Source organism: Coffea eugenioides, chromosome 9 (assembly GCF_003713205.1).
Source record: "Coffea eugenioides isolate CCC68of chromosome 9, Ceug_1.0, whole genome shotgun sequence".
Lineage (NCBI taxonomy): Eukaryota > Viridiplantae > Streptophyta > Magnoliopsida > Gentianales > Rubiaceae > Coffea > Coffea eugenioides.
The window spans coordinates 1,700,491-1,844,669 of record NC_040043.1 but is presented as its reverse complement, the minus strand read 5'-3'; the positions used below and the strand labels follow the sequence as shown (position 1 = coordinate 1,844,669).

At 38.1% G+C, this 144,179-nt stretch overlaps 7 protein-coding genes, 3 non-coding genes and 1 pseudogene across 10 annotated transcripts; 7 read left to right on the top strand and 4 right to left on the bottom strand.

Annotated features, from left to right (window-relative positions):
* Window positions 1–28,947: 28,947 nt before the first annotated feature.
* LOC113783270 lies at window positions 28,948–31,625 on the bottom strand. The gene is made up of 2 exons (XM_027329357.1): window positions 31,440–31,625; window positions 28,948–31,293 (listed from the first exon to the last, which is right to left on the bottom strand). Exons 1-2 carry the CDS (start codon window positions 31,623–31,625, stop codon window positions 28,948–28,950), a joined length of 2,532 nt encoding a protein of 843 aa, XP_027185158.1.
* Window positions 31,626–36,452: 4,827 nt separating this feature from the next.
* On the top strand, window positions 36,453–38,286 carry LOC113783269 (receptor kinase-like protein Xa21). Its single transcript, XM_027329356.1, has 2 exons — window positions 36,453–38,222; window positions 38,269–38,286. The coding sequence occupies exons 1-2, from the start codon at window positions 36,453–36,455 to the stop codon at window positions 38,284–38,286; spliced, it is 1,788 nt and encodes a 595-aa protein (XP_027185157.1).
* An 8,848-nt stretch (window positions 38,287–47,134) lies between these two features.
* On the bottom strand, window positions 47,135–49,429 carry LOC113783267. The gene is made up of 2 exons (XM_027329355.1): window positions 49,146–49,429; window positions 47,135–49,064 (listed from the first exon to the last, which is right to left on the bottom strand). The coding sequence occupies exons 1-2, from the start codon at window positions 49,427–49,429 to the stop codon at window positions 47,135–47,137; spliced, it is 2,214 nt and encodes a 737-aa protein (XP_027185156.1).
* LOC113748468 lies at window positions 48,951–49,057 on the top strand. The gene has a single exon (XR_003464326.1). It is a non-coding gene; the product is annotated as a small nucleolar RNA R71 (small nucleolar RNA).
* A 5,560-nt stretch (window positions 49,430–54,989) lies between the features above and the next one.
* LOC113783266 (receptor kinase-like protein Xa21) lies at window positions 54,990–56,546 on the top strand. The gene is made up of 3 exons (XM_027329354.1): window positions 54,990–55,836; window positions 56,060–56,114; window positions 56,522–56,546. The coding sequence occupies exons 1-3, from the start codon at window positions 54,990–54,992 to the stop codon at window positions 56,544–56,546; spliced, it is 927 nt and encodes a 308-aa protein (XP_027185155.1).
* Window positions 56,547–56,571: 25 nt separating this feature from the next.
* LOC113783265 (LRR receptor-like serine/threonine-protein kinase EFR) lies at window positions 56,572–57,312 on the top strand. The gene has a single exon (XM_027329353.1). The coding sequence runs from the start codon at window positions 56,572–56,574 to the stop codon at window positions 57,310–57,312; it is 741 nt and encodes a 246-aa protein (XP_027185154.1).
* A 21,037-nt stretch (window positions 57,313–78,349) lies between these two features.
* On the top strand, window positions 78,350–82,978 carry LOC113783263 (putative receptor-like protein kinase At3g47110). The gene is made up of 4 exons (XM_027329351.1): window positions 78,350–79,232; window positions 80,189–80,260; window positions 80,342–82,345; window positions 82,456–82,978. The coding sequence occupies exons 1-4, from the start codon at window positions 78,350–78,352 to the stop codon at window positions 82,812–82,814; spliced, it is 3,318 nt and encodes a 1,105-aa protein (XP_027185152.1). The 3' UTR covers window positions 82,815–82,978.
* Window positions 82,979–88,234: 5,256 nt separating this feature from the next.
* On the bottom strand, window positions 88,235–88,341 carry LOC113748555. Its single transcript, XR_003464408.1, has one exon. It is a non-coding gene; the product is annotated as a small nucleolar RNA R71 (small nucleolar RNA).
* Window positions 88,342–96,196: 7,855 nt separating this feature from the next.
* LOC113748475 lies at window positions 96,197–96,303 on the bottom strand. The gene has a single exon (XR_003464333.1). It is a non-coding gene; the product is annotated as a small nucleolar RNA R71 (small nucleolar RNA).
* Window positions 96,304–124,286: 27,983 nt separating this feature from the next.
* Window positions 124,287–125,517, top strand: LOC113783260 (annotated as a pseudogene).
* A 13,246-nt stretch (window positions 125,518–138,763) lies between these two features.
* LOC113783259 (receptor kinase-like protein Xa21) lies at window positions 138,764–141,294 on the top strand. Its single transcript, XM_027329346.1, has 2 exons — window positions 138,764–140,684; window positions 140,805–141,294. The coding sequence occupies exons 1-2, from the start codon at window positions 138,764–138,766 to the stop codon at window positions 141,161–141,163; spliced, it is 2,280 nt and encodes a 759-aa protein (XP_027185147.1). The 3' UTR covers window positions 141,164–141,294.
* The last annotated feature ends 2,885 nt before the right edge of the window (window positions 141,295–144,179 follow it).

The following is a 144,179-nucleotide window of genomic DNA, read 5'->3' as shown; positions in this document are numbered from 1 at the left end:
GTTGATCCTAAAGCAACGTCTGTTCGGTCTGCGTATGCAGGAAGGTACTCCTCTTCAAGAACATTTAGATCAATTAAATACAATTCTTCTTGAATTGCGTAATATTGATGTTAAAATTGAGGATGAGGATGCCGCGTTGATTCTGTTAGTGTCTCTACCGTTATCGTATGAGAATTTTGTTCAGTCTTTTATTGGCGGTAAAGATACAGTGACTTTAGAAGAAGTAAGATCAGCACTGCATAGTACAGAGTTGCGCCATAAGGCGGCTGGTAATGTTACAGATAATCAGGCTGTTGGGCTAGTTGTCAGCAGTAGTAAAGGAAAATTGGGGAAAAAAAAGTCCGAAAACAAGAAGCAGTTCTCTAAAGGTCCCAAGCCGGTTGATGTCTATAACTATTGCAAGGAAAAGGGTCATTGAAATCTGATTGTCCCTAAAAGAAGAAACAGCAGGAAAAACAACACGCTTCAGCTTCAGTTGCAGAAAAGGATGCGGAAAATTCAGAAGAAGATCTAGCCCTAATTGCAAACGAACCAACACATCACTCTGATGTGTGGGTTCTTGATTCTGGGGCGTCCTATCACATATGTCCAAATAGGGAATGGTTTACAACATATTAGCAGATAGATGGCGAAAATGTCGTGATGGCTAATAGCGCTGTCTGCAAGGCTGTTGGAATCGATTCGATTAAGAGCAGGACACATACTGAAAAAATTGCCACACTGAACGAAGTTAGGCACGTCCCCAAAATGACGAAGAATCTGATATCACTTAGTACTCTTGACAGTAAGGGTTTCAGGTTCAGCGGAGGAAGTGGAGAGTTGTGCATCAGTAAAGGTTCATTAGTGGTTCTCAAAGGAATTAAGCATGGCACCCTGTACATCCTACAAAGTTCTACGCTAACAGGTTCTGCTACTGCTGCTGTTGCATCTTCTGAAGATCGCAGGTCTGATATGACCAAGCTGTGGCACATTAGGCTTGGTCATATGAGCGAAAGGGGAATGCAGATTTTGTCTAAACGTGATTTTCTAGAAGGCCACAAGGTCACCGATCTTGGATTCTGTGAACATTGTACTTTCGGTAAACTACATCGCAGAAAGTTTGGGAAGGCAATTCACAGGACAAAAGGCACACTGGATTACATCCATTTTGACTGTTGGGGTCTTTCACGAGTTGAGTCTTTGGGAGGCTGTCGGTATTTTTTATCCATGATTGATGATTATTCAAGGATGACTTGGGTAATCATTATGAAGGAAAAATGTGAAGCTTTCAAGAACTTCAAGCAGTGGAAGGCTTTAGTGGAGAATCAAACTGGAAAGAAGATCAAAAGGCTGAGAACTGATAATGGTCTGAAATTCTGTTCAAAGGAGTTCGATGAGTTCTGCAAAGATGAAGGAATTGCTCGGCATCACACAGTTCGACACACACCACAACAAAATGGTGTAGCAGAACACATGAATCAGACACTTCTAAAGAGAGCACGGTGTATGCTTTTCAATGCTGAGTTGCCAAGGAGGTTCTGGGCGGAAGCAGTGAGCACGGCCTGCTTCTTGATCAATCGTGCACCTCATACAGGTATAGACTGCAAGATACCTTATGAAGTGTGGTCTGGTATATCCCCTACTTACTCAAATTTGAAGGCTTTTGGTTGTACTGCATATTATCATGTCAGTGAGGGCAAACTAGAACCAAGGGCTAAAAAGGGAGTGTTTCTGGGATATGGAGATGGGGTTAAAGGGTATAGAATCTGGTCACCCTCAGAAAAGAAAGTTATACTTAGTAGAAGTGTAATTTTTGACGAAAACTCTATACTTAACCACCCTGTGAAGACTGTTGTTGAAGAAAGTGCAGGTGTTGATAAACAGGTGGAGCTACAAATCATTCAAAATGGTTTTGAATCACAGCAGCAATTTAGTGATCATCAACAGTTATCCTGTGAAACTGAACCTCTTGCAGAAGTAGAGTCTCCAGAACCTACATTAGCAGAAAGGTTGGCACCTATATCCCATACTGCGTCAGAAACTCAGCAGCATGGTATTTCTTATGATCGTGCGAGGAGAGTGGGAGTACAAGCTCCCAGCAGGTATCGGGATTTTGTAGGTTATGCATTTCAGGTTGCTGAGGAGGTGGATTCTCCCGAACCCTCTACCTATAGAGAAGCTATTTCAGGCAGTGAGTCAGTTCAATGGCTTGCTGCAATGGGTGATGAAATGGAGTCGTTACACAAGAACGGCACTTGGGAATTGGTCAAACGGCCAGCAGAGAGAAAGGTTGTGACTTGCAAATGGGTTTTTAAAAGAAAGGAAGGAATTTCTCCAGTTGAGGGCATCAAGTATAAAGCACGTGTTGTTGCAAGAGGGTTCACTCAAAGAGAAGGAATAGACTACAATGAGATTTTCTCACCAGTGGTCAGACACACTTCTATCAGGGTGCTACTAACAATGGTTGCATATCAGGACTTAGAACTTGAGCAGCTAGACGTGAAGACAGCTTTCCTACATGGAGAGTTAGATGAAGAGATTTATATGACTCAGCCAGATGGATTCCATGTTCCAGGAAAAGAAAATTATGTATGCAAGTTGAAGAAATCTTTGTATGGATTAAAGCAGTCCCCAAGGCAGTGGTACAAAAGATTTGACGACTACATGATTGAGCTAGGCTACAACAGAAGTCAGTATGACTGTTGTGTATATCACAACAAACTTGAAGATGGTTCGATGATCTATTTGATTATGTATGTAGATGATATGCTCGTAGCTGCGAGGAACAAAGCTGATATACAGAAGTTGAAAAGTTTTCTTAGTGCAGAGTTTAAGATGAAAGACTTGGGTGAAGCACAGAAAATTCTGGGAATGGAGATTTTCAGGGATAGAAGTCAGAAGAAGCTTTTCTTATCACAGAAGAGCTATATTGAGAAGGTACTATCCAGATTTGGCATGTCTACAGCAAAGCCCTTGAATACTCCGAGTTCAGCGAATGCTCAACTATCAGTTACGCTCGCACCACAGTCAGAAGCTGAGATAGAGTATATGGCTAAGGTTCCCTATTCTAGTGCAGTAGGTAGTTTGATGTATGCCATAGTCTGCACTAGACCTGATCTGGCATATGCAGTCAGTGTTGTTAGCAGATTTATGGCTAATCCTGGGAAGGAACACTGGCTGGCCGTGAAGCGAATTTTTCGGTACTTGAGGGGTACATCTGATGTTGGTCTCATCTATGGAGGTGATACAGAGTGTTTGGTTACAGGCTATTCAGATTCTGAATATGCTGGAGATGTTGATAGTAGGAGGTCGATGACTGGTTATGTTTTCACTCTTGGGCATTCTGTGGTTAGTTGGAAAGCAATTCTACAACCTACAGTAACTCTGTCCACTACTGAGGCAGAGTATATGGCACTCACGGAGGCTGCTAAAGAGGGAATTTGATTAAAGGGGCTGGTTGGAGATCTTGGCCTACATCAGGATCAGGCTAATACATATTGTGATAGTCTCAGTGCAATATGTCTTGCCAAAGATCAAGTTTATCATAAGAGGACTAAACACATTGATGTCCGATATCACTTCTTGAGATCTGAGACAAGGATCAAGGTGAAGAAAATTGGCACTGCTGACAATCCTGCTGATATGTTCACCAAGCCGGTCCCTCATAGCAAGTTCAAACATTTTTGGATTTCCTAAATGTCCTAAATTTCTGATGGCCCTTATGGGCATTCTGATGGTACTTAGAGATAATTCTCTGAGTACTTTTGGCACTTCATTAGTGCGTCTGTTACATATTTTCGGGGAAGATTCAAGTCAAGGTGGAGATTGTTGAGATGCCTTGAATTAGATCTTCAACCCTCGCTGAGCTTACGGTATATATTAGTTACCGTGTCTATTTTATTTCGGGTCTTGTTTTGGGCCTATTTTTGGGTCCAGTCTGTTTGGTTGTATATATATATACCTTATTTTAGTTTGTAAACTATTCCGATTACAACCCTAATAAAATCTGTTTTCTCCCAAGTTGTTTTTGTCTGCTCTTGTTTGTTCTTCTGTTCCGCTGCATCTGTTATAACAAGCCTTTTGTTTGGGATTAATATTGTCATTTCGAAACGTCATAGTTTTGGTAATTAGACTAACACAGTGGTGTGTTGAAATGAATTGCACCCGAGCCCCCCTCCTCCTCCCAACCCTGCAATTCCCTCTAAATAATACAAGATGCCTACTCTAATCCTCTGTTTGATTCCAGGAAATGGGTGAGGAAGATAAAAGTGAATTTCTTTGAACTATTTCTCTATGGGAATCCAATTTCACTTTTCTCAATGCATTCTTAGAACTAAACAGGGCCTGAATTGTTGCATTAAATCCTTCGCCAGTATTGCTCTATAGTCCATATAAGACATCACTTCTTGAAAGTGCCAATAGGAGAGTTACATGCAGCAATAGCATCTTATGCACTATTTCAAAGTGAATTTCTTTGAAACTACTTCTAAGGGAATCATTTGCTTTTCCTCGTAAATTGAAGGAAGACTTGTCGATGCTGAGAATGGTCTCTGGCCTCACTGTATATGAATGAACACTTCACAGAAAGTTTTAGTCAAACTACATTGCATAAAACTATAAGGGAATCAAGCGAATATTCATGCAAACTATGAGAAGATTAAATGAATATTATGATTACATTACACGCATTTTTGGAGCATGTTTTGTTCAATCATCATAACTGATGGTCCTTTCTGTCCATTTTCACTTTACATAAAATCATAGGTGAGTTTTATGACTATTTTGAAATCTTAACGAGGTTATGTGATATTATGTAAAATTACAAGGGGATAAAACATAATTTATCCAAAAAAATAAATGCCCAAGAACCCTAAGTAAAAGAAATGTTGAAAAAGAAAATGGTTGGCGGACTGGTAACAAGCAGTGTTTCTTCTAAGGAAAAACAAACTCGACAATTCACGAGTTTCTACAAAATACTAGCTCAATTATAGGCACTAAAGGTAAAAATTTTCTTACTGCAACAAGAAAAGAAAAAAAAATGAAAGAAAAATATATAGTCCCTTAACAAATAAAGGGACACAATTTTCAACATGCGGACATCTTTACCTGGACATAAATGAACATAACAAATTTTCAAGGGGCTCCTAAAAGATTTGCAATATCTTGGCGGAGTGGCTGCCCCTTCCTGCCCCCTTTGCATCCGCCAATTGCTGTTATATATACAGACGCGCACATAATAGAGCCGCATAACCACTTAAAGCCACCATGTTAGCATGTATGACAAGCCTGTTGGAATGTTCCCTTTCAGAGAATGACTCTAAATGTTTCAAATATATATATATATATATACACACACACACACACTACATTGTCACCTAATGAAGAGCCCGTATTATTTGAACAGTGAATTTTTTTTAATTTTTTTAATTTTTTTAATTTTTTTTTTTTGCATGTGGGGAGAGATTTAGGCTTAGTTTGGGAGTTTATGAAGGAAGAGAAAAGATAACTTAAGGAAAGAAAGGAAAAGAAGGCTAAAGATGCATATTACATTTGGGAGTTCAATGAAACAAAAGAAAAGAAACATCTTTCTCTTATTTGAGAGTTGGAGAGATATGGAAAGAAAAGATCTTATAAGAATACAACTTTATGTATTTGCCCTTTCAATTTTTAAATCGAAGTCCAAAGATTTGGTTTCTTGTTCCAATAAACAGAATATTTGGGCAAAATAATTTCTAAAACAATTACATATACATTCTTACAAGGTGAATAGTAATAAGTTGAATTCCCAAATGGTGCAAGACAAATTTATGATACATCAAGCATGATAACTTTTTGGCGTCTCTATACGCATACCTTTATGGGATCGGCATTGTTATCCAAACTAGGAGGCATAAATGCGTTTCGCGCAATGAAAATGTAAAATGCCCTGCCCATTTTTGTATAGAGCAAAAAGCAAAATATATGAAATAATAAAACTCTTGTATTACAACCAATTCTCTATATCTCAAGTTTGAAAATTCTTTAATTCATAATTAAGTGTTTACATTTTAAATCACATATAAATGACTGAAAAAAATAAGTGTTTGATAGTTACATATAAAAAAGTAAGGGAATGCTTTTCTCCATAAAATACTAACTCTTTATGTGCTTTCTTTATCGAATAAAAATCTAGCTTTTTATAGGCATGATTTTTTAAAATGGAATTTTTTACCTTTTATTGTACCTACAACTGGTTTTCTTACTTTTTATTATTATCCTTGTAAACAAAATATGGCTTTGATTTTTGATTAATAATATGTTTAAAGAAAGAAAAATTATTACAAAACAAAAAGAAAATATACATTAACTAAGTATTGTATTTTTAGGCAACTTAACATCAATTTTATTATGATTCTTTCTAAACAATTCTAACTAATATAGACAAAAAAGACAAAATTATTGATGAAAGTATAGGACTAAGAAGAGCTCCCATTAACCCTCCAATTGTTCTTTTTGTTATTAGTTGAAAGCATAGGACTAAGAAGAGCTTTGCATTGATGCCTTTATTATTAGCTTTAGGACACATTGGGAATAATAAATTTTTGTATCAACTTTTAAAGTATAAAATTGTCATATTGAAAATAAGTTTTGGTGCCCACAAAGTTTCCGTCCTTTTTTTTCCAATTTTGGGCAAAAAAAATTTCACCAATTAGAGGAGCTTTTATCCATTCATTTCATTTCTTTTCTATCCTTGTTATAACTCCCAAAGAAATAAAATGATAAGACTTTCTTTCAAGAACCTATCTTTTTCTACCATTTTCTGTCCATCCAAATGAAGCCTAAATCAGCATCCAATACTGTTCGGCAAGAAATTTTCTTTATTTCGATTTCAAATCAATCCTACTGCTAGATGAACCATTTCTTGAAAGGTTCCTAGCCTACTGACAGGTGTCGGGCCTGTGCAATAATAAAAATCTGCTCAACTAAAGTTAATTTCTATAGATAGTGGTAAGTAGAGTCGAATCCACAGGGACTGGGTGTAACTGTTTTTTCAAATTCACAAAAACCAGGGGGTATTTTTGTGTAGAAGGTGACAATCAAATAAATGCAAATAAAATCCAAGAAACTACCAAAAATTAAATAACAAGTTACTAAAATCAAATGAGTGATAATTAAGGATCTAGCCAAGAAATAACTTCAACAATGGTTCACCAAATTGATCATCGATGCAAAGCCAATTTCAATTATTTACCAATAAATAGGTTATAACTGCCAAACAAGCGATGACAGTCAACCCTTCCTTACTGTGTCGGTGATTAAGGTACGCCCGTTAACCACTACTCTAATTGAGAAATAATCTTAGGTACGCCTGTAAGATTTAATTTCCCAACTGCCTTACGTATTAGAGGAGCCCTATTCTAACCAAATAACGCACTACCAGGGTTATTTTAGATTAGCCCGCGTATTCTCCTGACACATGCCTAATTATGCCAGTTGTCACTATTTTAAGGCAATTAAACAATTATGGATTTACTGCCCCAATTGACAATAGGTTGCTAAATTAACTAATTACCGGATCAAAGACAATCAATTAATTGAATAACCATAAACACTGTAATCAGAGAATATGCAAATATTAATAAATAAAAAAAAGGTAAAATTAAATCAATCTCACAATTTTTAGGCGAACCAAAACCTCCGTTGTTCCTTGACTAGAAAAGGAAATTTAGTTTGTCTTTAACGAATAAAGCACACAGGAAATCGAAGCAACCATAGCGGCCATTGACTCCGAAATTGAGAAAATTCAATTAGGTTCGGCAACGAAGGAAAAATCAAGATTACAAAGAATGCCCAATTACTTTTCTTTGCCTTCACATTCGATGGAAGCAAAAGCACAATAAGACGAAAAGAGGAAAAGTCAAAAGAAAAGCTAAGCTGGAGGCCCTACCATACGAAGACAGAAAAGCTACCCAAGTAAAGTCAAAGGAAAGCTATCTATTATCTAGTTCCTCCTGCTACTGTGCGGCATCCGCGGCCAGCGGAAGAAGAATACTCCAGCCCTCCTTTTTTGCAATGCTGTCTTCCGCAAATTACCGAAAGGGGTCGCGTCTTGATATTCCAAAAATGCCTCTGGACGCCTGCTACTTGAACTCTTTCTTGATGACTGTCAAATTGGCACTTGTTATGGTATTTTCGTTCTACTTCCTATAATAAATGTAAATATTCAAAAGTGAGTAGAATCCAACAATTAATTCACATCAGGTCAGGTAATAGGAAAAATTAATGATAAAATAAATGATGAAATTGCAACCTATCAATTCCCCCCACACCTAAACCATACTTGTCCTCAAGCAAGAGAACAGCAAACAAGCACTAATATTTGACAATGGTCATTGCTCCATCTACCATATTACCAAGATACCAAGAGAAAACTACATATCAAGCATCAGTGATTAAAATCCGAGAAACATCATCCCAGTTAGTTTCGAAACCACAAACTCATGCAATTTAGGGCAAACTAATCTAAGAAAAAGGAATGGTGCACAACATTTTCAGCAAATGGTCCAACTATTAACTAAAATCTCAACATTAAATTCACATTTCGGCAAGCTGACTTTTATCGCATATCCAACCTTTACCTTTCTATCACGTTTTTTTTTTCTATTTTTCCTTCTTTTCTCCCTTCTTTTCTTTTTTTTTTCAAAAGTAATAAAAAACTTAGTCTATAGCCATTAGAGCTTTTTGACGTGAACTCCGACATTTGTCCGATGAAAGAGCCAGGTTACTCAGGTTCTATTGCCACGTGACCACGTACTCATAGCAATTACTATTTTTTGACGCGAGAATCGACACTTTCGGTGAAAATCCCCGATTACTCGGTAGTAACAAATAGCGGAGTACAGTCAACTTTTATTCGCAGCCAGATAACACAATAGCTCAAAATAACACAATGGAAAAACAAAAATAGCAGCAGCTAGTCTCATCTCGTCAAGCATGGAGAACTAAAGTTAATAATTGGACCAATTCACATGAAAATGCCAACAATCATTCCCTATGCCTAGCAAAATTAATCCAAAATTATAAGAGTCAAACAATCACCGATATTCACCAAAGAGATATTTTTGGACTCAACTACATTAACTTGATACACTTTTATTATTAAAATTTGGCAATAACAGAAATAGAGTCAACAATCCAATATCAAACTTTGGTATTCGTTAAAAAAGAAAGTAAGCGAAGACTAGACAAATAACAAACTAAAAATAAAATAAGAACATCTAAAATCTAAAAACTAGAAAAACTAGCAGCATAACTGCTTCCCCTACACCTAAATCCTACATTGTCCTCAATGGAGGTAATAAAGTAATTAAAGCGAAGAGAACAATGAAACTTCCCTCTCGAGTAGCTAAGGAGTAGGCGGGAACGGTGGAGGGAAACCGATGTGGTGGAAATATGCACCCAAGTTCTGAGACATCTTATTCAACCAGCAAATGCAACCTAATTCAAGCGTCACAGGACCCCCAATTCAACCAGCGAATGCAAAACTTTGTCCACCCAAAATCTTAACAAATTCTCCAATTGGACAAGAACAACTCAGTCACAGATGCCCAGCGGTCAATTAGGTAGCCAATCACAGAGGAGTAATAAATTATATGAAAACTACCACAGCCAGTACCACTAGAGCATGCACAGGTAATCAACAAATCAACCAGTCAATCCAACCTACTGTGAAATCCCAACCAATACCAAATAATACCAGCATTTACAGGAAACCAAAATGGCAATCAGTTTGCACATAACTCCTAAATAATTCCCAAATAACAGACGGAAAATCAAACAAATCAACCCCACCAGTGCAGTACAGGGCAACCAGGTAAGAAAAGGGCAGTAACAATTAACGAACAATATTTTAGAGATTGATGTCTTAGAGGATTAATTAACGGTAGGGAAAATACAATACCTCTACCTGTCAAAATTAGCCAAATGGTGAGAGCTGGTGAAGTGTAGTTGACGCCATGCGTGAGGGGGAGCAGGACTGCCCATGGGGTGTGGATGGCGTCCTGGTGGTGAAAGGCTCCCGCGGCAAGTTAGAGGCTGTGGGTGACCGCGGTGGGTCGCCTGTGTGACGCGATCGAGGAAGAAGAGAACCGCGAGAGGGGGGGAAAGTGCGGTGGCACACTGTTGGTTGGCTCAGCGCGCGTGACGTTGGATGGCGGCATCGATGAGTCGCGGGTAGTGGTGTTGGCGGTTGCGGGCGACAGTCGCGTGGAGTGAGTCGCGGCTGGTGGTTCGAGAAGAGAGAGGGGCACGCAAGGGAGCTGCGGTGGTAGCCCGAGTGAGAGGAACGGCGGCGAGGTGGTGGTGCGACTCACTAACGAGAGGCGGCGAGCGGAAGCTTTTGAGGGAGGGCGGCCAAGAAAAGAGAAACAGAGGATAAGAAAGAAAGAAAAGAGGAAGAAAGAAGAAGAAAGAAAGAAAGAAAAAGAAAGAAAGAGAAAAAAAAAAGAAAAAGAAAAATAAAATAGTTTTTGGTTTTTAAAAATTTTTTTTTAAATTTTTCTTTGGAATTTTTTTTATCTTTTTTTTCTCTCAATATTATGAATAAAATTCACTTTCAAAATTCAAAATTAGAGATTAACAGAAAATTGAAAATTTTTCTCAAGATTTGAATACTTACCTTTCCCGCAAACATGACGTGGGCACGTCATGAAGGCACGAAGTGAAGAGCTTTCCAGGTGACTTGATGCGGGCAAGTCATAAGGGCCAGAACCCTTCTGACAATGAGCTCTCCGGATGACTTGACGCGGGCACGTAAAGGGGCTCGAAACCCTTTTTACTAAGCACCAGGAAGTCGCAATGTGCCACACGCCCAGTTGAAGCGGACGCGTCATGTTAGATAGATACCTACGAATCATCAAAATCGAAAATTGAAACAAAAAATCAGTTAAACTCAAGGAAGACATATTTAAACTAACAAACCAAAATGAAGAAATAACTAAAAGAAATTGGGTTGTCTCCCAATGAGCGCCTTTCTTTAACGTCTTTGGCTAGACATTGTCATGTTTGTTTAGGGAGGATAAAATTTTGTGGCTCGTTTTAATGATTCATCCTCTATATAGTCTTGATAACCCTCGTAAATAGAGTAATTCTTGAGCACACGTGCTACAGTCTTCCATGGACTAGTAATTGGCGTCAAACAAGTCAACGATGATTTGAATTCTCCATTCACTCCTTCCTCACATGCATTTATTGGTCTAAGGTATCTTGCTATCGCTACTCTTAATTTATTCTTGTCATGAAATTCAAGATTTTCTGGTATAATAACGTCAATTTTATTAACAGGAATTGAAGAATAAGAGTCAGGAGAATATTGATTAAGGAATGGAGGAGATGTCACCGCATTTGGAGGTTGTTCATTGGATTCATTTACTTGGATAAGTTGATATTGGGGGCTCATTTTTTCCACATCAACTTCCTTTTCAACTGCATCTTTAGATTCTTTTCCTTGAAACTCTTGCAGTTCCATGTCATTTGGCCGGATAATTGCACTCTCATCTTCCTCAAGGTTGATGTTGGTCTGTGAGGGCAATTCTTAACAAATGTAAGAAGCCAATTGCGTTATTCTGGATGTCAATAGATACACTTGATCCGCCATCCCAGATGTCAATAGTTGCACTTGATTCGCCATGTTACAAATACTCATTTGTGTCTCCTGATGAAATCGATATATATTAGCAGCTAGTAATTCAATCATTTCTTCAAGAGACATACCTGACATGGATGATGATTGTTGAGACTCTTGCTGTTGAAAATTCATTGGCGCGGTCACATAATTAAAATTGGAATTATCCCACCATCCTTGATCATACCTGTTTGGCTAAGGGTCATACCACATTTGAAATCGGGATGAAAAATCTCCAAAAGTATCAATTGGAGCACTTAGATCATCTTGAAATACGGGGCATGTGTCGGTTGAATAACTTGAGGCAAAATAAGTTTCATAATTTGTAACAGCCCATTGATCATTAGGAAAAACACTAGTCTCATAACCCCATTTAAGAATAAAGTCCAGTCTATCATCAAAATATGGAATGTTAGCAGCCATAAACTATATAAAAAATAAGAGAAAAATAAAAAAAAAGAAAACAAGATGAACTCAAAAAGAAACAAATTAATCTGGCACAAGTCCCCGGCAGTGGCACCAAAATTGACAGGTGTCGGCCCTGTGCAATAATAAAAACCTACTCAACTAAAGTTAATTTCTGTAGATAGTGGTAAATAGAGTCGAACCCACAGGGACTGGGTGTAACTGTTTTTTTTTTCAAATTCACAGTAACCAGGGGTATTTTTGTGTAGAAGGTGACAATCAAATAAATGCAAATAAAATTCAAGAAACTACTAAAAATTAAATAACAAGTTACTAAAATCAAATGAGTGATAATTAAGGATCTAACCAAGAAATAACTTCAGCAATGATTCACCAAATTGATCATCGATGCAAAGCCAATTTCAATTATTTACCAATAAATAGGTTATAATTGCCAAACAAGCGATGACAGTCAACCCCTCCTTACTGTGTTGGTGATTAAGGTATGCTCGTTAACCACTACTCTAATTGAGAAATGATCTTAGGTACGCCCGTAAGATTTAATTCCCCAACTGTCTTACGTATTAAAGGAGCCCTATTCTAATCAAATAACGCACTACCAGGGTTATTTTAGATTAGCCTGCGTATTCTCCTAACACAAGTCTAATTATGCCAGTTGTCACTATTTTAAGGCAATTAAACAATTACAGATTTAATACCCCAATTGACAATAGGTTACTAAATAAATTAATTATCCGGATCCAAGACAATCAATTAATTGAATAATCATAAACACTGTAATCAGAGAATATGCGAATATCAATAAATAAAGGAAGAAGATAAAATTAAATCTATCTCACAATCTTTAGGCGAACCAAAGCCTTCGTTGTTCTTTAACTAGAAAAGGGAATTTAGTTTATCTTTAACGAATAAAGCACACCGGAAATCGAAGCAACCATAGCGGCCATTGACTCGGAAATTGAGAAAATTCAATTCGGTTCGGCAACGAAGGAAAAGTCAAGGTTACAAAGAATGCCCAATTGCTTTTCTTTGCCTTCACATCCGATGGAAGCAAAAGCACAATAAGATGAAAAGAGGAAAAGTCAAAAGAAAAGCTAAGCTAGAGATCCTACCATACGAAGACAGAAAAGCTACCCAAGAAAAGTCAAAGGAAAGCTATCTAATATCTAGCCCCTCCTGCTACTGTGTGGCGTCCGCGGCCAGCAGAAGAAGAATACTCCAACCCTCCTTTTTTGCAATGCTGTCTTCCGCAAATTATCGAAAAGGGGTCGCGTCTTGGTATTCCAAAAATATCCCTGGACGCCTGCTACTTGAACTCTTTCCTGATGACTGTCAAATTGGCATTTGTTATGGTATTTTCGTTCTACTCACTGTAATAAATGTAAATTTCTAAAAGTGAGTAGAATCTAACAATTAATCCACATCATATCAGGTAATAGGAAAAATTAATAATAAAATGAATGATAAAATTGCAACCTATCACCTACCCTATATGGTAGATGGTGGTGGAACTAGGAGATTGGTGCAATAATATTAGTTTGACTTATAATATGTGGTTATATGAATTTTGGATACTATTAAATGTCCATCATGAGTTTAGTAGAATTGTACCTCTTCATTCTTCTAGCAGTCAAAATTCACTTAAAATTAACACTGTTGATATGAGTATTTAGTAGTCCCTAGATATTGCACTCGTAGTCACTACTAATATTAGTAATTACTATCAGTATTACTAATGGTAGAAATTATTAGAATATTACTAGTAAGATCAGTGGCTACTAGTAATTAAGAGTATATTATTAATTACTAATTATAATAGTAACATTAGTAATATTAGTAATAAACAACTAAAGTGGATAAGTTGAAGTCGCACCAACATTATTAACCAGCAGGAATTTTAGCAATGTTGAGCCATCATTTTCTAGCATTTTATGCACGATTGAGATGAAGCTACAACACAAGTTTTCTGTCCATAGTTATCGTTCAGAATATTTAACAAATAATCCGGTTTCTGTTTCTTGCATGACCGAGTCTTAGTATTTGAAGTCACTCACCAGAGTGGAAGCATAATATCTTATAGTTAGATCGCTGTTAACGGCCAGGAATTTTTCCAGTCTTCCACTAAGGAAATAGTGTGCACTCTGTAAGCTTTTTCAACTAAGGAAATAATGTTTGAAGTCACTCCCCAGAGTGGTAGGACTTTTAACTTTTGTTGTCATCCTGTTTAGCTTCCAATTGTCAAAACTCATCATTTTGATTTATCCTCGAACTTTGGCAATTAGTTTTAAGTGGTCCTTATGTCCCAGTTGATCTACTGAGATCCCACCCAAGGCTGTAAAAATACATGTCTTGAAGTGCAATAAATCCTCAAAATGCGTTTCATGAAACGTTTTCACTTACTGATTTGTTCCATGGTTGCTTTTCTTTGTTTTTCAAACTAGGTACCGACTAATCTTTCTTGATCACTCTTGAACCATTGAAGCAACTGTTAGCCAGTGTTTTTGCAAAATTAACAAGGCTACTTAATTGATCATTTAGGCAACTTTTGTACATATAACTGTAGTGGTCATAATAGATTCCGAGTCCCAATGAGTTAATCATGTCCATAGGGACTTTTAGGTAGGATGAGCTTAAGATTTTTTTTTTTTTTTGAAAGAAATGAGCTTAAGATATTTGAATTTGGGTCTTAAATGGGATTAATCTCAAAAATACCCAACACAAAATAGGAATATTTCGGGGGTATTTGGCTCTAGAGAAGTAGTGAAGTATCGCAATCAAGTCAAGTACAAATATTTCCACGCAATGATTTTAGGCATACGTGTTTTAGAGAATGCTGTATCTTTTGCCTTAATGTCTATGTCAAGTAAACTTGGCAAGAGTAGTTAGACTTAGGAGTTAAAATAGATAATCTAAGGGCATAAGAGTGTTCTCCACGATTTATAGTGGTTGACCACCACAAAAATTATGGTTGATCCATGACGGGTCTTTCATTAGCACCACAAAGAGTTTTAAGTTTACTCACAGTGTGTTCTCCATCATTAGGATAGTTTTTCCAAAGGTGTTTCAACCTTAGTCAGTTGTTCGCAATTCCATTCACCTTCTAGGATAGAAGATAGCCACGTACCTGCAGTCTTCCCTATCAATTTCCTCTTTAATAAACCTAATCTTTAATAGATCGAAATCCATACTACTGAGACCAATATATAATGCAATCCCTCTCCCTCCTTCATGTAGCAACATTGGCCATGGAGAAATTTCACCACCTTTCCCCACTTGGACTTGTGTTGCTATGTTTTCTTTCAGCTTCCTTCGCCATGTTCCCGACCAGTATTACCACTGATCAGTCCTCTCTTCTTGCCTTGAGAGCTCACATTTCAGTTGACCCTCTACAAATCTTGGCCAAAAACTGGTCTGTTGGCTTTTCGGTCTGCGATTGGATTGGAGTCTCTTGTGGCTCTCGTCATCGTAGAGTGAGTCATTATCATAATCTGAAATGAAGACTTACGATGAACGATGATGAGTGGTCGAAATGGTCTCTGGAGTCAACATATGTGAGCACTTTACAAAAAGTTCTGTCAACTTTGGAATTCGAGCGCGACGAAGAAAAAGGTGAGGAAAAGCAAAGTGAATTTCTTTGAAGGAAGACTTGCCGTCAATGAGAACGGTCTCTGGACTTGCTGTACATGAAGGAAGACTTCACAAAAAGTTTTAGTGCTAAGAGGCCTAAGAAGTTTCCCGGAAATAATCTCTGCAAGTTCGAGAACTGAAATTGCTTTCAACTTTATTTGTTCATTGCCATAAAACCCACAGTGAATTCCGTGTTCAAAGCATCCATCATTTGTAGTATTTATGTTAGGATTCGTATTTCTAATATGTATTATGTAGTTAACTAATTATATTGCATTATTGCCACGAAGGAACATCATACAATGCAGTTTTGTCTACACAAAAGTCTTGGTTCAGTTTGGCTTTTACATCTTATTTTTAGTTGTTAAACTTTAATTTATTTATTTTGAAAGCAGAATGTATTTGGTTTAGAGGTTCCAATAAAAATGCTTAATTGTTTGTTGCTGGAAAATTACTTGAAGAAAAATGCGACAACATCGTACTTCTATTGTACCTCAAAAAAGTAATAATATATGATAGGTTCGATAGGATTTTCATATTTCAAAGAGTGTAATAGTGCTTTAGATGTGGCAGAATAAGGACACATATTTGGCTATAGGACAGAGTATTTTAACAGGTTTGATCAATATGCTAAATCACAAAATTAGCAAGTGATTATATGTAACAATGGCAAAAAATTGTGCTAAAGACAAACCAATCTCCTATGAGGATTACATTTAATTTTTTAAAAATTGCTCAACAGCACTATACCAACGACTTCAATTTTTGCATCTAATTTATTATCAATTTCTTATATCTGTTAATCATCAGAAATAGTAATATTTGCCTAGCATAACTTTTTAGAATACTACACTTTTGTACTCAGTATACTGACACGTGTGAAGCAAAGGTACTATTATTATTAGGGCAGATTATCCAATTGGCCCTTGAACTCTTTGTCTAGGTAAAAATAAGTCTCTCATCTATTTTTTGCTGACTTTAAGCCCTTGAACTTGTAAAATTGGGCACTCATGATCCTTTTAGCCAGTTTCTCCGGTTTTGCAACCGGAAGACCAATTCACACGAATGCCAGTGTGCTTTTTTAAAGGACATTTTTGTCTGCATTTTCTAAAAAAAAAGGGAACAACTCCTTTATAAAAAAATATTTTATAACCCTCGTCGCCGCCGTTTTCTCTCTCCTTATTCTCTGCACTTTTTGTTTCCGTAAAGTCTCCCACAAACGCACCGTCCCATCTTCAGACACCGATTCCAAGCCTCCCTACCGCTTCTCCTACTCCTCCTTCCGCCGGGCCACCTCCACTTTCTCCCTCTCCCTTCGCCTCAGTCAAGGTGGCTTCAGCTTCAGCTCCGTCTACCGAGGCACCCTTAAGCCTGGCATCCAAGTAGCCGTTAAGCTCATGGATTCCGGGTCCCTACAAGGCAAGTGCGAGTTTCAGAACGAGCTGTTTTTAGCCGGGAGAATCGACTCCAAATGCATGTTACTAGGCTTGGGGGGAGAAAAACCTACTCGTTTTTTAGGAAGAAAAACCGCTCTTAGGAATCTCCCCACTGCTCGTTTATGAGCTCATGGCTAGTGGAAGCTTGCAGGATTGTCTATTGCATCGTAAGTGTGGTGAATTAAAAGATTGGAACAAAAGATTTTCAATTGCTTTAGATATAGCTACAGGGCTTTAATACTTGCATCATTTCTGTGATCCTCCTATAGTTCACGGTGATATTAAGCCTAGTAATGTTCTATTGGATGCTAATTTTGATGCTAAAATTGGCGATTTTGGGTTAGCAAGGTTAAAATCAGATGAGGGTCAGGTTGAGATTGAGGTGAAAAAAGAGGGTAATTCGGTGAATGAGGCGGTGGAGGATAATGGATCAGTAGCTGAGAAGACGGAGAGTGTGAATCTGTGTGATAATGGCTAGTGTTTGTGATGGGTGTGATGGGGGTGTGGAATAGTCCCCAGAGAGTTGTTTTGTTGCGGTGGAGGCTTTGCCAGAGACGGTGCTGACTGTAGAGTTGTCCCCGGAGACAACTATGGTGGTCTCGCCGAGAACAGTGGTTGCAATGGCATCTCCACTGGAAGGTTTGGACGAGAATAGTGTTTTAGCTGCTAATTTTGATAGGACTGGTGTCCAGAGTGGGGGAGAATTGGGCAGTCGAAGGAATAGCTATGACTCTGCTAGTAGGGAGATTCCTAAGAGCGGTGGTATCACTCTCCCGCGGAGAATGAGAAGAAAGAAAGTAGCGTCAACGAGGGTTTTGCAGAAATGGAGGGAAGAAGGAGAAGTTGTTCCCTTTTTGCTTAGAAGATGCGAACAAAAATGCCCTTTGAAGAAGCGCACTGACATTCGTGTGAATTAGGCTTCCAGTTGCAAAACCGGAGAAACTGGCTAAAAGGGTCACGGGTGTCCAATTTTACAAGTTCAAGGGCTTAAAGTCAACAAAAAATAGATGTGGGGCTTATTTTTATCTAGACAAAGAGTTCAAGGGCCAATTGGATAATTTGCCCTTATTATTATTATTAGTTACAAGAAAGCCAGCGATACCTTAATTTAGTGGTAAAAACAATTAAAGTGAAGGACCAAAAAAAAAAAAAGAGGTTTTGGATTCAAATGTTACTAAATGAATGTTTAGTCTTGATTTTATGTTATTATTTGTCCCACCATTGGGGATCAGTTTGTCAAGCTGCTGAATTATAACACGTTTGTCTCGATGCAACCATTTGATTAGTTGTAATATTAAAGGAAAAAGAAAAAAAAAAAGAAAGAACCCTATAACTAAATGCTTTGGTAAGTATCGGTTAGTTGTGTTGTGTTACTGCATATAAAAAAATTTAAACAAAATTAACAAAATGTAACCAAATGCTTTCCTAAACATGTTGGCGTAAACAAAATTTACCTATGTCTGAGAAGAATAAATTGAAACAAAAAATAAGTACTTTGTTTAGTAGTTATACAAAGACAATCTTTACTGTACCAAAAAGAAAATAACAACAAAACACTAGGAAATTACAGGTTGTCCCAAATTAATAGAAGACTTTGTTTAAGTAAATTTGCTAATTCATAATTTGAGCTGCTTCTATTTGTATGATTTCCACAAATCTCAGCAACGTTATTAACCACGAACTCCATTATTCTTGCATGTGTGGGGCCGAAGCATCCTTAATTTTCTAGCGTTTCGTGCACGATTGAGTTGAAGTTGCATAGGTCACAAATTTTCTGTCCAAAGTCGTCGTTAGTCATCGTTCAGAATAGTTGAGGAACAACCAATTTTGTTTCTTGCATAAGACCAAGACTTAGTAAGGTCAAGTCACCAGAGTCCAGTATGGAATCTTGGAGGAATTTTCCCAGTCTTCCCACTCAATGTAACTATTTTTTTTTATCCTGTTTAACGTCCAAATGTGAAAACTCATCATTTTGATTAATCCTTGAACTTTGGCGAATTAGTTTTGATCATGGGTTTTTAGATTTTAATAAGATTCCCACCAAGGTTAAAGAAAGATGCCTTGATTGGATTGCAATGAATCTGGAATTCCCAGTGCTGTTCCATGAAGTTCGTCAACTAACTAATTTGCGTCAAGGATTTTTTCAATCTTTGTTTCTTAAGGTACTAACTAATTCTTTATTAATGACTCTTGAACTATAAAAGCAGCTTTCGCCATTGTTTTTGAAAAATAAGATGGATTATTTATTCAGGAAAATTCTCTACAAAGAATAGAAGCAACATTTGTAAATACATAGTTAATCGGTGCAAGTAGTGTTAGACAACCACAAACATTAAGTTGATCAAATGACGACTGATTATCTTATCCTTTAGTTTGATTAATGAGTGCCCAATACACTACTTAAGAGCGATCCAGGCGTTAGATTTTTCAGAAAGTGCATAAGATATCACTTCTTCACAGTGCCAATGATAGAGTTGCATGTCGCTCTTTATTTATTTATTTTTTCCCTGGCATCCAAAAAAACATAATTTGAAAGAAGACTTGTGAACAATGAGATTGGTTTCTGGAGTCAACACCTATGAAGGCTTCACAAAATGTTCTAGTGCAGCTAAAACTGTAAGAGGCCTAAGAGATTTTCTCTGAACTCCGACATCTCCGGAAAGCAAAAGAAACTTAAAAAGAAAAAAAGATTTTTTTTCATGAAGGCATAGTACTAAATAATCTGAAAAATGGATCTATATGGAGTCCATGGCCATGAAAATTACAGTAATTTCCTTGATGCTAGGATTGGCATTCATTGTGCAGTATGTGGTTAACTAATCTTACATTTCATTATTTATTATAGTTATTAAACTTTGTTTATTTAATTGCAGAAAAGAATTGGTTTAGACTCTCCGATAATAATGTATAATTGTTCGTCGCTGTCAATTACTTGTGTAAAAATATGACAAGGTCATAGGTGTAGGTTCAATTCTACAGAAATTATTCATTAAAGAGTAAGGATACAAATTTCGTTTTATAATTGAGTAATCTACTGTTTGATCAATATGCCAAATCACAAAATTGGCAAGAAATTATATTCAACAATGTGGAAAATTGAGCAAAAAACAAACCAATCTCATACTGTCTTTTCTAAGAAACTATTAAAGTATTGCTCAACAACATTATACTGAAAAGTTCAGCTTTTGCATCAACTTCATAATCATTTTTCTTTATATGTTTATTAGAAAGAAATAAAATTTTTGCCTAGTATAATCCTAAACAGGTAAAGACTACAGATGATTATTTTTCTACTCAGCACATGTAACAGTAGTTTTACTATTAGGGTTCTGTTTGAATAGTTTTAAAGAGACAATTTTTACTGACCAAAAAGGAAATAAGAGCAAAATACTTAGTAATTGCAAAATTTTCAAATTAATATATGGTTTGCCTCATGAGTACACAATAACCACTTGTTATGAGTGGTCTTAGATTTTTTTTTTGGACACGTGTCGTTAATCTCAAAAAAAATTTAAATATAGGAAGTGCAATAGTTGTGATGTTTTGCATTTACATGATAAATTAAGTTATACAGATGGAAATAGCTTTTTCTTTCGTGCTATCAATGTTATTAACCAGAATTCGATTATTCTTGCACTTGTGGGGTGATGACAGGTGCCGAACCTGTGCAATAATAATAAATAAATCCTAACTACCACCTAAAACAGTCAGTAATCAATTCGAGTACTGGAGCAGGGACTCTAGGTGTGCAATGGGTTACTTGATTCACCCTGTTCCCGAAGAGTTTGCTTAATCCGATATACCTGAATTAATTATTTAACTGAATTCCCTAACTAGTAGACAGTGGTAAGCAGAGTCGTCTCCTCAGGGACTAGCAAGATATTTTGTTTCTTTTCAAATCAAGATTAATGGGGGGTTTTGGTATCAAATGCCAACTACACAAATTAACTGCAGAAAATAATTGATTAAGAGAAATAATTAAGGGAAAACTCTAGCCAAGGGTACACTTCAGAAATGGTTCAGGCACTGATCATTGATTCGCAGATAATTCCAACTTTTATTAATAGATTGGTTATAGTTGTCATGCACGCGATAAACAACCAACATTTCCTTAATTTATCGATAGCTAAGGTACGACCGTTAGCTATTTCTCTAACCCAAAAACAACCCTAGGTACGACCGTAGGATTTAATTTCTAGATTGCATTAATAATTAGAAAGGCCCAACCCTAACTAACAAACACGCTACGAGGGTTTGTTTAAGTTAGATCGTATATTCCCCTGACATAAATCCAATTACGCCAGTTGCTACTGAGATAGAGATAACGAACAATTACGGATTCAATTACCCCTATTTAGCAAAAATAGCCTATATGAATAACTAATTATTGCGCACTAATCAATCATACACAAGGCCACAGCAATTAAAATCAAGGAACATACAAATACCAATAAATGAAGAAAATAATTAAAACAGATTCGATCTCACAGTAATTGTCGAACCAAATCGTCAGTTGTCCCCTTGACTAGAAGGAAGGCTTAGCCACGCCACATAATTAAATCACCACACGAAGTAATGGATTGCAAAGGCGTGGCGGTTTTTACTAGAAAGCAAGGAATAAAAGAGGTTTTTCCAGTTGGGGAATATTGTCGAACACCTGGCGTGTGTCAGAGGCCAGTCAAAAGAAAGAAAGAAAGGAAACTAAAACTAAACTAAAAACTGCACTAAAACTTCCGGGTCCCCTTTTGCTTCTGTACGTCTTCCCTTACAAAGCCAAAAGAAAGAAGCCTAAAAGCTATTTCCTGTGGTCCCCACACATGTGGACAAAGCCTCCAAATTACTTCTTGGTCCAAGTCTCTCTACGTTGCTTTCTTTGAAAGGCCCAAATGACTAAATGCCTTTCACTAGCTTGTGGTCCCCACCAATTCAAAAGTCCAAGGTCCTTAGAAGTCTCCATTTTCCCATAAAAGTCCCTCCTTTTTGGTAATTTCCTGCTTTGTTCCTGAAATTCAGTCCCAATACCAAATATAAGTAAATATTAATAATTAAAACAATATTTGGCAAGAATAAAAGGGGAAATTAACAATAAAATAACCAACAATTAACACCATATCAATTCCCCCCACATCTGAATCATGCTTGCCCTCAAGCATGGAGACGACAAACAACACCAATATTTATCAAATGGGTATTGCTCCATCTACCATATTGCCAAGGGACCATGAAAACATATATCAAGTCTCAATGGTCAAAATCCAAGAAAAACCACTCCGGTTAGCTTCTCAACTACCAACTCCTCCAATTTAAAGCAAACTAATCTAAGAAAAAGGAATGGTTGCTCACATTTATCAGTAAATGGTCCAACTATTAACCAAAATCTCAACATTAACTCCACAAATCGGCAAGCTGACTTTTACCACTTATTAACACAACCTTCACTTTTCTTTCTTTCTTTTTTTTTCACTTTTCTATTTTCTCTTTTCCCCTTTTTTTTTTTCAGAATAGCAAAAGACTTAATCTCTAGCCATTAGAGCCTTTTGACGCGAACTCCAACATTTGATAGATGGAGGAGCCCGGTTACTCAGCTCCAATCGCTACGGGACCACGCACTCATAGCAATTACTATCTTTTGACGCGAGAATCGACACTTTAGGTGAAGATCCCCGGTTACTCAGTAGTGATAACTAGCGGAGTACAGTCACATCTTATTTACAACCATATAGCACAATAACTAAAAATAACATAAAAATAATAGCAGCCAGCCTCAAATTTCAAACATGGAGAACTAAAATTAATAATTGGACCAATTCACATGAAGAATGCCACAATCATTCCCTATGCCTAGAAAAGTTAACCAAAAATTGAAAAAGTTAAGCAATTGTTGATATTCACCAAAGAGATGTTCCTGAACTCAACCACATCAACTTGATACATTTTTATTACTAAAAACTTGGCAATAGCATAATTAGAGACAACACTCCAGCATCAAAACTTGGTATTCACTTAAGGACTGACCACTAGAAAGAAAAAGAAAAGAAAATAAATGAAAGATAGGCAAAAACTAACTAAAAATAAAGGAAAAACCCCTAGAAACTAAAAACAAAAATACTAGCACCCCAACTGATCTCCCCCCCACACCTAAATCTTTCATTGTCCTCAATGGAAGCGAATAAAGATGAAAATAAAGCGATAAAGGCAACAACACTTCCCTTAATCTTGCGGAGGGCAGAGGTGAACTAAGGTTGTGGAGGGCACGGTGGGCGGAAACCCACGTGGTGGAGGTATTGTGCTAAATTCTGGGCCATGCCGGCCATTTGGCCCTCCATCCGATCCATATGAGTGTCCATGTGCTGCATCTGGAAACGAAGAGCTGCAAGCTGGCTATCGACGGAGGAAGATGGTGGAGGTGCCGAAGAGGATGGTCCGGAGGCATCCGTAGAAGGACCACCAGCCTCCGGGTCTGCGGTTTTGGAAGCTCTGCGCTTTGGAGGAACGGAGATTGGCCCCGGGGGAGCAAACTGAAAAACGCCCGCCACCTGTCTCACAAGACCCATTTTTTTCCAAACAAACCAAATCGAGGGGTTCCATCGTACAAGCACGATGCAAGTTATGATTATTTAAGTCCAAAACCTCAAGATTTACAGCCAACTGAGTGATAAATGAGCCTAAGATTAATGGCTTATTTTTCTTACTTAGCACAGTTCGGAGGTGGAGGGCAAACCAGCTACCCAAATTGACCCTAGTCCGAGTGACCATGCACCAAATGAAAAAGAACTCGGGCTTGGTCAGAGTACCCGAGCTATCCTTCCTACCTGAGAAACTATAGGCCATGAATCTATGTAAATAACGGTAGGCGGCGCTCTTAAGATAAGAAGCCTTAGACTGACTGGGGTCATAGTAGTGTCGGTCAACCGACAACTCTCTCCAATAATCAATGTAATGAGAGAAAAATGGCTCCGAGTACTCGCACACACTGTGCATATACTCCTCAGTCTGGGAGTAGGGAATATCAATGAACCCAAGAGCCAAATTAAATTCAGTTATAGATTGGGTGAACTCTCTACCCATTAATCTAAACCTCACTACCCCAGGAGTGGTAACGGAGAATTCATCAGGAATATTAAACTCAAAAGTAGCATAAAATTTCCACGTCAGTTCAGTGAAAGCAGGTAAAACGATAGAAGCATAGCGGGTCCAGCCTACGTTAGTCAAGTGCTGCGTGACCTCATCCCCCAGGTTTAGCATATCAAGTGTAGGGCCATGAATGTATTTACAAGGAATAATCTTCCTTGTGCAAGCCGAGGCATACCGCTCCTTGTCGGCAGCCCGGGTGAAGGTCAAATTGCCGCCAAAGTAGGCCGGAGAGGAGATATGAACCTCCCGATTCCGCCCAAGACGGGTACGGGGTCCTCCTGGCCCAGTCGATGGGGCAGGTCCACTCAAGGGGACTGTAGGCTGTGGGGTGGATGTGGATGGCTTGTTCTTGCCTTTAGTTTTTGGCTTAGTCATTTGAGATCAAGGGGCAGGGCAAAGGCTAGGGAATGGTGTCCAAAAATATGTCAACAAACAGCCAACAAAGCAAAAGATCCCCCATCACAACTCCCAATCACAGACAAGTGCACAAACCAACAATAAAATTACCCCAAGAGTCAATTAATCCTGTGAACAGCGAAAATTTTCCAAAATACTACCACAGAAACCCAAAAATCACTCAATTAAATAAACGCAGCAAAATTCCCCCAAAAACTAATTAAACAACCAACCAGAGTAAAAACTTTCCCCCAAATATCTCTGATCGAGCACAAAATTTCACCAATAGACGACAATCAACCACAGATATATCGCAGCACCCCAAATAACACACAATTTCTGTCCTCAGCTAACAAATCAAACATCTGGCCTCAGCTAGGAAATTAAATTCTGTCATCAGCTAATTAGAAACTAATAATCTAGCCTCAGCTACTTAGTGACATAAAAATAAAGAAAGAAATCACCGGAGTGTTTGACTGGCCGTGGGTGAAATGGAAGGCAGGGGTTGATGCGCGAGGAGGTGGCTGCGCGAAGCTGCTGCGAGGCTGCTGCGAGCTGGGCTGGGTCAGGCGCTGGATCTGCGCACAATGGGGTTGCGCAAAGTGAGAGGCGTCGCGCGCTGGCGCGCGGCGTGCGGCTAGGTGGAGGTCACTGCGGAGGATTGGAGCACTCGAGCTGCAGGAGTTGTGCAGGAGGTGATGCGCGCAGAGGAGGCTACGCGAGGCTGCTGCAAGCTCGGCTGGAGGTCGCGCGTAAGGGGGCAAGCTGCGCGTTGGCCTGCTGCGGCTGCGTTGGTCGAGGGGCGCGCGCGATGGGGGCGAGCGGCGCCGGCGCGGTCTGCGCTCGCGGACTGCGGTCCGTGACTGCGCTGCTGTTCGCTGCTGGTCGATTGGAGCACGGGCTGCAGAGGTAGCTGCGCGCAGAGGAGGCGAGCTGCGCGCGGAGGTCGCGCCTGTGGTTGAGCTCGCGTGCGGTCTGCCGAGGAGCTGGATTTGCGCGCGGCTGATGCGCGTTGGGGCTGGGGTTTGAACTTGCTAGGTCGTGGTCGTGGCGCGCAGGTGCTAGGATGGAGATTCAAGGTTGTGGCTGTGGGGCGGTGGCGTGCAGCGAGCAGTGGCGGCGGATCGTGCTGCGTGGTGAGGAGCGGCGGCGGACGAAGCAAAAGAGGGGAAAGAAGAAAAGAAAGAAAAGAAGGAAGAAGAAAGGGAAAAATAAAGAAAAGGAAGAAGAAAGAAGAAAGAAAGAAAAAGAAAAGAAAGAAGAAGAAGAAAAGAGTAGGGTTCCGTGTCTTCTTCATTTCAAATTTTTTTTGTTTTTTTTTTGTTTTTTTTTGAAAGAAACCCAGTCTTAGGCGTGGGCACGCTTAACTACTAAAGAGTCCGCAGATCCTGAACGAAAATTTCTTTCCCTCAGGCGTGACCACCTGGCATGGGCACGCTTAATTGCTATAGAGTCCGCAGATCCTGAACGAAAATTTCTTACCCTCAGGCGTGACCACCTGGCGTGGGCACGCTTAACTGCTAAAGAGTCCGCAGATCCTGATCGAAAATTTCTTTCCCTCAGGCGTGACCGCCTGGCGTGGGCACGTCTAACTGCTATTTTCCTGTCACCAAACATCAAACTATTAATTGACACTAACACTTAACTAAAACTTCAAAAATGCCTTGGGTTGCCTCCCAAGTAGCGCCTTTCTTTAATGTCTTTGGCTAGACATGGCCAAAAACCCTCAAGCAAGATAAAGTGGATCTTGGAGGTGTACAACTTCTACTTCCTCAACAGCGAATCCCTCATAATAAGGTTTGAGACGATGGCCATTCACTACGAACCTTTTCTCCGTTTTTAAACTTTGGATCTCCACTGCACCATAATGAAACACATTAGAAACGACGAATGGACCAATCCAACGAGAACGCAACTTACCGGGAAAAAGTTTAAGCCTCGAGTGATACAAGAGGACTTTTTGCCCCACTACAAAAGATTTTCTGGAAACCTGCTGATCATGAAAGATTTTACTCTTTTCCTTATAGATCGTGGCATTCTCATACGCTTCATTTCTTATCTCCTCTAACTCTTGTAGCTGCAATTTCCTTTGGACCCCTGCTTCGTCCAATCCCATGTTACACTGCTTCACTGCCCAAAACGCCTTGTGTTCGAACTCCACGGGAAGATGGCAAGCCCTACCGAAGACAAGTCTATACGGAGACATCCCAATCGGTGTCTTATACGCGGTTCTATACGCCCATAGTGCGTCTTCTAGTTTTAAACTCCAATCCTTCCTATCCGGACGCACCATCTTCTCCAAGATCGACTTGATTTCCCTGTTTGACACTTCGGCTTGACCGTTTGCCTGCGGGTGATACGGTGTGGATACCTTGTGGAGCACGCCATATTTTCGGAACAGGGCAGTGATAGTCTTATTACAAAAATGTGTCCCCCTATCACTTACCACAGCTCTTGGCATTCCAAAGCGGACAAAAATATTAGATTTTAAAAACTCTGCAACCACTCTAGAATCGTTAGTACGGGTGGCTTTAGCTTCCACCCATTTGGAGACATAATCTACGGCAAGTAAAATGTATAGGAAACCAAAAGATGAGGGAAAAGGACCCATAAAATCTATCCCCCAAACATCAAAAATTTCAACAAACAACATGGGGGTTTGGAGCATTTGGTCTCTACGAAAAATATTCCCCACCCTTTGACACCTATCACAGGACTTGCAAAATAAATACGAATCTTTAAACAGGGTAGGCCAGTAAAAACCACTATCTAACACTTTGCGAACTGTTCGCTTGGGGCCAAAATGCCCTCCACATGCAAATGAATGACAGAAATTTAAAATAGAATGGAATTCACCTGCACTCACACACCTTCTTAGAACTTGATCCGAACATTGCCTCCACAGGTACGGATCGTCCCAAATGTAATATTTGGCATCACTTTTCAACTTGTCCATCTTAGCCTTGGGCCACCCTGCAGGCAATTGATGAGTCACTAAGAAATTTACTAAATCGGCATACCAGGGTGTAGACGAGCTAATGGCCAGTAGTTGTTCCTCTGGAAATGCCTCCCTCAATGGTTGCTCCTCCTTATGAGCAAGTAAGCGGCTCAAGTGATCAGCAACTAAATTTTCTGCCCCACTTTTATCCTTAATCTCCAAGTTGAACTCCTGAAGGAGCAGGATCCATCTGATGAGTCTTGGTTTAGCATCCTTCTTCGTCATCAAGTATCTCAAGGCTGCATGATCAGAAAAAACTGTTATTTTCGCACCTAACAAATAAGGTCTAAAATTTTCTAATGCAAAAATCACAGCTAGCAATTCTTTCTCTGTCGTAGAATAGTTGAGCTGAGCTCCATTCAATGCCTTTGATGCATAGTAGATTGCATGCGCAGCTCTGCCAATCCGTTGCCCCAGCACCGCTCCCACCACATAGTCGCTCGCGTCACACATTATCTCAAATGGGAGGTTCCAGTCTGGGGGCTGGATAACAGGTGGTGATGTCAATGACTCCCTCAACCTGTCAAATGCCACCTTGCACTCTTCGGTGAAGTCAAATGCCACATCCTTCTGCAACAGTTTGAACAGGGGCGCTCCAATTTTGGAAAAATCTTTGATGAATCTCCTGTAGAACCCTGCATGACCCAAAAAGGAACGCACCTCCCGTACACTTACGGGGTAAGGCAAAGCAGAAATAATATCGACCTTTGCTTTATCTACTTCTATACCCCTAGCTGACACTACATGCCCTAAGACAATGCCATGATCCACCATGAAATGACATTTTTCCCAATTCAAAACTAAATTTGTCTCAATGCATCTTTTCAAAATCAAAGCTAAGTTATCAAGGCATTCGTCAAAACTATCTCCATATACACTAAAATCATCCATAAATACCTCAATAATCTTTTCTACGTACTCGGAGAATATACTTACCATACACCTCTGAAAAGTTGCTGGGGCGTTGCAGAGGCCGAAAGGCATCCTCCGGTAGGCAAATGTACCAAAGGGGCAGGTGAAGGTAGTTTTCTCCTGATCCTCTGGGGCTATCGCAATTTGAAAATAACCTGAGAAACCTTCAAGAAAGCAGTAATAGACACGACCAGTTAACCTTTCTATCATCTGATCAATAAAAGGTAGAGGGAAGTGGTCCTTCTTCGTCACGGCATTCAGGCGTCGGTAGTCAATGCACTGACGCCATCCTGTGGGTTTCCTCACCGGGACCATCTCACCCTCTTGGTTCTCTTCAACGGTTACTCCCGCCTTTTTCGGGACCACTTGCGCTGGACTCACCCAAGGACTATCTGAGATGGCGAAAATGATCCCACTTCTAGGAGTTTAAGTATCTCCTTCTTCACCACTTCCATCATCAGTGGGTTCAATCTCCGTTGCGCCTGCCTCACTGGTTTTGCATCCTCCTCAAGCCGGATCCGATGCATGCACAAAGAGGGGCTAATTCCCTTGATATCTGCTACGCTCCACCCAATCGCTTCCTTATGGTCTCGAAGAAGATGAATAAGGTCATCTTCTTGGCTTGGTGACAGGTGAGCAGATATGATGACTGGTAACGTCTCATTGTCTCCGAGAAATGCATACTTCAAATGCTTCGGGAGAGGCTTGAGTTCCAACTCAGGTGCCTGCACAATAGAAGGCAACAATTTTGCCTGAGTTTCTGGTACAAAGAGAGAAGTAAGCTCATACCTTGGGGAGAGTGGTGGGAGCGAATGCAGTGCTCCAACAGCCCGGTATAACTCATCACTCAATTCTACATCAGGAGTTGCTCCCAACTCAAGATGTTTGGCTAATGCCACTGCCAGTGCATCAACCCCATCCAATTCAAATATTTCCTGTACAAGGGGCTCAACAACACTTAAAGCATAAACAGAGTTAGTCTCATTTGGGTACTTCATCGCATCAAAAATATTAAAATTCACAATTTTCTCATCAAACTCCATCGACAAAGTACCCTCATTTACATCTATTTTCGTCCTAGCAGTGCTTAAAAATGGCCTACCTAACAAAATAGGAGACGGATTTAGTGCCCTTTCATCCCCCATGTCTAGGACATAGAAATCTGCAGGAAAAACTAACTCATTGACCTGCACCAAAACATCTTCAACTAACCCTTCCGGGTAAGCATTGGTACGGTCTGCAAGTTGGATTATAATGCCTGTGCCTTTTAATGGACCAAGATTAAGGGACGTATAAATTGTTTTAGGCATTACATTGATTGACGCCCCTAAATCCAACATTGTCTGTCTAATCGAGGCACCTCCTATCTTGCAGGGAATGGTGAACATACCTGGGTCTCCACATTTTGGTGGGAGTTTCCTTTGAAATATAGCTGACACGTTTTCTCCCACCGCCACTCGTTCATCTCCCCTTAGCTTCCTCTTGTGGGTGCACAAGTCCTTCAAAAATTTAGCATATTTCGGTATCTGCTTGATTGCATCCAACAGGGGAATGTTAATCTCCACTTTCCGAAACACATCCAAGAGCTCTTTTTCCTTCTCTCCTTTCCTTGTCTTTTCCAACCTGCAAGGAAAAGGGGGTAAGTTAGAGATAGTAGTGAGTGGAGGGGTGGAGGTTACCTTAGGATCTTCACGAACACGTCCTTCCTCCTCAATTTCCTTTTCTATCTCCTCCTCGCTTTTGCTTTTCGAATTTTTCACTTTAGGCCCTTCCAATTCCTTGCCACTCCTCAGCGTCATGACACTTACATTCTTGGGATTCACCTCGGGTTGCGATGGCAGTTTCCCATAAACGTGGGACTCCAAGCGGTTAATGGCAGTTGCCAGTTGGCTTATTCGAGCTTCTTGGTCCTTCTTGTCCGCTTTGGTGTCCTGCTGGAGCTGCGCGGTATTTGCTGCCAAGGATCTGATCTCCTGATGAAGCTGAGTAGTAGTCGTGGCCAGGCTTTTGACTAGGTCCTCCAAGGAGCTTCCTGAATTGGAGGATGAGGGTTGAGATTTTGGTTGCCAAGGCTGGTGGAATCCTGGTGGACGATTCGGGAATGAACTTGGTTGCCTGTTCCCATAACTGAGATTGGGATGGTCTCTCCAACCGGGGTTGTATGTGTTGGAATACGGGTCATTCTGCCTGCGGGGCGCGGGCACGCCTCCGGCCATATTTACCTGTTCCGCCCCGTTCTCTTGCATAATGGGGCACGTATCCGTGCAGTGGTCCATGCTAGTACAGATTCCGCACACCTTTGCTCGCGGTGTGTCTCTCATGGCCAATTGCCTAACAGCAGACGTCAACTCCGACAGTTGCTGCTGGATGGATGACGTCTCTACCTCGTTAACCCTTCGAGGGGGGTTACTCTCCCGGAAGCCGAACTGCTGAGAGTTCTCTGCCATGGCTTCAATAAGCTCCCACGCTCCCCTCGGTGTCTTGTTTGCCAGGGCTCCTCCACTCGCAGCGTCAATAATACTCCTGTCAGTTGGCTGGAGCCCCTCATAGAAGTACTGGATCAACAGTTGTTCACTAATCTGATGCTGTGGGCATCTAGTGCACAACTTGTTGAACCTTTCCCAATAATCGTACAATGACTCTCCGGAGTACTGCTTGATGCTGCATATTTCCTTTCTTAAACTAGCAGCTCGGGATGCGGGGAAGAATTTTTCCAGGAATTTCTTTTTCAATTGTGCCCACGTGGTGATACTACCTGCAGGTAGGTAGTATAGCCAATCCTTCGCTGCATCCTTGAGAGAGAATGGGAAAGCTCTAAGTCTTATTTGCTCTTCAGTGACCCAGGAGGTTTCATGCTAGAGCAAACTACTTCGAATTCCTTGACATGTTTGTGGGGTTCTTCACCAGAAAGACCATGAAACGAAGGTAGGAGCTGAATCAAGCCCGATTTCAGCTCGAAAGAGGTATTTTCAGCCAGAGTTGGGAATGTGATGCACAAGGGCTGATGAGTCAGGTCTGGGGTAGCCAGCTCCCTTAATGTCTGGGTGTTGGCCATGCTCAATTCGTCTTCTACTGACTCGTTTGCAAAAGATAAGTGCCCTTCTTTTCGTCTCTTGGTTTCTTGTCTTCGCCTTCGTGCTGCCTTCTCAACCTCAGGATCGTATATCAATTCACCTGTGCGAGAGGAACGGGGCATAAACTAGCAAAAATACCAAGAAAAATAAAATAAAATAAAAACTGAATTCAAAAAGAAACAAATAATTCAGATGCCAGTCCCCGGCAACGGCGCCAAAAATTGACAGGTGCCGAACCTGTGCAATAATAATAAATAAATCCTAACTACCACCTAAAACAGTCAGTAATCAATTCGAGTACTGGAGTAGGGACTCTAGGTGTGCAATGGGTTACTTGATTCACCCTGTTCCCGAAGAGTTTGCTTAATCCGATATACCTGAATTAATTATTTAACTGAATTCCCTAACTAGTAGACAGTGGTAAGCAGAGTCGTCTTCTCAGGGACTAGCAAGATATTTTGTTTCTTTTCAAATCAAGATTAATGGGGGGTTTTGGTATCAAATGCCAACTACACAAATTAACTGCAGAAAATAATTGATTAAGAGAAATAATTAAGGGAAAACTCTAGCCAAGGGTACACTTCAGAAATGGTTCAGGCACTGATCATTGATTCGCAGATAATTCCAACTTTTATTAATAGATTGGTTATAGTTGTCATGCACGCGATAAACAACCAACATTTCCTTAATTTATCGATAGCTAAGGTACGACCGTTAGCTATTTCTCTAACCCAAAAACAACCCTAGGTACGACCGTAGGATTTAATTTCTAGATTGCATTAATAATTAGAAAGGCCCAACCCTAACTAACAAACACGCTACGAGGGTTTGTTTAAGTTAGATCGTATATTCCCCTGACATAAATCCAATTACGCCAGTTGCTACTGAGATAGAGATAACGAACAATTACGGATTCAATTACCCCTATTTAGCAAAAATAGCCTATATGAATAACTAATTATTGCGCACTAATCAATCATACACAAGGCCACAGCAATTAAAATCAAGGAACATACAAATACCAATAAATGAAGAAAATAATTAAAACAGATTCGATCTCACAGTAATTGTCGAACCAAATCGTCAGTTGTCCCCTTGACTAGAAGGAAGGCTTAGCCACGCCACATAATTAAATCACCACACGAAGTAATGGATTGCAAAGGCGTGGCGGTTTTTACTAGAAAGCAAGGAATAAAAGAGGTTTTTCCAGTTGGGGAATATTGTCGAACACCTGGCGTGTGTCAGAGGCCAGTCAAAAGAAAGAAAGAAAGGAAACTAAAACTAAACTAAAAACTGCACTAAAACTTCCGGGTCCCCTTTTGCTTCTGTACGTCTTCCCTTACAAAGCCAAAAGAAAGAAGCCTAAAAGCTATTTCCTGTGGTCCCCACACATGTGGACAAAGCCTCCAAATTACTTCTTGGTCCAAGTCTCTCTACGTTGCTTTCTTTGAAAGGCCCAAATGACTAAATGCCTTTCACTAGCTTGTGGTCCCCACCAATTCAAAAGTCCAAGGTCCTTAGAAGTCTCCATTTTCCCATAAAAGTCCCTCCTTTTTGGTAATTTCCTGCTTTGTTCCTGAAATTCAGTCCCAATACCAAATATAAGTAAATATTAATAATTAAAACAATATTTGGCAAGAATAAAAGGAAAAATTAACAATAAAATAACTAACAATTAACACCCTATCAGGTGAAAGCATCATTGATTTACTAGCGTTTCCTGCATGATGAGATGAAATTACATCACAAATTTCTACACAAAGTCATTGTTCAGAATAGTCGAAGAACAATCACTTTAGTTTCTTGCATAATGACCAAGACTTAGTATTTGAAGGTGACAAATGACTTTGTCCTGGAAAAGTTTCAATCATGTGTATTACTTATTAGTTCTAACAGAGTTTTAGTTCTTGCTTTTCGTTAGAAATTATGAACTTTTCAACATTGTTCAACTTAGCAATTTACCTGGAGGCCTTTTGGTTGTGTCCGGTTCAACTTCGAAATGTTAAAACTCATCACTTAGGATCATCTTTGAACTCTGGCAATTTATTTTTGACTGGTCCTTACACCCAAGCTTTAGTTATTTAATATATCAAGCTATGCATCAGTAATTGTAAGTTCTAGGAATATGGCATTATTTGAGGCTTTCTTAGAGTTTGGTAGTTTCTATGTTTGCATGTCAGGTTTATGGCTCAAGTTTAGGAAAATTTTCAAGATTCCTGGTCTTAAACAAAGTCGATTGTCCGCCTGTTAGTCTCCTTAAGTTTTTGGTCAATGAATAGTTTAGTGGCCAATGTTGAGACCTCAGAATATAAAGATCCCTCCTCATAATGAATAGTTTGGGTTCTAATCTCCTTATTCCCTCCTCACTTCTTAAATTTCATCCTTCTCCTATTAAAGAAAAAAAATTCCGAATCCAATTGATTAGTTAGTTTCCTATGTGTAATTGGTTTTCTAGTCCAAGTCAGTAGCATTGTTTCTTTCAGTCCTTCAATAGAATATATATATTCATAATAGTGCTACGTTAATATTTTAATAAATTTGAAATGAACAGACTTAGAACCTACAATATAAAAGCCTTTGTTTAATTAAGAATTTTTAGTTGATAACAAGATTTGGAATTAACACAAAAGTTAAGGGATTAAATAACGAATTTCCCATTTTTGCTTTCTCCTTCACACATTTGAAGTCCCTTAGATAGATTAACCATGCATCGCTTCCCTCTCTTTTTATTTATTTATTCACTTTATTTATTTTAATTTTGTATATTTATTTTAATTTAATTTTTGGTTATTTGAGAGGCATTTAAATGCCAAATTGTAATAGTTAGGTTATCATTTTATTTCATTTCATTCTTTACCCCTTTAGATTGTAGTTAGGACCTCTTAATGTAATAGTTAAGTCCTTATTTGCTTTATTTGCTTTTTGTGTTTTGCATGCCTATGTGTTACGTGTTACTCACTTTTTTAGACCCTTGCATCTAGATATCATGCTTATGTGCTATGTGTTTTATGTGATATTATGTGTTTACTTGCTTTTATTATATTTATATGAATAGTATAGTTATAATTAATGCATGACGTCACCATACTAGTCCAACGCTAGTTGTGGCATTTTTTTTTCGATTCCACACTAGTCCAACGCTAATTATGGCCTCATTTTCCATTTCTCACTAGTCCAACGCTAGTGAGAATTTATAGATATGGGTTAGTCCAATACTAGACCCTTAGAAACCATCCAAACGCTAGATCATGTTTGTGTGACAATCACTACATTTGCTTGCATATTTTCTATCTTTTAGGGTTTTTATCATATTGCATGACATTTTCCTTATATGTACATCCCTTATCCCATATTTCCCTTATATGTATATTCCTTATCCCTACGTGTGAAACATGGCATTAGACTTGCATTTCATTTAAGAAAATTAGAACTAGAGTAGATCATTCGCTTGATTAGATAGGAAATACCCCTCGAATATGGGATATGGACGAGTATGACTCTCTAACTTTAACAAGCTCGTATTCCCCCTATTAAAGGGAAAATTAAAATCACGAATTTTTTCTCCACACCCATTATGATGCATTCTCTTAGGACATATATATATATTTGTATATTATTATCTTTCTTCGAGTCTTACTTTTGCAAATTTCGTGACCTCTTCAAAAAGTCACTTTTGGATATCGCAATTAATGTGATTTGCACCAATTAAGCTTTTTGAAGAGATATTCCGATCCCCCGATGTCCTTCTAGGTTTAGGTTTTGCATCCATAATAGTGACATTCAAATGTGATAAATTTTTAGGTTAAAATAAGAAAATTTTTGACTAAATCACGCAACTAGCCTTGGCTAGATTGAAAGGGTATCTTGGATTTTATCCTTGCCTTCCCTTTCTTCAACCGTGACTCCCGACTCCTTTTTCTCTGATTTTCGAAGACTTGGAGTCGTTTAAAAAGGGTTTTCTCTACTTTTCATTTAAAAAATTTATTTTAGGTGATTTGGTACACCTTAACTCAATACCAAGTGGCGACTTCTATTTTTCATTAAAAATTCTTTTTAAACTATTATTTTGGATCAAAATTATCGCACTTTTTAAAGTCTCATTTAGGACCATTTTCTTTCTTTATTTTCTAAAAATTAAAAAACTTGTTTTCAAATAAAAAATTTATTTTTATAAACCCGTAATTATTTATTATTTATTTTTCATTCAAAAGTGGGGCGCGACAGGAGGGTAGGCGAAGTCACGGGTGTTAGAATGGTAGAAGGTACGATTCATGTTTCCCATTGTTTGGCTAAAATTTTGGCTATGGTGAGACCTGGGAGTTAGAGACGGACATGCAAGAAAAATACCCTGAGTTAGTTACGACTAAATGTATGAATTTCGAAGTCGATTCTCTCCCATGGAAACTAAATAAATTCTACTCTTTACATAAAGCAAATGGTGACATGGATGTATAGTCATAACTTGACTGTAAAATTCCCTAGAATAGTAGTCAAACGAATTCCAATCAGCATCACAATTACATCGTTGGTCAATGTCGTCAGTTGGAACTTAATCTGAAAACAGAAATCAAATTAACAAACATTAGCCATAATATTACTGAGACCGCTATATAATGCGACTCCTCACCCATCACGCAGCAAACATTAGCCATGGAGAAATTTCACCACCTTTCCCCACTTGGACTTGTGTTCCTATGTTTTCTCCAAGAGAGATTATTTTGGCAGGTGTCATACCAAGAGAGATTGGTAACTGGTACTTTCTCCAACAACTCAACTTACAATTCAATAGCTTAACTGGTTCCATACCAATGGAGATCTTCAACCTCTCAAAGTTGAGCACGATGTCACTTTTACAAAATCAACTATCAGGCAATCTTCCATCAACATTCGGTTATAGGCTTCCCAATTTAGAATACCTTGATCTCGGCATTAATCACCTTTCTGGAGCATTACCTAGTTCAATCTCAAATTCTTCTAATCTCCGTCGCATAGAATTGGGTGATAACAAGTTCACGGGTCCAATTCCCACTTCCGTGGGAGACCTGAGGTTCCTTGAACTGCTGGAGCTAAGTGGCAACCTTTTAGGGAGCGACTCCTCATCTCCAGAGTTGAGCTTCATCACTTCACTGACAAAATGCAAATATTTGTCAATATTGGTCTTGGGTGGCAATCCATTGAATGGGATCATTCCAAACTCGGTCAGTAATCTTTCAACTTCCCTTGAACAACTAAATGCAACGAATTGTAAAATAAAGGGTAGCATTCCTGATGGAATAGGAAACTTGACAAGTTTGATCCTATTAGATCTATCAAACAATGACTTAACTGGGTCTTTGCCAGCTACAATAAAAGATTTGCAAAAGCTTCAATACATGGATCTCAGTATGAACAAACTAATTAGCAGAGTTCCCCTGCATTTTCTTTGTGCTCTCCACAACTTGGATACAATGAACCTTGGACAAAATCAATTTATGGCCTCAATTCCAAAGTGCTTCGGAAATCTTACTTCCCTAAGGCATCTTGACCTAAGTTACAACAAACTACATTCTGCTCCACCAGAGGAAATATGGAACCTAAAAGATCTCTTGATGCTTGACCTCTCCTCAAATCTGCTGAGTGGATCTTTGCCGTATGTTGTTACGAATATGAAGATGGCAAATTGGGTAGATTTCTCAACCAATCAGTTCTCAGGTGGCATTCCTGATTCAATTGGAGATATGCAGAACCTGCAAAATCTTTCTTTAGCACACAACAGATTGCAAGGATCAATCCCAGAATCGATTGGTAAGGTGTTCAGCTTGGAATCATTGGATCTATCACATAACTTTCTCTCTGGATCAATTCCAATGTCGATGGAGAACCTTCGGTATCTTATATATATCAATCTCTCTTTTAACAATTTGAGTGGTGAAATTCCATCCAAAGGGCCATTTAAAAACTGCACTGCCGAATCCTTCACTTCAAATCAAGCCCTCTGTGGAGCTCGAAGGTTGCTTGTGCCTCCATGCCCAATTATTTCAGCTCACAGATCAAGAACAAAAAGAGTGCATCGAACCATTTTTATTTCACTCGGGGTAATAATAGCAGTGGGAGCCTTGTCCTTTGGATTTGTTTACCTGAGATATCGAAAGAAAGATGAATTTTCCAGTGGAGCAGATTTATCCTTAGTTGCAATGCCAGAAAGAATTTCATATTTTGAACTACTACAAGCAACTAATGGGTACAATGAAAGCAATTTGTTGGGTGCTGGAAGCTTTGGATCTGTTTATAGAGGTACTCTTGATAATGGAAGGGCTGTGGCTGTTAAAGTGTTCAATTTACAAGTCGATGGAGCATTCAAGAGTTTTGATGTAGAATGTGAGGTGTTGCGCAATCTTCGCCATCGAAACCTCACAAGAGTCATTAGTAGCTACTCTACCCCTGAATTTAAGGCATTAGTGCTTCAGTTCATGCCGAATGGGAGTCTTGAGAAGTGGTTGTATTCGCACAACTATTTTCTGGATCTGATGCAGAGATTGGACATATTGATTGATGTGGCATGTGCATTGCAATATCTCCACTGTGAGTATTCAACTCCAGTAATTCACTGTGATTTGAAACCAAGTAATGTGCTGCTGGATCAAGACATGGTTGCCCTTCTAAGTGATTTTGGCCTTACAAAGTTGTTGGGCGAGGAGAACAGCATAACATACACCGAAACACTAGCCACACTTGGCTATCTCGCACCAGGTGAAGAATTTTCTCGTACAACTAAAGTACTATTTCCTCAGTTGTTTGCTGTTGCAAATTCCAAACTAAAAAAATACAATCAATTTAAGAACATATGATGAATTTATATGTGTTTTGCAGAGTATGGGTTGGAAGGATTGGTATCAGCAAAATGCGACATCTACAGTTTTGGAATTATGATGATGGAAGTCTTCACAAGAACAAATCCCAACAGTGAAATGTTTGGTGAAAAATTGAGCCTGAAGAGCTGGGTGGCTAATTCAATACCTGATGGATTAGCTAATGCCATCGATGCTAATTTACTAAAGGAAAGTGATGAATACTTTGTTGAAAAGCTAAGCTGCATAGCCTCAATCATGAAAGTGGCTCTAGGCTGCACGATGGAGTCTCCAAGAGAGAGAAGCAGCATACAATATGTTCTTGTTGCGCTGAAAAAGATCAAGCTTCAGTACATGAGTCCTCTTTGTTCAGGGACATAATGGTGCATGCATTTTCTCTAAGCGAGATTGCAACCTTCTTGATTGTCTCAGTTATAAATTTGCAGGGCGGAGAAAAATCTCAACACGATTAGGCCAAGTAAGAATAGCATTTAACCAGTAGACTAGGCAATTATGCCCTATATAATAATAGATTTGTTTAACTGGTGCCTATGGGCACTCGTTAAGATGTATTTCGGGTATTATATTAAAAAATATATAAGATTAATTAAAAAAAGTGTATAAATGCAAGGAGATTAATTAGAAAAAGTGTATAAATACAAGAGAAAGTAGTAATTATTAGTGTGTGTATATACATAGTAAGTTGGATGAAATGTAAGTGTCTTAACAAGTGCCCATAGGACATCTATTAAAAAAATCCTATAATAATTGTTTTCTTATTTCTTTTCTTTGCATCTGATTGATCGGCCTTAATTTGTAATAATAAAGTTATCTCACAATATTCACCAATCCCATTATGGGTACCTAAGGACTTGTAATCCTTTTCATAGTGAGTCATTACTGAATCCATGTCATGCACAATAAAACTACTTTTGAGCCATAGATGGAAAAAGAAATAATAAATAGTGTGTCAAAAAAGTTGCAATTAGTAGGTAAAGGGATAGGTTGCAATTAGGGCCATTCCTTTTTCCAAATTTTGAAACATTTAAATGACCAAGTTTGGGTCAAAAATATAACTCATTTTCATGTTTGGCTCAAAAGGGTAAACTAAGGTTGCAAACGAATCGAGTCACTTGTGATCGGAGTCTAAGTTCGACTCGAGCTCGGTCAACATCGAGGTCGAGTTGATCAAGTCGAATTCAAACTCAAACTCGAGTTCAAAAATATTAAACTTGTTAACTCACCAGCGGCTCGAACTCGATTATATATATTTTTTATTTTTTATTTTAATAATAAAATTACGTATATATCCCTAATATTTTATTATTTGTTAAAAAAATTATTATTTTATTTATTTTTTAAAAAATAAAATAATTATTTTTTTATTTTTTTAAACTCTAGCTCGAGCTTTATATTTTGAGGTCGTCGAGCTCGAGCTCGAGTTCAAATTTCATAAACTTAGGTTGAGGCTCGACTCAATTGAATCAAAACTCGATTCGATTCGACTCATTTACACCCTTAGAATAAACTATGAATATTTTGATATCACGTATCTATATTTCCCACGACCTTTTAGGCTTTGTTTAGGACTATAGTACTTTTGGTAAAAAGTATTTTTAGGTACTAAAAGTACTTTTAAAGTGTTTGGAAAATATCATCTCATAAAATTAGGAATAGAGCTTTTGGTGTTCAAAACACTTTTAGTAAAAACTCAAATTTGGTGCTTTTAGAGTAATTTTGTGATTTAAAAAATAAAACATCAAATTTAATCATCTTATCCTATATTATGAACCAAATAAAGAGATAAACACTTTTAAAAATTTTCAAATTACACATTATCTAATACAATAAGTACTTATTGAATTATGTCTCCAACAATATGTTTAAAAGCACTTAAGCAGTTGATAAATACTTTTATTAAAAACTCCAATACGAAAGTACTTTTCAATAAACTACAGTAACCCCAAACGGGCCCTTAATATCACTTATTGTGATAGAGGTTTACATTATTACAGCACTCAAAACATAAGAGGTGCTACGCAAAATTGTCAGAAACCTAAAGGGAGGTTTATAAAATTATCCCAACTACAAATTTTGCAACTTGGATTATGCACTATAAGAGAAGTTGAAAATGTGCCAGATACAATATCAAAGATTATATTACCACTTAATTAAGAGAATCTTCTTTAGAAGAAAAAAAATACAAACGGAGCAATTAGCCTCTTTTAGCATCTTGGATGACTTTATGATGTTTCCTAAGCCACAAAAAGGCCCTCCACAATCATCGATATGGTGACACACCAAGCAGTGAGTCCAGGCCAGACAACTGACATTGAAGAAAACTGTAAACTGACTCAGTCAAACAATTTGTACAAATGCTAAATTTGCCTGACTTGATAATGACGATGCAGAGATGGAATTTTCACTACATCAACGTCAGAATAGAAATTTCAGAAGCATCTTACAGAAAAATGTTACTTCCGTTTAAAAAATCTTTCTTTTACAATAAGTGTCCTCCATTCAAGGACGTCTTAAAGGTGCACGTTCTCTGTGAGATTTGTAGTTTTCCCAACTCTCCTAGCTTCTACTTCGTTGTCTTTTTTTTTTTTTTTGCTCAAAAGCGGCAGCATTTCATTGATTAAAAATAGTCAAACATACAACTTATAGCAACTGCTCTTCAATATCAGTCTTCCAAACAGTCTCAAATTACAAGTTATCAGCAAATTTTGCTAATCTACGACTAACATGGTTGCTCTCTTTTAGTAAAGGAAAAACAACACTTAACAAAAGCTAAACTTAGTTGTTTAATATCTTTTATGATGGTGGAAATTTGAGCATCCTCCGCAGTTTCCTCGCCAAGTTTGTCAACCACCACTTTGCAATCTGTCTCAAATTCCACATTTCTCCAGCCTTCAATCCTTGCTCGAACCATTGCTGCTCTTAGTGCTAATGCTTCCTCCACTTTTGCTTTTCTGCATACTTTTGACGGGCATGCCCATGACCCAATCAGTTTGCCTTTCTTTTCTCTTCCAATGATATATCCCCCAACCTGCTTTGTTCTGGTTGGGTAATTATTTTGTATTGGTGCCGTATCCAGTAGGCTTGGCTGATACCGGGCCTTTCGGTCCAAGAAATTAAGGGGTTTGAATTTCCTGTGTGTTGGGCTGGGTTTGGGTTTCAAAATTGGCTCATTGTGATCATGCATGGAGTTGGGACAACACTAAAAGGGCTACAACTGGTATAATTACATGTAAGACCATGTCTATAAGGTAATCAATATATATATATATCATTGTTGTATTACATGCTACTTATTGTCTGAAAAATTATTATTGTCTAAGATGTTTGTGATACTAATTATAATTTCGTTACTTAAAATTTGATTTTGCAATTAACATATTATATCTTTGGTGAAGTATCACAGTCAGAAGTAAGAAAGGTAAAACATTTTAACTCTGAGCCTTAACCATTTCAAGTCGAAAAGATCAATTGCGCAAAATCATAGAAAAAATTGACTGTCATTTTTCTCTTAGCATTCTGTTGCCATGTTTACTCGCAGCTAAGTCCTTCCATTTCCAATTTTGCATTAAAAAACAGTAGCAATAACCAATCTGTGCTTCTTGCCTTGAGAGTTCACATTGCCAAAGACCCTCCACAAACCTTGGCCAATAACTAGTTTGTTGATTCTTTTGTTTGGGCATTGCTCGGAGTCAAATGTAAACATGACTCTTACCAACAGTTTACAAACACGGGCGTGCAAGAGTAAAAATTGGTAAAAACAATGTCATGTAAAATTTGCTTCTTATTATTGTGTAGCAATAATAAAAATAAAAAAAATACTTTTACTTTGTGACTGATTGCAAAGAAAACTAGAAAAGGTGTCATGTTTGCAGTAAGTTAGCCTCTGAATGTATTATGGAATAATTTCAGAAACCCCCCCTGAAGTTTCTAACTATTTCATTAGCCTCGCTTCAGATTTTAAAAATTCCACTAATCTCCCTTGAGATTTATTATCATGTAACATTTTGATCCAACCAATAATTAAAAAGTGATATTAGGAGAGAGAAGATAATATGAGTAGAAGTCCAGTCCCGTTGCTCGGTAGTATTGATTGTACTGACTTTTTCTTTCGTGATAGCACCAACGTTATTAATCACAAATTCGATTATTCTTCCATTTGTGCGGCTGCTGCGTTATTGATTTTCTAGCTTTTCCTACACGATGAGATGAAGTTCTATATCACAAATTTCTATACAAAGTCATCGTTCAGAATAGGCGAGGAACCATCACCTTAGTTTCTTGCATAATCACCAAGACTTTTAGTATTTGAAGGTGACAAATAACTTTGTCCTTGGAAAGTTTCAGTCATGTGTACCACTTATTGGTTCTTCCTTTTCGTTAGAAATTATGTACTCTTCAAGATTGCTCAACTTCCAAATCATCGATGGGATAAAAAAAAATTATTTTGCAGAGTTGAACTTCATATATTTATAATATTTGGATCAAGATGAAAGTTTCTAAATTTTTTTGCACGGACATAAGGTATAATTTGTAACTAAAGTGTTTAAAATCTTTCCAAATTTCAAAGGGAGAAAAACATGAATTTTGAAGACTTTGGAATGGTGGTTCCTAACCCCCATTTTCGTCCTTGTTCTAGGTTTAACTTTCTTGACTTCTTGAAGTACTAACTAATTCTTTATTATGACTCTTGAACTATAGAAACAACCTTTTTGCCAATGTTTTTCTAAAACAACCTTTGCAAAATATTGAGAACTTGCAGGTTTCCAAATTCATAGAAGATGCTACTTGTATAATTTCCAGACGTATCTCTCATCTATTAATTGCAAAATTAATGTGGACGAGTAGAAGTCATGTCTATTGCTCGGTAGTACCGATGTTACTTGTTTTCTGGTTCCCTACTTTTGTGAACCTCACCAACGTTATTAACCACGAATCCCATCACAAATTTTTTTGTCCAAAGTCGTCGTTCAGAATAGTTGAGGAACAATCAGTTTTGCCTCTCTGGCATAATGACCAAGACTTCGTATTTGCAGGTCACCTCGCTGTATTACAGTATGGAATCTAGGAGGAATTTTGATTATTAGATCAATGTCTTATTAGCGACAAATAAAGTTAATTACTAGAAAACAATGGAATTAAAAATTTTAGAGGAAAAAGAAACAACTTTTAGATTAACAGGTTGTCAGCCTGTGCAATAATAAAACCTGCTCAAATTAAAAGTAATTTCTGTAGATAGCGGTGAGCAGGGTTGAATCCACAGGAACTGCGAGTAATTGTTTCTTTTCAAATTCACAATGACAAGGGGGGTGTTTTTATATCAGGGGTGACAATTTAAGCAATTCAACTAAAAGTAAAATAATAAAAATAAAACAGCCAACTAGAAATTAAATAACAATTTACTAAAATCAAATGAATGATAATTAAGGATCTAGCCAAGAAATAACTTCAGCAATGGTTCACCCAATTGATCATCGATGCACAAGCAATTCCAATTATTTATTAATAAATAGGTTATAACTGCCAAACAAGCGATGACAGTCAACCCCTCCTTACTGTGTCGATGATTAAGGTACGCCCGTTAACCACTACTCTAATTGAGAAATAACCTTAGGTACGCCCGTAAAATTTAATTCCCCAATTGCCTTACATATTAGAGGAGCCCTATTCTAACCAAATAACGCACTACCAGGGTTATTTCATATTAGCCCGCGTATCCCCCTGACACGAATCTAATCGTGCCAGTTGTCACTATTTCAAGGCAATTAAACAATTACGGATTTAATGCCTTAATTGACAATAGATTATCAAGTTAACTAATTATCCGGATCCAAGACAATCAATAAATTAAATAATCATGAACACTGCAATCAAGGGATATGCGAATACCAATAAATAAAAGAAAAAGATAAAATTAAATCAATCTCACAAGTTTAGGCGAACCAAAGCCTCCGTTGCTCCTTGACTAGAGTGGAGAAATTAGTTCATGTTTAATGAGAACAAAACATACGAAACTAAAGCAAAAGCTGCGGCCATCTTCTGTGTTTGGGGGAAAAGCCACGGGAAAATCATTCAATTATACCTAATTGCTCCTGACATCCCAGGAGACAAAAACTACTAAGAAGCCTCCAAGGAAAACATTAAAAACTAAGCTTCAGTAGTGCCCAAAAGAAAAGTCAAAGCTGAAACTACTAAGCAGTCCTGCCATGCGTGAGAAAGAAAAACCAAAGGAACACTAAGCTAATGGAGATAATGATCCCCCGCTACTCAATCCAATTCCTATCTAATGGTCTTCCTTTGTGCGGCGGCTCCCAGGGAAAAGAAGACTTCGGCCAAATGACCAAAAAGGACTTGCGTCTCTTTGTTCCAAAAATGCCCTTGCAAGCCTTCTATTTGAATTCTTTCCCGATGACTGTCAAATTGGCATTGATTGCGGTGTTTTCGATCTACTCCCTGAAATAACTGCAAATTATGAAAAGTGAGTAGAATCCAATAATAAATCCACATCAGGTCAAGTAATAGGGAAAATTAATAATAAAATAAATGATAAAATCGCACCCTATCAATTCTCCCCACACCTAAATCATGCTTGCCCTCAAACATAGGAAAAGTAAACAGACACCAAAATTTGATGATGATGGCTATTGCTCTATCTACTATATTACCAAGATACCAAGGAAAATCATATATCAAGTATCAGTGATCAAAATCCGAGAAACATCACCCTGATTAGTTTCTAAATCACAAACTCCTTCAATTCTAAGTTAACTAATCTAAGAAGAAGGAATGGCGCACAACATTTATCAACAAATGGTCCAACTATTAACCAAAATCTCAACATTAAATTCATAAACCGGCAAGCTGACTTTTATTATACACTAACACAACCTTCAACTTTTTTTCACGTTTTTCTATTTTTCAATTTTTTTTTAATTTTTTTTCAATAGTAACACAAGACTTAGTCTCTGGCCATTGGAGTCTTTTGACGCGAACTCTGACATTTGTCAGATGAAAGAACCCGGTTACTCAGCTTCTATTGTCACGTGACCACGTACTCATAGCAATTACTACTTTTTGACGCGAGAATCGACACTTTTGATAAAAATCCCCGGTTACTCGGTAGTAAAGACTAGCGGAGTACAGTCAACTCTTATTCACAGCTAATAACACAAAAACTCAATACAACACCTCAAAAACAAACAAAGACAGCAACTACTAGCCTCATTTCTTCAAATATGGAGAACTAAAGTTAATATTGGGCCAATTCACATGAAAATGCCAACAACCATTCCCTAAGCCTAGAAAAGTTAACCAAAAATCAAAAGAGTCAAGCAATCACCGATATTCACCAAAGAGATATTCTTGGACTAAATCACATTATCTTGATACACTTTTATTATTAAAAGTCGGCAATAGTGAAATTAGAGACAACAATCCAATATCAAACATTGGCAGTCACATTAGAGCTGATCACTAAAAAGAAAGAAAATAAACGAAAGATAGACAAATAACAAACTAAAAATAAAAGAAAAATATCTAAAAACTAAAACTAGAAAAACTAGCATCCCAACTGATCCCCCCCACACCTAAACGATACATTGCCCTCAATGTAGCAAATAAACATCAAAAGTAGGAGAAAAGGCAATAAAACTCCCCTGAAATCGGGTCAAAGTGGTAGGCGAGGCGGACATGGAGGAGCAAGACCTGCATGGTGCATAAACGCTGCCAAATTCTTCACTGGTCTCCGAGGGAAGAAGTGGGAATGGTGGCAGCGTTGGTTGGGTTTTGTCATGCGAGGTGGTGGTGGTCGTGCGGTTGGTGCTGGCGGCGAGCGCGAGAGAAGAGGGGTGAGGAAAAGGCGGCGTCGACCGCGGGAGAAGTGGGCGGCCATGTGATGGAGCGCCGCGCGCGAGGTGCCGCGCGATGGCAAGGAGGGGAGGAGATGGCGGCGGACAAAGGGTCTTCGGTCGACAGAGAAGAAAAAACAGGGGAGAAAAAAGAAAGAAAAGATGAAGAAAGAAAAGGAAGGGAAGAAAGAAAAAGAAAGAAAGAAAGAAGGAAAAGAAAGAAAAAGAAAAGAGAAAAACAAAGACAAAATAGTTTTTTTTTTCTTTTTTTGTTTTTTTTCATCATTTTTTCATTTTTTAGATTTTTTTTTTGTAAATTCTAATTTTGGAAATCAAAAGTTATAGCTAAATGGAAAGACTTCTTTTTTTCTTTTATTTAATAAATTTTTTTTAAAAAAATTCATTATTTTTTTTAAAAAATTTTTTTTTTCCTTTTTTTGAATTTTATTATTATGAACAAAATTTATTTTCAAAATTTAATATTAGAGAGTAACAGGAAATCGAAAATTGTTTTCGAGTTTTGAATACTTACCTTTCCCGCGAAGGTGACGTGGGCGTGTCAAAAAGGTAAGAACCCTTCTGACCATGAACTCTCTGTACGAAATGACGCGGGCGCGTCAAATCACAGAGACACCTACAAATCATCAAAAATGAGAATTGAAGCCAGAAATCAATCAAACTCAAGGAAAACACCTTTAAACTATCAAACAAAACTGAACAAACAATTAAAAAAAATTGGGTTGCCTCTCAATGAGCGCCTTGCTTTAATGTCTTTGGCTAGACATTGAACATCACTCTTCAATCTGGGTGTAACTCAATTTTCCTTGTAATCGGTGGCCCTCCTCCGGGATCTACATAGCCATTGAGTGCAACCTTCTTCCTTAATTTTCGACTCATTTTCACCTTAGAAATTGCTTTCATCCCGTTATACTCGTTCGCAACAACTCTGAATTTATCCCTACAAGCAAACTCAGAAAATTCTTGCACAGGGGGATTAATAGCATGAATAGCAAATACAGAGGGAGAGTTAACAGGATGTTCCATTGTATCAAAAAAATTAAAATGGACCATTTCTCCGTCAAATTCCATGGACAAGGTGCCCTTATGAACATCAATTTTTGTCTGGGCTGTGCTTAAAAAGGGTCTCCCTAATAGCAAAGGTGAAGGGTCGGGAGAATGGTCATCATCCATGTCAAGTACATAAAAGTCAGCCGGGAATACTAATTCATTAACTTTAACCAGCACATCCTCGACCAACCCATCAGGGTATGCATTTGTTCGATCAGCTAATTGGGTTATTATCTCAGTTTCTTTTAATGGACCAAGGTTCAGAGAAGCATACATAGATTTAGGCATTACGTTGATCGATACTCCTAAGTCCAGCAGTATATTCCTAATTAAAGTGTTACCTATCATACATGGGACAGTAAACCTACCTGGATCCCCACACTTCGGTGGAAGCTTCCTTTGGAGAACTGCTGACACATTCTCCCCAACAATGATCCTTTCGTTTCCCCTCAGCCGCCTTCGGTTGACACATAGGTCCCTCAGAAATTTTGCATACTTCGGCCCTTGCTTGATTGCGTCTAGCAGGGGGATATTGATTTCTACCTTGCGAAGCACCTCCAGGATCTCTTTTTCCTTATCCTGCTTCTTCGATATCTCCAACCTGCAAGGAAATGGAGGGGGATTAGTTTTAACGTCTATGATCGGGTCAGGGAGTACCACTGGATTTTTGGTGCTTGTATTCTCTGCCTGAAGTTCTTTCTCAATCTTCTCTTCGTCCTTATCCTTTGGAGTCACGAGTTCGGCCCCCTGAATTTCCTTCTCACTCCTTAAACTCATTGCACTTACGTTCTTCAGGTTCAGTTCAGGTTGGGATGGCAATCTTCCATTTACTTGAGACTCCAGACGGTTGATTGATATTGCCATCTGACTTATCTGATTCTGCATCGCTTGTATCTGACCCATCTGACTTCTTATGTTCTGTAGTTCGGAGTCCGTCTTTTGCTGGTGTTGTGCAGAACTAGCCATCAATTGTTTCATCATATCTTCCAAAGATGGACTGGCGCTCGGTGGAGGTGGTGGTGGTCGAAATTGATATTGCTGCTGGTACTCTTGTTGTCTACTTGGCATAAAATTGGACTGCCAATTTCCTCCATAACTGAAGTTGGGATGGTCCCTCCAACCAGGATTGTAGGTGTTCGAATATGGGTCATATTGATTTCTTGGCGCGGGCGCATGACCAGCCATGTTCACTTGCTCCACACTTTCTTCTTGAATAATTGGGCACATGTCTGTTGAATGACCCATACCAGTGCAAATCCCACACACCTTGGCCTGAGATGCGTTCCCTACAACCAGTTGCCTAACAAACGAGGTTAACTCCGTCAACTGCTGTTGGATAGAGGATGTCTCTACCTCATTCACCTTGCGTATCGGGACATCCTCCCTCGTACCAAATTGCGGCGAATTCACCGCCATTCCTTCAATTAGCTCCCACGTTGCTCGAGGGGTCTTGTTCACCAGTGCCCCTCCACTCGCAGCATCAATGATACTCCTGTCTCTGAAGAGTAGCCCCTCGTAAAAATATTGTATAAGTAACTGCTCACTTATTTGGTGTTGGGGGCACTTAATGCACAACTTCTTGAATCGCTCCCAGTACTTATAAAGCAACTCCCCTGGATGCTGCTTGATACCGCAAATTTCTTTCCTTAAACTCGCAGCTCTGGACGCAGGGAAATATTTATCTAAAAAATTTTTCTTCAACTGGTCCCACGTGGTGATACTACCTGGTGATAGGTAGTACAACCAGTCTTTTGCTGAATCCTTCAGGGAGAAGATGAATGTCCTCATTTTTATCTGCTCTTTTGTGATTCTCGGGGGCTTCATACTATTGCACACGACATTAAACTCCTGCAGATGCTTATATGACTCCTCAGCTGATAAACCATGAAAAGAAGGTAAAAGATGAATTAGACCAGATTTTAATTCAAATGGAGTGTTATCACTCAAACTCGGGAAAGTGATGTATAAAGGCTGCTGAGTTAAATCAGGAGCAGTCAACTCCCTTAATGTTTGTACATCAGCCATAGGGATTTCTTCTTGCTCCGAGTCATACACTCGAAAAGCACCAGAAAATTAGAACAAAAATGAATTTAAAAAAAGGGGCAAATAACTGACACCAGTCCCCGGTAACGACACCAAAAATTGACAGGTTGTCAGCCTTTGCAATAATAAAACCTGTTCAAATTAAAAGTAATTTCTGTAGATAGCGGTGAGTAGGGTCGAATCCACAGGGATTGGGAGTAATTGTTTCTTTTCAAATTCACAGTGACAGGGGGGGTGTTTTTATATCAGGGGTGACAATTTAAACAATTCAACTAAAAGTAAAATAATAAAAATAAAACAGCCAACTAGAAATTAAATAACAATTTACTAAAATCAAATGAATGATAATTAAGGATCTAGCCAAGAAACAACTTCAGCAATGGTTCACTCAATTGATCATCGATGCACAAGCAATTCCAATTATTTATTAATAAATAGGTTATAACTGCCAAACAAGCGATGACAGTCAACCCCTCCTTACTGTGTCGGTGATTAAGGTACGCCCGTTAACCACTACTCTCATTGAGAAATAACCTTAGGTACGCCCGTAAGATTTAATTCCCCAATTGCCTTACATATTAGAGGAGCCCTATTCTAACCAAATAACGCACTACCAGGGTTATTTCATATTAGCCCGCGTATCCCCCTGACACGAATCTAATCGTGACAGTTGTCACTATTTCAAGACAATTAAATAATTACGGATTTAATGCCTTAATTGACAATAGATTATCAAGTTAACTAATTATCCGGATCCAAGACAATCAATTAATTAAACAATCATGAACACTGCAATCCAGGGATATGCGAATACCAATAAATAAAAGAAAAAAATAAAATTAAATCAATCTCACAAGTTTAGGCGAACCAAAGCCTCCGTTGCTCATTGACTAGAGTGGAGAAATTAGTTCATGTTTAATGAGAACAAAACATACGAAACTGAAGCAAAAGCTGCGGCCATCTTCTGTGTTTGGGGGAAAAGCCACGGGAAAATCATTCAATTATACCTAATTGCTCCTGACATCCCAGGAGACAAAAACTACTAAGAAGCCTCCAAGGAAAACATTAAAAACTAAGCTTCAGTAGTGCCCAAAAGAAAAGTCAAAGCTGAAACTACTAAGCAGTCCTGCCATGCGTGAGAAAGAAAAACCAAAGGAACACTAAGCTAATGGAGATAATGATCCCCCGCTACTCAATCCAATTCCTATCTAATGGTCTTCCTTTGTGCGGCGGCTCCCAGGGAAAAGAAGACTTCGGCCAAATGACCAAAAAGGGCTTGCGTCTTTTTGTTTCAAAAATGCCCCTGCAAGCCTTCTATTTGAATTCTTTCCCGATGATTGTCAAATTGGCATTGATTGTGGTGTTTTCGATCTACTCCCTGAAATAACTGCAAATTATGAAAAGTGAGTAGAATCCAATAATAAATCCACATCAGGTCAAGTAATAGGGAAAATTAATAATAAAATAAATGATAAAATCGCACCCTATCAATTCTCCCCACACCTAAATCATGCTTGCCCTCAAACATAGGAAAAGTAAACAGACACCAAAATTTGATGATGATGGCTATTGCTCTATCTACTATATTACCAAGATACCAGTCAAAGTTTACTGCTAGTAATATATATAAACTATGTGATTGGTTGGTTTATATTTTCCTAACAGGTTACATTAACTACATCTATCGCAAGTGCATTGCAATATCTTCATTACAAGTATTCAACACTAGTAATTCATCTGAAGCCAAGTAATACCATATATTCATATTAGATCAATATATGATTAACCATATAAGTGATTTTGGTCTTACAAAGTTGTTGGTTGAGGACAACAACATTATACATACCAGAACTGATGGGCCCAAAATTGATAAACGAACATAAACTCACAGAAACAATCACAAGAAATCGATATACGGGAAATTTTCTATTACTCAAACGAGGCTGCAGCTACAGTACATCATCACACCCAAAACAAACGAGCAGAGGCTGTATGCGGCTGACAGCTACTAACACATCTACTAACACCACTAGTTTAGGACTAATCCCATAATGACCACAACTCACTTTACTAACCAATCTCCTAATGACACGTGGCCCCAACTGACACATAAGGCTTGGTTTAATTATTTTCTAACAAAAACACCAACAGCACTTAGCTATCTAGCACCGGGTGAAGAATTCTTTTCCGCGCCTATATTACCTCTTTCCCAGTGGTAAAATTTTAGTCAATTTAAGAGCACAATATGAGTGTATGTGTTTCTTGCATTAGTATTTCACAAAATGCGATTTCTATAGTTTTAAAATTATGATCATGGAAGTCTTTACCAAAAAAAAAAAAAAACCCCCCAATAATAACTAGCACCGACAAAATCCCTTTTAGCTTCTTGAAGTACTAACTAATTATTTATTTATGACTCTTGAGCTATAGAAGCAGCCTTTGTCCAATATTTTTGTAAAACAACATGGTTAATTAGGCAAATTCTCTGCGTAGAAGAAGTATCTGTAAATATAGAGTTAATTGGTGCAAGTACCGTAAGACAATAACATTACATGAAAAAGTGTATCGAGCAAAAGCTGTCTTTTGCTTTTAGTTTTGTCAACAAAATATGAAAAACTTTTCGCAACCAAATTTAACTGTTAACTGTTAACTGCACCACATGTAATGCTATGAAAGTGCAAAATATATATATGTGTTAGACCCGTTCCAAAAAGGCTTGAGTTTGGCCGCCAAAGTGGAGCAAACCTCTGTTCATTTATTCCTTTCGAGTTTCAAAGCCAACATCCAACATCATAATCAGAAGTATACTACTTGTTTGTTCAAAGAGACAAACTTTACTGTCACATAAGAAAATAGGAGTAAACTACCAAGAACTTGCAGACATTCCGTTATTTACGTAACGTCACTACTTCATAGTATGCCCACTTCCATTTGTATAATTTCCAGACATATCTCTCATTTATTTATTACAAATTAATGTGGATGAGTAGAAGTCATGTGTATGGTTGGGCAGTACTGATGGTTCTTGCATATGTGGGGCTAAAGCTATACAGAATCACAAATTTTCTGGCCAAAGTCATGTCGTTCAAAGTTTTGTGAGGAACATTTATTTATATAGTTTTTCATAATGCCCAAGTCTTTAGTAATTGAAGGTCAACTCACCGGAGTCCAGGCATGGAATCTTGGAGGTGTTGCCTTCCCACGCACTCATTTCCTTGTTCAAAGCATCCGCAATGAACAATGAACATCATCAAATGCAGTTTCGTCAACGCAATAGTTTTGGTTCAGTTTAGTTTTTACATTTAATTCCTAGTTGTTAAACTTAATTTGTTTATTTAAGAGTATGAAATATTTGGTTTGGAGGTTCCAATACAAATGCTTAATTCGTTTGCCACCGGAAAATATTACTTGAAGAAACAATATTCCCAAAACTTATCCCAAATAATATTTCGCTTGCATCATAAACACATTTTCCAACCCACCTTCTTATATTCCCAACCACCTTTTTATCTCACATACATCACATCACAAAAAGTGCTACAGTAATTATTCCAAATAATATTTCAAATAATACCCTATCCAAACAAACAAACGTGAGAGCGCGATTTATTGTCATTTTCTTCTCTGTTAATCATCATAAATAGTAATGTTTGCCTAACATAACTTTTTAGATTATTATACTTTTGTACTCAGTATATTGACATGTGTGAAGCAAAAGTACCACTAAATGAAGTGTATTTAAAAAAAAAAAAGTGGTTTTATATTAGTGTGTTGTGTGTTTAAATATTCACAGAATCCATTAACGACTCTAGGAATTTTTTTTTCTTTTTTCTTTATTTTGCTGCAAGAGAAATGAAACTAAACGAGGCATAACCAGAGCAATGAATTGAGCCCAACCCATACCAAGAGAAACAAAAATAATAAAGGAAGCCTACTCTAATAGATGAGGAAAATAAAAGTAAATTTTTTTGAAACATTTCTCCATGGGAATTCATTTCCATTTTTCTCAGTGAATTCTTGAAACCAAACAGGGCCTGAATTTTAATATTAAATCCTTCGCCAATATTATTGCTCTATAGTCCGTATGAGATATCACTTCTTGGAAGTGCAATGGCAGAGTTACATGTTGCAATAGCATCTTATGCACTCATAATAATGCTACGTTAATATTTTAATTAATTTGAAATGAACAGACTTAGAACTATAGGTGACAAATAAACCTATTTAATTAAATTTACCCATACCTGTTCATGAATAGATAGGTATGGGTATCTTAAATTTTTGTAAATGGGTATAAATGGGTTACCCCATAATATCCATTTAATAAATAGGTATTATTGGGTAACCCATCAAATCCAATTAACCCATTTAGAATTGTTTTCTCCCAAACCTCCTCTCTTCGCCCACCTATTTTTTTTACAAATTTTTCATTTTATCATGATATTAACTACTTTTGTTTCATTATTATTATTATTATTATTTGTTAGTTTTATCTTATCATTTTATTTTCTCTTAATTTGTTAACTTGCTCATTTTCAGTATTACCAATTTATGACAAGTTTTAGGCTCTTTTCCTACCTTTTCAAAATGAAATTTTAAATTTACACACGAAAAAATGCTAGAGGGTCAAAATTTTTGGATTAAGTTTTTATATTAGCTTTTATAGTACTTAGTTCAAATTTTAATATTCTTATTGTTCAATTATTAAATAGTATGTAATTTTACAACATAGAGTATGGATGGGAAAAAATTAGTAATTAGGCTCATTATGTAATTTTACAACATAGAGTATGGATGGGAAAAAATTAGTAATTAGGCTCATTAAACATTATAAGTAAATATATAAAACTAATGATGGATGCAAAGGGTGGTATAATTTGATAATTTAGTTTGCAAAATGAATTTAAATGAGTTTACAAAAAGTTAAAATAAATGGGTTATAAATGGGTAATTGGGTTATCCAATTCATTTTTTGATTTACCCATTTATACCCATTTAATTAGATGGGTATAAATGGGTTGACTCACTTATATCCATTACCCATTTTACCCAACCCAAATCCCTCCAAATCACCCATTTTGGCACCTTTACTTAGAACCTACAATATAAAAGCCTTTTTTAATTAAGAATTTTTAGCTGATAACAAGATTTGGAATTAACACAAAAGTGTGGCAAAAAAAAAAGAACAAATAAAAATTTAAGGGATTAAATAACGAATTTCCCATTTTTGCTTTCTCGTTCGCTTCCCTCTCTTTTTGGGCTATGGCACGCCAAAGTCGATTCTCTCCCATGGAAACTAAATAAATTCTACCCTTTACATAAAGCAAATGGTGACGTGGATGTATCGTCATAACTTGAGTGTAAAATTCCCTAGAATAGAAGTCAAAAGAATTGTAAGCAGCATCACAATTACATCACTGGTCAATGTCGTCAATTGGAACTTAATCTGAAAACAGAAATCAAATTAACAAACATTAGCCATAATATTACTGAGACCGCTATATAATGCGACTCCTCACCCATCATATAGCAATCATTAGCCATGGAGAAATTTCACAACCTTTTCCCACTTGGACTACTTGTGTTGCTATGCTTTCTTTCAGCTTCCTTAGCCATGTTCCCGACCAATATTACCACTGATCAGTCATCTCTTCTTGCCTTGAGAGCTCACATTGCGGTTGACCCTCTACAAATCTTGGCCAAAAACTGGTCAGTTGGCTCTTCGGTCTGCGATTGGATTGGAGTCTCTTGTGGCTCTCGTCATCATAGAGTGACTGCCCTGAATATTTCAAGCATGGGCCTTACTGGCATCATCCCTCCACAACTAGGAAATCTATCATTTCTTGTTTCTCTTGACATGAGTGCGAACAACTTCCATGGAGAACTACCACATGAGTTTGTCGGATTGCGCCGATTGAAACTCCTTAATTTGAGCGTCAACAATCTCGAAGGAGAGTTCCCCCACTGGATTGGTTCATTTCCTCAACTTCGTCGCCTGTCTCTTAGAAATAATAGTTTCACTGGTCTTATCCCATCTTCCATCTCTAACTTGTCAAAGCTAGAGATCATAAATCTTAATAACAACCATCTACAAGGAAACATTCCCACGGGGATTTTCAATATCTCCTCGCTGCAAATCATTGTCCTTGCAAATAATAGCCTATCCGGAGTTCTTCCAAGTGACATGTGTTACCATCTTCCTGGACTGATTAGACTTTCCCTATCATTTAACAAGTTATATGGTCAATTACCATCAAGTAATTTAGCTCAATGTTCAGAACTTCGGGTGCTGTCTTTGTCTTTCAACGAATTTGGAGGTTCCATACCAAAAGAAATTGGAGCGCTGAAGAAGCTTGAGGAGCTATTCTTGGGTAGCAACTATTTAGAAGGTAAGACCCTTGCTAATTAATTCTTTCACCATGTATGGACAAAGCCAAATAGCACATGTCTTGCACAATTTTTACTCTATCTTTCCAGATTCCAACTCAAACGGCAAAAGATAAAAGAAAAATTTAGATCTGAAGATTGTTTTCTGCCGAATGAATTCTCAAAATGCTGCCTCAAGGAAAGAATTGTTACCAAAGATTTTCAGAATTTTTGGTTCCTTTACAGCTAGGAAAAGACAAGGGATATATGCAGTAGATAAGAATATGGTCCTGATGGACAAGTTAATGGCGAAAACATATTCATATTTTCTTAGGGCTCTACATAATAGCAAAAAAAATTTTGAAAATAAAGTTAATTTTCACATGCATTTACTTTAAAATGTGTTTTTGAATCCAAAACGAGCCAATTTCAATATGTTGAGATGTGCCGGGATGTGGCCAATTTCCCGCTTTTGGCCCATTAATTTTCTCATTCACTTTTCTTCAAAATGTCCATCAAAGATCTCAACTTCTTGATATTTAATCCATTTCATTTTTGTAGGTCAAATTCCAAAAGAGATTGGTAATTCAACTATGATTAAAATACAAAGTTTTGGATTGAACAACTTAACAGGTATGACAATTTTCTCAATGGCAGAAATTAGAGACTTATATGGTTTAATATATGTGGTCAATATTATTCTGGCAGGTATAATACCATGAGAGATTGGTAACTGGTACTTTCTCCAACAACTCGACATGGAATTCAATAGCTTTACTGGTTCCATACCAATAGAGATCTTCAATCTCTCAAAGTTGAGTACTATGTCAGTTCAACAAAATCAACTTTCAGGCAATCTTCCATCCACATTCGGTTATAGGCTTCCCAATTTAGAATACCTTTATCTCGAGAGTAATCACCTTTCTGGAGCATTACCTAGTTCAATCTCAAATTCTTGTAATCTCCGTGTCATAGAAATTGCTGTTAACCAATTCACGGGTCCAATTCCTACTTCCCTGGGGGACCTAAGTCACCTAGAACGTTTGAATCTACTTGGCAACAAATTAACGGGTGACTCCACATCTCCAGAGTTGAGCTTCATCACTTCATTGACAAAATGCCAATATTTGTCAATATTGGACTTGGGTGACAATCCATTGCATGGGATCATTCCGGACTCACACAGTAATCTTTCAACTTCCCTTGAAAAACTAACTGCACCGAATTGTAAAATAAAAGGCAGCATTCCTGATGGAATTGGAAACTTGAGAAGTTTGATCCTATTAGATCTATCAAACAATGACTTAACTGGGTCATTGCCAGCTACAATAAAAGATTTGCAAAAGCTTCAATACATGGATCTCAGTATGAACAAACTAATTAGCAGAGTCCCCCTGCATTTGCTCTGTGCTCTCCACAGATTGGATACAATGAACCTTGGGCAAAATCAATTTATGGCCTCAATTCCAAAGTGCCTTCGGAAATCTTACATCCCTTAGGCATCTCAAGCTAAGTCACAACAGACTATATTCTGCTCCACCTGAGGAAATATGGAACCAAAAAGATCTCTTGGAGCTTGACCTCTCATCAAATCTACTGAGTAGATCTTTGCCGTATGCTATTACGAATATGAAAATGGCAAATTGGGTTGATTTGTCAGCCAATCAGTTCTCAGGTGGCATTCCTGACTCAATTGGAGATATGCAGAACCTGCAAGATCTTTCTTTAGCACACAACAGATTGCAAGGATCAATCCCAGAATTGATTGGCAAGATGTTAAGCTTGGAGTCATTGGATCTGTTGAGCCGCAATCCTTGACTGTGGCAGAATTGTTTTCATCCCACATCGGAGGAAAGCTAAGGATGCTTTCCATTTTGTGCCTATAAATATAGGTCTCATATGTTGAAGTTAATTGCACCACTCAAAGAGAGTTATATGGGCTATTAGTTTCTTGAGTCATCTAGCCCATTTAGTCAAATATTTTAGGCTCTCTTATTTTGAGTTTAGGAATATTTTCTAAACTCTTTTGTAAGTGCCTATTGGCCTAGGAACCACTTTCCTACGGCTTTTGTATTTCTTCTTCATAGTAGAAATATTGCTCCTCCCTCGCCCGTGGACGTAGGTCAATTTGACCGAACCACGTAAATCTTCTGTGTCTTTTATTTGCTTTGTTATCCGTCTTTATATGGTCGGTTTTACCGCCTAATTATTATATGGCTGGTATCTACCGCCTATCTATTATATGGTCGGTTATACCGCCTACTTTGTGCTAACTTGAGTTTGTCTATTTCCTGGCCCGGTCCTAACAAACTGGTATCAGAGCTGGTTGTTATATTTTGCAAGACAGGTTCATCTGGTGGGGCCCGTTCATCTGGTGGGGTCCGTCCATCCTGTGGGGCCCACTCATCCTGTGGGGTCCGTTCATCCGTGGGGTCCGCTCACCTTGTGGGGTCCGTTCATCCCGTGGGGCCCGCTTATCTCGTGGGGTCCGCTCACCCTGTGGGGCCCGCTCACGAGACTTGCATATTTGTTTGGCCAGTTTTTTGAGACAAACTTCACGTTACAGATTTTGTGGCAACAATGACGATAACAAAGACGGTTGTCGAGAAATTCGACAGGAATGTCAACTTCGGAATGTGGCAGCTCAAGATGGAGGCCATTCTTGTTCAAGACGGAGTTGACTTGGCAATTCAAGGAATTGAGAAAAAGCCAGAAGATGTGAAGGATGCGGATTTCGCCGATATGGATAAGAAGGCCAGATCCAGCATAATCTAAATCTCTCCGATGAGGTATTGCGTGAGGTAGCAACGGAGACTTCGGCCAAGGCTATGTGGGATAAATTGAAAGCCTTGTATATGAAGAAGACAGTCGAGAATCGGCTATATTTGAAGCAGAGTTTGTACATGCTTCGGATGTCTGAAGGTACATCTATACTCTCCCATCTTGATAAATTTGATTCCATTATTATGGATTTGGAGAATATAGATTCGAAAATTGATGATGAAGATCAGGCCCTATTACTTTTGTGTTCCCTTCCCCAATCTTTTAAGCATTTCCGCGATACTATGATTTATGGAAAGGAAACAATTTCGTATCGGGAAATTAAATCTGCATTAAAATCTAAAGAGCAGATAGATAGGGACATTACTGGGGAAACTAGTGGGAGTCAAGCCGATGGCTTGTTTGTTCGGGGTAGATCTGAAAAGAGAAACACAGAAAATAGAAGTAGATCCAAGTCCAGACATAAAAATGTGGTGTGCAATTATTGTAAAAAGAAGGGCCATGTTATCTCTGATTGCTTTAAATTGAAAAATAAAGAAAAGCAAAAAGGGAAATTTGTTGAGAAAAATACTGAATCCGCTGAAGCTAGTATAGCAGCTGATGAGAATGATGGAACTATTTTCTGTGCAACGGAAAATAATTTTAGGTCTAACAATGAGTGGATTTTAGATTCGGGTTGTTCGTATCATATGTGTCCTAATAGGGACTGGTTTTCAACATATGAATCAACTGACGGTGGAGTTGTCTTAATGGGCAACAACGCTGTTTGTAAAGTTGTTGGCAAAGGCACAATCCGGATTAAAATGTACGATGGTATTGTGAGGACGCTCACAAATGTTAGACATGTTCCAGATTTGAAGAAGAATCTCATCTCTTTGGGCACTCTTGAGTCTATTGGGTGCAGGTATTCAGGCGGAGATGGAGTTCTCAAAATCACTCGAGGAGCTCTTGTTGTTATGAAGGCACACAGATCTGGTACTTTATATATTTTGCAGGGATCTACTGTTACAGGTGCTGCTGCTGTTTCAACATCATCTTTGTCAGATACAGACATCACCAAATTATGGCATATGCGTTTGGGGCACATGAGCGAAAAAGGCTTGGGCATACTGAGCAAAAGAGGACTTCTCTGTGGACAAAGTACCGGGCCATTGGAATTCTGTGAACATTGTATTTTTGGAAAGCAGAAAAGAGTCAGCTTCAGTTCACCTGCAATTCACAAGACAAAAGGTACTCTTGATTACATTCATTCAGATCTATGGGGTCCTTCTCGTGCTCCTTCTAAAGGTGGTGCCAGGTACATGTTGACTTTCATTGATGATTATTCAAGGAAAGTTTGGGTCTATTTTCTTAAGCATAAAAATGATGTTTTCCTAACTTTCAAACAATGGAAAGTTTTGATTGAGAAACAAACAGGAAAACATGTTAAGCGGTTGAGAACAGATAATGGCATGGAATTTTGTGGAGGTGAATTTGATAATTTTTGCAAAAATGAAGGAATTGTTCGGCATCACACCGTCAGGATGACGCCTCAACAAAATGGTGTGGCCGAAAGTATGAACAGAACGCTTTTGGAGAGAGCAAGATGTATGATCTCCAATGCAGGGTTGACAAATGACTTTTGGGCAGAGGCGATCAATATGGCCTGTTATATTGTCAACCGTTCTCCTTCTGCATCTCTTGATTTCAAAACTCCTGAGGAAGTTTGGTCAGGTACTCCTGCTGATTACTCCAATTTAAAAGTTTTTGGGTGTCCAGCATACATGCACGTGAATGATGGAAAATTGGAGCCTAGGGCTAAAAAATGTATTTTTCTTGGGTATGCTTCTGGGGTGAAAGGATACAGATTATGGTGTCCTGATCCCAAATCCCCAAAATTTGTGATCAGTAGAGATGTTATTTTTGATGAATTATCTATGTTATCTTCTAAGAAGGAGTCTTCTAGTCCTTGTACTACTGATAGTACACAGAAGCAGGTGGAGCTTGATATTGGCAGTTCTGGTCCTTCTCAGACCAAATCTTCTATTCAACAAATGCCAGTAGATGTACCTGAATCTACTGTTGAAGATAGTTCAGAAGAAGAAGAGTATTCCATAGCCAGAGATAGAGCAAGGAGAGACATTCGACCACCACAAAGATATGCAAATTTAGTTGCATATGCTTTATCTGTTGCAGAAGAAACTGATGCAGTTGGTGAGCCTTCTACCTATTCAGAAGCAGTTTCTTGTGATGATTCTGCAAAGTGGTTGATTGCGATGAATGAAGAAATTGAATCTCTTCATCGTAATGAAACTTGGGTTCTTGTAAAATCGCCGTCAGCTAAGAAAATTGTTGGTTGCAAGTGGGTCTTCAAGAAGAAAGAAGGTATTCCAGGGGTTGAAAATGCAAGGTATAAAGCACGATTGGTTGCAAAGGGCTATAGTCAGGTACAAGGTGTTAATTTTAATGATGTGTTTTCACCTGTTGTTAAACATAGCTCTATTCGTGTTTTGCTTGCTTTAGTTGCCATGTATAATTTGGAGTTAGAACAACTCGACGTGAAGACAGCTTTCTTGCATGGCGAACTTGAAGAACAAATTTATATGAGGCAACCCCAGGGTTTTGAAATTGAAGGTAAGGAAGACCATGTTTGCTTATTGAAGAAATCCTTATATGGATTGAAACAGTCTCCAAGACAATGGTATAAAAGGTTTGATTCCTTTATGTTGGGTCATGGTTATTTGAGGAGCATGTATGATAGTTGTGTTTACTTCCGGAAGTTAAATGATGGTTCTTTCATTTATTTGCTGCTTTATGTTGATGACATGCTCATTGCTGCCAAGAATTTGTCAGAAATTCACACATTGAAACTGCAGTTAAATAGTGAATTTGAAATGAAAGATTTGGAAGCAGCTAAGAAAATTCTTGGCATGGATATCAAGAGAGATCGAGGAGTAGGGAAGTTGTTCTTGACCCAGAAAAATTACCTTGAGAAAGTTTTGGAGCGTTTTGGCATGAAAGATGCTAAACCAGTATCTACTCCTCTTGCTAGCCATTTTCGGCTATCTGCTGCTCAATCACCAAAATCAGATGAAGAGGAAGATTATATGGCAAGGATTCCTTATTCCAGTGCAGTCGGCAGTATTATGTATGCAATGGTTTGTACTCGTCCAGATATCTCACAGGCAGTCAGTGTTGTTAGCAGATATATGTCCTGCCCTGGTAAATCACATTGGCAAGCTGTGAAGTGGATTCTCAGATACTTGCGAGGTACTTCAAATGCATGTTTGAAGTTTGGAATAAATAATAACACTTTGGTTGGTTTTGTAGACTCAGACTACGCTGGGGATCTTGACAGGAGAAGATCACTTTCAGGTTATGTATTTTGCATTGGCGGTTGTGCTGTTAGTTGGAAAGCTACTCTACAACCTGTCGTAGCTTTGTCTACTACAGAAGCAGAATATATGGCTATAACCGAGGCAGTCAAAGAAGCCTTGTGGTTGAAGAGTTTATTTAGCGAGTTAAGTCTACATCAAGGTGTTACTGATATTCACTGTGATAGTCAAAGTGCCATACACTTGACTAAAGATCAGATGTATCATGAGAGGACGAAACATATTGATGTGAAGTATCACTTCATTCGGGATATCATTGCTGAGGGAAAAGTCCTTATTCAGAAAATCAATACTAAGGACAATCCAGCCGATATGTTTACGAAGCCTCTTCCAGTTTACAAATTCAAGCAGTGCTTGGATTTGGTTGGTGTTCATTGTTTGTGATTTAAGCCCATTGGGGCTTATGTGGAGAAGGTGGAGCGGTTTTACTATTGTCGATGGTGGAACTCAAAATTATGCCAAGGTGGAGATTTGTTGAGCCGCAATCCTTGACTGTGGCAGAATTGTTTTCATCCCACATCGGAGGAAAGCTAAGGATGCTTTCCATTTTGTGCCTATAAATATAGGTCTCATATGTTGAAGTTAATTGCACCACTCAAAGAGAGTTATATGGGCTATTAGCTTCTTGAGTCATCTAGCCCATTTAGTCAAATATTTTAGGCTCTCTTATTTTGAGTTTAGGAATATTTTCTAAACTCTTTTGTAAGTGCCTATTGGCCTAGGAACCACTTTCCTACGGCTTTTGTATTTCTTCTTCATAGTAGAAATATTACTCCTCCCTCTCCCGTGGACGTAGGTCAATTTGACCGAACCACGTAAATCTTCTGTGTCTTTTATTTGCTTTGTTATCCGTCTTTATATGGTCGGTTTTACCGCCTAATTATTTTATGGCTGGTGTCTACCGCCTAAACATTATATGGTCGGTTATACCGCCTACTTTGTTCTAACTTGAGTTTGTCTATTTCCTGGGCCAGCCCTAACAGGATCTATCACATAACTTTCTCTCGGGATCAATTCCAATGTCAATGGAGAACCTTCAGTATCTTAGACATTTCAATGTCTCTTTTAACAATTTAACTGGTGAAGTTCCTTCCAGAGGGCCTTTTATCAACTTCACTGCCGAATCCTTCACTTCAAATCAAGCCCTCTGTGGAGCTCAAAGGTTTCATATGCCCCCATGTCCAAATAATTCAGCTCACAAATTGAGAACAAAAAAGCTGCATCGAACCATTTTTATTGCACTGGGGGTGATAATAGCAGCGGGAGTCTTGTCCTTTGGATTTGTTTACCTGAGATATCGAAAGAAAGATGAATTTTCCAGCGGAGCAGATTTATCCTTAGTTGCAATGCCAGAAAGAATTTCATATTTTGAACTTCTACAAGCAACTAACGGGTACAATGAAAGCAATTTGCTGGGGGCTGGAAGCTTTGGATCTGTTTATAGAGGTACTCTTGATGATGGAAGGGCTGTGGCTGTTAAAGTGTTCAATTTACAAGTCGATGGAGCGTTCAAGAGTTTTGATGTAGAATGTGAGGTGTTGCGCAATCTTCGCCATCGAAACCTCACAAGAGTTATTAGTAGCTGCTCTGCCCCTGACTTTAAGGCATTAGTGCTTGAGTTCATGCCTAATGGGAGTCTTGAGAAGTGGTTGTATTCGCACAACTATTTTCCCGATCTGATGCAGAGATTGGACATATTGATTGATGTGGCATGTGCATTGCAATATCTCCACTGTGAGTATTCAACTCCAGTAATTCACTGTGATCTGAAGCCAAGCAATGTGCTGCTGGATCAAGACATGGTTGCCCATCTAAGTGATTTTGGCCTTACAAAGTTGTTGGGCGAGGAGAATAGCATCACATACACCGAAACACTAGCCACACTTGGCTATCTCGCACCAGGTGAAGAATTTTCTCGTACAACTAAAGCACTATTTCCTCACTTGTTTGCTGTTGCAAATTCCAAACTAAAAAAATACAATCAATTTAAGAACATATGATGAATTTATACGTGTTTTGCAGAGTATGGGTTGGAAGGATTGGTATCAGCAAAATGCGACATCTACAGTTTTGGAATTATGATGATGGAAGTCTTCACGAGAACAAATCCCAATAGTGAAATGTTTGGTGAAAAATTGAGCCTGAAGAGCTGGGTTGCTAATTCATTACCTGATGGATTAGCTAATGTCATCGATGCAAATTTGCTGAAGGAAAGTGATGAATGCTTTGTTGAAAAGCTAAGCTGTATAGCCTTAATCATGAAAGTGGCTCTGGACTGCACGATGGAATCTCCAAGAGAGAGAAGCAACATACAAGATGTTCTTGTTGCGCTGAAAAAGATCAGGCTTCAGTACACGAGTCCCCTCTGTTCAGGCACATAATGGTGCATGTATTTTCTCTAAGCAAGATTGCAACCTTCTTGATTGTCTCAGTTATAAATTTGCAAGGCGGAGAAAAATCTCAACAAGATTAGGCCAAGCAAGAATAGCATTTAACCAGTAGACTAGGCAATTATGCCCTATATAATAATAGATCTGTTTAACTGGTGCTTATGGGCACTCGTTAAGATGTATTTCGGGTATTATATTTAAAAAAATATAAGATTAATTAAAAAAACGTATAAATGCAAGGAGATTAATTAGAGAAAGTGTATAAATATAAGAGAAAGTAGTAATTATTAGTGTGTGTATATACATAGTAAGTTGGATGAAATGTAAGTGTCTTACCTAGTGCCCATAGGACATCCGTTTAAAAAAATCCTAAATAATTGTTTTCTTGTTTCTTTTCTTTGCACCCGATTGATCGCCCTTAATTTGTAATAATAAAGTTATCTCACAATATTCACCAATCCCATTATGGGTACCTAAGGACTTGTAATTCTTTTCATAGTGAGTCATTACTGAATCCATGTCATGCATAATAAAACTACTTTTGAGCCATAGATGGAAAAAGAAATGATAAATAGTGTGTCAAAAAAGTTGCAATTAGTAGGTAAAGGGATAGGTTGCAATTAGGGCCATTCCTTTTTCCAAATTTTGAAACATTTAAATGCACAAGTTTGGATAAAAAATATAACTCATTTTCATGTCTGGCTCAAAAGGGTAAACTAAGGTTGCAAACGAATCGAGTCACTCGTGATCGGAGTCCAAGCTTGACTCGAGCTCGATCAACATCGAGGTCAAACTGATCAAGTTGAATTTAAACTTAAACTCAAGTTCAAAAATATTAAACTCGTTAACTCGCGAGCAGTTCGAACTCGATTATATATTTTTTTATTTTTTATTTTAATAATAAAATTACATATATATCCCTAATATTTTATTATTTGTTAAAAAATATATTATTTTATTTATTTTTTAAAAAAAATGAAATAATTATTTTTTATTTTTTTAAACTCGAGCTCAAGCTTTATATTTTGAGATCATCGAGATTGAGTTCGAGTTCGAATTTCATAAACTTAGGTTGAAGCTCGACTCAATTGAATCAAAACTCGATTCGACTCGATTCATTTACACCCTTAGAATAAACTATGAATATGTTAATATCACATACCTACATTTCCCACGACCTTTTAGGCTTTGTTTGGGACTACAGTACTTTTGGTAAAAAATATTTTTAGGTGCTAAAAGTACTTTGAAAGTGTTTGAAAAATATCATCTGATAAAATTAGGAGTAGAGCTTTTGGTGTTCAAAACACTTTTAGTAACAGCTCAAATTTGGTGCTTTTAGAGTAAATTTTGTGATTTAAAGAATAAAACATCAAATTTAATCATCTTATCCTATCTTATGAACCAAATAAAGAGATAAACACTTTTAAAAATTTTCAAATTACACATTATCCAATACAATAAAAATTTATTCAATTATATTTTCAAACAATATATTTAAAAGCACTTAAGCAATTGATAAGTACTTTTATTAAAAGCTCCACTAAGAAAGTACTTTTTAATAAACTACCGCAACCCCAAACGGGCCCTTAATATCACTTATTGTGATAGGGGTTTACATTATTATAGCACTCAAAACATAAGAGGTGCTACGAAAAATTGTCAGAAACCTAAAGGGAGGTTTATAAAATTATCCCAACTACAAATTTTGCAACCAGGATTAGGCACTATAACAGAAGTTGAAAATGTGCCAGATACAATATCATAGATTATATTACCACTTAATTAAGAGAATCTTCTTTAGAAGAAAAAAATACAAACAGAGCAATTAGCCTCTTTCAGCATCTTGGATGACTTTATGATGTTTCCTAAACCACAAAACGGCCCTCCACAATCACCGATATGGTGACACACCAAGCAGTGAGTCTAGGCCAGACAACTGACATTGAAGAAAACTGTAAACTGACACAGTCGTCATTGCAGCAATTCGAACCACAACACCTCTTCCCTGCAGAAAACAGGGAGGAGTTGGCATGTCTTCAGATGAAGAATGTAACACGTATATTTAGTTAAACCAAATTTGATGCATGAAACAATTTGTACAAAAGCTAAATTTGCCTGACTTGATGATGACGACGCATATATGGAATTTTCACTACACCAACATCAGAATAGAAATTTCAGAAGCATCTTACAGAAAAATGTTACTTCAGTTTAAAAAATCTTTCTTTTACAATAAGTGCCCTACATTCAAGGACGTCTTAAAGGTGCACGTTCTCTGTGAGATTTTTAGTTTTCCCAACTCTCCTAGCTTCTACATAGTTGTCTTTTTTTTTTTTTTTTGCACAAAAGCGGCAGCATTTCATTGATTAAAAATAGTCAAACATACAACTTATAGCAGCTGCTCTTCAATATCAGTCTTCCAAACTAACATGGTTGTTCTCTCTTTTAGTAAAGGAGAAACAACACTTATCAAAAGCTAAACTTAGTTGTTTAATACTATCTTTTATGATGCTGCAAATTTGAGCATCCTCCGCAGTTTCCTCGCCAAGTTTGTCAACCACCACTTTGCAATCTGTCTCAAATTCCACATTTCTCCAGCCTTCAATCCTTGCTCGAACCATTGCTGCTCTCAGTGCTAATGCTTCCTCCACTTTTGCTTTTCTGCATACTTTTGAGGGGCATGCCCATAACCCGATCAGTTTGCCTTTCTTATCTCTTGCAATGATATATCCTCCAACCTGCTTTGTTCTGGTTGGGTAATTATTTTGTATTGGTGATGTATCTGATAGGCTTAGCTGGAACCGGGCCTTTCGGTCCAAGAAATTAAGGGGTTTGAATTTCCTATGTGCTGGGCTGGGTTTCGGTTTCAAAATGGGCTCATTGTGATCATGCATCGAGTTGGGACAACACTTTAAGGGCTACAACTGTTATAATTACATGTAAGACCATATCTACAACCATAAGGTAATCAATATATATCACTATTGTATTACATGCTACTTATTGTTTAAAAAGTATTATTGTCTAAGATGTTTGTGATACTAATTATAATTTCGTTACTTAAAATTTGATTTTGCAATTAACATATTATATCTTTGGTGAAGTATCACAGTCAGAAGTAAGAAAGGTAAAACATTTTAACTCTGAGCCTTAACCATTTCAAGTCGAAAAGATCAATTGCGCAAAATCATAGAAAAAATTGACTGTCATTTTTCTCTTAGCATTCTGTTGCCTTGTTTACTCGCAGCTAAGTCCTTCCATTTCCAATTTTGCATTAAAAAACAGTAGCAATAACCAATCTGTGCTTCTTGCCTTGAGAGACCCTCCACAAATCATGGCCAAAAACTAACTAGTTTGTTGATTCTTTTGTTTGGGCATTACTCGGAGTCAGATGTAAACATGACTCTTACCAACAGTTTACAAACACGGGCGTGCAAGAGTAAAAATTGGTAAAAACAATGTGATGTGAAATTTGCTTCTTACTATCGTATAGCAATAATAAAAATAAAAAAAATACTTTTACTTTGTGACTGATTGCAAAAGAAAAGGTGTCATGTTTGCAGTAACTTAGCCTCTGAATGTATTATGGGATAATTTCAGAAACCTCCCTTAAGGTTTCTAACTATTTCACTAGTCTCGCTTCAGATTTTAAAAATTCCACTAACCTCCCTTGAGATTTATTATCTTGTAACATTTGGGTCTAACCAACAATTAAAAAGTGATATTAGGAGAGAGAAGATAATATGATTCCACCATTACTCCTCATCTGCTAAATTGTTTAATTAATCTAATACCAATCCAAACATTAAATAAAATACTAGAATTTGCTGTTTATCATCATCAGGGATTAAATCACATATGCCATCAAAAATAGTATATCATTCTATATATTTCACTTAGTATAAGATTCAAAATTACTCTTTTCAGTTAGAAACTCATTGTCAAACATAATTAACAATAAATAATCAAAAAAAATCTGTAACCAAAATACTATAAAGAGCAAACTTTAATACCATAAAAATCTTGGCAACTAACCTTAATGTGGTGACAAGAATATTTATGATATTAAAGTTTGTTCTCTATAATATTTTGGTTGCAAATTTTTTGACTATTTCTTGTTGATCATGTTTGATAATGGATATGTAACTGAAAAGGGTAATTTGAATCTTGTATTAAGTGAAAAAAATAAAATGATATATACTTTTTGATGTTATACGTGATTTAATCCCTAATGATAAACAATAAATTTTAGTGTTTTTCTTTAATGCATGGGTTATCCAATTTATTAAATAATGTAGTAGATGAGGGACAATGATGAAATCATATTATTTTGTTTCTCCTAATATAACTTTTTAATTATTGATTGGGTCTAAATGTTATAAGGTAATTAACCTCAAGTGTTGTTAGTGTAATTTTCGAAACTTGAAGAGAAACCAGTAAAATAGTTAGAAACCTCATAGGAGGTTTCTGAAATTATCCCATGTATTATTTGTAGAGACAGAGCCTTGGTTAAGTGTTAAGCTGATCAATTTCCTCAACCAAACAAATAATAATAATAATAATAAAAGTGTTCAGCTGATTAATGATACATATGCATGCCTCCCAATAACAAGTTTGCAAGGCTACTCTATTGGATTAAGGGTACGCTCATCATTTTGCTTATGAGCCCATAATTGCCAACTATTTGGGGAACTGCCACATTCATTTAATTGTAGTTATTTTGCCTTAACATTGACTTGAGCGTGGGAGTGGTTGAGGTCATAAACCCTGAAAAGTCATTTCAGTACTCAATGTCCACAACTTCCCCCAACAATGAAAGCTAAGTCTTGACAGAATTATTATGGCGCCAATTTTCCATGGCACGCTAAGTCAAATGCTTTGACAAGGCATTATAAGAAAAATCAAATGCTTTGACAAACAAGTAGTGGAATTATGGTAATAAAACTAAACATTCAACGACAACGAGAGGGACGGAAGGTGACTAAAAGCTAATCAATTATCATACCGATTTACTAATTTACTCAAGAGGCAGCAAGGGCGAAAATGACAAATCAATTTCCTAATTTTCTTTCTAAGAAACTATGAAAGCATCGTTCCAAATCAACATTATACCGAAAATTCAATTTTTGCATCAACTTCCAAATCATTTTGTTAGAAAAATAAATTCTTGGCTAGTATAATGGTAAACAGGTAAGACTACAGATAATTATACTTTTGTACTCAGCATTACTGTTAATGTTCTGTTTGAATAGTTTCAGCGAAACAATCTGTTTGGATTGTAAGTTATTTGGAATTATTTGGAATTTTTTTACTGTAGCACTTTTTGTGATGTGATGTATGTGAGATAAAAAGGTATTGGGAAGATAAAAAGGTGTATTGAAAATTGTAAACATGATGTAAGCAAATAAAATTGGGGAAATTGGGAGCTGTCCAAACAAACCACTGCAAAAAAGATTTCGTGCTAGTTGTAGGTACTGCAGTTGGTGCTTTGATAGAATTTACCACCCAAAAAAGAAATAAGAGCAAAATACTAGGAAACTGCAAATTTTTTCAACTTAATAAACAGTTTATCTAACGAAATGGGCACTTGTTGCTAACCAGCACCCACTATATACCTGTAAGAAATATCCATTCATAGAAGATGTTATTTAGGTAAATTCACTAATTCATTATATGGCTTCTTCTATTAAGATGATTTGCATACATATCTCTCATCTATTAATTGCAAATTGACGTGGATGAGTAGAGGTCCAGTCCCATTGATCGATAATATTGATTGTATTGACTTTTTCTTTCGTGATATCACCAACGTTATTAACCACAAATTCGATTATTCTTCCATTTGTGGGGCTGATGTGCCATTGATTTTCTAGCATTTCCTGCACGATGAGATGAAGTTCTATATCACAAATTTCTATACAAAGTCATCGTTTAGAGTACTCGAGGAACCATCACTTCAGTTTCTTGCAAAATGACCAAGACTTGGTATTTGAAGGTGACAAATAACTATTTTTATTATTATTAGTTACAAGAAAGCCAGCGATACCTTGATTTAGTGGTAAAAACAATTAAAGTGAAGGACCCAAAAAAAAAAGAAGAGGTTTTTGGATTCAAATGTTACTAAATGAAAGTTTAGTCTTAATTTTATGTTATTATTTGTCCTACTATTCGGAATCAGATTGTCAAGCTGCTGAATTATAATGTGTTTGTCTTGATGCAACCATTTAATTAGTTGTAATATTATGAGGAAAAAGAAGAAAAAAAAGAACCCTATAACTAAATGCCTTGGTAAGTATCGGTTAGTTGTGTTGTGTTACTACATATAAAAAAATTTTAAACAAAATTAAAAAAATGTAACCAAATGCTTTCCTAAACATGTTGGCGTAAACAAAATTTTGCCTATGTCTGAGAAGAATAAATTGAAACGAGAAATAAGTACTTTGTTTAGTAGTTATACAGAGACAATTTTTACTGTCCAAAAAAAAAAATAACAACAAAACACTAGGAAATTACAGGTTGTTCCAAATTAATAGAAGACTTTGTTTAAGTAAATTTGCTAATTCATAATTTGAGCTGCTTCTATTTGTACGATTTCAACAAATCTCTCATCTTTTAATTGCCAATGAATGTGGATGAGTAGAAGTCATGTCTATTGATAGGTAGTACTGATGTGATATTACTTGTTTTCTGGCTTCCTGATTTCGTGTACCTCACTAACGTTATTAATCACGAATCCCATTATTCTTGCATGTGTGGGGCTGAACCATCCTTAATTTTCTAGCGTTTCGTGCACGAATGAGTTGAAGATGCATAAGTCACAAATTTTCTGTCCAGAATAGTTGAGGAACAATCAATTTTGTTTCTTGCATAAGACCAAGACTTGGTAAGGTCAACTCGCCAGAGTCCCAGTATGGAATTTTCCCAGTCTTCCCACGCGTTAGAAAATTATCAAATGAAGGACAAAGACTCTGTCCCTTGAAGAGTTTCGACCATAAGTCATGACTACTGCTTGATAGCTCTTCATTTTTATTAGAAATTCTGTACTTTTCAAGATTGCTCAAACTTAGGAATTTAGCTGGAGGCCTTCGACCAAATTTTTTTTAAAATACTGTTTAACGTCCAAATGTGAAAACTCATCATTTTGATTAATCCTTGAACTTTGGCGAATTAGTTTTGATCATGGGTCTTTAGATTCTAACAAGATTCCCACCAAGGTTTCAAGAAAGATGCCTTGATTGGATTGCAATGAATCTGGAATTCCCAGTGCCGTTCCATGAAGTTTTTTAACTGACTAATTTGCGTCAAAGATTTTTTCAAGTTTACTTTTCTTTGTTTGATTAATGAGTGACCAATACACTAATTAACAGCGATCCAGGTGTTAGATTTTTCAGAAAGTGCATAAGATGTGAGATGTCACTTTTTCACAGTGCCGATGATAGAGTTACATGTTGCTCTTTATTGTTGTTTTCCTGGCATCCAAAAAAAAATCATAATTTGAAAGAAGACTTATGAACAACGAGATTGGTTTCTGGAGTCAACACCTATGAAGACTTCACAAAATGTTCTAGTGAGAGATTTTCCCCCAACAAAAGAAACTTGAAAAAAAAAAGTTTTTTTTTTTTCATGAAGGCATAGTACTAAATAATCTGAAAAATGGATCTTTATTGAGTACATTGGCATTTATTGTGTACTATGTGGTTAACTAATTACATTTCATTATTTCCACGAATGGGCATCATTTTTTTTGGGGGGGGGCATCATCTAATTTGCTGTTTTGTGTAGACATAGGTTTGGGTTTGAGTTTAATTTTACCATTTATTATAGTTATTAAACTTTGTTTATTTAAGTGCAGAAAAGAATTGGTTTAGACGCTCCAATAGAATATATATACTCAAAATAGTGCTACGTTAATATTTTAATAAATTTGAAATGCACAGACTTAGAACCTGCAGTACAAGATTTGGAATTAACTCAAAAGTTAAGGGGTTAAATAACGAATTTCCCATTTTTGCTTTCTCCTTCACACATTTGAAGTCCCTTTTATTGGGCTATGGCACTCCAAGTCGATTCTCTCCCATGGAAACTAAATAAATTCTACTCTTTACATAAAGCAAATGGTGACGTGGTTGTATAGTCATAACTTGACTATACAAACGGTTGTCAGTGATAATCGTTCATAACGATGTAATATTTTTTAAACACCCTATATTTTTATGCGAATTACTTATAAAACTTCATAGTAGGCGCATAATTATTATATATGAAACCGATATGAATGGTAACCGAATATGAATAATTATTATATATGAAATCGATATGAATAGTAACAAAATATTATACTTCTGTTGTAAGCATGTACAAGCAGTTAAGATGTAGGTATAACTTACAACTTATTTAAAAAGTGTTATATGGTTCTGGAAGATTGTCAATGCCCTGGGGCTAAGGCATCCTTAATTTTCCAGCGTTTCCTGCACGACTGGGACAAAGCTATACAGCATCACAAATTTTCTGGCCAAAGTCGTAGTACCGTTCACAGTAGTTTCTTGGAGGTGTTTCTCCAGTCTTCCCACTGGCCTTGTCCTTGATTGCCGCAAAAACCACACTTATTTCCTTGTTCAAAGCATCCGCATTAATTTGTAGAATTCATGTTAGGATTGGTATTTGTCATATATATATTATGTGGTTAACTAGTTATATTGCACTACTACCACCAATGAACATTATCAAATGCAGAAAATGTGTTCACCAAAAAATAAATTTTATTTTTTTTTACAGAAAATCACAATCCAAATAAGGCTTAGCATTTTCATTTTGTTGGTTCAAATGATCGTTGAAGAGCATGGAGGTATAAACTTGGATGGTTTAATTTTCGTAATCTACTAGAATGTCAAGATAATTAAAATACTATTGTCAAAAATTAAAATTTGAAAAGAAATTGAAGGATTATATTTAGGAGTAAAAAGGGTAAAGATTCATGAAACGAAAATGCACATGTCCTCATCGGACGGACGGTAAGAACTTGTTAATAGTAGCAATTCAACTGATCTCCCAAGTCCCAAGAGCAGATTCTAGCTCGCTTTCGCTCTTTTAGACGAGGGACCAAACACCAGAGTATAAAATATTTGGTTTAGAGGTTCCAATAAAAATGCTTAATTTGTTTGTAGCCAGAAAAGATTACCTGCAGAAAAATGTGACAGGGTCATAGTTTTATTGAACCTCAAAAAAATAATAATATATGGCAAGTTCGATAGGATTTTCATTTTTTAAGGAATATAATAGTGCTTTAGACATGGCAGAGTAATGACACATATTTGGCTATAGAACAGAGTATTTTACAGGTTTGATCAATATGCTAAAACACAAAATTGGCAAGTGATTATATGTAACAATGGTAAAAAATTGCGCTAAAGACAAACCAATCTCCTAAGAGAATTACATTTTCCTTTTTAAAAATTGCTCAACAATACTATACCAAAGACTTCAATTTTTGAATTAATGTTTGCCTAGCTGAACTTTTTAGATTATTATACTGAATTGTACTCAGTATATTGATATGTGTGAAGCAAAAGTACTTTTACTGTTAATTACAAGTCAACAATATCTTGGTTTAATGGTAAAAACAATCAAAATGAAGGACCCAGAAAAAAAAGGAAAAAAAAGGTTTGGGATTCAAATGTTACTAAATGAAAGTTTAGTCTTAATTTCATTCTATTAATTGTCTCACCATTTGGGATCAGTTTGTCAAGCTGCTGAGTTACAATATAATATGTTTGTCTTGATGCAACATTTGATTAGTTGAAATATTATAAGGAAAAAGAAAAAAGAACTGTACTACTAAATGCTTTTGGTAAGTATCGGATAGTTGTGTTGTTTTACTACATATACAAAAATTTTAAACAAAATTAAAAAAAAAGTAGTGTAACTGAATTCTTTCCTAAACGTGCTGGCATAAACAAACTTTTGCCTCTGTTTGAGAAGAATAAATTGAAAAAAAAAAGTAAGTACTTTGTTTAGTGGTTATACAGAGACAATTTTTAGTGTCCCAAAAAGAAAATAACAACAAAACACTGGGAAATTGCAGGTTGTTCCAAATTAATAGAAGATTTTATTTAAGTAAATTCGCTAATTCATAATTTGAACTGCTTCTATTTGTATAATTTACACACATTTCTCATCTTTTGACTGCAAATTAATGTGGACGAGTAGAAGTCATGTCTATTGATAGGTAGTACTGATGTGATGGTACTTGCTTTCTGGTTTCCTGATTTCGTGAACCTCACCAACGTCATTAACCACGAATCCCATTATTCTTGCATACTTAAATTTCTAGCGTTTCTTACACGATTGAGTTGAAAATATATAAATCACAAATTTTCTGCCCAAAGTCATCGTTTAAAATAGTTGAGGAACGATCAATTTTGTTCCTTGCATAAGACCAAGACTTAGTAAGGTCAACTCACCAGAGTCCAGTATGGAATTTTCCCAGCCTTCCCGCTCACTGTAACATTGTCAAATGAAGGACAAAGACTCTGCCCCGTTTGGAAAGTGAGTTTTTTGGGTGTTTATCTAAAATTTTACTGTAGATTACTGTATAAGTTGTAAGAAAAATTTTTAGGTTGAAAAATTTTGATCTTTCTTTTTCTTTCTTTCTTTTTTCTTTTCTTTTTTCTTTTCTTCTCTCTCTTTCTTCTTCTCCCTTCCCCTTCCCCCGGCACCTCTGCCCCTTCCTCCCTCTCTTTTCTCTCCTCCGGCATCTCTCCCTTCCCTCTCCCCGGCACCTCTGCCCTCTCCTCCCTCTCCCTCTCTGCCCCTCTTTTCTCTCCCCCTCTCTCCCTCTCCTCCCCCTCCCTGGCAGCCTCCGACGCCAGAGAACTTGCATTCTGCAGCCATGGATTTTTTGTTTCATTTTTTCTCCCCACTCCCCTCCCCCTTTCTCGCCACCCTCCTCCTCCCCCAACCAGCAACCTTGGTCGCCCAGCAGCCATAGGAAATTTTTTTTTTCTTTCTCTTCCCCTCTTCTCCCTCTCCCTCTCCTCTCCCCTCCCCCTCGCCCTCCGACGCCAGAGTTGTTGCAGGGTTGAATATTTTTTTTTAGCTTTGTCTCTCCCCGTCTCCTCCCCTCCCCTAGCTACGATCTGGTTGCGCGACCAGATCGCAACCCCCCTCCCCCTCCCCCTTTGCGATCTGGTCGCACGACCAGATCGCAGCTAGAGGGAGGGGGAAGGTGGCAGGGGAGGCAAAGGGGAGGGCAAAGGGAGAAAGGAAAAAAAAAAAGAAAAAGAGGTTTTGGAAACCAACAGATCGGTCAAAGGGAGAGGGGAGGGAGAGAAAAAAAAAAGAGGATGACCGGCACTGGCAGTCGGAATAGTGACCAGCGCTGGAAGCGGTGGTGGAGGTGGTGGCCGGCGATGGAGGACGTGGTGGGTTGGGTGGGGGAGGAAAAAGAAAAAAAGTTGAAGGGAAAGTTTTTTGTGTATTATTTTGAAGTGTGTAGGTGAAAAACTTTGATAAATTTTTTTGGGTTCCTGTAGCAAAAGTTGTTAAAAAACTAATATTATACAAACTTGCTAAAAACTTGAGGTTCCAAACACAAGTCACGACTATTATTTGATGGTTCTCCATTTTTTGTTAGAAATTCTGTACTTTCGAAGATTGCTCAACTTAGAATTTACGTGGAGGCCTTCGAACTATTTTTTTTTAATCCTGTTTAATGTCCAAATTTGAAAACTCATCATACTAATAAGATTCCCACCAAGGTTCAAGAAAGATGCCTTGATATTGGATTGCAATGAATCTGCAATCCCCAGTGCCGTTCCATGAAGTTTGTTAACTAACTAATTTGCGTCAAGGATTTTTTCAAGTTTACTTTTCTTTGTTTCTTAAGGTACTAACTAATTCTTTATTTAATGACTCTTGAACTATAAAAGCAACTTTCACTGTTGTTTTTGAAAAATAACATGATTGCTTATTCAGGAAAATTCTCTACATAGAAGCAACATCTATAAATACATAGTTAATACATAGAAGTCTTCCCATGCGCTGGAACATTAAAGAATGAAGACCTTGTCCTTGAAGAGACCCAGTCTTAAGTACTACTTGGTAGAGTGGGGACACATATTTGGCTATAGAATTGAGTATTTTACAGGTTTGATCAAAATGCTAAACCACAAAATTGGCAAGTGATTACATGTAACAATGGCAAAAAATTATGCTAAAGACAAACCAATCTCCTAAGAGAATTACATTTTCTTATTTGAAAATTGCTCAACAACACTGTACCTGTTTTTGCATCTACTTTATTATCATTTTCTTTTTTCTGATAGTCATCATAAATAGTAATGTTTGCCTAGCATAACTTTTTACATTATTGTACTTTTGTACTCAGCATATTGACATGTGTGAAGCAAAAGGACTACTTTTACTGTTCTACAAGTAAGTCAAGGATACCTTGATTAATGGTTAAAAGGAAACCAAGGACCAAAATGGCTCTTGGCCCCATCATAGCCTGTAAGATTTGGTGAAGTGAAAAATCAAGGTTCAAATCTTGTTTTTCATCATTTGCACCCGTTTGGATTGATGGTGATTTAGTTCCTTTCGATTTTTCTTTGCGCCTACTCAGGCCCCCCTTCCCCTAGTATAGATAAGTATAGATCTATCGTGTGATTCGTGTCGACAAAAAAAATAATGGTTAAAAGAAAAAGTGGTTTTGTATTCAAAAGTTAGTAAATGAAAGTTTAGTCTTAATTTTATGTTATTATTTGTCCCACCATTTGGAATCATTTTGTCAAGCTGCTGAGCTATAATATGTTTGTCTTGATGCAACCATTTGATTAGTTGTAATATTACAAGAAAGAAAAGGAAAAAAAAAACTCTATTACTATGTATCCAAAAAAAATTAACTCTATTGCTAAATGCTTTTGTAAGTATCGGTTAGTTGTGTTGTATTACTACATGTAAAAAAGTGTAAATGAATGCTTTCCTAAACATGTTAGTTTAAACATATGTTTGCCTCTATTTTAGAAGAATAAATTAAAACGAAACATCGTTTTTTTAGTCGGCATATAGAGACAATCTTTACTGCCCAAAAAGAAAAAAAAAAGTAAAATACTGGGAAATTGCAGATTATTCAAAACTAATGGAAGATTTTACTGAAGTAAATTCACTAATTCATAATTTGAACTATTCTATTTGTATAATTTCCTCACACATCTCTGCCTCACCAACATTATTCTTGCATACATGGGGTTGATCTATCCTTAATTTTCCAGCGTTTCGTGCACGATTGAGTTGATTTTCTGCCTAAAGTCATTGATCAGTACAAAGTCATCATTCAAAACAGTTGAGGGGCATTCAACTTGGTCTCTTGCATAATGACCAAGACTTTGAGTTGGTTTAGACGTTTCAATGAAAATCCATACTTGTTCGTCACTGTAAAATATTACTTGAATAAAAATGGTCATTGTACACAAACAAAATTTATATATAAAAAAAAATGTGGTACATTGACTAGATTTTTAAAGTTGAGAGAGTATAATAGTGTCTTGAACGCAGATCGACACAGTAGTAGATGGGGATACAAATTCGTTTTAGAAGTTATTAAGCTACAGATTTGATCAATATGCTAAATCAATATCAAAACCCTATTTAAGTGAGAATTTTCAGATGATAACAAGATTTGGAATTAATACAAAGGTGGGGTAAAAAAAAGAATAAATAAAAATTTAAGGGATTAAATAATGAATTTCCTGTTTTTGCTTTCTCCTTCACACATTTGAAGTCCCTTAGATTAGTCATGCATCACTTCCCTCTCTTTCGGGCTATGGCACATCAACCATAAAATAGACTTTGATTACGATTAGACTTTGACACGAGAAATCAATATTATTATTTAAATGCAGAAGTAAAATATTTAATAAGCTTATGCAATACAACTTGTATATTAAAAACTCAGAGAAAATTTAACAAACGCATATTACTGAGACCAATATATAATGCAATCCCTCTCCCTCCTTCATGTAGCAACATTGGCCATGGAGAAATTTCACCACCTTTCTCCACTTGGACTTGTGTTACTACTATGTTTTCTTTCAGCTTCTTTCGCCATGTTCCCGACCAATAGTACCACTGATCAGTCATCTCTTCTTGCCTTGAGAGCTCACATTTCAGTTGACCCTCTACAAATCTTGGCCAAAAACTGGTCCGTTGGCTCTTCGGTCTGCCATTGGATTGGAGTCTCTTGTGGCTCTCGTCATCGTAGAGTGACTGCCCTGGACATTTCAAACATGGGCCTTACCGGCATCATCCCTCCACAACTGGGAAATCTATCATTTCTTGTTTCTCTTGACATGAGTGCGAACAACTTCCATGGAGAACCACCACATGAGTTTGTCGGATTGCGCCGATTAAAACTCCTTAATTTGAGTGTCAACAATCTCGAAGGAGAGTTACCCTGGTGGATTGGTTCATTTCCTCAACTTCGTCTTTTGAATCTTAGAAACAATAGTTTCACTGGTCTTATCCCTTCTTCCATCTCTAACATGTCAAAGCTAGAGGAGATAAGTCTGTCGTACAACCTTCTGCAAGGAAGCATTCCCACGGGGATCTTCAATATTTCCTCCCTGCAATTGATTCGCCTAACGGGTAATGGCCTATCTGGAACTATTCCAAGTGATATGTGTCACCATCTTCGAGGACTAAGTTTGCTTGCCCTGTCACAGAATAAGCTGAATGGTCAATTACCCTCAAGTTTAGGCCAATGTTCAGAACTTCAGACACTGTCTTTGTCTTTCAACGGCTTCAGAGGATCCATACCGAAAGAAATTGGGGACCTGAAGAAGCTCGAGGTGCTATATTTGGGTATCAACTATTTCGAAGGTAAGATCCTAATTCTTTCAACCATATATGGACAAAGCCAAATTAAATGAATTATAGTTAAAAGGCAAAAAATAGTTGAAAATTTTAGAGCTAAAGATTGTTTCTACCCAGAGAACTTTAAGAATGCTGCAGTAATTAATGAAAAAATTGTTACCAAATATTTTAATAATTTTTTGGTTCCTTTACAGCTACGAAGACAAGGAATATATGGTTCGGAGGGAAAAGTTAAGGGTCCTTGTTTTTCTTTTGGGCAAATTACATTTTACCTCCCTATGGTTTAGTATTTTTTTACATAACCCCCTTATAGATTCAAAAGCCATACATAACCTTCTCATAATTTGGATTAAAGCGTTAAAGTGACAGAAATGATCATTCGTAACGGAGTCACCTAAGATGTCAAAAATACCCTTTTGTAAAGTTGAAAATTATTTATTAACCAAGGGGAGTTATGTGTATATTTTGAAAACTATAAGGAGCTCATATGGTAAAGTATTATACCATAAGGGGGTTATATGATAAAACATAAAAATCATATGGGATTAGTATGTCATGTATTTATGAGAGTAATTTCGACATTTTTAAAAATTACATTACGAATGATTATTTCCATCACTTTTATACTTTAATCTAAACTATGAGGGGGTTATGTATAACTTTTGAAACTATAGGAGGGTTATATAAAAAAAAACACTAAACCACAAGGAGGTAAAGTGTAATTTGCCCTTTTTTAGGGATCTACATAACTACAAAAAAACATTTTGAAGAATAAATTTTAATTTTTGCATGTATTTTCTTAAAAAATGCCTTTTCGATTCTAAAAGAAGACAATTTTAAAATCTTGAGGCCTGTGCTGTTGCCAATTTCTCGCTTTAGGTCCATCATTTCTCTCATTTATTTCTTCAGGACTTCCATAAAAGATGTCAACTTTTGATATTAAATCCATCCACATTTTGTAGGTGAAATTCCAAAAGAAATTAGTAACTCAACCATGATGAAAGTGCTAGATCTCTCAACAAACAACTTAGCAGGTATGACAATTTAATTTACAAAAATTATAGAATATAGAGACTTATATGGTTTAATGTATATGCTCAATATTATTTTGGCAGGTGTAATACCACGAGAGATTGGTAAATTGTACATTCTCCAATTACTCAACTTAGAAGTCAATAACTTAACTGGTTTGATACCATTAGAGATCTTCAACTTGTCAACACTAGTTATCATGTCATTTGTAGAAAATCAACTTTCAGGCAATCTTCCATCCACATTTGGCTATAGACTTCCCAGCTTAGAAAGGCTTTTCCTTGGCATGAATTCCTTCTCTGGAGTATTACCTGACTCAATCTTAAATTCTTCTAAACTTCATAATGTAGATATTTCTTATAACAAGTTCACAGGTCCACTTCCCACTTCCTTGGGGGACCTAAGTCTTTTAAAACGGTTGAATCTAGCGGGGAACAATTTAACAAGTGACTCCTTATCTCTAGAGTTAAACTTCATCACTTCATTGTCAAATTGCAAATTTTTGTCAGTATTAGAATTGAGTGGCAATCCATTGAATGGGATCCTTCCGGACTCGGTTAGTAATCTTTCAACTTCCCTTGAAAGATTATATTTAGCAGATTGTAAAATCAAGGGCAGCATTCCTGATGGAATGGGAAACCTTAGCAGTTTGATCCTATTAGATCTATCAATCAATGAGTTAAGTGGGCCGTTTCCAGCTAGAATAAAAGATTTGCAAAAGCTACAATATATGGATCTTAGTAGGAATAAACTAACTAGCAGAATCCCCCTGAATTTTCTTTGTGCTTTCCACAACTTGGCTACAATAGATCTTGGACAAAATCAAATTATGGGCTCAATTCCAAAGTGCTTGGGAAATCTTATTTCCCTAAGGCACCTTAACCTAAGTTACAATAGACTATATTCTGCTCCACCTGAGGAAATATGGAACCTAAAAGATCTCTTAATGCTTGACCTCTCCTCAAATCTGCTGAGTGGATCTTTGCCATATGCTATTATGAATATGGAGATGGCAAATTGGGTTGATTTGTCGACCAATCAGTTCTCAGGTGTCATTCCTGACTCAATTGGCCATATGCAGAACCTGAAAAATCTTTCTTTAGCACACAACAGATTGCAAGGATCAATCCCAGAGTCGATTGGTAAGATGTTAAGCTTGGAGTCATTGGATCTATCACATAACTTTCTCTCTGGATCAATTCCAATGTCAATGGAGAACCTTCGGTATCTTAAATATATCAATCTCTCTTTTAACAATTTGAGTGGTGAAATTCCATCCAAAGGGCCATTTACAAACTGCACTGCCGAATCCTTCGGTTTAAATCATGCCCTCTGTGGAGCTCAGAGGTTTCACGTGCCCCCATGCCCAAGTATTTCAGCTCACAAATTGAGAACAAAAAAGCTGCATCGAACCATTTTTATTTCACTCGGGGTAATAATAGCAGTGGGAGTCTTGTCTTTTGGATTTGTTTACCTGAGATATCGAAAGAAAGATGAATTTTCCAGTGGAGCAAATTTATCCTTAGTTGCAATGCCAGAAAGAATTTCATATTTTGAACTTCTACAAGCAACTAACGGGTACAATGAAAGCAATTTGCTGGGGACTGGAAGCTTTGGATCTGTTTATAGAGGTACTCTTGATGATGGAAGGGTCGTGGCTGTTAAAGTGTTCAATTTACAAGTCGAAGGAGCATTCAGGAGTTTTGATGTAGAATGTGAGGTGCTACGCAATCTTCGCCATCGAAACCTCACAAGAGTCATCAGTAGTTGCTCTAACCCTGAGTTTAAGGCATTAGTCCTCGAGTTCATGCCTAATGGCAGTCTTGAGAAGTGGCTGTATTCCCACAATTATTTTCTAGATATGATGCAGAGATTGGACATAGTGATTGATGTGGCAGGTGCATTGCAATATCTCCACTGTGAGTATTCAACTCCAGTAATTCACTGTGATCTGAAGCCAAGTAATGTGCTGTTGGATCAAGACATGGTTGGCCATCTAAGTGATTTTGGCCTTACAAAGTTGTTGGGCGAGGAAAACAGCATCACATACACCGAAACACTAGCCACACTTGGCTATCTCGCACCAGGTGAAGAATTTTCTAACACAGCTAAATTACTATTTCCCCAATTGTTTTTGTGTCAAGTTCCAAATTATAAAAATGCAATCAATTTAAGAACATATGATGAAGTCTTGCAGAATATGGGTTGGAAGGATTGGTATCAGCAAAATGCGACATCTACAGTTTTGGAATTATGATAATGGAAGTCTTCACAAGAACAAATCCCAACAGTGAAATGTTTGGTGAAAAATTGAGCCTGAAGAGCTGGGTGGCTAATTCAATACCTGATGGATTAGCTCATGTCATAGATGCTAATTTGCTAAAGGAGAATGATGAATATTTTGGTGAAAAGCTAAGCTGCATAGCCTCAATCATGAAAGTGGCTTTGGACTGCATGATGGAGTCTCCAAGAGAGAGAAGCAGCATAAAATATGTTCTTGTTGCGCTGAAAAAGATCAAGGTTCAGTACATGAGTCCCCTGTGTTCAGGGACTTAATGGTGCATGCATGTTATAAATTTGAAGTGGTGTTGTACTGGTAGGGCGGGGAAAAATCTCAACAACACTATTTTTCCTCTTGACTTCTTTACATATTTTTATTTTATGCGTCAATGTTGCCATTTTATCTTGTTCTTTCACCGGAAACAAAACAGTGGTCATGTGGGAGCTACCAATCAAATGGACAATTTTAGATCATTTGCTTTCAAGTTGATGAGGGCCAATCCTTTTTCCAAATTTTGAGACATTTAAATGGCCAATTTTGGGACAAAAATATAACTCATTTTCGCATCTGGCTCAAAACAGGGAGGAGTTGGCATGTCTTCAGATGAAGAATGTAAGATGTATATTTAATTAAACAAAATTTGATAATGAAACAATTTATACAAAAGCTAAATTTGCCTGACTTGATAATGACGATGCAGAGATGGGATTTTCACTACCTCAACGCCAAAATAGAAATTTCAGAAGCTATGCCAAACATTCTTACAGAAAAATGTTACTTCAGTTTAGTAAAAGAAGCATCTTTTACAATAAGGAGTTCAAGAAAAAGATCAAGCTTCAGTACATAAGTGCCCTCCATTCAAGGACGTCTTAAAGTTGCACGTTCTCTATGAGATTTTTAGTTTTCCCAACTCTCCTAGCTTCTACTTAGTTGTCTGTTTTCTTTTTCTTTTTTTTTTGGATCAAAAGCGGCAGCATTTCATTGATTAAAAATAGTCAAACATACAACTCATAGCAACTGCTCTTCAATATCAGTCTTCCAAACAGTCTCAAATTTCAAGTTATCAGCAAATTTTGCTAATCTACGACTAACATGGTTGTTCTCTCTTTTAGTAAAGGAGAAACAACACTTATCAAAAGCTAAACTCAGTTGTTTAATATCTTTGTGATGGTGGAAATTTGAGCATCCTCCGCAGTTTCCTCGCCAAGTTTGTCAACCACCACTTTGCCATCTGTCTCAAATTCCACATTTCTCCAGCCTTCAATCCTTGGTCGAACCATTGTTGCTCTTACTGCTAAACTGCTAATGCTTCCTCCACTTTTGCTTCTCCGCATACTTTTGAGGGGCATGTCCACGAGCCGATCAGTTTGTTCTGGTTGGGTAAAAATTCTTGTATTGGTACTGTATCTGGCAGGGCTTGGAGAAATCTCAACTAGCTGACGTCAAGCAGAAATGCCATCTGATCAGTCATTATACTTTGTAAGTAGCTACAAGGTTGCAATCCTTTTCATAGTCTTTATTGAATCCATGTACTGCATATCATAACAAAATTAGTCAGGAATTACTTTCTTTCATTTGCACATAAATATCGACCTTCTTGACCTTAACAGTTGCAGGGTAAAATGTTGAAGGAGACTGCTTTTTATTTCAAGTTAAGGACTAATCTTTTCCTTAATTATAGATAAATTATCATCTACAAATAAGAAAAGTTCAAAAAAAAATTATCATCTTTTGCTAATCTATAGTGAAGCCAACAGGGACGTCACATGCCATCTCCTCATGTTGAAATTTTGTTCACTAAAAAAAATCAAACTAGATTGTCAAAATGGTAGGCTTGGCTTGAACCTGGCCTTTAGGTCCAAGAAATTAAGGGGTTTGAATTTCCTATGTGTTGGGATGGGTTTGGGTTTCAAAATAGGCTCATTGTGATCATGCATCGAGTTTGGACAACACTAAAAAGGTGCACGTTCTCTCTATTCAGGGACGTCTTAAAGGTGCACGTTCTCTCTGAAATTTATGGTGTCCGAAATCGCGACGCGGTCGTGTTGTATCTGGCAGGGATTGGAGAAATCCCAAATTGCTCAGGTAATGGTATAAGTTTTCCATCACAAGTTATATATATAAAGCCAATGTCATAGACAAAAAATTCGGCTTTTCCATTTTGCCCCTTTCATTTTCAAATTGGATCAATCCAGTCCATATAACTTGTCAAATTTTCCCAAAATGATGCAATCAACCTGTTATTTCTTGGGGCTGTTAAAATTGTTGGGACACCAAAACACTAGCTATCTTTTGCTATCTCGCACCAGGTGATGCTTTTTCCTGATCAATACAAATTTCGCTCCTATTCTTGAATTTTACTTGGAAATTCTTGGCAAGTTGGATTGCGTTTTATTCAACATGAAATTGGCTCTGAATTGCTGTTGGAAATCTCAAAGGGAGAGAAGCAATATAGGAGATGTTTAAGTACCATTGAAGAAGAAGATAAAACTTCAGCTGTTTTTTGGTTAATTTCACAGAGCGGCCTCTGGTAGTCAATGATATTCCCAATTTGAGAGTGAGTCTGAAATTTAAAAACTTTGTGCTGTCGGCGGAATTGAGTCTGAATTTTCAGTAATCTCTATATAGTCACTGAAGGCCTATGGAATAATGTGTTTTTGGCCAACACAATAATCTCATTGTATCCGGAAAGGTTCTCTTTTATAGCCCTTTGTTTGGGATTAATGTTGTCATTTCGAAACGTCAGTTTTGGTAATTAGACTAACACAGTGGCGTGTTGAAATGAATTGCACCCGACCCCCCCCTCCCTCCTCCCAACCCTGCAATTCCCTCTAAATAACAAAAGAAGCCTACTCTAATCCTCTGTTTGATTCCAGGAAATGGGTGAGGAAGATAAAAGTGAATTTCTTTCAACTATTTCTCTGTGGGAATCCAATTTCACTTTTCTCAATGCATTCTTAGAACTAAACAGGGCCTGAATTGTAGCATTAAATCCTGAGCCAGTATTGCTCCATAGTCCATATAAGATTTTTTTTTTTTGTCAGCAACGATACATTTGTATAACCTATGCTATCCTAATCTAGGGGGGAGGGGGAGCCTAAGGAGGCTATGGTAGGGGTTAGTGGTAATACAGACCCAACTAGACCAAGGGAGTGCTATGACACAACCCTTAAATTTTTTTCGCTGCAGGTGAGGGACTTAAGTCCCTTCCTTCCTGGTGGCCACTGAGCCATTGGCCCAGTGCCATATAAGATATCACTTCTTGAAAGTGCCAATAGGAGAGTTACATGCAGCAATAGCATCTTATGCACTATTTCAAAGTGAATTTCTTTGAAACTACTTCTAAGGGAATCATTTGCTTTTCCTCGTAAATTGAAGGAAGACTTGTCGATGATGAGAATGGTCTCTGGACTCTCTGTATATGAAGGAACACTTCAGAGAAAGTTTTAGTCAAACTACGTTGCATAAAATTATACCGGGATTGTGTGAATAAATACAAAAACTATAAGGGAATAAAACGAATATTCATGCAAACTATGAGGAGATTAAATAAATATTATTGATAGGGTGTTAATTGTTAGTAATTTTATTGTTAATTTTCCTTTTTATCCTTGCCAAATATTGCTTTAATTTGCTTTAATTGTCAATATATATTTATATTTGGTATTTGGATATAATTTCAGAAATTGGAGCAGAAACCTCCTGAGAAGATTATTGTGAAGCTTTACACAATTCCGGTGCAAACCAACGAAGAAGAATGGAATTGCATTTGGAAATTCAATTTGGCTAGACAACATATCAAAGTTGGTGGGGACTGCAAATAAGTTGTATTGTCTAAAGTTTGCTTTCTTTGCACATTTGTGGTTTTGCTTTCTTGTTGGTGAACGTGTGCACTTGGTCAAAAAGAAAACCGACAATTGCTTTTGTTTTGAGTGGAATGGAATTGATTATGTAGAGAAATGATGACCTCTTTGGTGGACGTGGGGTGATGTCTCCATTTTGGCTGGTTTTTTTATGTATGAAGACATTAGACGAGAGCTTGAGAAGCTATTAGACTAGTTTTGAGTTTTCTCTCAAAATAAGCTCCGTAGGAGGATAGAGGTAGTTTTTGGTTTTCAGAGGAAGAGTTCTTCCTTCTCTTGTTGTGTGGTGTGCAACTTTTCTGCAAAGAGTCTACGGAGACTCAAGTTTCTTTCTAAATTCTTAGTTAGTTATTTATGTATTTGATTCCAATTAAATTGCGTGGGAATTTTCTTATGAGGAGTGGCTAATTTTCTCATCTAGTCAAGGATCAACGCGAAGATGCAGTCCCAAATATCTGTGAGATCTAATTAATTTTACGTGTTCCTTAATTTGTTAATATTTGTATGTTTTCTATTTCAATTTTCATGGGATTATTTTGTTAATTGGATATCAAGGGCCCGATGTGCAATTTGACTTTTTAATCTCCTGTCAAATTAATCAATTAAATCCGTAATTGTTTAATTGGTTAATATTAGTGACAAATAGTATTTTTACATACTAGGAGAACTTGCAATCTGATTTAAATAACCCTCGTAGCGTGTTATTAATTTGGGTTAGGCTTTTCTAGTTTTTAAGGCAATTAAGAAATTAATTCCTACGGTCGTACCTAGGAGTATTTCCTGATTATGGGTAATCAACGGTCGTATCTTGGTTATCAATAAATTAAGGAAAGGCTGGTCGTTAGAGCTTATCGGCGACTATAACTAACCTGTTAATAAAATTAAGTGAACCTCTTTGCATCAATGATCGGATGAATGGACTGTGTCTGCGTAGTTGTATCCTTGGCTAGAATTTATTTATTATTTATTTAATTGCCATTTACATTCGTATTAATTAATTATTTATTTTTGGTTAAATTGTTTAATTATTTCTAGTTTATTTTGATAAAACTCCCCCGTGTCCCGAACTTGAAAAGAATCGAATTTTTTCCAATCCCTGTGGATTCGACCCTGCTCACTACTATACACAGAAAATTTATTTTTCTCGAGCAGGTATTTATTATTGCACAGGCTCGACACCTGTCAATTTTTAGCGCCGTTGTCGGGGACTGGTGTTAATTATTTGTTTCTTTTTAAGTTCATTTTTTCTGATATTTTTCTAGTTTATGCCTCACTCTTCTCGTACAGGCGAATTAATTTTCGACCCTGAAGTAGAGAAGACCGCGCGTAGAACGAGGAAAGAAACCAGGCGGCTCAGGGAGAAGCAATACGGTATTGCACCTCAGGAACTTGATCCAGAGGTTGAGCCGAAAAATTTGTCTGGTGACAATTCAAGTGATTCAGATCAAGAGGAAGTCATTATGGCAAATGCACGAACACTAAGGGAGTTGGCTGCTCCTGATTTAAATCAGCAGCCCTTGTGCATTACTTTTCCACATTTAAATGATGACACTCCCTTTGAACTAAAATCTGGTCTAATTCATCTCTTGCCATCTTTCCATGGATTACCAGGTGAGGAGCCCTACAAGCACTTGTAAGAGTTTGACGTCGTTTGCAACAGCATGAAACCCCCGGGAATAACAGAAGAGCAAATAAAGATGAGGGTCTTCCCCTTCTCTTTGAAAGATTCCGCGAAAGACTGGCTCTACTACCTACTGCCCGGTAGTATCACCACGTGGGACCAACTGAAAAAAAAATTCTTGGACAAGTACTTTCCGGCATCTCGAGCTGCAAGCTTAAGGAAGGAGATATGTGGCATCAAACAACACCCAAGCGAGTCTCTCTATGAGTACTGGGAGAGGTTTAAGAAACTGTGCACCAAATGCCCTCAGCATCAGATAAGTGAGCAACTGCTCATTCAATATTTCTATGAAGGGTTGCTTTTCAGGGACAGAAGCATAATCGATGCTGCAAGTGGAGGGGCATTGGTGAACAAGACTCCTCGAGGAGCATGGGAGTTGATTGAAGGGATGGCTGAGAACTCACAACAGTTTGGTTCAAGAGAGAACATCCCGACGCGTAGGGTGAATGAGGTAGAAACGTCTTCTATCCAACAGCAGCTCTCCGAATTGACATCTTTCGTAAGACAATTAGCTGTGGGGAGTGCTTCACAAGTCAAAGTGTGTGGGGTGTGCACTGCCGTGGGTCATCCTACGGAAATGTGTCCACTGGTTCAAGAAGAAACTGCAGAACAGGTGAACATGGCTGGCCACGCGCTCGCGCCAAGAAAGCAGTACGACCCGTACTCAAGCACCTACAATCCTGGTTGGAGGGATCACCCCAATCTTAGTTATGGAGGAAATAGGCAGTCTAACTTTGTGCCAAATAGACAGCAAGGACACCAACAACAGTACCATCCTCGCCCACCACCACCACCACCCCCTTCAAACTCAAATCCGTCCATGGAAGAGATGATGAAGCAATTACTTGCTAACCAACAAAAAACGGATTCAGACTTACAAAGCATGAGGAATCAACTGGGACAGGTGCAATCATTGCAAAATCAAATGAATCAAATGGCCATAACGATCAACCGTTTGGAGTCCCAAGTTCAAGGAAAGTTGTCATCTCAACCTGAGGCGAATCCAAAGAATGTAAGTGCAATGACCTTGAGGAGTGGCAAGGAAGTCCAAGGACCTGAACCTGTGATTCCTAAAGACAAGGATGAGGAACGGATTGAGAAAGAATTGGAAGAGGAGGGCAGAGACAACACAAATGTAAAGGTACTCCCGAAACCAATTACTACAGGTAAAGCTAATCCACCTCCCTTTCCTAGCAGGTTAGAAAAATCAAAAAAGCAAGACAGGGAAAAAGAAGTCCTGGAGATCTTTCGCAAGGTGAAAATCAACATACCCCTACTGGATGCAATTAAACAAGTACCCAGATACGCAAAATTTTTGAGGGACCTGTGTGCCAACCGCAAGCTGTTGAAGGGGGATGAACGAGTTATAGTTGGGGAGAATGTTTCAGCAATTCTACAAAGGAAACTTCCACCAAAATGCGGAGATCCAGGTATGTTTACTATTCCTTGTAGGATAGGTAATACTTTGATTGGAAAGGCCATGTTAGACCTGGGAGCCTCAATTAATGTCATGCCAAAGTCCATTTATGCTTCCTTGAATTTAGGCCCTTTGAAAGAGATTGGGATAATAATTCAATTAGCTGACAAGACCAATGCATACCCTGACGGGTTGATTGAGGATGTTTTGGTAAAAATTAATGAATTGATTTTTCCAACTGATTTTTATGTGCTCGACATGGAGGATGAACACTCCCGTGATCCGTCACCTTTGTTGTTAGGTAGACCCTTTTTGAGCACAGCCCGAACCAAAATTGATGTTAATAAGGGTACTTTTTCTATGAAATTTGATGGTGAGATTGTTCACTTTAACATCTTTGAGATCATGAAATATCCATCCGATTCAAATATTGGCTCTGTTTTCTCGGTAAATGTTATTGACCCTGCTATACAGGAAGTTTTTGAAATTGAAGGCAGGGATGAACTAGAGGTTGCTCTGACCAGGCACTTCGAATCCGAAACGACCTCTGGAGTAGAGTTGAGTGAAGAGCTTAAATGCGTAATTGGATCGTTGCAAACGTTACCAACCACGAAGACAAGATATGATCTTGCACCGATTTTCATACCCAAACCTCACCAAAGGTTACTTCCATCTGTGGTGCAGGCACCTGTCTTGGAACTAAAACCGCTGCCGAAACACCTGAAGTATGTATACTTAGGTGAAAGGGAAACACTTCCAGTGATCATCTCAGCGGGTTTATCAAAGGTTCAAGAAGAAAAACTACTTCGAGTTCTTAGAGAACATAAGCAGGCGATAGGATGGATCATCGCCGACATTAAGGGAATTAGCCCTGTGGTATGTATGCACCGAATTCGACTCGAGAAGAATGCTAAACCTATACGGAAAGCTCAACGGAGATTAAATCCTCTCATGATGGAGGTCGTAAAGAAAGAGATTTTAAAGCTGCTGGACGTTGAAATTATATTTGCAATATCAGATAGCCCGTGGGTAAGTCTAGTACAGGTGGTCCCGAAGAAGGCTGGGGTAACAGTGGAATCAAACCAAGAGGGTGAACTCGTACCAATTCGAAAGCCCACCGGATGGCGACAGTGTATCGATTACCGGAAGCTAAACGCCGTCACGAAAAAGGACCATTTTTTCCTCCCTTTCATTGACCAAATGGTAGAGCGATTAGCATGTCGAGCTTACTACTGTTTCTTGGATGGATTTTCAGGTTATTTTCAAATTGCCATAGCACCTGAGGACCAAGAGAAAACTACTTTCACATGCCCATTTGGAACATTTGCATACCGAATGATGCTATTTGGATTGTGCAATGCACCTGCTACCTTTCAAAGATGCATGGTAAGTATCTTTTCAGAATATGTTGAGAAGATTATTGAGGTTTTCATGGACGATTTCAGTGTATATGGTGAAAGTTTTGAAAACTGTCTAGATAACCTGAAATTGATCTTAGTAAGGTGTATAGAAACTAATCTCGTGCTTTATTGGAAAAAATGTCATTTTATGGTTGAACACGGGATAGTTTTGGGTCATGTAGTATCATCTACAGGTATTGAGGTTGATAAGGCAAAAATAGATGTTATATCTACTTTACCTTACCCCGCGAGTGTGCGGGAAGTTCGTTTCTTCTTGGGTCACGCAGGTTTCTATAGAAGGTTCATCAAGGATTTCTCGAAAATTGGAGCACCCTTATTCTATCTTTTACAAAAAGATGTATCCTTCGAATTCGATGAAACATGTAAGGGGGCATTTGATAAGTTAAAGGAGTTATTGACCTCCTCACCTATTATCCAACCCCCTGACTGGAACCTCCCATTTGAGATCATGTGTGATGCCAGCGACTATGCGGTGGGTGCGGTATTGGGTCAAAGAGTGGGAAAGGCAACCCATGCTATCTACTACGCATCTCGAGCCTTGAATGGAGCTCAATTGAACTATTCAACCACTGAAAATGAGCTTTTAGCAGTTCTTTTTGCCTTAGAGAAATTTCGGTCTTATTTACTTAGTGCTAAGGTTATTATTTTTTCTGATCATGCAGCTTTGAGATATTTATTGACAAAGAAAGAGGCAAAACCACGATTGATACGGTGGATATTGTTGTTACAAGAGTTCAACTTGGAGATCCGAGATAAGAAAGGGGCGGAGAACCTGGTAGCAGATCACTTGAGTCGAGTACAAGTCGTCGAAGAGGACCTCCCATTGAGAGAAGCATTCCCCGAGGAGCATTTATTTTCTATTAATTCATCTTTGCCTTGGTATGCAGATATTGTTAATTTTCTAGCCGCTGACAAATTTCCTACAGGATGGCCTAAGGCGAAGAGAGACAAGTTGAGGAGCGATGCAAAGTTCTACATTTGGGATGATCCTTACCTCTGAAAGCGGGGTGCCGATCAAATTATCCGTAAATGTGTAAGTGAAGCTGAATTTCAATCTATTCTAACATATTGTCACTCTTTTGCATGTGGAGGTCATTTTGGACCGAAGAGAACGGCTCGTAAGGTGCTAGAAAGTGGATTTTATTGGCCAACCCTATTCAAGGACGCCTACTCATTTTGTAAGTCATGTGATAAGTGTCAAAGAGTGGGTAATATCTCTCGTAGGGATCAAATGACTCAAACCCCAATGATTTTTGTTGAAATTTTTGACGTTTGGGGTATTGACTTTTGGGTCCTTTTCCGTCGTCCTTTGATTTTTTGTATATATTGCTTGCTGTAGATTATGTTTCGAAGTGGGTGGAAGCAAAGGCCACCCGCACTAATGATTCCAAAGTGGTTGCAGAATTTATCAAGGTTAACATTTTTGTACGCTTTGGGATGCCGCGAGCAATTGTAAGTGATCGGAGTACTCATTTTTGTAACAAGACGATCGCTGTAATTTTTAGGAGATACGGTGTCTTGCACAAAGTCTCTACATCCTATCATCCTCAGACAAATGGTCAAGCGGAAGCATCAAACCGAGAGATCAAGTCGATTCTAGAGAAGATGGTCCGACCCGATAGGAAGGATTGAAGTATGAGACTAGAGGATGCACTATGGGCATATAGGACGGCATATAAGACACCCATTGGCATGTCCCCTTATCGATTGGTATTTGGAAAACCATGTCATCTCCCGGTCGAGTTTGAGCATAGAGCGTTTTGGGCAGTCAAGCAATGCAATATGGATATCGAGGAGGGCGGAATTCAAAGGAAGTTGCAATTACAAGAGTTGGAAGAAATCCGAAATGAAGCATACGAGAATGCAGTGATCTATAAGGAGAAGAACAAGGTATTTCATGACTAAAAGATATCAAGGAAAACATTCGTCTGTGGACAAAAAGTTCTACTATACCACTCCAAATTGAAGTTATTTCCAGGTAAATTACGTTCTCGTTGGATTGGTCCTTTTGTTGTGACTAATGTCTTTCATTATGGTGCAGTGGAAATCCAGAGTTTGAAAACGGAGCAAAAATTTGTGGTGAATGGTCACCGTCTCAAGCCGTATTATGAAGGATTTCCAATTGAACGGGTGGAGATGATGCAACTAAAAAATCCGATTTGCTTAGTTTAAGCAAATTCTGGACTCCGTCTAGCCAAAGACGTTAAAGAAATGCGCTTTTGGGAGGCAACCCAATTTTTTATTTTGTTTGTTTTTATTGTTCAATTCGTTAAATATGTCGTTTCTCACTTGAGTATTGCTTAAATTTGATATTTTCTCTACTATGACCAGGACAGGTGATCATGGCGTGCCCACGCAAGGAGAGCACGCATTAATCTTACAAGTTTCAACTTCAAGGTCAGCGAATGTTTCTAAAACATGGCGTACCCACGCCATGTTGGTAAAATCTCAACATTCCGAAGTGGAATCTTGCCATGCTCACGAGGAGAGGGCACGCGTTAATGTTCCAAAACTGATTCTCCAGGTCAGAGAATGTTTTCTAATCTTGGCGTGCCCACGCCATGTTTGACGAACTAAAATAAAGAAAAAAAATTATTATATTTTATTATTACTTTTGAAAAAAAAAATTTTACAAATAAAATTAATTCAGCAATTAATTTTTTTTTGAAATTTTAATTTGAAAAAAAAATGTAAAAAAAAATTTTTAAAATTAGAAAAATAAAAAAAAGTAAAAATATTTTTCTTTTTAGCCTTCAGTTTTCTTTTCAAAAATTCAAATTTTTACAAAAAAAAAAAAATCAAAATACAATTACTTCCTTTCTTAACATTCGGTTAGTTTTTCAGCAATTCAATTTCCGAATTAAAAAAAAAATGTAAGACCAAAATTTTTTTTTTCCTTTCTTTTTCTCTTTTCTTCTTTTTCTTTCTTTCTTTTTTTTTCTTTCTTTCCTTTCTTTCCTTTTTCTTTCTTCTTCTTCCCTGATTCCTTCTTCTTCCTCGCACACTCCGCCTCGCTCCCTTCTCCTTGCGCGACCTCCACTTGCGCGAGTCACCATGATAGAGCAGTTATTTGGCACATTTCGCATTGTCATCTTGTCCTAATTTTGGCTATTCATGGTGCTAAGAAATGAAATTTCACTCATATTTGATATTTGTGTGAATTGTAGGTGGTTAGTATTAAAAATGATATCTTGAAGTAAATTTCCAGACGACCTTTCATTTCAGGGCGTGGCCACGTCAGACAAGGTAGACGTTACCGAAAAGCCGGACCCCTGTCCACGTGAACCTGAAGCGTGGGATCAGCGCCCCTTAGGCAAAAGCCTCCTCCTGGGAGGAATACTACGTGCGGCGGCTATAAAGAAGAAGAAAAAAAACGAGATTGAGGAATAAAGACATTAGCTTTAGTTTTCTTTTTTCTACTTTTTGGTCAGAGGCCTTTTGGCCTTTTTCTTGGCTTTTGTTGTTCTTCGGCAGCAATTAGATTAGCTTTTCGTCTCTTTTTTCCTTGCGGTCAGACATTGGAGATTTTTTTTGTTGGCTTTCGGCCTGGTACAGCTGAGACGTTTCTGCTTCTACTCTTGCTCCGGATAATATTTCATAGGACTTTTCTTGTACCAGCGGCTTCAGCGTAGACGCGAAATAAGAAAAACTGTTCCTTCATTGTTTCACCTTTCCAATTCTTCGGCAATTAATTGAATGCATTCAATTAAATCACGCTGGATTGACACGATGAGGAGCGGCTAATTTTCTCCTCTACCCAAAGGTTGACGCGAGGGCGCGGTCCATAATATCTGTGAGATCTAATCGAATCTTCATTATTTCTTCCAATTTATTGCTATTCGCGCGTTTCCTGAATTAATTATTCATGGGTATTTTATTAATTGAATATCAACGGCCGGATTTTTGATTGAATTTAATAGCCTACTGCCACGCTAATTAAATAGAATCCGTAATTGTTCATTTAGTTAACACCTTGTGGCAACCACCATAATTGGCTTTATGATGGGGAAGCGTAAGATCTAACTTAAATAAATCCTCTTAGCGTGTTTATTAGTTAGGGTTGGATTTTTCTATCTTTAATGCAATTGGGTAATTAAATTCCTACGGTCGTACCTAGGGTTGTTATCCGGTTAGAGAAGCAGTCAATGGTCGTACCTTGACTGTCGAAAAGGTAAGGAAGAACTGGTTGTCAGAGCTTGTTGATAACTATAACCAACCTAGTGACGAATGGATGGAATATCCTTGCATCGATGATCATTTAATTGGACCGTGCCTGAGCAGTTGATCCTTTGGGTAGAATTATATTAATTGCTATTTTTAGAAAATTATACTTGTTGAGTTAGCTCTTGAATTTTATTTATTTCATTTTTATTTTCATCCCATTAATTATTCCCCGATTTTATTCTATTGAATTGGAAAGAAATAATTTCCTACCCGCTCCCTGTGGAATCGACCCTACTTGCCATTGTATGCAAAACTAATATTTTTATAGACAAATCTGGTATATCGGATCAAGCAAACTCTTCGGGAACATGGTGAATCAAGTAACCCATTGCACACCTAGGGTCCCTGCTCCAGTACTTGGATTTGTTCTATATTAATTGTGGTGGTAACTAGGACTTTTTAGTAATTATTATTGCACAGGTTCGGCACCTGTCAATTTTTGGCGCCGTTGTAGGGGAGCTGGCGTTTGGATTATTTGTTTCTTTTCAAAATTCAGTTTTCATTTTTATTTTATTCTTCTTGGTATTTTTGCTAGTTTATGTCCCGTTCTTCTCACACAGGTGAATTGATATACGACCCTGAGATTGTGAAGGCAGCGCGTAGGCGGAGGCAAGAGACGAAGAGACGAAAAGAAAGGCACTCGTTTATTGCAAACGAGTCAATAGAAGATGAAGTAAGCATGGCCAACACCCAAACATTAAGGGAGCTTGCCGCCCCGGGGTTGACTCACCAACCCCTGTGCATCACATTCCCCACTTTGACTGAGAATATCGCCTTCGAGCTGAAGTCGGGGTTGATTCACCTCCTACCTTCGTTCCACGGTCTTTCTGGGGAAGAACCCCACAAACATGTCAAGGAGTTCGAGATAGTTTGCTCTAACATGAAACCTCCTGGGGTCACTGAGGAGCAGATAAGACTTAGAGCTTTCCCCTTCTCTCTCAAGGATGCAGCAAAAGATTGGCTATACTACCTACCAGCGGGTAGTATTACCACATGGGCACAGTTGAAAAAGAAATTTTTGGAAAAATTCTTCCCTGCATCCCCGGCTGCGAGTTTGAGGAAGGAGATCTGCAGCATTAAGCAGTATCCCGGGGAGTCCTTATATGATTATTGGGAAAGGTTCAATAAGTTGTGCACTAAATGTCCACAGTATCAAATTAGTGAACAACTATTGATCCAATATTTTTATGAGGGACTCCAGTCGTCCGACAGGAGTATCATTGATGCTGCAAGCGGGGGAGCACTGGCAAATAAGACCCCGAGGGAAGCATGGCTGCTCATTGAAGCTATGGCAGAGAATTCTCAACAGTTTGGCTTCCGTGAGAGTAACCCTACCCGCAGGGTTAACGAAGTGGAGTCGACATCTATTCAGCAACAGTTGTTGGAGCTAACATCAGTTGTTCGACAATTAGTTGTGGGGAATGTGCCCCAAGTAAAGGCTTGTGGAATCTGCACAAATGTGGGCCACCCTACTGACTCATGCCCTATGTTGCAAGAGGATGGGGCTGAACAAGTGAACATCGCTGGAGGCGTTCCCGCGCCTCGTAGACAGTACGATCCATACTCCAACACGTACAATCCGGGTTGGAGAGATCACCCCAATTTCAGCTATGGTAATAGGCCACAAAATGCATTCTCCAATCGTCTATCAGGGTTTCAGCAACCATAACAACCGAAACCCCAACCTTCATCTTCCAACACAGGGAGTTCTTTGGAGGATATTGTCAAAAGTCTGGCTACTACTACCTCCCAGATCCAACAGGAGACTAGACAGATCCAGCAGGAGACCAGATTATTGACCTCGAATATGGCTCAATTCCAGCAGGACACCAAAGCAGGCATGAAAGACATGGAGACTCACATGAGTCAAATGGCAACTGCCATTGATCGCCTGGAGTCCCACGTCTATGGAAAATTGCCATCGCAACCTGAGGCAAACCCCCGAAATGTAAGTGCCATGACATTAAGAAATGGCAAGGAAGTGGAGGAGCCAAAGGTCACGAACTTGAAGAGTAAAAGTGAAGACGAGATCGAGAAGGAGATAGAGGAAGAAGGACACATTCGTGGAGCTCCTGAGGTAACTCATACACCATCAATACCCGTTAAATCTAATTTACCCCCTTTTCCATGCAGGTTGGCAAAGACGAAAAAGGCAGAGAAGGAAAAAGAGATCCTGGATGTATTCAAGAAAGTGGAAATCAACATCCCCTTGTTGGAAGCAATTAAGCAAGTGCCGAAGTACGCGAAATTTCTCAAGGACTTATGCACCCATAAGAGGAAATTGAGAGGGGATGAAAGAGTAGCGGTGGGAGAAAACGTATCAGCCATGCTCCAAAGAAAGCTTCCACCCAAGTGTGGAGATCCAGGTATGTTCACGATCCCGTGCAAAATAGGAAATACCTCGATTAGAAAAGCAATGTTAGATTTGGGGGCGTGAATTAATGTGATGCCAAAGACCATTTTTGCTTCCCTGAACCTTGGGCCACTAAAAGAAACAGCCATCATAATCCAACTAGCTGATCGCATAAATGGTTATCCAGAGGGGCTAGTTGAGGATGTTTTGGTTCAGGTTAATGAATTAGTTTTTCCTGCAGACTTTTATATCTTGGACATGGGAGATGAAAAATCATTAAACCCGTCACCTATCTTGTTAGGTAGACCGTTTCTTAGCACTGCCAGGACTAAAATAGATGTGAATGAGGGTACTTTATCAATGAAATTTGATGGTGAAACTGTGAATTTTAATATTTTTGAGGCAATGAAGTATCCAGAGGAATCTAACTCAGTCTTCGCTTTGAGTGTTATTGAGCCGTTTGTGCAGGAAACTTTTGAATTGGATGGTGAAGATGCATTAGAAGTGGCCCTAACCAAGCATCTTGAGTTGGGTGTGACTCTTGATGTGGACATGAGGGATGAGCTACACCACACAGTTGAAGCCCTGCACTCACTTCCAACCGTATCTCCAAGGCACGAGCTTACTTCTCCTTTTGTGCCAGAGGCTCAGACAAAGTCGCTTCCTTCAGTTGTGCGGGCACCGGAGTTAGAGCTCAAACCCCTCCCGAAGCATTTGAAGTATGTATTCCTAGGAGACAAAGAGACACTTCCTGTGATTATCTCTGCTCATCTGTCTCCAAGTCAGGAGGAAAGACTGGTGCGACTCCTTAGAGATCACAAGGAGGCAATCGGGTGGAGCATAACCGATATAAAAGAGATAAGCCCGTCCTTGTGCATGCATCGGATAAGACTCGAGGATGATGCAAAATCGGTGAGGCAAGCACAGCGAAGACTGAATCCCTTAATGATGGAGGTTGTGAAGAACGAGATACTCAAGCTCCTGGAGGTAGGGATCATCTTCACCATTTCAGACAGTCCCTGGCTGAGCCCAATTCAGGTGGTCCCGAAGAAAGCGGGAGTAACCGTAGAGGAGAACCAGGAGGGTGACATGGTTCCGGTTAGGAAAGCTACTGGCTGGCGTCAGTGCATCGACTACCGGAGGCTAAATTCTGTGACTAAAAAGGACTATTTCCCCCTCTCTTTTATTGATTAGATGGTAGAACGATTAGCGGGTCGTGTTTACTATTGTTTCTTGGATGGCTTTTCAGGTTACTTTCAGATCGCGATAGCACCAGAAGACCAGGAAAAGACTACATTCACATGCCCATTCGGTACATTCGCTTACCGCCGGATGCCTTTCGGTCTCTGCAATGCTCCAGCAACCTTTCAAAGGTGTATGGTAAGTATTTTCTCCGAGTATGTAGAAAAAATTATTGAGGTGTTCATGGATGATTTTAGTGTATACGGGAATAGTTTTGATGAATGTCTTGATAATTTAGCTCTGATTTTAAAAAGATGCATAGAGACGAATTTGGTTCTTAACTGGGAGAAGTGTCACTTTATGGTAGAACATGGCATTGTCTTAAGGCACGTTGTGTCGGCTAAGGGGATAGATGTAGACAAACCTAAAATAGATCTTATTTCTGATCTGCCTTACCCCGTTTGTGTACGGGAAGTACGTTCCTTTTAGGCCATGCAGGATTTTACAGGAGGTTCATTAAGGATTTCTCAAAGATTGGAGCACCCCTGTTCAAGTTGCTGTAAAAGGATGTGATATTTGATTTCACCAATGAATGCAAGGTGGCTTTTGATAAACTAAAGGAATCGCTAACATCGCCGCCTGTCATTCAACTCCCGGATTGGAGCCTTCCGTTTGAAATCATGTGCGATGCGAGCGATTATGCCGTGGGAGCCGTGTTGGGGCAAAGGATAGGAAAAGCGGCACACGCAATCTACTATGCATCGAGAGCATTAAGTGGAGCCCAACTAAATTACTCCACGACGGAGAAAGAACTATTAGCAGTGGTTTTTGCACTAGAAAATTTTAAGTCATATTTATTGGGTGTAAAAGTAATTGTTTTCTCTGATCATGCAACCTTGAGGTACCTGCTGGCGAAGAAGGATGCAAAACCGAGGTTGATCAGGTGGATCTTGCTCCTACAGGAGTTCGATCTAGAGATCAAGGACAAGAGCGGGGCCGAGAATTTGGTGGCTGACCATTTGAGCCGGTTGCTCACGAATCAAGAGGATCTACCGTTGAGAGAATCATTTCCTGAGGAGCAATTATTAGCCATGGATTCGTCAATACCTTGGTACGCTGATATTATCAATTTTTTGGTAACGAATCAATTGCCTGCAGGTTGGTCAAAAGCTAAGAGGGAAAAATTGAAGAGTGATGCCAAACACTATATCTGGGATGACCCGTACCTGTGGAGGCAATGCGCGGACCAAATGGTAAGAAGGTGTGTGAGTGCCAGTGAGTTCCAGTCTATTTTGGCCTTTAGTCATTCATTTGCATGTGGAGGGCATTTTGGTCCAAGGCAGGCGGCTCGTAAGGTGTTAGAAAGTGATTTCTATTGGCCTACTCTTTTTAAGGATGCATATTTGTTCTGCAAATCTTGTGATAAGTGTCAAAGGGTGGGGAATATCTCTCGTAGAGACCAAATGAGTTAAACCCCCATATTATTTGTTGAAATTTTTGATGTCTGGGGCATAGATTTCATGGGTCCCTTTCCCTCATCCTTTGATTTTCTATACATTATGCTTGCTGTCGATTATGTTTCCAAATGGGTGGAGGCGAAGGCCACCCGGACTAATAATTCGAGAGTGGTTGCAGAGTTTATAAAATCTAACATTTTTGTTCGTTTTGGAATGCCGAGAGCTATAGTGAGTGACAGGGGCACCCATTTTTGCAATAAGACAATCACTGCATTGTTTCGTAAGTATGGCGTGCTCCATAAAGTGTCTACTCCATATCATCCGCAGACGAACGGTCAGGCCAAAATATCGAATAGGGAAGTTAAGTCAATCTTGGAGAAGATGGTACGGCCTGATAGGAAAGACTGGAGCTTGAAGCTGGAAGATGCTCTCTGGGCTTACCGCACCGCATACAAAACACCAATTGGGATGTCCCCATATAGGTTAGTCTTTGGTAAGCCGTGTCACCTCCCAGTGAAATTTGAACACCGAGCGTTCTGGGCGCTTAAACAGTGTAACATGGACCTTATGGAGGCCGGAGGGCATAGGAAGCTCCAATTGCAAGAGTTGGAGGAGCTAAGGCATGAAGCCTATGAGAACGCCGCAATTTATAAGGAGAAAAGCAAAATTTTTCATGACCAACAAGTCTCAAGGAAGTCATTTGTCGTAGGGCAAAAAGTCTTACTCTATCACTCGAGACTTAAGCTTTTTCCTGGTAAGCTGCGTTCCCGTTGGATTGGTCCATTTGTTGTTTCTAATATTTTTCATTTTGGTGCAGTGGAAATCCAAAGTCTTAAGACAGAGAAAAGGTTCGTAGTCAATGGTCACCGTCTAAAGCCTTATTATGAAGGGTTTAATAGTGAGCAAGTGGAGGTTCTATTCCTTGATAATCCAAGTGGTGAAGTCTAAACAATTGAAGGCCATGTCTACCCAAAAATATTAAAGAAAGGCGCTGCTTGGGAGGCAACCCAAGGATTACAGTATTAGTGGTGATCATTCTTCATTACTCCGCGATTTTTCAGTTTTATTTTGATGTTTTGATTGTTTTTGTAGTGACAGACAGAAGAATAGGTGTTCCAAGGCGTGCCCACGCCTTGAAAGAAAAAGAAAAAGAAAAAAAAAACTTTTGAGCATCGTTAGGATGCGATGGTCAGAAGACTATGAGCTCCAAGGCGTGGCCGCGCCTTGACAAAAAAAAAATCGTTTGAGTATCCTTAGGATGCGATGGACAGAAGACCAGGTCCTCCAAGGCGTGCCCACGCCTTCCAACCCTTCCGCTAGCGAAAGTCAAAAAAAAATAATAATAATAAAAAATAATAATAATTTTGACCAGGACCCTATTCTTCCACTTTTCCTTCTTCTTTGACCGGTCTTGGCCTTTTTCCTCCAAATTTTTTTTGGCTCCGCTGCAACAACTTCTTCTCCCTGTTTTGGTCAAGTCGTCGCCGCCACCTCCGAAGATTTGCAGCCCGCCGCCGCCGTCACCCGCCTCTGCCTCTGCAGCGCCGCGCAGCCCCGACCTAGCGTCGCACCACCACGCCCAGAGCCGTGCGCGAGCACACCGCGCGCCTCAGTCCGCGAGACCTGCCGCACCAAGGCCTCGCCAGCGCGCCAGCCTCCCTGCCCCGCGCGCCCCGCAGGCGCGCTGACTTCCGCCCTATGCACGCGACTACCCCCAGCAGGCCGCAAGCCCCAAGCGCGCAGCCACCTCTTCCCGCGCGCGGGTGCGCTGACTTCCGCCCTATGCACGCGACTACCCCCAGCAGGCCGCAAGCCCCAAGCGCACAGCCACCTCTTACCGCGCGCTGACTTCCGCCTCCCTCAGCGCGAGACCAGCACCTGTTGGCGCGCGACCCGCAAGCCCAAGCTCGTGACCTCCTGCCACGCATGACGCCGACCCGAGTCCAGCCGCGCGCGGGCTTTCTCCCCTGCGCAGCACAGCAGCGCGCGACCCAGCAGGCGAGGTCTTCTTCCAATTGCGACCTGAGCGCCCAACCGCAAGCCAGCGGGGTGCGCCTCTACTCGGCCAGCCACCAATCCGCAGCGTCCCCAGTGGCCGTGCGGCCGTCGCTACCACGGTCTCTTCCAGTTGAAGAAAAAAAATATAATGGTACCCCTACTTCTCTCATCTTGCACTGGTGACTGAATTTTGAAATTCTTGGTGATTAATCCTCGTTCCTGGTTGGGCTGAAATAACTGTTAGTTTAATCGGAGGGCAGTTTGATTGTTGTCTGAAAGTGGGAGACATCATATCTGCTTTTCATTGATTATCGATTTGGGATACATTTGTGGGCTCTGGTGCTTCTGATATTGACTATTATTGACTGCTAGTGCAATTTTTGAGGTGTTGGTGCTGTTTTCTCTATTGTTGTCTACCACGTGACGCCAATGGGGATTTCTTGTGCTTGTTGACTTGTCGTTGGCTGTTGGGGTAATTGTGTTCCCTCTTTGCTATTGGACGACTGCAGTTGAATATTAACTGTTAATTGTGGTCCCCTGTTTGCTTTTGGGTAATTGATTAACTGTCTCTGGGCGGATTTACACCTTGCCTGTGGTATCCGGATGCCTCCGAAACAGGCGACAACTGCTGGGCCATCTGGGTCCCAACCTCGTAAGAGGCGAGCACCGGTTCAACCCCCCATTCGGTCCCGTTTGGGCCTGAATAAGAACACTATGTCTCCTGGGGAATGGGGGGAACCGATCACGAACCTTACAAGGCCGTAACAGGATCGGTTCAATAACTTGGTCCACCGTCCTTTTGCTCCCTGTAAGTGTTTCCACGCCCCAACCCTGGACCATTTGCGAATTGCACGAGAAGTTGAACAGTTGTTCTCGGCAATAGGTTGGCAGAAGTATCTGACCATTGATTATCCTACGTTTGAGGAGTTGTGTTGCGAATTCTTTTCCACTTTCGAGTTCATCGTCAATGAATTCATCACTCTAGATGAACCGGAGATTATTAAATTTCGATTAAGAGGGACTGAGTATGGTATGTCCATTAATGAGTTTAATCTGACTTTGGGGTTTGTTGGTGAGGGTACCATTGCTTCCGGAGCTTATATAAACAGTGCGTGTGACTACACCCGACCGTTTTTGACTGACTACATTGACATTTGGAGGGAGTGGTCCACTGATCGTCAGCTTTACAATCCAAGTCAGTCCAAGGCCTCTCATCTGAAGGATCCGGTATTGAAGGTCATCCACAGGTTCCTGGCTATCAATTTCTCGGGGCGGAAAGATTCTTCCGGCACTCTTACCAAGGCGGAATTTTATTTCCTTTGGTGCATGCGCAACAAAGTACCGGTTAATTTTGGGTGTTGGGTGGCCACTCAAATGCAATCGGTCATTCAAAAGCGCAATAAACCAATTATTCTGGGCTCACTCATTACCCACTTGGCCATTCGATTGGGATTGCTTGACCTCGACAAAGAGCACAACTTCGCTCTAGTTCGGGAAATTGAGCCTCTGGATTTGCGCAGTTTGGAGCGGATGGGGATTATTTATAAGGTGGGAGATGCCTATCAGTTTACGCCCCCTGGCGAGGGCGGGCCACGGTCTCGGGTGCCTCCGACTGCACCCTCCACTGACTCTCCACCCCATCCGGATCAGGCAGGTCCGTCCTCCTCTCATACTCCTCCTGTTTGGGATCCCCGCTACCAGAACCTCCAGGATTCCGTTGATGAGCTAGCCACCCAGGTGTCGAGATTAGATGGCCGTCTTGCGGCGCTACAGGTATTCGCCCGTATTCAAACAGAAAATCAAGCAGCTTTCTATGCTCATATTGGATTCCGACCGCCACATCCTCCGCCTCCTTAGGCTCTCGCTGCACCGCTCCAGTAGTCAGGGAAGTTTTGCTCCATTTTTCTCTGCACTTTATTTCTCCTTGCTACATTGGGGGCAATGTAGGTTTTAGGTGTGGGGGGGATGGTTAGTAAGTATTTCTCTCTATTCAAGGAAAAAAAGGGGGTAGTTAGTTGACTTTTTATTTGCTATGATGAATTTTACAATCACAGTGCTTGGGTGTGTGGTTAATTATACTAGCTATGCATTTTGGTTTTCCTTGACAGTGTTGTTAAATGTGGATATGCTGGACTTTACCCATTCCTGAAACTTTTGAGAGCTTTTAAGCCTTATATGAGCACATTATTCTTGTTTGCTCTATTTTTGTTTGATTGAGTGGGTATCACACATGGTATTGGCATTCTAGAACTTGCTAGTTTATACATGTCGAGATCACATTTTTGTTGAATTAGATGCATTTGAAATGATAAGGGCAGTTAGGATTTAACCCTCTTTAGTTATCTAAAAAAAAACCAAGCCCTCATCTTATCTCCCAATAGTGAACCAATTTGAGCTTTTATCCCTCTCTTTGTTTGTTAGCCGTATTGGATAATTCATGACCTTTTTAGACTCTTTTGTCCAACCTTGTATCATTAAGCGATGTCTGAAATTCATTACTTGTGCAAGGTAAATGAATCTGTGGTGGCAAGTGTTATCAAAAAGATGCTGTATGGTGCTGTTTCTGTACATCTGAGATCGAAAGAAAAGAAAAAAAAAGAGAGGGGCTCGTGAACAGAAGACTCCAACCTACAAGGCGTGCCCAAGCCTTGCAAGCCGTCTTGTAAAAAAAAAAAAAAAAAAAAAAAATTTCGCGACACTTGCACAGTGTGTACAGCAAATGAAAACTGCCTTGTTTGTGGAACTCCTCCGGTAAAGCACTATGGTTATATGATGGGTTTCAGACATTCTCTTGACTCAATATCCCCTATTCTTACCTTCTTATCCCACCTTTCACCTGAACCCCATTACAACCCCATCGAAGTCCCTTTGATTTATGTATTTGGTTCACTTTTGGAGTGGTGGAGATGTGATAAATGTGCAAGCCTATGGTAATGGCATTTCGTGATGTTGATTTGAGCGTTCCTAGTATTCATATATTTTCTCTGACTTACAACCTGTCCGGTGTATTCTCATTTAGGCGACACTGTCAGGGATCTGAGGTACTTGTGTTAGTATAGCTTATTGCATGACCTTTGCTCTCTCGGTTGCACTTCTGAGCTCCGAAATGCTTGAGGGCAAGCATTGTCTAGGTGTGGGGGGATTTGATAAAGCAGTTATTTGGCACATTTTGCATTGTCATCTTGTCCTAATTTTGGCTATTCATGGTGCTAAGAAATGGAATTTCACTCATATTTGATATTTGTGTGAATTGTAGGTGGTTAGCATTAAAAATGATATCTTGAGGTAAATTTCCAGAAGACCTTTCATTTCAGGGCGTGGCCACGCCAGACAAGATAGACGTTACCGAAAAGCCGGACCCCGGTCCACGTGAACCTGAAGCGTGGGATCAGTGCCCCTTAGGCAAAAGCCTCCTCCTGGGAGGAATACTACGTGCGGCGGCTATAAAGAAGAAGAAAAAAAACGAGATTGAGGAATCAAGACCTTAGCTTTAGTTTTCTTTTTTCTACTTTTTGGTCAGAGGCCTTTTGGCCTTTTTCTTGGCTTTTGTTGTTCTTCGGCCGCAATTAGATTAGCTTTTCGTCTCTTTTTTCCTCGCGGTCAGACATTGGAGATTTTTGTTATTGGCTTTCGGCCTGGTACAGCTGAGACGTTTCTGCTTCTACTCTTGCTCCGGATAATATTTCATAGGACTTTTCTTGTACCAGCGGCTTCAGTGTAGACGCGAAATAAGAAAAACTGTTCCTTCATTGTTTCACCTTTCCAATTCTTCGGCAATTAATTGAATGAATTCAATTAAATCACGCTGGATTGACACGATGAGGAGCGGCTAATTTTCTCCTATACCCAAAGGTTGATGCGAGGGCGCGGTCCATAATATCTGTGAGATCTAATCGAATCTTCATTATTTCTTCCAATTTATTGCTATTCGTACGTTTCCTGAATTAATTGTTCATGGGTATTTTATTAATTGAATATCAACAGCCGGGTTTTTGATTGAATTTAATAGCCTACTGCCATGCTAATTAAATAGAATCCGTAATTGTTCATTTAGTTAACACCTTGTGGCAACCACCATTATTGGCTTTATGATGGGGAAGCGTAAGATCTAACTTAAATAAATCCTTTTAGCGTATTTATTGGTTAGGGTTGGGTTCTTCTAACTTTAATGCAATTGGGTAATTAAATTCCCACGGTCGTACCTAGGGTTGTTATCCGGTTAGAGAAGCAGTCAATGGTCGTACCTTGACTGTCGAAAAGGTAAGGAAGAACTGGTTGTCAGAGCTTGTTGATAACTATAACCAACCTAGTGACGAATGGATGGAATATCCTTGCATCGATGATCATTTAATTGGATCGTGCCTGAGCAGTTGATCCTTTGGGTAGAATTATATTAATTGCTATTTTTAGGAAATTATACTTGTTGAGTTAGCTCTTGAATTTTATTTATTTTATTTTTATTTTCATCCCATTAATTATCCCCCATTTTTTTATTGATTTGGAAAGAAATAATTTCCTACCCGCTCCCTGTGGAATCGACCCTACTTGCCATTGTACGCAAAATTAATATTTTTATAGACAAATCTGGTATATCGGATCAAGCAAACTCTTCGGGAACAGGGTGAATCAAGTAACCCATTGCACACCTAGGGTCCCTGCTCCAATACTTGGATTTGTTCTATATTAATTGTGGTGGTAACTAGGACTTTTTAGTAATTATTATTGCACAGGTTAGGCACCTGTCACACCACCAGCCCACGTCCACCAGCAGCTCGCCTCATCTTCTCTCTCTCTGCTTGGTTCTCTACCACAACAATCTTCCTTCTCTGCCGCGACCCACAGACTGCCGCCAACGTCTCTCTCTATCACTTCGCCACCAGCTCCAGAGCACCCAGCGCGCGACCATTGTGCGATTGTCCAGCCGCCTCCCTCTCCTCCTTGACCACGCCACTACCTCCTGCTTAGCTCACCTCGCACAACCACCCGCCATAACCTCGCACGCGACTTCAGCTTTAATACCACCTGTGCGCCACCAGCAGCCAATGCTGCTGTCCACCTTCAAGCTCCACCTCTACCCTCGACCAATACCTCCTCTCCACCAGCTCTCCTTGCGCGACTTGCGCGAGCCACCACCAGCCCACACCAACTCCAAACACGACCAGCTAGCCCCCGCCTCTGCGCAACAGCTCCAGCTCTCCCACTGTCGCAGCCACCATCCGCAACCCAGCTGCTGCCACCTCCCTCTACTCGCTCACTCTTCTCTCTCTCTTTTACAACGCACGCCGCTGCTCACCACCAGCTCTCCTCCACGCCGCGCGCAACTCCAACAGCACCGCCGCTGCCTGTTGCTTTCTCCATCGCCGCCAGCTCCAAGCTCCACATTCCTCGCGCGCTCCGCCACGCCCACAGTCCGCAACCCCAGCTTCCTCTCCACCGCGTCAGCTTCTCCTCTTCGGACCAGCTACCAGCCGCGACCGAAGCTGCTGCCCACTTAACTCGCCGTCACCACCTGCCAATTTTTGACAGGTGGAGGTATTGCTATTTCTCCATCGATTAGTACTTTCCAGGATCTTAAATTGCTGGAATTTGTATTTTTCTTTCTTTCTTTCTTGGGTCTTCTGATTGATAAAGGCAGGAGGTGACTTGGGGATTTTCTGGGGTTAATTTTGGGTCTTCTGAATAGTGTTTGGACTACTTGAGGCTTTTATTTCATCTGTGGGGATTAAATTTGACGTCTCTTGTGTCAGTTCATTTATTTGAGAATTGAAGGGGTGGTTTGAGAGTTACTTGTTACTTGGGTCCCATTTTAATTTCTGTTATTTTGTGGTCTTGATTGGTGTGTTTGGATTTATCAACGCTTTGGGTTGGTCATTTGAGTTGTTTCTTAATTGTGGGTAGCTCCTTCCTGCATTTGTTTGTTGATTTGAATAGTTATTGCGGTTGGTTGAGTGTGTAATTAACTGTCCAATTGGAAACATTTATTGAGATTTTGAGTGGTATTGTGTTTAATTGCTGAAATTTGATGATTTATTTAGACATTAACACTGCTCATAGTTTGTTCGAGTGAAATTGGATGGATGTCCTTTGCCCTTTTTAGTTTAATTGTTGCATTGTTTGGGATTGTTTTCTGGCATTGATTGAACTGGTGAGCATTAATTGGGCCTCAAATTGAGACATCTTTCGACCTTTAGTTGGTCATTTCTGGGTTTGTTTGTTGAATTAGGAGGCGGCTGTGACGCTTGCTTATTGTAGTTGGATTGCCTCTCATTACCTTGCTGCAAATATTCTATCCATTTATTTCAATTGCTAGGTATTATTGGGGTATTTGGATAGCCTGTGGGGCCTAAATTGTGCATTTTGTGTTTTAAATTGACTAATATTACTATTGTTATTGCTTTGAATTTGTTGGTTCTAACTTTTGTTGGAAATTGTTGTCTGTTGTTAATAGGAGTGATATTTGAAAAAATGGTGACCCCGGCCCTTCGACCTCCGCTCCACCTCCTCCAACCCCAAGGACTGATGACTGGCACCAACTCCAGATGCGAGTTCAGAAACTAGAGGCTCAGGTAACCAATATTGATGCGAATGTGCATAGCATGGCGCAGAATTTGGCGGCGTTTATGCACCACATGGGTGTTGAACCTCAACTTCCGCCTAACCCGCCGCTGTTTTGACAACTTCAGGGGAGTTTCGTTGCCCTTCTTCTTACTTTTACTGTTTAATTGTCACATTGAGGGCAATGTGTGCTTTAAGTGTGGGGGGAGATTTGGATTTGATTGGAGTTTCTTTAAATTGTTGTTTTTCTTATTCTTGTCTTGATGAATAAATGTGGCAACTCACTCTTCTGTTGCTGGTTGTGATTTATCCCATGAATTTTGTTTAGATGGCAAGTAAAAGCATATTGCCTTGGTGAATATCTTGAGTTTAATGACTTGGTGCAAATTGTGGTTAACTTGTTTAGGCAATATAAATATTTTACTAGTAATTGTTGTGTGGATTGGGCGATTGTTGATCTCAGTTCTCCATGTTAGGAGATGACGTAGGCTATGATCTTTAATTATCTGATATTCTGGTGCTTTAATTGTGATTAATAAATGACCCTACTCCGCTAGTGTCGTCACTCAGTAACCGGGAGTCTTCACCACAAGTGTCGACTTTCGCGTCAAAAAGTGGCTATATCTATGAGTAGTTAGTCCTGAAGCTGTGAAGAGTTGAGTAACTGGGCTCTTTCATCTAAAAATGTCAAAGTTCACGTCAAAAGACTTGAATAGCTTGGGACTGAGCATTTATTGAAAAAAAAAAGAAAAAAAATAAATAGAAAAAAAAATTATGTTAAAAAAAAAAAGAGAGAAGAAAATAATAAGTAAGCTTATGATCATGTTGGCCTGCCGATCCTTGTTCTTCAATGTTGAGATTTTGATTTTCAGTTGACCCAATTGCTAACTTTTGCTAGTTTAATATTTTGATTTCTTAGACGAGTTAGCTATGAATTGGATGAGTCTATGATTTCAGGAGCTAATCGGGAGAAATATGTCTTGACACTTAGCTACTAAAACTTGATTTTGGGATAAACGCAGCTTGGCAATAAATGAAATGAGAGTTTGTCATTGTTGAATTTAGTTGTTCCATGCTTGAGGACAAACATGATTTAAGTGTGGTGGGAATTGATAGGGTGTTAATTGTTAGTAATTTTATTGTTAATTTTCCTTTTTATCCTTGCCAAATATTGCTTTAATTTGCTTTAATTGTCAATATATATTTATATTTGATATTTGGATATAATTTCAGAAATTGGAGCAGAAACCTCCTGAGAAGATTATTGTGAAGCTTTACACAATTCCGGTGCAAACCAACGAAGAAGAATGGAATTGCATTTGGGAATTCAATTTGGCTAGACAACATATCAAAGTTGGTGGGGACTGCAAATAAGTTTTATTGTCTAAAGTTTGCTTTCTTTGCACATTTGTGGTTTTGCTTTCTTGTTGGTGAACGTGTGCACTTGGTCAAAAAGAAAACCGACAATTGCTTTTGTTTTGAGTGGAGTGGAATTGATTATGTAGAGAAATGATGACCTCTTTGGTGGACGTGGGGTGATGTCTCCATTTTGGCTGGTTTTTTATGTATGAAGACATTAGACGAGCGCTTGAGAAGCTATTAGACTAGTTTTGAGTTTTCTCTCAAAATAAGCTCCGTAGGAGGATAGAGGTAGTTTTTGGTTTTCAGAGGAGGAGTTCTTCCTTCTCTTGTTGTGTGGTGTGCAACTTTTCTTCAAAGAGTCTACGGAGACTCAAGTTTCTTTCTAAATTCTTAGTTAGTTATTTATGTATTTGATTCCAATTAAATTGCGTGGGAATTTTCTTATGAGGAGTGGCTAATTTTCTCATCTAGTCAAGGATCAACGCGAAGATGCAGTCCCAAATATCTGTGAGATCTAATTAATTTTACGTGTTTCTTAATTTGTTAATATTTGTATGTTTTCTATTTCAATTTCCATGGGATTATTTTGTTAATTGGATATCAAGGGCCCGATGTGCAATTTGACTTTTTAATCTCCTGTCAAATTAATCAATTAAATCCGTAATTGTTTAATTGGTTAATATTAGTGACAAATAGTATTTTTACATACTAGGAGAACTTGCAATCTGATTTAAATAACCCTCGTAGCGTGTTATTAATTTGGGTTAGACTTTTCTAGTTTTTAAGGCAATTAGGAAATTAATTCCTACGGTCGTACCTAGGAGTATTTCCTGATTAGGGGTAATCAACGGTCGTACCTTGGTTATCAATAAATTAAGGAAAAGCTGGTCGTTAGAGCTTATCGGCGACTATAACTAACCTGTTAATAAAATTAAGTGAACCTCTTTACATCAATGATCGGATGAATGGACTGTGTCTGCGTAGTTGTATCCTTGGGTAGAATTTATTTATTATTTATTTATTTACCATTTACATTCGTATTAATTAATTAATTATTTTTGGTTAAATTGTTTAATTATTTCTAGTTTATTTTGATAAAACTCCCCCGTGTCCCGAACTTGAAAAGAATCGAATTTTTTCCAATCCCTGTGGATTCGACCCTACTCACTACTATACACAGAAAATTTATTTTTCTCGAGCAGGTATTTATTATTGCACAGGCTCGACACCTGTCAATTATGATTGCATTACATGCATTTTTGGAGCATGTTTTGTTCAATCATCATAACTGATGGTCCTTTCTATCGATTTCCACTTTACATAAAATCATAGGTGAGTTTTATGACTATTTTGAAATCTTAAGGAGGTTATGTGATATTATGTAAAATCACAAGGGGATAAAACGTAATTTATCCAAAAAAAATAGATGCCCAAGAACCCTAAGTAAAAGAAATTTTGAAAAAGAAAATGGTTGGCAGACTGGTAACAAGCTGTGTTTCTTCTAAGGAAGAACAAACTCGACAATTCACGAGCTTCTACAAAATACTAGCTAAATTATAGGAAATAAAGGTAAAAATTTTCTTACTGCAACAAGAAAAGAAAAATATATAGTCTTTTAACAAATAAAGGGACACAATTTTCAACATGTGGACATCTTTACCTGGACATAAATGAACATATCAAATTTTCAATGGGCTCCTAAAAGATTTGCAATATCTTGGTGGAGTGGCTGCCCCTTCCCGCCCCCTTTGCATCCGCCAATTGCTGTTATACTAGTTTATTTGGGCCTCACGCGTTGCGTGACGGTGCCCGGAAAGAGTATAATCTATGCAAGTATACACGGTCAAAAACTGTAATAATTCTCCAGGCATTCTCATCAAATTCTTTGACTACACAGATATGGTATCTTGTCTCAAGAAACTACCCAAAACTCCAGCATTTGTTCATGCCGTCAACATATAAACATCAGATTTCAAACTCCAGCATTTCTTTTAGTGCATTAAAAGCATAAATGCACCATTATCACTTCATGTATTGCCACACCGACTGATCTTGAAGATGACATGCTAAAAACGATTGCAGTTGGTGCACAGGTAAAATCAGTGTCAATATATGCTGGCACATGTACGGGCTTGTAGCATAGATGGAAGCAAATTGGGGTCATAAAGGAGCAAAACACAAACTTCAACAAATTTTAATCACAAAAAGTCACTTCAGAGAATTATAATTACAAACTTCGAGTAATTGATAAATGACATTTTGAACATGCTTCACATATGTGGAGCAAATGTATTTCCAGTCACTTCATTATTTAATCCATAAATATATCATATTGATCATGATCATTATCTTCACATATCGTATTAAGCATTCTTGAAACTACATTCGTTTGAGCTTCAACGGTGACAAGAGACCCTGGGGTAGGGGTTGAGACCACCCAAGTAATAGCTTTCCAATCAAGCCTTTTAAAACAATTAGCATGTAGTGGATACAAATCAAAGAGCTCCCTCTATATCATCAAACAACAGGAACATAGAGTACAAAGAAAATTCATCCTTTGACTTGAACTAAGTCATACAAAATGACTATTACCTAAGAGGTTCAGTCCCTTGGAAGATGGGGACTGATGCAATCCTTTTTAACGAAAACTGGTTAAGAATGATAGTATATACCTGCAAATTTTCAAACTACTATCCAGCTTCTTTTGATAGTTTATCCTAAATTTCGACTAATAAGAAAGCACTAAATGTGGGAGAAAGAGAAACAGCAAATAAACTGCAGAATGCAAATGAAATGCTGAAACAGAGACAAAATTTCAAGTTTACCAAAATGCAATGGAAGAACTTCTTGGACTCATCGTCACGTCTGAAGGCCTCAAAAGCAAAAGATTAAAAACATATTTGGCTCTAAGGACACAAAATACTTGAACCCAACCAACCAAATAAGGCAGGCAAAGTAAAGAAGAAAGCGGCTTCCAAGGGTGGATAAAAATTTGACCGAAAATAATTAAGAACCTGACATAAGAATTATCTTCCAGGATCAAATTTAGAGCATATAAACGATCAACAAATTTGTAATAAAAACTAATCCAAAACAATAGGTACTTGAAAATAGTGTGTGTTGTGAAAACAATACGCATTGGGGAATTGCCCCCAAAATCACCCCAATGGCCCTATCTTCCCTACTATCAGTATTAGAGCAGTAATTGAACCCAGCAATAAATCAGAAATATTCATGCAAAGAATGCCAGAAGAATCCAATGAGCATTTAAGAGCAGAAGAACAACTGGCAAAGCCTGAAACTTGGTATAATTTAAATGCCATAACAAAAGGATAAACATAAACGAATCAATTAGAAAGAAAAAAAAAAGTTTTACTGGAGGTGAAAGAAAACAAATTTGGCCATCTCACATTCAATACGATTCTGAGCTTGAAGAACACGGAAATTTCATGCTTCCTTATCCCCTGAAGCTTTATTCTTCTGTCAAAGCACTCATGTGCACATTTGAAATAAGCTTATTGCAATATTAGATACCCACAATTTGAAAATTTTATAATCTCAATTACTTTTATTAACTGAATTGCCTCTAAATTTTCTGCATAATTCGGTTGGTTTTAGATTTCATAGAAGATGGAGAAGTTCTTGGACTAATTTACGATAGGGTTGGAACAGAAGATGGAGAAACCAATCGCACTGATGGATCTCAATCTACCATCCAACTGTATCATTATGAAAAGACCCAATAACCAAAACTACAAGCTCACATCAATAACTAATTAAAGGGTAAAACTGAGAGATAAGGGTTAGCTAGTAAAATCACATTGCCACATCACCTACCAGCCGCACATCCCAACTCAATCGTAACTCCAACAAATCAAATGTTCACCTGATATTCCATATTTAGCCACCTAGTCAAGGTGTCCATAGGGACCATGACTACTGTTCATAAGCCAACTCTCCTTTTTATTCCTTTTAGGATATACAGACGCGCACATAATAGAGCCGCATAACCACTTAAATCCACCATGTTAGCATGTATGACAAGCCTGTTGGAATGTTCCCTTTCAGAGAATGACTCTAAATGTTTCATATATATATATATTTATAATATATATATATATATATATATATATATACACACACTACATTGTCACCTAATGAAGAGCCAGTATTATTTGAACAGTGATTTTTTTTTTTTTTTTTTTACATTTCGGGAGAGATTTAGGCTTAGTTTGGGAGTTTATGAAGGAAGAGAAAAGATAACTTAAGGAAAGAAAGGAAAAGAAGGGAAAAGATGCATATTTCATTTGGGAGTTCAATGAAACAAAAGAAAAGAAACATCTTTCTTTTATTCAAGAGTTGGAGAGATATGGAAAGAAAGGATCTTATAATAATATAACTTTACGTATTTTCCCTTTCAATTTTTAAATCAAAGTTCAAAGATTTGCTTTTTTGTTCTAATAAGTAGAATATTTGGGCAAAATAAATTTCTAAAACAATTACATATACATTCTCACAAGGTGAATAGTAATAAGTTGAGTTCCCAATTGGTGCAAGACAAATTTCTGATACATCAGGCATGATAACTTTTTTATGTCTCTATACGCATGCCTTTATGGGATCGGCATTGTTATCCAAACTAGGAGGCATAAACACGTTTCGCGCAATGAAAATGTAAAATGCCCTACCCACTTTTGTATAGAGCAAAAAGAAAAATATATGAAATAATAAAACTCTTGTATTACAACCAATTGTCTATATCTCAAGTTTGAAAAGTCTTTAATTCATAATTATGTGTTTACATTTTAAATTGCATATAAATGACTGAAAACAAAGAAAAAAAATAAGTGTTTGATAGTTACATATAAAAAAAGTAAGGGAACCCGTTTCCCCATAAACTACCAGCTCTTTATGTGTTTTCTTTATCGAATAAAAATTACCAACTTTTTATAGGCATGATTTTCTAAAATGGAATTTTTTACCTTTTATTGTACCTACAACTGGTTTTCTTACTTTTTATTATTATCCTTGTAAACAAAATATGGCTATGATTTTTGATTAATAATATGCTTAAAGAAAGCAAAATTATTACAAAACAAAAAGAAAATATACACTAACTAAGCATTGTATTTTTAGGCAACTTAACATCAATTTTATTATGATTCTTTCTAAATAATTCTAACTAATATAGACAAAAAAGACAAAATTATTGATGAAAATATAGGACTAAGAAGAGATCCCATTAACCCTCCTATTGTTTTTTTGTTATTAGTTGAAAGTATAGGACAAAGAAGAGCTTTGCATTGATGCCTTTACCATCAGCTTTAGGACACATTGAATAATAAATTTTTGTATCAACTTTTAAAGTATAAAATTGTCATATTGAAAATAAGTTTTGGCACTCACGAAGTTTCCGTCCTTTTCTTCCCAATTTTGGGCGGAAAAATTTTCGCCAATTAGAGGGGCTTTTAACCATTCATTTCATTTCTTTTTCATCCTTGTTTTAACTCCCAAAGAAACGAAATGATAAGACTTTCTTTCAAGATCCTATCTTTTTTACCCTTTTCTGTCCATCCAAATGAAGCCTAAATGAGCATCCAATATATTGCTCGGCAAGAAACTTTCTTTATTCGGATTTCAAATCAATCCTACTGCTAGATGAACCATATCTTGAAAGGTTCCTAGCCTACCCTATATGATAGGTGGTGGCGGAACTAGCAGATTGGTGCAATAATATTAGTTTGACTTATAATATGTGGTTATATGAATTTTGGATACTATTAAATGTCCATCATGAGTTTAATAGAATTGTACCTCTTCATTCTTCTAGCAGTCAAAATTCAGTTAAAATTAACACTGTTGATATGAGTACTTAGTAGTCTCTAGATATTGCACTCGTAGTCACTACTAATATTAGTAATTACTATCAGTATTACTAATGGTAGAAATTATTAGAATATTACTAGTAATATCAGTGGCCACTAGTAATTAAGAGCATATTAGTAATTACTAATTATAATAGTAACATTAGTAATATTAGTAATAAAAAACAACTAAAGTGGATAAGTTGAAGTCGCACCAACAGTTATCGTTCAGAATATTTAACAAATAATCCGGTTTCTGTTTCTTGCATGACCGAGTCTTAGTATTTGAAGTCACTCACCAGAGTGGAAGCATAATATCTTATAATTAGATCGCTGTTAACGGCCAGGAATTTTTCCAGTCTTCCACTAAGGAAATACTGTGCACTCTGTAAGCTTTTTCAACTAAGGAAATAATATTTGAAGTCACTCCCCAGAGTGGAAGGACTTTTAACTTTTGTTGTCATCCTGTTTAGCTTCCAATTGTCAAAACTCATCATTTTGATTTATCCTCGAACCTTGGCAATTAGTTTTAAGTGGTCCTTATGTCCCAGTTGATGTACTGAGATCCCACCCAAGGCTGTAAAAATACATGTCTTGAATTGCAATAAATCCTCAAAATGCGTTTCATGAAACGTTTTCACTTACTGATTTGTTCCATGGTTGCTTTTCTTTGTTTTTCTAACTAGGTACCGACTAATCTTTCTTGATCACTCTTGAACCATTGAAGCAACTGTTAGCCAGTGTTTTTGCAAAATTAACAAGGCTACTTAATTGATCATTTAGGCAAGTTTTGTACATATAACTGTAGTGGTCATAATAGATTCCGAGTCCCAATGAGTTAATCAAGTCCATAGGGACTTTTAGGTAGGATGAGCTTAAGATTTTCTTTTTTTTTTTGAAAGAAATGATTAATCTAAAAAATACCCAACACATAATAGGAATACTTGGGGGCTATTTGGCTCTAGAGAAGTAGTGAAGTATCGCAATCAAGTCAAGTACAAATATTTCCACGCAATGATTTTAGGCATACGTGTTTTAGAGAATGATGTATCTTTTGCCTTAATGTCTATGTCAAGTAAACTTGGCAAGAGTAGTTAGATTTAGGAGTTAAAATAGATAATCTAAGGGCATAAGAGTGTTCTCCACGATTTATAGTGGTTGACCACCACAAAAATTATGGTTGATCCATGACGGGTCTTTCATTAGCACCACAAAGAGTTTTAAGTTTACTCACAGTGTGTTCTCCATCATTAGGATAGTTTTTCCAAAGGTGTTTCAACCTTAGTCAGTTGTTCGCAATTCCATTCACCTTCTAGGATAGAAGATAGCCACGTACCTGCAGTCTTCCCTACCAATTTCCTCTTTAATAAATCGAAATCTTTAATAGATCGAAATCCATACTACTGAGACCAATATATAATGCAATCCCTCTCCCTCCTTCATGTAGCAACATTGGCCATGGAGAAATTTCACCACCTTTCCCCACTTGGACTTGTGTTGCTATGTTTTCTTTCAGCTTCCTTCGCCATGTTCCCGACCAGTATTACCACTGATCAGTCCTCTCTTCTTGCCTTGAGAGCTCACATTTCAGTTGACCCTCTACAAATCTTGGCCAAAAACTGGTCTGTTGGCTTTTCGGTCTGCGATTGGATTGGAGTCTCTTGTGGCTCTCGTCATCGTACAGTGAGTCATTATCATCATCTGAAAGGAAGACTTACGATGAACGATGATGAGTTGTCGAAATGGTCTCTGGAGTCAACATATGTGAGCACTTTACAAAAAGTTCTGTCAACTTTGGAATTCGAGCGCGACGAAGAAAAAGGTCAGGAAAAGCAAAGTGAATTTCTTTGAAGGAAGACTTGCCGTCAATGAGAACGGTCTCTGGACTTGCTGTACATGAAGGAAGACCTCACAAAAAGTTTTAGTGCTAAGAGGCCTAAGAAGTTTCCCGGAAATAATCTCTGCAAGTTCGAGAACTGAAATTGCTTTCAACTTTATTTGTTCATTGCCATAAAACCCACAGTGAATTCCGTGTTCAAAGCATCCATCATTTGTAGTATTTATGTTAGGATTCGTATTTCTAATATGTATTGTGTAGTTAACTAATTGTATTGTGTTAGGACCGGGCCAGGAAATAGACAAACTCAAGTTAGCACAAATTAGGCGGTATAACCGACCATATAATAGATAGGCGGTAGATACCAGCCATATAATAATTAGGCGGTAAAACCGACCATATAAAGACGGATAACAAAGCAAATAAAAGACACAGAAGATTTACGTGGTTCGGTCAAATTGACCTACGTCCACGGGCGAGGGAGGAGCAATATTTCTACTATGAAGAAGAAATACAAAAGACCGTAGGAAAGTGGTTCCTAGGCCAATAGGCACTTACAAAAGAGTTTAGAAAATATTCCTAAACTCAAATCAAGAGAGCCTAAAATATTTGACTGAATGGGCTAGATTACTCAAGAAGCTAATAGCCCATATAACTCTCTTGAGTGGTGCGAGTTAATTCCTTCAATAAGCTTCCTTATTTATAGGAAACCAGAGAAGGCTTTCCTCAAGCCTTTGTCGATGTGGGATGCAAAATTTTGCCACCAATTCAACCGTGGTGGGCGTTGAAAAGTCAACAAATCTCCACCTTGGCATAATTTTGGATTCCACCCAAAAAACTGCTCCACCTTCTTCACATAAGCCCCAATGGGCTTAAATCACCAATAACGAACACCAATCAAGTTCAAGCACTGTTTGAACTTGTAAATTGGAAGAGGTTTCGTAAACATATCGGCTGGATTGTCCTTAGTATTGATTTTCTGAATAAGGACTTTTCCCTCAGCAATGATATCCCGAATGAAGTGATACTTCACATCAATGTGTTTCGTCCTCTCATGATACATCTGATCTTTAGTCAAGTGTATGGCACTTTGACTATCACAGTGAATATCAGTAACACCTTGATATAGACTTAGCTCGCTAAATAAACTCTTCAACCACAAGGCTTCTTTGATTGCCTCGGTCACAGCCATATATTCTGCTTCAGTAGTAGACAAAGCTACGACAGGTTGTAGAGTAGCTTTCCAACTAACAGCACAACCGCCAATGCAAAATACATAGCCTGAAAGTGATCTTCTCCTGTCAAGATCTCCAGCGTAGTCTGAGTCTACAAAACCAACCAAAGTGTTATTATTTCTTCCAAACTCCAAACATGCATTTGAAGTACCTCGCAAGTATCTGAGAATCCACTTCACAGCTTGCCAATGTGTTTTACCAGGGCAAGACATATATCTGCTAACAACACTGACTGCTTGTGCAATATCTGGACGAGTACAAACCATTGCATACATAATACTGCCGACTGCACTGGAATAAGGAACCCGTGCCATATAATCTTCCTCTTCATCTGATTTTGGTGATTGAGCAGCAGATAGCCGAAAATGGCTAGCAAGAGGAGTAGATACTGGTTTAGCATCTTTCATGCCAAAACGCTCCAAAACTTTCTCAAGGTAATTTTTCTGGGTCAAGAATAACTTCCCTACTCCTCGATCTCTCTTGATATCCATGCCAAGAATTTTCTTAGCTGCTCCCAAATCTTTCATTTCAAATTCACTATTTAACTGCAGTTTCAAAGTGTGAATTTCTGACAAATTCTTGGCAGCAATGAGCATGTCATCAACATAAAGCAGCAAATAAATGAAAGAACCATCATTTAACTTCCGGAAATAAACACAACTATCATACATGCTCCTCAAATAACCATGACCCAACATAAAGGAATCAAACCTTTTATACCATTGTCTTGGAGACTGCTTCAATCCATATAAGGATTTCTTCAATAAGCAAACATGGTCTTCCTTACCTTCAATCTCAAAACCCTGGGGTTGCTTCATATAAATTTGTTCTTCAAGTTCGCCATGTAAGAAAGCTGTCTTAACATCAAGCTGCTCTAACTCCAAATTATACATGGCTACTAAAGCAAGCAAAACACGAATAGAGCTATGTTTAACAACAGGTGAGAATATATCATTAAAATCAACACCTTGTACCTGACTATAGCCCTTTGCAACCAATCGTGCTTTATATCTTGCATCTTCAACCCCTGGAATACCTTCCTTCTTCTTGAAGACCCATTTGCATCCAACAATTTTCTTAGCTGACGGCGGCTTTACAAGAACCCAAGTTTCATTACGATGAAGAGATTCAATTTCTTCATTCATCGCAATCAACCACTTTGCAGAATCATCACAAGAAACTGCTTCTGAATAGGTGGAAGGCTCACCAACTGCATCAGTTTCTTCTGCAATAGACAAAGCATATGCAACTAAATTTGCATATCTTTGTGGTGGTCGAATGTCTCTCCTTTGTCTATCTCTGGCTATGGAATATTCCTCTTCTTCTGAACTATCTTCAACAGTAGATTCAGGTGTATCTACTGGCACTTGTTGAATAGAAGATTTGGACTGAGAAGGACCAGAACTGCCAATATCAAGCTCCACCTGCTTCTGTGTACTATTAGTAGTACAAGGACTAGAAGACTCCTTCTTGGAAGATAACATAGACAATTCATCAAAAGTAACATCTCTACTGATTACAAATTTTGGGAATTTGGGATCAGGACACCATAATCTGTATCCTTTCACCCCAGAAGCATACCCAAGAAAAATGCACTTTTTAGCCCTAGGCTCCAATTTTCCATCATTCACGTGCATGTATGCTGGACACCCAAAAACTTTTAAATTGGAGTAATCAGCAGGAGTACCTGACCAAACTTCCTCAGGAGTTTTGAAATCAAGAGATGCAGAAGGAGAACGGTTGACAATATAAGAGGCCATATTGATCGCCTCTGCCCAAAAGTCGTTTGTCAACCCTGCATTGGAGATCATACATCTTGCTCTCTCCAAAAGAGTTCTGTTCATACGTTCGGCCACACCATTTTGTTGAGGCGTCATCCTGACGGTGTGATGCCGAACAATTCCTTCATTCTTGCAGAATTCATTAAATTCACCTCCACAAAATTCCATGCCATTATCTGTTCTCAACCGCTTAATATGCTTTCCTGTTTGTTTCTCAATCAAAACTTTCCATTGCTTGAAAGTTAGGAAAACATCATTTTTATGCTTAAGAAAATAGACCCAAACTTTCCTTGAATAATCATCAATGAAAGTCAACATGTACCTGGCACCTCCTTTAGAAGAAGCACGAGAAGGCCCCCAGAGGTCTGAATGAATGTAGTCTAAAGTTCCTTTGGTCCTGTGAACTGCCGGCAACTGGAAGCTAACTCTCTTCTGCTTTCCAAAAATGCAATGTTCACAGAGCCCCATCTTTCCAATACTTTGACTACCAAGAAGACCTCGTTTGCATAAGATAGATAAGCCTTTCTCGCTCATATGCCCCAATCTCATGTGCCATAATTTGGTAAAATCAGAATCAGACAAAGTTGATGTAGAAACAGCAGCAGCACCTGTAACAGTAGATCCCTGCAAAATATATAAAGTACCAGATCTGTGTGCCTTCATAACAACAAGGGCTCCTCGACTGATTTTGAGAACTCCATCTCCACCTGAATACCTGCACCCAATAGACTCAAGAGTGCCTAAAGAGATGAGATTTTTCTTCAAATCTGGAACATGTCTAACATCTGTGAGCGTCCTCACAATACCATCGTACATTTTAATCCGAATTGTGCCTTTGCCAACAACTTTACAAACAGCGTTGTTGCCCATTAAGACAACTCCACCTTCAGCTGATTCATATGTTGAAAACCAGTCCCTATTGGGACACATATGATATGAACAACCCGAATCTAAAATCCACTCATTGTTAGACCTAAAATTATTTTCCGTTGCACAGAAAATGGTTCCATCATTCTCATCAGCTGCTATACTAGCCTCAGCGGATTCAGTATTTTTCTCAACAAATTTCCCTTTTTGCTTTTCTTTATTTTTCAATTTAAAGCAATCAGAGATAACATGGCCCTTCTTTTTACAATAATTGCACACCACATTTTTATGTCTGGATTTGGATCTACTTCTATTTTCTGTGTTTCTCTTTTCAGATCTACCCCGAACAAACAAGCCATCGGCTTGACTCCCACTAGTTTCCCCAGTAATATCCCTATCTATCTGCTCTTTAGATTTTAATGCAGATTTAATTTCCCGATACGAAATTGTTTCCTTTCCATAAATCATAGTATCGCGGAAATGCTTAAAAGACTGGGGAAGGGAACACAAAAGTAATAGGGCTTGATCTTCATCATCAATTTTCGAATCTATATTCCCCAAATCCATAATAATGGAATCAAATTTATCAAGATGGGAGAGTATAGATGTACCTTCAGACATCCGAAGCATGTACAAACTCTGCTTCAAATATAGCCGATTTTCGACTGTCTTCTTCATATACAAGGCTTTCAATTTATCCCACATAGCCTTGGCCGAAGTCTCCGTTGCTACCTCACGCAATACCTCATCGGAGAGGTTTAAGATTATGCTGGATCTGGCCTTCTTATCCATATCGGCGAAATCCGCATCCTTGACATCTTCTGGTTTGTTCTCGATTCCGTGAATCGCTAGATCAACTCCGTCTTGAACAAGAATGGCCTCCATCTTGAGCTGCCACATTCCGAAGTTGACATTCCTGTCGAATTTCTCGACAACCGTCTTTGTTATCGTCATTGTTGCCACAAATTCTGTAACTTGAAGTTTGTCTCAAAAAACTGGCCAAACAAATATGCAAGTCTCGTGAGCGGGCCCCACAGGGTGAGCGGGCCCCACGAGATAGGCGGGCCCCACGGGATGAAAGGACCCCACAAGGTGAGCGGGCCCCACGGATAAACGGACCCCACAGGATGAGTGGGCCCCACAGGATGGACGGACCCCACCAGATGAACGGGCCCCACCAGATGAACCTGTCTTGCAAAATATAACAACCAGCTCTGATACCAGTTTGTTAGGACCGGGCCAGGAAATAGACAAACTCAAGTTAGCACAAATTAGGCGGTATAACCGACCATATAATAGATAGGCGGTAGATACCAGCCATATAATAATTAGGCGGTAAAACCGACCATATAAAGACGGATAACAAAGCAAATAAAAGACACAGAAGATTTACGTGGTTCGGTCAAATTGACCTACGTCCACGGGCGAGGGAGGAGCAATATTTCTACTATGAAGAAGAAATACAAAAGACCGTAGGAAAGTGGTTCCTAGGCCAATAGGCACTTACAAAAGAGTTTAGAAAATATTCCTAAACTCAAATCAAGAGAGCCTAAAATATTTGACTGAATGGGCTAGATTACTCAAGAAGCTAATAGCCCATATAACTCTCTTGAGTGGTGCGAGTTAATTCCTTCAATAAGCTTCCTTATTTATAGGAAACCAGAGAAGGCTTTCCTCAAGCCTTTGTCGATGTGGGATGCAAAATTTTGCCACCAATTCAACCGTGGTGGGCGTTGAAAAGTCAACATATTGCATTATTGCCACGAAGGAACATCATACAATGCAGTTTTGTCTACACAAAAGTCTTGGTTCAGTTTGGCTTTTACATCTTATTTTTAGTTGTTAAACTTTAATTTATTTATTTTGAAAGCAGAAAGTATTTGGTTCACAAAAGTCTTGGTTCAGTTTGGCTTTTACATCTTATTTTTAGTTGTTAAACTTTAATTTATTTATTTTGAAAGCAGAAAGTATTTGGTTTAGAGGTTCCAATAAAAATGCTTAATTGTTTGTTGCTGGAAAATTACTTGAAGAAAAATGTGAAGACATCGTACTTCTATTGTACCTCAAAAAAGTAATAATACAATCCCAAATTATATATGATAGGTTCGATAGGATTTTCATATTTCAAACAGTGTAATAGTGCTTTAGATGTGGCAGAATAAGGACACATATTTGGCTATAGGGCAGAGTATTTTAACAGGTTTGATCAATATGCTAAATCACAAAATTAGCAAGTGATTATATGTAACAATGGCAAAAAATTGTGTTAAAGACGAACCAATCTCCTATGAGGATTACATTTAATTTTTTAAAAATTGCTGAACAACACTATACCAACGACTTCCATTTTTGCATCTAATTTATTATCAATTTCTTATATCTGTTAATCATCAGAAATAGTAATATTTGCCTAGCATAACTTTTTAGAATACTACACTTTTGTACTCAGTATACTGACACGTGTGAAGCAAAGGTACTATTATTATTAGGGCAAATTATCCAATTGGCTCTTGAACTCTTTGTCTAGATAAAAATAAGTCTCTCATCTATTTTTTGCTGACTTTAAGCCCTCAAACTTGTAAAATTAGGCACTCGTGACCCTTTTAGCCAGTTTCTCCGATTTTGCAACCGGAAAGGCCAATTCGCACGAATGCCAGTGTGCTTCTTCAAAGGGCATTTTTGTATGCATTTTCTAAACAAAAAGGGAACAACTCCTTTATAAAAAAATATTTTATAACTCTCGTCGCCGCCGCTTTCTCTCTCCTCATTCTCTGCACTTTTTGTTTCCGCAAAGTCTCCCGCAAACGCACCGTCCCATCTTCAGACACCGATTCCAACCGCTTCTCCTACTCCTCCCTCCGCCGGGCCACCTCCACTTTCTCCCCCTCTCTTCGCCTCAGTCAAGGTGGCTTCGGCTCCGTCTACCGAGGCACCCTTACGCCTGGCATCCAAGTAGCCGTTAAGCTCATGGATTCCGAGTCCCTACAAGGCAAGCGCGAGTTTTAGAACGAGCTGTTTTTAGCCGGGAGAATAGATTCCAAATACATGTTACTAGGCTTGGGGGGAGAAAAACCTACTCGTTTTTTAGGAAGAAAAACCGCCCTTAGGAATCTCCCCACTGCTCGTTTATGAGCTCATGGCTAGTGGAAGCTTGCAGGATTGTCTATTGCATCGTAAGTCTGCTGAATTAAAAGATTGGAACAAAAGATTTTCAATTGCTTTAGATATAGCTAAAGGGCTCGAATACTTGCATCATTTCTGTGATCCTCCTATAGTTCACGGTGATATTAAGCCTAGTCATGTTCTATTGGATGCTAATTTTGATGCTAAAATTGGCGATTTTGGGTTAGCAAGGTTAAAATCAGATAAGGGTCAGGTTGAGATTGAGGTGAAAAAAGAGGGTAATTCGGTGAATGGGGTGGTGGAGGATAATGGATCAGTAGCTGAGAAGACGGAGAGTATGAATCTGTGTGATAACGGCTAGTGTTTGTGATGGGTGTGATGGGGGTGTGGAACAGTCCTCAGAGAGTTGTTTTGATGCGGTGGAGGCTTCCCCAGAGACGGCGCTAACTGCAGAGTTGTCCCCGGAGACAACTATGGTGGTCTCGCCGAGAACAGTGGCTGCAATGGCATCTCCACTAGAAGGTTTGGACAAGAATAGTGTTTTAGCGGCTAATTTTGATAGGACTGGTGTCCAGAGTGGGGGAGAATTGGGCAGTCGAAGGAATAGCTATGACTCTGCTAGTAGGGAGATTCCTAAGAGCGGCGGTATCACTCTCCTACAGAGAATGAGAAGAGAGAAAGCAGCGTCAACGAGGGTCTTGCAGAAATGGAGGGAAGAAGGAGAAGTTGTTCCCTTTTTGCTTAGAAGATGCGGATAAAAATGCCCTTTGAAGAAGCACACTGGCATTCGTGTGAATTAGCCTTCCAGTTGCAAAACCGGAGAAACTGGCTAAAAGGGTCACGGGTGTCCAATTTTACAAGTTCGAGGGCTTAAAGTCAGCAAAAAATAGATGTGGGGCTTATTTTTACCTAGACAAAGAGTTCAAGGGCCAATTGGATAATTTGTCCTTATTATTATTATTAGTTACAAGAAAGCCAGCGATACCTTAATTTAGTGGTAAAAACAATTAAAGGGAAGGACCAAAAAAAAAAGAGGTTTTGGATTCAAATGTTACTAAATGAATGTTTAGTCTTGATTTTATGTTATTATTTGTCCCACCATTTGGGATCAGTTTGTCAAGCTGCTGAATTATATCTCGATGCAACCATTTGATTAGTCGTAATATTAAAGGAAAAAAAGAAGAAGAAAGAACCCTATAACTAAATGCTTTGGTAAGTATGGTTAATTGTGTTGTGTTACAGCATATAAAAAAATTTAAACAAAATTAACAAAATGTAACCAAATGCTTTCCTAAACATGTTGGCGTAAACAAAATTTGCCTATGTCTGAGAAGAATAAATTGAAAAAATAAGTACTTTGTTTAGTAGTTATACAAAGACAATCTTTACTGTCCCAAAAAGAAAAAAACAACAAAACACTAGGAAATTACAGGTTGTCCCAAATTAATAGAAGACTTTGTTTAAGTAAATTTGCTAATTCATAATTTGAGCTGCTTCTATTTGTATGATTCCACAAATCTCAGCAACGTTATTAACCACGAACTCCATTATTCTTGCATGTGTGGGACCGAAGCATCCTTAATTTTCTAGTGCTTCGTGCACGATTGAGTTGAAGTTGCATAGGTCACAAATTTTCTGTCCAAAGTCGTCGTTAGTCATCGTTCAGAATAGTTGAGGAACATCCAATTTTGTTTCTTGCATAAGACCAAGACTTAGTAAGGTCAAGTCACCAGAGTCCAGTATGGAATCTTGGAGGAATTTTCCCAGTCTTCCCACTCAATGTAACTATTTTTTTTTATCCTTTTTAACGTCCAAATGTGAAAACTCATCATTTTGATTAACCCTTGAACTTTGGCGAATTAGTTTTGATCATGGATCTTTAGATTTTAATAAGATTCCCACCAAGGTTAAAGAAAGATGCCTTGATTGGATTGCAATGAATCTGGAATTCCCAGTGCTGTTCCTTGAAGTTTGTCAACTAACTAATTTGCGTCAAGGATTTTTTCAATCTTTGTTTCTTAAGGTACTAACTAATTCTTTATTAATGACTCTTGAACTATAAAAGCAGCTTTCGCCATTGTTTTTGAAAAATAACATGGATTATTTATTCAGGAAAATTCTCTACAAAGAATAGAAGCAACATTTGTAAATACATAGTTAATCGGTGCAAGTAGTGTTAGACAACCACAACATTAAATTGATCAAACAACGACTGATTATCTTATCCTTTAGTTTGATTAATTAGTGCCCAATACACTAATTAAGAGCGATCCAGGCGTTAGATTTTTCAGAAAGTGCATAAGATATCACTTCTTCACAGTGCCAATGATAGAGTTGCATGTCGCTCTTTATTTATTTATTTTTTCCCTGGCATCCAAAAAAACATAATTTGAAAGAAGACTTGTGTACAATGAGATTGGTTTCTGGAGTCAACACCTATGAAGGCTTCACAAAATATTCTAGTGCAGCTAAAACTGTAAGAGGCCTAAGAGATTTTCTCTGAACTCCGACATCTCCGGAAAGCAAAAGAAACTTAAAAAGAAAAAAAGATTTTTTTTCATGAAGGCATAGTACTAAATAATCTGAAAATGGATCTATATGGAGTCCATGGCCATGAAAATTACAGTAATTTCCTTGATGCTAGGATTGGCATTCATTGTGTAGTATGTGGTTAACTAATCTTACATTTCATTATTTATTATAGTTATTGAACTTTGTTTATTTAATTGCAGAAAAGAATTGGTTTAGACTCTCCAATAATAATGTATAATTGTTCGTCGCTGTCAATTACTTGTGTAAAAATATGACAAGGTCATAGGTGTAGGTTCAATTCTACAGAAATTATTCATTAAAGAGTAAGGATACAAATTTCGTTTTATAATTGAGTAATCTACTGTTTGATCAATATGCCAAATCACAAAATTGGCAAGAAATTATATTCAACAATGTGGAAAATTGAGCAAAAGACAAACCAATCTCATACTGTCTTTTCTAAGAAACTATTAAAGTATTGCTCAACAACATTATACTGAAAAGTTCAGCTTTTGCATCAACTTCATAATCATTTTTCTTTATATGTTTATTAGAAAGAAATAAAATTTTTGCCTAGTATAATCCTAAACAGGTAAAGACTACAGATGATTATTTTTCTACTCAGCACATGTAGCAGTAGTTTTACTATTAGGGTTCTGTTTGAATAGTTTTAAAGAGACAATTTTTACTGACCAAAAAGGAAATAAGAGCAAAATACTTAGTAATTGCAAATTTTTCAAATTAATATATGGTTTGCCTCATGAGTACACAATAAGCACTTGTTATGAGTGGTCTTAGATTTTTTTTTGGACACGTGTCGTTAATCTCAAAAAAAATTTAAATATAGGAAGTGCAATAGTTGTGATGTTTTGCATTTACATGATAAATTAAGTTATACAGATGGAAATAGCTTTTTCTTTCGTGCTATCAATGTTATTAACCAGAATCCGATTATTCTTGCACTTGTGGGGTGAAAGCATCATTGATTTACCAGCGTTTCCTGCATGATGAGATGAAATTACATCACAAATTTCTACACAAAGTCATTGTTCAGAATAGTCGAAGAACAATCACTTTAGTTTCTTGCATAATGACCAACACTTAGTATTTGAAGGTGACAAATGACTTTGTCCTGGAAAAGTTTCAATCATGTGTATTACTTATTAGTTCTAACAGAGTTTTAGTTCTTGCTTTTCGTTAGAAATTATGTACTTTTCAACATTGTTCAACTTAGCAATTTACCTGGAGGCCTTTTGGTTGTGTCCGGTTCAACTTCGAAATGTTAAAACTCATCACTTAGGATCATCTTTGAACTCTGGCAATTTATTTTTGACTGGTCCTTACACCCAAGCTTTAGTTATTTAATATATCAGTAATTGTAAGTTCTAGGAATATGGCATTATTTGAGGCTTTCTTAGAGTTTGGTAGTTTCTATGTTTGCATGTCAGGTTTATGGCTCAAGTTTAGGAAAATTTTCAAGATTCCTGGTCTTAAACAAAGTCGATTGTCCGCCTGTTAGTCTCCTTAAGTTTTTGGTCAATGAATAGTTTAGTGGCCAATGTTGAGACCTCAGAATATAAAGATCCTAGGTTCTAATCTCCTTATTCCCTCCTCACTTCTTAAATTTCATCCTTCTCCTATTAAAGAAAAAAAATTCCGAATCCAATTGATTAGTTAGTTTCCTATGTGTAATTGGTTTTCTAGTCCAAGTCAGTAGCATTGTTTCTTTCAGTCCTTCAATAGAATATATATACTCATAATAGTGCTACGTTAATATTTTAATAAATTTGAAATGAACAGACTTAGAACCTACAATATAAAAGCCTTTGTTTAATTAAGAATTTTTAGTTGATAACAAGATTTGGAATTAACACAAAAGTTAAGGGATTAAATAACGAATTTCCCATTTTTGCTTTCTCCTTCACACATTTGAAGTCCCTTAGATAGATTAACCATGCATCGCTTCCCTCTCTTTTTATTTATTTATTCACTTTATTTATTTTAATTTTGTATATTTATTTTAATTTAATTTTTGGTTATTTGAGAGGCATTTAAATGCCAAATTGTAATAGTTAGGTTATCATTTTATTTCATTTCATTCTTTACCCCTTTAGATTGTAGTTAGGACCTCTTAATGTAATAGTTAAGTCCTTATTTGCTTTATTTGCTTTTTGTGTTTTGCATGCCTATGTGTTACGTGTTACTCACTTTTTTAGACCCTTGCATCTAGATATCATGCTTATGTGCTATGTGTTTTATGTGATATTATGTGTTTACTTGCTTTTATTATATTTATATGAATAGTATAGTTATAATTAATGCATGACGTCACCATACTAGTCCAACGCTAGTTGTGGCATTTTTTTTTCGATTCCACACTAGTCCAACGCTAATTATGGCCTCATTTTCCATTTCTCACTAGTCCAACGCTAGTGAGAATTTATAGATATGGGTTAGTCCAATACTAGACCCTTAGAAACCATCCAAACGCTAGATCATGTTTGTGTGACAATCACTACATTTGCTTGCATATTTTCTATCTTTTAGGGTTTTTATCATATTGCATGACATTTTCCTTATATGTACATCCCTTATCCCATATTTCCCTTATATGTATATTCCTTATCCCTACGTGTGAAACATGGCATTAGACTTGCATTTCATTTAAGAAAATTAGAACTAGAGTAGATCATTCGCTTGATTAGATAGGAAATACCCCTCGAATATGGGATATGGACGAGTATGACTCTCTAACTTTAACAAGCTCGTATTCCCCCTATTAAAGGGAAAATTAAAATCACGAATTTTTTCTCCACACCCATTATGATGCATTCTCTTAGGACATATATATATATTTGTATATTATTATCTTTCTTCGAGTCTTACTTTTGCAAATTTCGTGACCTCTTCAAAAAGTCACTTTTTGATATCGCAATTAATGTGATTTGCACCAATTAAGCTTTTTGAAGAGATATTCCGATCCCCCGATGTCCTTCTAGGTTTAGGTTTTGCATCCATAATAGTGACATTCAAATGTGATAAATTTTTAGGTTAAAATAAGAAAATTTTTGACTAAATCACGCAACTAGCCTTGGCTAGATTGAAAGGGTATCTTGGATTTTATCCTTGCCTTCCCTTTCTTCAACCGTGACTCCCGACTCCTTTTTCTCTGATTTTCGAAGACTTGGAGTCGTTTAAAAAGGGTTTTCTCTACTTTTCATTTAAAAAATTTATTTTAGGTGATTTGGTACACCTTAACTCAATACCAAGTGGCGACTTCTATTTTTCATTAAAAATTCTTTTTAAACTATTATTTTGGATCAAAATTATCGCACTTTTTAAAGTCTCATTTAGGACCATTTTCTTTCTTTATTTTCTAAAAATTAAAAAACTTGTTTTCAAATAAAAAATTTATTTTTATAAACCCGTAATTATTTATTATTTATTTTTCATTCAAAAGTGGGGCGCGACAGGAGGGTAGGCGAAGTCACGGGTGTTAGAATGGTAGAAGGTACGATTCATGTTTCCCATTGTTTGGCTAAAATTTTGGCTATGGTGAGACCTGGGAGTTAGAGACGGACATGCAAGAAAAATACCCTGAGTTAGTTACGACTAAATGTATGAATTTCGAAGTCGATTCTCTCCCATGGAAACTAAATAAATTCTACTCTTTACATAAAGCAAATGGTGACATGGATGTATAGTCATAACTTGACTGTAAAATTCCCTAGAATAGTAGTCAAACGAATTCCAATCAGCATCACAATTACATCGTTGGTCAATGTCGTCAGTTGGAACTTAATCTGAAAACAGAAATCAAATTAACAAACATTAGCCATAATATTACTGAGACCGCTATATAATGCGACTCCTCACCCATCACGCAGCAAACATTAGCCATGGAGAAATTTCACCACCTTTCCCCACTTGGACTTGTGTTCCTATGTTTTCTTTCAGCTTCCTTAGCCATGTTCCCGACCAATATTACCACTGATCAGTCATCTCTTCTTGCCTTGAGAGCTCACATTTCGGTTGACCCTCTACAAATCTTGGCCAAAAACTGGTCTGTTGGCTCTTCGGTCTGCGATTGGATTGGAGTCTCTTGTGGCTCTCGGCATCGTAGAGTGACTGCCTTGGACATTTCAAACATGGCCCTTGTTAGGACCGGGCCAGGAAATAGACAAATTCAAGTTAGCACAAAGTAGGCGGTATAACCGACCATATAATAGATAGGCGGTAGATACCAGCCATATAATAATTAGGCGGTAAAACCGACCATATAAAGACGGATAACAAAGCAAATAAAAGACACAGAAGATTTACGTGGTTCGGTCAAATTGACCTACGTCCACGGGCGAGGGAGGAGCAATATTTCTACTATGAAGAAGAAATACAAAAGACCGTAGGAAAGTGGTTCCTAGGCCAATAGGCACTTACAAAAGAGTTTAGAAAATATTCCTAAACTCAAATCAAGAGAGCCTAAAATATTTAACTGAATGGGCTAGATGACTCAAGAAGCTAATAGCCCATATAACTCTCTTGAGTGGTGCAAGTTAAATCCTTCAATGGACCCTTCTATTTATAGGCCTCGAGTAGCCGACTTCTCTTCAGCAGGCTCCGATGTGGGATGAGAAGGAAATGAAAAAATTATGCCACAAGTCAAAGCTTGCGGCTCTGACAAAACAACAAATCTCCACCTTGGCATAATTTTGAGTCTTATTATCGACAATAGCAAAATTGCTCCACCTTCTCCACATAAGCCCCAATGGGCGTAAATCACCAACAATGAACACCAACCAAATCCAAGCACTGCTTGAATTTGTAAACTGGAAGAGGTTTCGTAAACATGTCAGCTGGATTGTCCTTGGTATTGATTTTCTGAATAAGGACTTTTCCCTCAGCAATGATATCCCGAATGAAGTGATACTTCACATCAATGTGTTTCGTCCTCTCATGATACATCTGATCTTTAGTCAAGTGTATGGCACTTTGACTATCACAGTGAATATCAATAACACCTTGATATAGACTTAGCTCGCTAAATAAACTCTTCAACCACAAGGCTTCTTTGATTGCCTCGGTCACAGCCATATATTCTGCTTCAGTAGTAGACAAAGCTACGACAGGTTGTAGAGTAGCTTTCCAACTAACAGCACAACCGCCAATGCAAAATACATAGCCTGAAAGTGATCTTCTCCTGTCAAGATCTCCAGCGTAGTCTGAGTCTACAAAACCAACCAAAGTGTTATTATTTCTTCCAAACTCCAAACATGCATTTGAAGTACCTCGCAAGTATCTGAGAATCCACTTCACAGCCTGCCAATGTGTTTTACCAGGGCAAGACATATATCTGCTAACAACACTGACTGCTTGTGCAATATCTGGACGAGTACAAACCATTGCATACATAATACTGCCGACTGCACTGGAATAAGGAACCCGTGCCATATAATCTTCCTCTTCATCTGATTTTGGTGATTGAGCAGCAGATAGCCGAAAATGGCTAGCAAGAGGAGTAGATACTGGTTTAGCATCTTTCATGCCAAAACGCTCCAAAACTTTCTCAAGGTAATTTTTCTGGGTCAAGAACAACTTCCCTACTCCTCGATCTCGCTTGATATCCATGCCAAGAATTTTCTTAGCTGCTCCCAAATCTTTCATTTCAAATTCACTATTTAACTGCAGTTTCAAAGTGTGAATTTCTGACAAATTCTTGGCAGCAATGAGCATGTCATCAACATAAAGCAGCAAATAAATGAAAGAACCATCATTTAACTTCCGGAAGTAAACACAACTATCATACATGCTCCTCAAATAACCATGACCCAACATAAAGGAATCAAACCTTTTATACCATTGTCTTGGAGACTGCTTCAATCCATATAAGGATTTCTTCAATAAGCAAACATGGTCTTCCTTACCTTCAATTTCAAAACCCTGGGGTTGTTTCATATAAATTTGTTCTTCAAGTTCGCCATGTAAGAAAGCTGTCTTAACATCAAGCTGCTCTAACTCCAAATCATACATGGCAACTAAAGCAAGTAAAACACGAATAGAGCTATGTTTAACAACAGGTGAAAACACATCATTAAAATCAACATCTTGTACCTGACTATAGCCCTTTGCAACTAATCGTGCTTTATACCTTGCATCTTCAACCCCTGGAATACCTTCCTTCTTCTTGAAGACCCACTTGCAACCGACAATTTTCTTAGCTGACGGCGGCTTTACAAGAACCCAAGTTTCATTACGATGAAAAGATTCAATTTCTTCATTCATCGCAATCAACCACTTTGCAGAATCATCACAAGAAACTGCTTCTGAATAGGTGGAAGGCTCACCAACTGCATCAGTTTCTTCTGCAACAGACAAAGCATATGCAACTAAATTTGCATATCTTTGTGGTGGTCGAATGTCTCTCCTTTGTCTATCTCTGGCTATGGAATACTCCTCTTCTTCTGAACTATCTTCAACAGTAGATTCAGGTGTATCTACTGGCACTTGTTGAATAGAAGATTTGGACTGAGAAGGACCAGAACTGCCAATATCAAGCTCCACCTGCTTCTGTGTACTATTAGTAGTACAAGGACTAGAAGACTCCTTCTTGGAAGATAACATAGACAATTCATCAAAAGTAACATCTCTACTGATTACAAATTTTGGGAATTTGGGATCAGGACACCATAATCTGTATCCTTTCACCCCAGAAGCATACCCAAGAAAAATGCACTTTTTAGCCCTAGGCTCCAATTTTCCATCATTCACGTGCATGTATGCTGGACACCCAAAAACTTTTAAATTGGAGTAATCAGCAGGAGTACCTGACCAAACTTCCTCAGGAGTTTTGAAATCAAGAGATGCAGAAGGAGAACGGTTGACAATATAACAGGCCATATTGATCGCCTCTGCCCAAAAGTCGTTTGTCAACCCTGCATTGGAGATCATACATCTTGCTCTCTCCAAAAGCGTTCTGTTCATACGTTCAGCCACACCATTTTGTTGAGGCGTCATCCTGACGGTGTGATGCCGAACAATTCCTTCATTCTTGCAGAATTCATTAAATTCACCTCCACAAAATTCCATGCCATTATCTGTTCTCAACCGCTTAATGTGTTTTCCTGTTTGCTTCTCAATCAAAACTTTCCATTGCTTGAAAGTTAGGAAAACATCATTTTTATGCTTAAGAAAATATACCCAAACTTTCCTTGAATAATCATCAATGAAAGTCAACATGTACCTGGCACCACCTTTAGAAGGAGCACGAGAAGGACCCCATAGATCTGAATGAATGTAATCAAGAGTACCTTTTGTCTTGTGAATTGCTGGTGAACTGAAGCTGACTCTTTTCTGCTTCCCAAAAATACAATGTTCACAGAATTCCAATGGCCCGGTACTTTGACCACAAAGAAGTCCCCTTTTGCTTAGTATGCCTAAGCCTTTTTCGCTCATGTGCCCCAAACGCATATGCCATAATTTGGTGATGTCTATATCTGACAAAGATGATGTTGAAACAGCAGCAGCACCTGTAACAGTAGATCCCTGCAAAATATATAAAGTACCAGATCTGTGTGCCTTCATAACAACAAGAGCTCCTCGAGTAATTTTGAGAACTCCGTCTCCACCTGAATACCTGCACCCGATAGACTCAAGAGTGCCCAAAGAGATGAGATTTTTCTTCAAATCTGGAACATGTCTAACATCTGTGAGCGTCCTCACAATACCATCGTACATTTTAATCCGAATTGTGCCTTTGCCAACAACTTTACAAACAGCGTTGTTGCCCATTAAGACAACTCCACCTTCAGCTGATTCATATGTTGAAAACCAGTCCCTGTTGGGACACATATGATACGAACAACCCGAATCTAAAATCCACTCATTGTTAGACCTAAAATTATTTTCCGTTGCACAGAAAATGGTTCCATCATTCTCATCAGCTGCTATACTAGCTTCAGCGGATTCAGTATTTTTCTCAACAAATTTCCCCTTTTGCTTTTCTTTATTTTTCAATTTAAAGCAATCAGAAATAACATGGCCCTTCTTTTTACAATAATTGCACACCACATTTTTATGTCTGGACTTGGATCTACTTCTATTTTCTGTGTTTCTTTTTTCAGATCTACCCCGAACAAACAAGCCATCGGCTTGACTCCCACTAGTTTCCCCAGTAATGTCCCTATCTATCTGCTCTTTAGATTTTAATGCAGATTTAATTTCCCGATACGAAATTGTTTCCTTTCCATAAATCATAGTATCGCGGAAATGCTTAAAAGACTGGGGAAGGGAACACAAAAGTAATAGGGCTTGATCTTCATCATCAATTTTCGAATCTATATTCCCCAAATCCATAATAATGGAATCAAATTTATCAAGATGGGAGAGTATAGATGTACCTTCAGACATCCGAAGCATGTACAAACTCTGCTTCAAATATAGCCGATTTTCGACTGTCTTCTTCATATACAAGGCTTTCAATTTATCCCACATAGCCTTGGCCGAAGTCTCCGTTGCTACCTCACGCAATACCTCATCGGAGAGGTTTAAGATTATGCTGGATCTGGCCTTCTTATCCATATCGGCGAAATCCGCATCCTTGACATCTTCTGGTTTGTTCTCGATTCCGTGAATCGCTAGATCAACTCCGTCTTGAACAAGAATGGCCTCCATCTTGAGCTGCCACATTCCGAAGTTGACATTCCTGTCGAATTTCTCGACAACCGTCTTTGTTATCGTCATTGTTGCCACAAAATCTGTAACGTGAAGTTTGCCTCAAAAACTGGCCAAACAAATATGCAAGTCTCGTGAGCGGGCCCCACAGGGTGAGCGGACCCCACGAGATAAGCGGGCCCCACGGGGATGAACGAACCCCACAAGGTGAGCGGGCCCCACGGATAACGGACCCCACAGGATGAGTGGGCCCCACAGGATGGACGGACCCCACCAGATGAACGGGCCCCACCAGATGAACCTGTCTTGCAAAATATAACAACCAGCTCTGATACCAGTTTGTTAGGACCGGGCCAGGAAATAGACAAATTCAAGTTAGCACAAAGTAGGCGGTATAACCGACCATATAATAGATAGGCGGTAGATACCAGCCATATAATAATTAGGCGGTAAAACCGACCATATAAAGACGGATAACAAAGCAAATAAAAGACACAGAAGATTTACGTGGTTCGGTCAAATTGACCTACATCCACGGGCGAGGGAGGAGCAATATTTCTACTATGAAGAAGAAATACAAAAGACCGTAGGAAAGTGGTTCCTAGGCCAATAGGCACTTACAAAAGAGTTTAGAAAATATTCCTAAACTCAAAATAAGAGAGTCTAAAATATTTGACTAAATGGGCTAAATGACTCAAGAAGCTAATAGCCCATATAACTCTCTTAAGTGGTGCTCTTAAACTTCTCAAAGGCCTTCTCTATTTATAGGCCTCGAGTAGCCGACTTCTCTTCAGCAGGCTCCGATGTGGGATGAGAAGGAAATGAAAAAATTATGCCACAAGTCAAAGCTTGCGGCCCTGACAAAACAACAGCCCTTATAGGCATCATCCCTCCACAACTGGGAAATCTCTCATTTCTTGTTTCTCTTGACATGAGTGCGAACAACTTCCATGGAGAAGTACCACATGAGTTTGTTGGATTGCGACGATTAAAACTGCTTTATTTGAGTGTCAACAATCTCCAAGGAGAGTTACCCCACTGGATTGGTTCATTTTCTCTACTTCGTCGCCTGTCTCTTAGAAATAATAGTTTCACTGGTCTTATCCCATCTTCCATCTCTAACTTGTCAAAGCTAGAGGAGATAAATCTTTCGCACAACCTTCTGCAAGGAAACATTCCTATAGGGATTCTCAATATTTCCTCGCTGCAAGTGATTAACCTTAGAAATAATGGCCTGTCCGGAGTTCTTCCAAGTGACGTGTGTTACCATCTTCCTGGACTGAGTTTACTTAACCTATCATTTAACAAGTTATATGGTCATTTACCATCAAGTACTTTAGCTCAATGTTCAGAACTTCGGGTGCTGTCTTTGTCTGTCAACGAATTTGGAGGTTCCATACCAAAAGAAATTGGAGCACTGAAGAAGCTTGAGGAGCTATACTTGGGTTACAACTATTTAGAAGGTAAGACCCTTGTTAATTTGTAGTTAATTTTTGCAGATCCAGATCCAGAAGTTGGTTTGTTCTAAAAAAAAAAATAGCACTTGTCTTGTACAATTTTTTTCCGGATTCCAACTGAAACGGCAAAAGATACATGAAAAATTTTAGAGCTAAAGATTGTTTCTGGTGGATTGGTTCATTTCCTCAACTTCGTCTCTTGTCTCTCAGTAACAATAGTTTCACATCTTCCATCTCTAACATGTCAAAGCTAGAGGAGATAAGTCTTTCGTACAACTATCTGGCAGGAAATATTCCTATAGGGATTTTCAACATTTCCTCGCTGCAAATCATTGACCTTACCAATAATGGCCTGTCCGGAGTTCTTCCAAGTGATATGTGTTTCCATCTTCCTGGACTGAGTTTTCTTGGCCTATCACTTAACAAGTTAAATGGTCAATTACCATCAAGTAATTTAGCTCAATGTTCAGAACTTCGGGTGCTCTCTTTGTCTTACAACGAATTTGGAGGTTCCATACCAAAAGAAATTGGAGCACTGAAGAAGCTTGAGGAGCTGTACTTGGGTCGCAACTATTTAGAAGGTAAGACCCTTGCTAATTAATTCTTTCACCATATATGGACAAAGCCAAATAGCACATGTCTTGCACAATTTTTACTCTATCTTTCCAGATTCCAACTCAAACGGCAAAAGATAAAAGAAAAATTTAGAGCTGAAGATTGTTTTCTGCTGAATGAATTCTCAAAATGCTGCCTCAAGGAAAGAATTGTTACCAAAGATTTTCAGAATTTTGGTTCCTTTACAGCTAGGAAGACAAGGGATATATGCAGTAGATAAGAATATGGTCCTGATAGACAAGTTAATGGCGAAAACATATTCATATTTTCTTAGGGCTCTACATAATAGCAAAAAAAAAAAAAATGAAAAAAAATTAATTTTGACATGCATTTAATTTAAAATGTCTTTTTGATTCCGAAACGAGCCAATTTCAAAATGTTGAGGGGTGCCGGGATGTGGCCAATTTCCTGCTTTTGGCCCATTAATTTTTTAATTTACTTTTCTTCAGAACATCCATCAAAGATCTCAACTTGTTGATATTTATTCCATTTCATTTTTGCAGGTCAAATTCCAAAAGAGATTGGTAATTCAACTATGATTAAATGGCAACATTTTGGATACAACAACTTAACAGGTACGACAATTTTCTCAATAACAGAAATTAGACACTTATATGGTTTAATATATGTGCTCAATATTATTTTGGCAGGTGTCATACCACGAGAGATTGGTAACTGGTACTTTCTCCAACAACTCAACTTACAATTCAATAGCTTAACTGGTTCCATACCAATGGAGATCTTCAACCTCTCAAAGTTGAGCGCGATGTCACTTTTACAAAATCAACTATCAGGCAATCTTCCATCAATATTCGGTTATAGGCTTCCCAATTTAGAATACCTTGATCTCGGCATTAATCACCTTTCTGGAGCATTACCTAGTTCAATCTCAAATTCTTCTAATCTCCGTCGCATAGAATTGGGTGATAACAAGTTCACGGGTCCAATTCCCACTTCCGTGGGAGATCTGAGGTTCCTTGAACTGCTGGAGCTAAGTGGCAACCTTTTAGTGAGCGACTCCTCATCTCCAGAGTTGAGCTTCATCACTTCACTGACAAAATGCAAATATTTGTCAATATTGGTCTTGGGTGGCAATCCATTGAATGGGATCATTCCAAACTCGGTCAGTAATCTTTCAACTTCCCTTGAACAACTAAATGCAACGAATTGTAAAATAAAGGGTAGCATTCCTGATGGAATTGGAAACTTGACAAGTTTGATCCTATTAGATCTATCAAACAATGACTTAAATGGGTCTTTGCCAGCTACAATAAAAGATTTGCAAAAGCTTCAATACATGGATCTCAGTATGAACAAACTAATTAGCAGAGTTCCCCTGCATTTTCTTTGTGCTCTCCACAACTTGGATACAATGAACCTTGGACAAAATCAATTTATGGCCTCAATTCCAAAGTGCTTCGGAAATCTTACTTCCCTAAGGCATCTTGACCTAAGTTACAACAAACTACATTCTGCTCCACCAGAGGAAATATGGAACCTAAAAGATCTCTTGATGCTTGACCTCTCCTCAAATCTGCTGAGTGGATCTTTGCCGTATGTTGTTACGAATATGAAGATGGCAAATTGGGTAGATTTCTCAACCAATCAGTTCTCAGGTGGCATTCCTAACTCAATTGGAGATATGCAGAACCTGCAAAATCTTTCTTTAGCACACAACAGATTGCAAGGATCAATCCCACAATCGATTGGTAAGGTGTTCAGCTTGGAATCATTGGATCTATCACATAACTTTCTCTCCGGATCAATTCCAATGTCGATGGAGAACCTTCGGTATCTTATATATATCAATCTCTCTTTTAACAATTTGAGTGGTGAAATTCCATCCAAAGGGCCATTTAAAAACTGCACTGCCGAATCCTTCACTTCAAATCAAGCCCTCTGTGGAGCTCGAAGGTTGCTTGTGCCTCCATGCCCAATTATTTCAGCTCACAGATCAAGAACAAAAAGAGTGCATCGAACCATTTTTATTTCACTCGGGGTAATAATAGCAGTGGGAGCCTTGTCCTTTGGATTTGTTTACCTGAGATATCGAAAGAAAGATGAATTTTCCAGTGGAGCAGATTTATCCTTAGTTGCAATGCCAGAAAGAATTTCATATTTTGAACTACTACAAGCAACTAATGGGTACAATGAAAGCAATTTGTTGGGTGCTGGAAGCTTTGGATCTGTTTATAGAGGTACTCTTGATAATGGAAGGGCTGTGGCTGTTAAAGTGTTCAATTTACAAGTCGATGGAGCATTCAAGAGTTTTGATGTAGAATGTGAGGTGTTGCGCAATCTTCGCCATCGAAACCTCACAAGAGTCATTAGTAGCTGCTCTACCCCTGAATTTAAGGCATTAGTGCTTGAGTTCATGCCGAATGGGAGTCTTGAGAAGTGGTTGTATTCGCACAACTATTTTCTGGATCTGATGCAGAGATTGGACATATTGATTGATGTGGCATGTGCATTGCAATATCTCCACTGTGAGTATTCAACTCCAGTAATTCACTGTGATTTGAAACCAAGTAATGTGCTGCTGGATCAAGACATGGTTGCCCTTCTAAGTGATTTTGGCCTTACAAAGTTGTTGGGCGAGGAGAACAGCATAACATACACCGAAACACTAGCCACACTTGGCTATCTCGCACCAGGTGAAGAATTTTCTCGTATAACTAAAGTACTATTTCCTCAGTTGTTTGCTGTTGCAAATTCCAAACTAAAAATATACAATCAATTTAAGAAGATATGATGAATTTATATGTGTTTTGCAGAGTATGGGTTGGAAGGATTGGTATCAGCAAAATGCGACATCTACAGTTTTGGAATTATGATGATGGAAGTCTTCACAAGAACAAATCCCAACAGTGAAATGTTTGGTGAAAAATTGAGCCTGAAGAGCTGGGTGGCTAATTCAATACCTGATGGATTAGCTAATGTCATCGATGCTAATTTGCTAAAGGAAAGTGATGAATACTTTGTTGAAAAGCTAAGCTGCATAGCCTCAATCATGAAAGTGGCTCTAGGCTGCACGATGGAGCCTCCAAGAGAGAGAAGCAGCATACAAGATGTTCTTGTTGCGCTGAAAAAGATCAAGCTTCAGTACATGAGTCCTCTTTGTTCAGGGACATAATGGTGCATGCATTTTCTCTAAGCAAGATTGCAACCTTCTTGATTGTCTCAGTTATAAATTTGCAGGGCGGAGAAAAATCTCAACACGATTAGGCCAAGTAAGAATAGCATTTAACCAGTAGACTAGGCAATTATGCCCTATATAATAATAGATTTGTTTAACTGGTGCCTATGGACACTCGTTAAGATGTATTTCGGGTATTATATTTAAAAATATATAAGATTAATTAAAAAAAGTGTATAAATGCAAGGAGATTAATTAGAGAAAGTGTATAAATACAAGAGAAAGTAGTAATTATTAGTGTGTGTATATACATAGTAAGTTGGATGAAATGTAAGTGTCTTAACGAGTGCCCATAGGACATCTGTTAAAAAAATCCTATAATAATTGTTTTCTTATTTCTTTTCTTTGCATCTGATTGATCGGCCTTAATTTGTAATAATAAAGTTATCTCACAATATTCACCAATCCCATTATGGGTACCTAAGGACTTGTAATCCTTTTCATAGTGAGTCATTACTGAATCCATGTCATGCACAATAAAACTACTTTTGAGCCATAGATGGAAAAAGAAATAATAAATAGTGTGTCAAAAAAGTTGCAATTAGTAGGTAAAGGGATAGGTTGCAATTAGGGCCATTCCTTTTTCCAAATTTTGAAACATTTAAATGACCAAGTTTGGGTCAAAAATATAACTCATTTTCATGTTTGGCTCAAAAGGGTAAACTAAGGTTGCAAACGAATTGAGTCACTTGTGATCGGAGTCTAAGTTCGACTCGAGCTCGGTCAACATCGAGGTCGAGTTGATCAAGTCGAATTCAAACTCAAACTCGAGTTCAAAAATATTAAACTTGTTAACTCACCAGCGGCTCGAACTCGATTATATATATTTTTTATTTTTTATTTTAATAATAAAATTTATATATATCCCTAATATTTTATTATTTGTTAAAAAAATTATTATTTTATTTATTTTTTAAAAAATAAAATAATTATTTTTTTATTTTTTTAAACTCTAGCTCGAGCTTTATATTTTGAGGTCGTCGAGCTCGAGCTCGAGTTCAAGTTTCATAAACTTAGGTTGAGGCTCGACTCAATTGAATCAAAACTCGATTCGACTCGACTCATTTACACCCTTAGAATAAACTATGAATATTTTGATATCACATATCTATATTTCCCACGACCTTTTAGGCTTTGTTTAGGACTATAGTACTTTTGGTAAAAAGTATTTTTAGGTACTAAAAGTACTTTTAAAGTGTTTGGAAAATATCATCTCATAAAATTAGGAATAGAGCTTTTGGTGTTCAAAACACTTTTAGTAAAAACTCAAATTTGGTGCTTTTAGAGTAATTTTGTGATTTAAAAAATAAAACATCAAATTTAATCATCTTATCCTATATTATGAACCAAATAAAGAGATAAACACTTTTAAAAATTTTCAAATTACACATTATCTAATACAATAAGTACTTATTGAATTATGTCTCCAACAATATGTTTAAAAGCACTTAAGCAGTTGATAAATACTTTTATTAAAAACTCCAATACGAAAGTACTTTTCAATAAACTACAGTAACCCCAAACGGGCCCTTAATATCACTTATTGTGATAGAGGTTTACATTATTACAGCACTCAAAACATAAGAGGTGCTACGCAAAATTGTCAGAAACCTAAAGGGAGGTTTATAAAATTATCCCAACTACAAATTTTGCAACTTGGATTATGCACTATAAGAGAAGTTGAAAATGTGCCAGATACAATATCAAAGATTATATTACCACTTAATTAAGAGAATCTTCTTTAGAAGAAAAAAAATACAAACGGAGCAATTAGCCTCTTTTAGCATCTTGGATGACTTTATGATGTTTCCTAAGCCACAAAAAGGCCCTCCACAATCATCGATATGGTGACGCACCTGTTGCGGAAGCTCTACCATATTAAGGTATAACGAGTAAACTATTGTACCTAAAATTGCAAAATGGTAATTCCCAGGAAATATTTGGTGAGGCACACTGGCCTGCTTAAGTACCAATTTCCTAGACATAATCACCTATATATATGCAATTAATTGCACAATAACTCACTACAAATATACCTACAAATATAGCTACTAAATAGACAATAAATAGAACACCAGAATTTAACGAGGTTCGGCTAATTTGCCTACGTCCTCGGACACTACCGACAATTTAATATTTCACTAGAAGAAATATTACAAAGATAGAGAAGAAAGCAAGTTATTAGCTCTTGCTTGGTGTGATTTAATATGGGTTGTTTGAGGGCTATTTATAGCCTCAAACATCCTCTCAAATGCTAGGCTTACCGATGTGGGATTTAGAAACTTAGGCCAAAGTTTTCAAAGTCCACAATTTTGGCTTGGAGAAGTCATAAATTGCAGCTTTGAATTCAACAAATCTCCACCTTGGCATAATTTCTAATTCCACTAAAAAATACAAATCTTCTCCCAACAATATTCGGTGGTGTCTTCAAATGCGTTGTTAAGCGCCAATCTTCAAGTTGTGCACAACATTTATCAAATTCAAACAATGTTGGAATTTGATAGTTGTCACAACCTTCGTAAGCATATCAGCAGGATTTTCCTTGGTCTGAATCTTTTGAAGTAGTATCGTACTATCTTCCAAAATTTTCCTCACAAAATGATACCGTACATCAATATGCTTCGTCCTTGCATGATAAACCTGGTTCTTTGCTAAATGAATAGCACTTTGACTATCACAATGAACTTTGATAGACTTTTGTCCGATTCCCAATTCATCAAGCAATCCATGAAGCCAAATTGCTTCCTTAACAGCATCCGTAACTGCCATATACTCTGCCTCTGTAGTAGACAAAGCAACCGTTGACTGTAAGGTAGACCTCCAACTGACTGGTGCCTTAGCAAGTGTAAACACATACCCAGTCGTTGATCGACGTTTATCTTGATCACCTGCGTAGTCGGAATCACAATATCCAACTGTGTCTTGACCAATCTTCTCATCCTGCTCAAATACT

Excerpts from the sequence above, each read along its gene's own strand:
- LOC113783263 (XM_027329351.1), top strand. The coding sequence starts at position 78,350 with ATGCAATCCCTCTCCCTCCTTCATGTAGCAACATTGGCCATGGAGAAA. Across the intron at positions 80,261-80,341 it reads CTCAACAAACAACTTAGCAG|GTGTAATACCACGAGAGATT; the intron begins GTATGACAATTT and ends TTATTTTGGCAG. Across the intron at positions 82,346-82,455 it reads ACTTGGCTATCTCGCACCAG|AATATGGGTTGGAAGGATTG; the intron begins GTGAAGAATTTT and ends GAAGTCTTGCAG.
- LOC113783269 (XM_027329356.1), top strand. The coding sequence starts at position 36,453 with ATGGAGATCTTCAACCTCTCAAAGTTGAGCACGATGTCACTTTTACAA.
- LOC113783266 (XM_027329354.1), top strand. The coding sequence starts at position 54,990 with ATGGAGAAATTTCACAACCTTTTCCCACTTGGACTACTTGTGTTGCTA. Across the intron at positions 55,837-56,059 it reads GGGTAGCAACTATTTAGAAG|CTAGGAAAAGACAAGGGATA; the intron begins GTAAGACCCTTG and ends GTTCCTTTACAG. Across the intron at positions 56,115-56,521 it reads AATATGGTCCTGATGGACAA|GTATAATACCATGAGAGATT; the intron begins GTTAATGGCGAA and ends TTATTCTGGCAG.
- LOC113783270 (XM_027329357.1), bottom strand. The coding sequence starts at position 31,625 with ATGGCCAACACCCAGACATTAAGGGAGCTGGCTACCCCAGACCTGACT. Across the intron at positions 31,294-31,439 it reads AACATGTCAAGGAATTCGAA|AAATTCCTGGAAAAATTCTT; the intron begins GTAGTTTGCTCT and ends CAATTGAAAAAG.
- LOC113783265 (XM_027329353.1), top strand. The coding sequence starts at position 56,572 with ATGGAATTCAATAGCTTTACTGGTTCCATACCAATAGAGATCTTCAAT.
- LOC113783259 (XM_027329346.1), top strand. The coding sequence starts at position 138,764 with ATGGAGATCTTCAACCTCTCAAAGTTGAGCGCGATGTCACTTTTACAA. Across the intron at positions 140,685-140,804 it reads ACTTGGCTATCTCGCACCAG|AGTATGGGTTGGAAGGATTG; the intron begins GTGAAGAATTTT and ends TGTGTTTTGCAG.
- LOC113783267 (XM_027329355.1), bottom strand. The coding sequence starts at position 49,429 with ATGGCTGATGTACAAACATTAAGGGAGTTGACTGCTCCTGATTTAACT. Across the intron at positions 49,065-49,145 it reads GATTCAGCAAAAGACTGGTT|AGCTGCGAGTTTAAGGAAAG; the intron begins GTACTACCTATC and ends CCCTGCGTCCAG.